Consider the following 144,179-nt stretch of genomic DNA (forward strand, 5'->3'; position numbering starts at 1 on the left):
ATACAAGAGTGGGAAAGTTGGATCATTTGGTTCTATCCATTCTTCAGGTCATGGAAGTAGGATGAGATCTTATATACTTATTGCCTACAACCAAATGTGATTCAGAAAATGATTCCCCTGCCTCCTCTCCACACTGAGGTGTGTCAGGCAGCACACACTCAAAAGCTGCTCAAAGCTGGGTTGGAAGAGGGGAAGCCGAGCTGTAATGGGAATCAAAGTGTCTCATTGGACTTTTTTTTTTAAACCATGTATTCCTTAAGCCATCCAGAGAAGGCAGAATTCCCAGCACATGTTTCTGCAGTTCCAAACATTCCCTTGGATTTGTTTTCCATTTTTAGTGAAGGTCTTTAAGATTAGGTTAAGTGGCAGCTTGATCCGCTGAACACTCATCTGGAAACTTGTCTCGGAATTCTTTTCCTGATGGAGATTAAATATCTTGGAACAAGGTTGAAACAAAGGTTAGAACTGGGGCCACGTTAAGACTTGTCCATAAGGTATGTGGTGTGTGGTTTTCTTCATTCCGTGCCAAAATGTGGTGTGCTTTAGTGCAGCTCATAAATGAATTTCATGAGAAACACAAACGTGGTGTGTCTCTGTTCAGTATTCCTGGGCGGCACTCCCCCAATTAGCATGGCCCTGTGATGGTCACTGGCTCTGCTCTACCCCTGTCAGTTCACTAAAAGCTATTTGCTCACAGCCAACCTTGGCCCTGCAATTCCTTCAGCTGTTGAGCTGGCATATTCTTGTTAGAGGGAAGATTGCCTGAACTCCAAATAATGGACTTACAGAGACTGAGATAAAATATCCCTGCTGTGGTAGGCTGGCTACTAAGATAGCTAATGCTCTCGCCCCGCCTCCTGGTATTTGTGCCCTCATGTAATCGCCTCCTCTTTTGTGCAGACTTGACCTAGTGACCTTAATCTAAGGAACTGAATATGGCCAAAGTGATGGGATATCACTTCCAAGATTGGGTTTTTAGTCTGTGAGTCCCCTCTTGCTGGCCCAATATTTTGCTAGCATGTTCTCTCACTTTATGGCTGTTGTTGCTTGCTTGCACTGGGGAAGCAAGCTGACATAGTTCAAGTTGTGGGTAGTCTCTGACCAGTAGCCAGTGAGTAAATGAGGCCCTTATTCCAAAAGCCTATAAGGAATAGAATCCTGTCAACAGAATCCTCCATGAATGTGAGTGAGCTTTGAGGCAGACCCTCAGTTGCACATTGACATGACCATGGCCCTGTGGGAGTCCCCGAGCCAGAGGACCCAGCTAAGTCACACCCAGGTTCCAGGCCTAGAGGAACTGAGATCATTAATGGTGTTGTTGCAAGCGGCTAAGTTCTTAGCTAAGTTGTTACACAGCAATGGTATTTATCTGCTTATAGAAGTGGTAAGGCTCAGAAGTGGGAGTACAATAATTGGAAAGAGAGTAGATATATATATTTGTGTCTGTCTGAGTCACCAACCCAGATAGAATCTTTATGACAGATGTTTTCAGTATACTGTTTATAATCATTGCAACAACCTGGCAAGGGTGGTGTTATTCACATATTTTGGATAAAACTGAGGTTATGGCAACCGAGTTACTTGGCTCAGAACACATAGCTAGAAGGTGACAGAGATAAGAGAGAAACAAAGTCTCTCTTACTCTGAAGCCTTTGATCCTTCCTCTGCCTTAACCATCATAGGTGTCGAGGGTGGGGTGGGGCTTAGGGTGGAAATCAGAATCACCTGAAGATGTTTTTTAAAGCTTGTTTGGTGCTTTCCTTTCTGGAGGTCCTGACACAGTTTGAAATGAATCATACCACACGGTGGGGTTGTAGCAGAAGAGCATTGAACTTACAAGTTCAGCAATCCCCCTGGCAGCTTGGGCCTATAATTAGAAAATTAAAATTCCACATTTCAACTACATTCTGACTGAGGATCTGGAAGTCCTTAGCAGCTTCCGTGGTGATTAGTAAGATGATCGTGTGACTTGGATGTTAGGTTGTTTTAATTAAGTTACAAATAAAAAAAATAGCTCCCAGAGTTCCACTTGTGATGGGCTCCACATGGTCTGATGCATCCTAGATTCTACCTCATGTAGAGCCAAAAGTTGGCGAAATGGGTTTGGCTAAACAAGGACAAGTTGAGAGTAGAATGAATGAATGCTAAGTGCTGCTTTCATATGGTGGCAGGAACAAGATTATAATGGAAATAATGGAAGAGCACACTTCAGTGATGACCTTAAGAAGATATGTTTGGCCCTGGATGCTCTTAGAGTGGCTTTTAGAACTGAGCAGGGCAGCTCAGCAGAATGGAGTAGACTGTGAGCTATCTCACCAGCTCCTGGGCCAGGTCCAGTGTCCCTCTTCTAGATTCAGCCCTTCAGCTCTTGCCATAGCTTCTCTGCTTCTGGCCCTGAGAAGAGACTGAGTGGGCTTCTCAAGCAGATCATATTCTTACTTCCACAGCCGTGGCCTCATCACCCCTATTTGTGGAAGACTTCACAATTAATGACAAAGTGCACAGTTTCTTCCGGACCAGATGACTGTAGTACTGCTTCTTTACCTCCTTCCTGCTACCTTGTTGCATTTTGCATAGATTTTTCTAGAGCAGCATTGCCCAGTAAGCTAGCCGCTAGTTACGTGAGGCTATCAATGTAGCATTTGAAATGTGGTTAGTGAAACTAAAGAAGTGGATTTTTCATCTAATTTAATTTTGATTTATTTAAATTCAAATAACCATATGTAGTTGGTGGCTAACATGTTGGATAGCACAATTCCAGAGGCTGTCATCCTTATGGTATTCTTTTGTTAATTTATTTTTGGCTAATATTTATAGAACATTTCCTGTGTTCCAGGCACTATACTTAGAATTCTGCACATATTCATCCAATTTTCACAAAACCTGATGAACCTCATTATAGTATTTACATTTTCAGAGCAGAAAGTTAAATTTCATGGAGATGAAGTGGCCTGTCTCCCACAATACAGGCAGGAGACAGGATTCAAAATAAAGTCTATCTGGCTTCAGTCCTGTGTTTCTGTACAAAAGAATGAGGCTAAATCAGCAGAAATGAAGGGTGAAACAAAATGAGCACAAGACAATTAAAATAGAACCCTTGTTATAATGAGTTAATTCATTTTAATGCTTATTGTAAACACTGGCCACAGAACACACATTAGTTTTTAAATAACCATAATTCAAAGCTTTCACATTATATACTATTTTCCTTCAATATGGATCATCTATGAAAATATCAGTGAACTCCAAAAGTCTATATGGATAATGTGCACATTTATGCTCTTGTGACACTAAATGCAAATAGGAAAAATAGTCATCGCTTGTAGATCTTTGGGTCTGTGCTATGTCTTAAGGGAAGTCATAAAACAACTCAAAGGAGGAATGGTGTGGACGCAGATGGCTCCCTCTGTGGGTAATGTTTGCAGAACATAGGAGGTATTCAATAAATGTTTATCGATGGCAAAGATGACGAGAATTCAATTTGCACTGGTCTTTTCCTCTCCGTTTTTCTTAAGGAATTTATGGCTCATTTGCAGCCAACATTGTGAATGTCACAGAGACCCCCACATTTTGAGTTGCAGGGCTGCCATGTAATTGGATCTGATCACACTTACAGAAGAGAGAGAAAGCATATGTACTGTTAAAATTGTGCTAAAATTCCAGTCCCTAGAATAGGCTGGAACTCTTGAATGCTTTGTGTCCTTATAAGTCAGAAAATCATCAGTACCTACAAATCAAGCAAGTCATTCAAAACAAATCTAGCTTTTAGATTTCACTGACAGCTAGACCACATTTCGGTCAGATCAGTGTATTTGAAAGAAAATATGGTACATATGAACTACTAAGTTTCCTAACTACAAGGACAGGAACTATAATTTTATACCTTAAGACATTTCTTTTGATTATTTTATTCAGCAGAATTCTTAGCATCTTTTTGGAACTTCACTGAATTATAATGATGATGTTAGATTAAACATTTTAGATTTAATTGCAAAGTGACATAAAAATTTGAACATCTCTTCCCAGTATTTGTTTAGGCATGCAGTGCAGTGTTTCAGCAGACTTGTAATAAAGATCTTTCTAACCAGCTACTAGCAAGTTGTGTTCATCACAGTGTTCTTTCGGTGAAGAAGTGATACACAGTTTTGTTGTTGTTCAGTTTTATTGAGAAATAACTGACATGCATCGCTGTATAAGTTTAAGGCATACAGCATGATGGTTTGAATTACATACATTGTAAAATGATTACCGTCGTAGGTTTGGCTAACAATCATCTTCTCATATAGATACAAAAAAATGCAGGTAAAGAAGAATAAAAGAAAAAAATGTTCTTCTTATGATGAGAACTCTTAGGATTTACTTTCTTAACACTTTTCCTATATATCCTACAGCAGTGTTAACTCTAGTCCTTATGTTGCCCGTTACATCCGTAGTGCTTATGTATCTTATAACTGGAAGTTTGTAACTTTTGACCACCTTCCTCTAAATCCCACTCCTTCCACCCTCCACCTCTGGTAACCACAAGTCTGATCTTTTTATCTATGAGTTGTTGTTTTCTTTAAGATTCTACATATAAGTGAGATCATATGTTATTTGTCTTTTTTTTTTTTTTTTGTCTGACTTATTTCACTTAGTATATTACTTTTAAGGTCTATCCTTGTTGTCCCAAATAATAGGATTTCCTCATTTTTTAATGGCTGAATTACATTCTTTTGTGTAAACACACACACACACACACACACACACACACACACACACACACACACTACAACTTCCTTATCCATTCATCTATTGATGGACACTTAGTTTGTTTCCATCTTGGCTATTGAAAATAATGCTGCTGTGAACATGGGGTACAAGATACCTTTTTGAGGTAGTATTTTAATTTCTTTGGATATATTCTCAGAAGTGGAATTGCCAGATCATTTGGTAGTTCTATTTTTAACTTTTTAAAGATTCCTGCATACTATTTTCCATAGTAGCTGTACCAGTTTACAGTCTCACCAGCAGAATCTTTTATGATCCTTTGAATTTCTGTGGTATCAGCTGTAATTGTGTTGATTTGGGTCCTTTCTCTTTTTTTTTCCTTAGTTAGTCTGGCTAGGGTTTTGTCAATTTTATCTTTTCAAAGAGTCAACTCTTAATTTGGTTTATATTTTCTATTATTTTTCTGTTCTCTATTTCTTCTCTAATATTCACTATTTTCTTCTGCTAACTGTGGGTTTAATTTTTTCTTCTTTTTCTAGTTCCTTGAGGTATAGAGTTAGGTTGTTTATTTGGGATCTTTCTTGCTTCTTAATGTAGGCATTTATTACTATGAGGTTCTCTCTTAGAACTGCTTTTGCTACATCCCATAAGTTCTGGTGTGTTGTGTTTCCATTTTTGTTTGTCTCAATAAACTTTTTTATTTCCCCTTTAATTTCTTCTTTGATCCACTGGTTGTTGAGGACAGTGTTAATTTCTATGTGTTTGTGAATTTTCCAGTTTTCCTCTTGTTACTGATTTCTAGTTTCACACTATTGTGATCAGAGAAGATACTTGGTAAGAGTTCAGTCTTCCTGAATTTGCTGAGACTTGTTTTGTGGCCTAACATATGGTCTGCTGTAGAAAATGTTTCATGTGCTCTTGGGAAGAATGTATATTCTGCTGTTGTTGTCTAGAATGTTCTGTATACATCTGTTATGTCCATTTGGTCCTATATTGTTGTTCAAATCCACTGTTTCCTTATTGATTCTCTGTCTGGATGATCAATCCATTGTTGAGAGTGGGGTATTAAAGTCCTCAACTATTACTATAATACTGTTTATTTCTCCTTTTAACTCTGTTAGTTTTTGCTTTATATATTTAGGTGCTCTTATCTTGGACACTTAATATCTTTGGATGTATTAGCACTTTTATCATCACATAATGACCTTTGACCCTTTTTTTAAAAATACTATTTCTAAAGTCTATTTTGTCTGATGTAAGTATATCAGCAGATATCCCTGCTTTTTTGGGGGGGGTCACAATTTGCTTCAAATGTTTTTTTTCTGTCTGTTCACATTCACTCTCAATCCATGTGTGTCTTTAAAGTGAGTCTCTTTTAGGCTGATATTGTTGGATCTTGTTTTTTAAATCCTTTCAGCCATTCTATGTCTTTTGATTGAAGAATGTAATGCATTTACATTTAATGTAATTATTTATAGGCAAGGGCTTACTATTGCCATTTTGTTAATTTTTTCTCATTCTTTTGTAGATCCATTGTTCCTTGTTTCTTACCCTGCTGTCTTTTTTTTGTGTTTTGATTTTTTTGGTATCAAGATGCTTTGACTTATTTATTGTCTTCTTTTGTGTGTTTACTACAAGATCTTCCCTTGTGGTTACCATGAGGCTTGCATAATATATCTTAAACTTATAACACCATTTTAAACCTATGTTAAGACTATTAATAAATAGAATTTTTATACTTTACATTTTTACTTCTGCCCCTCACATTTTAGATTATTGCTGTTACAATTTATTTCTTTTATATGGTGTAATAACAGATTATTGTATTTATGGTTATTTTTGCTACATTCCTTCAGAAAATCTTTAAACTAGAGCTGTGAGTGAGTGATGTATCACTATTACCATATTGCAGAATCCAGTTACAACTATATATTTGCCATTGCCAGTGAGATCCATGTTACCTTTTTGTGTTTTTATTTCTTCCAAGGTAGGTCTGGTTGTAATTAACCCCCTTAGCTTTTGTTTGTTCAGGACAGTCTTTATCTCTCCTTCATTTCTGAAGGACAGCTTTGCCAAGTATAGAATTTTGGGTTGACAGTTATTTTCTTTCAATATTTTGAATACAGCATCCCATTTTTTCCTGGTCTGAAGACTTTCTGTTGAGAAATCCAGTAATCTTATGGGCAGATCCTTGTACGTAAGTTCACTCTCTCTCCTCTTGCTGCTAGTAAAAAATATTATGTTCTGGACTTTTGACAATATAATTATAATGTGTCTCAGTGTAGCCCTCTATCCTTAGGTTTAACCTGTTTGGGATTCTTTAGGCCTCATGGATCTAGATAACCATTTCTCTCCCCAGGTTCAGGAAGTTTTCAGCCATTATTGCTTTAAATAGACTTTCTGTCCCTTTCTCCCTTTTTTGCTTCTGGAATTCTTATGATGCAAATATTTTTTCTTTTAATTGTTCTATAATTTCCGTAGGCTTTCTTTGCTGTTTTTAATTTTTATTTCTCCTTTGGGTAATTTCCAATGTCCTATCCTTCAGGTTGCTGATTTTTTTTTCTGCATGTTTGAGTCTGCTTTTGAAACTCTCTGTTGAAATCTTCAGTTCCTTTATTGTATTTTTCAACTCTGAGATTTCTTTTTTTGTTTTTTTTTTTATGGTTGCTATTTCCTTGTCAAACTTCTCCTTCTGTTCATGCATTGTTTTCTGAATTTTGTTTAGTTGTTTGTCTCCATTCTCTCAAAGTTCACTAAACTTTTTTTAGAGAATTGTTCTGAATTCTTTGATAGTTTATAGATTTCCATTTTTTTTAGGGTCAGTTGTTGGAGCTTTATTAGTTTCCTTTCATGGTGTCATATTTACCTGATTTTTCGTGATCCTTGATTTCTTGTATTGGTATCTGAGTATTTGAGTAATTAACCTCTTTTTCCAGACTTTATAGGTTTGCTTTGGCAGAGATAGCTCTTCACTAGGCAGCTCATTTTGTTTTTCTGGGTGTGTCTGTTGGTAATGTCTTTGGGCAGGCAAGGCCTGCTGTTATGGACTGCTTTGGGCGAGGCAACTACTCAAGTTCTGAGGTCAGGGATGCAGTATTGTGCCACTGGCTAAAAATAGTTGGATATGACTGCTGGCTTGGGTCCCTATCCAAGTGGGGTTGTAGGATGGGGTCCTCACTTGCCTTAGTCTCTGTTCAGACTTACTAGATGGTTGGGACCGGGTCTATATTCAGTAGTAGATGGAGTTATGTTCCCTGCTTCCCTGCTCTGGCAGGGCAGCAGCCAAGGTTTGGGGCCCATAGAGATCATTGTGTGGGGGCTTCAAATCAGGCCTGAGTGTCCACTGTATTCCCTGGTCAGGTGATGCTCTGCAGATGGGGGAAGCCACGGGCTGTGCTCCCTGTTGAAGCACCACTGTATGTAGGGCTGTTAGATGGACTGTGTGTTTCCTGTGTGCTCTGGTTAGACTCTCTGGTCAGATAGCTGAAGGCTATATTCAGCAATGAGCAAGGCCATGAATTAGATTCTTTTCCTGTGTGCAACAGAAGAAGAAGCTGTAAAACTGGTAAAGCTTTTTGTTGTCTTACCTCAAGAAGACCCACGCCTTAAGTTCCCTGGCCAAATGAGGCCAATGGCTCTAGAAAACTACTGGCTCTATCTGCTCTTCTCTCAGCTCAAGTGCCACTCTGTCATAGTTATATTTCCAGTGGCTGAGCCCTGCAATTCTAGTGGTATGAGAGAGTAGGGGTGCTCACAGAGTGACTCACAATGCTGGGGGGGGGCAGTGCTGGTTGCTCCCCCTTGGGTTCTTTTTTCCACTGGAGGAACTGGAGGCTCAAGAGACACCTGCCCCCATGGTGCTGCACTGTCCTGGGGAAGGGGCAATACGATCAACATGCAGTCACTTCTCTTACCCCTCTAATACAGTCTGTCTTTGTCTCTGAATTGCAGGGTGGGGAGGGTTCTTCAGCCTCAGTCCTGCGTTCTAGGATTCTCTCAGTGGTGTCTTCTTTTTAGTTGTTAGTTGTTCTTCTTGTGAAGCGGAACAAATTCAGGAATGATGTATGTTGCCATTTTGGTGACATCACTCTCCCCCAATATTTTGTCAATGTAAATTTTAAATACATGAAAGGGCTCACATAAAAATATAAATGTTAAGGTCACTTGCAGCAAAATACAGGACATTAGAATCATTTAGCAGAAAAGTTTATACTTGAAGGTAGGCACTTCATAACATTTGGATTTTGGCGAAAGGCAACAGTTTGATGTCAATATCTTAACCTTTCTATTAACTGCATATATTTTTCAAGGGAACAGATTTTCAAAATATTACAGAAGAGAAACAAATCTGTCTAAGCTACATATGAATGGAATTCCACAGAACAGAATACAAATTTTATTCTCCCTTTTTCTTTTCATAAACTGTTATATATCTTCACCGTCAAGTTCTACAGTTTTACTCCCTGATGTAAAATCCCATGGGAATATGTGGCTTCTAATCTTTCAATCTGAAATGAAGTATCTCTTGCTTGGGGAACCTGATATAGTTTTTTTTTTCCCCCACAGTTGGAATAACCTTTGTCATAATAAAACACTAATTAAAGCCAGATGATTTTTAGGTAGCAGTAGCTAGCACTGAAGGGTTCTTGGCTTCGAGCAGCTGTTGAGTCCCTTTGATCCTGTTTTAACTGTAAAATTAAATAGATAAGATTTAACTATTCTAGTTGTTTTCATTCTTGGAGGCATAGAAATTTACTTTACACTTACCTAACCCATGAGCAGAATGTTTGGGGCCCAGTGGACCCATCTACCATTTGATTTAGCTCTCCTTTCTAGAACATGTCTCTACCAGATAGATTCTGTTTGAAGTCTTGGTAATAAGGAACTTCACAAAGCAATCTAGTCAATAAGGATGCTCCAGCTCCTCTTTCTTATCCTGAAACCAAAGTTCCTTGTTCTTACAGAAACCAAAGTTCCTGTAGCTTCCATCCAGTGCTTTAAGCAGTGAAAGGCACAGAGTAGGCTCTCATGCACTTGAACAGTATTTATTGATGAATAAAAGAATGAATAATTCTAGTTCTGACTTTTAAAGCTACACAGAATATGGTTGTTTCCTTATGTGTCCAGGCTGTTCTCCTCCTCTCTTACATCATTCTTCTCTTTTCCAGGATCAGCATTGCAGTTTCCTAAATAATATGATTTTCATATGTTTTGTCTATCTCATTACTCTTCTCTGAGTGTGCTTGCATTGATCAGTGCATCTCTTCAAGTGTGGTACCATTGACCCAAACAGTACTCCAGATGGGGTCAGCTCAGAGAAGGGTAAAAACTCAGTATTTCTTAGCCTGGATATTCCACTTGACATATTGTTTGACCCAAAAAAGTATTCCTTAGAGCAATCCTTTCCTGTTTCTGAGTAGAGGCATTCTATTCCAGGCAAGATCTCTGATTGGCACATATTCTGTTCTGGGAGAAGGATTGTTTCCTTGAATTTCCAGGGTAAGGAGGGGGTGGAGAACGCTGTGCTGAAGCCTGTGGGGTTGGGGAGTAGGGAGGTGGCAAGTCGGCACAGTATTCCATCTCATGGTCATAACTATAGGGGGGTGGTGCCACTGAAAAAGAAAAAGTAAAGGGCATCAGGCATTTAGCAAATATTTGAGTGTCTACTATGTTTAAACCACTGGGCTGAGTACTTTGGGACGGGACATAATGTTTGCCTGTGGAAATCTTAGTTTTATTGGGTTGAGGACACATGTGTATGAAAGAGCAAGTGCTACAAAAAGTGGTACCATGGGCCAAAATGTTTAGAATTGGTTGCTTAGGTAAAGTTTCTTGAAAATATGATGCTAAAGGGGCAGATAAAGAGAAGACTAGGTTCTAATTCCAGATTGAACAAAAGTGCAGAAACAGGAAAGCACTTTTGTTGAAACCAGAAAGTACATGGAAGGGGGAAATGGGAAGAGTGTTGAGAACCATCATCCTTGTGGGCTTTGACTATCACATAAGGAATGTGTGATGTGCAGTTACCAGAGATTTTTTTGAATATGCTAGTGAATATGCTTTGGGAAGGTGATTTTCTCAGCAGTATGGATTGAAGTGGGCAGAAGAAAAGGAGAGGTGATGTAATAGCATATGTGAAGGATTATAAGGTTCGCGTGGCATTTGAGGGGGGAATCATAAGAGACCTTGAGCAGCTGAGTGCTTCGGTGATGACTACTTAGGTACAGAAAGAGGTGGAGAGTGAAAGAAGGTGTCCAGGTATTGGGCACCCTTTATTGGGCTCCTGTAACTTAGAAGGTCATGGAACCATTATAGGAATAAGAAAAAAAGTGAGGGTGGGCAAGCACATTTATGAATGGGAATGAAGAACTTCATTTTCTAAATATTATTTGAAAATTTTTCTTTAATTATTTTTTTACTGTAATGTATGTCAGTGTGTTTTAAATCACATTTAGTACACTTCATTTTGACTATGTATGGATGTCAATTTTGTAGTGATCTCAATCCCATGTCAAGGGTTGGAAGAGAGGTACCCCTTGAGTATTCCATGTCTTCACGAACCAATCATTCTGTAACATCTGAGCAACCCCTCTGATGATTTGCCAGTATATGAATTATCATCAAGATCATGATTCTAGTTGGAAATTGGCATGCCTTAATTGCTTACTATGAATGTAACCTAAATCACAAGACTAGTGGATGCAAATAAATGGTCAAGCTTTTTAAACATTAGAATGGCAGAAAAGATCAAGCAACATTTCAATTAACTTTTTTCTAAATTGTCTTCTAGGGATGGCTGGCTGACTCAGCTGGTGTCATGTGACCCTTGATCTCAGGGTTGTGGGTTTGACCCCCACATTGGGTGTAGAGATTACTTAAAAATAAAATCTTAAATAAATAAATAAATAAATAAATAAATAAATAAATAAATAAAATGTCATCTAAATTGTGCTCTTACCAATAAGATTATGGTAGTGTTCTGATCACTGTGCATGCACAAACATAGGGCTTCATCCTATATGCGAGCACGAACAATGTTTTTTCTGGATTCCCTTAACATGGCTTGCTTTATCAGGAGCTTGATGGTTTGAACCACTTACTGATCTGCCTGTACTCAGGGATGTGAGGACATAGAATTGGGTCACCTGAGAAAAGAGCAAAATGGAGACAGAGAACTGGGTGGGATGTCCTCTGAGGACTGCTCTACTGAGCAAAGGCTTTGCAAGTCTCCAGTGGGCTCTATAGTCCAAGGGCTCATGACAGAGGACACAGCTGTATCCAGCTTCTCTAAAGCTGCTTTCAACACTTGAGGCTGGACTATCAAAAGCTTTGTTTTCTATAACAAAATGGAACAACTCCTGTGGAGTCTAAACACACTGTCCCTCTGCATTACACCCACTCCTTTGCTTCATTATATCCAGGAGGACAGAGACAAAGAGATTTAGAATATAAATATACTTCATCCAAGCTGAGAAATACAGGCTCCATGTAAAATAGGAAGTTACAGCTGGATACCCATTGAACAGTTTCTTATAAGCATGTGGTTTTAAGCTGTTTTTATGTTGGAGCTTTTCTCTGCCTCCCACTTGCAGAGCACACGCTGAATGATTCTACAGATTGACTTTGCATCATTCTCTGTCATGAAGCCGTGGTGTCTATTTATGCTTTGGTAACAAAGCGTTTATATTTTGCCATCTGCATTAAAACTGCTAGAGGACATTTCAGTGAGATTCCCTACGGTTTATACAGCTGCATGTTGAACATGAAAATTTAAGATATGATTAGATTCATATAGCCTTCTACTCATATAGCCTTTGAATTTTAATAAAGTGATAGTATAATGCAGAAGAGCAATACTTTGAGGACTATCCATCATGAAATAAACATGGCACATCTTTTATAGTATCAGCTACTGGAAGACATTTTGCAATCAGACTTGTGTAACTGTGGACTGTGCTATCCTTCCTTCCTGCAGATAATAAGGTTTCACTAGGAAGTAAACTCTCAAGGTATTAGTTTTAGAAAATTCCTGATTAACTCTAAGAGGTTTTGTTCTTTCTTAAAGGTCAAATCATCTTTCAAAGAAATATGGATGAGGCTGGAATATGGTACCTTTGAAATTCTTTCATCATCAATATTCCAGCTCTCTGATTTAAGTAAAGCAAATATGCCATTTATCCTTAATGTCATTATAGTTTTCTACAATATTACAAAATTTAGGGATGCCATGAAATTCATAGAAGAAATTTAATTTTTTTCACCCACTCAGGCCAACATCTCTGAAGCAAACATAAAGGGAAGATGCACGGTGTTACCAAAACCTATACAACATTCTTTTTAAAAATTTGGAAACAGAGGAAAATCATCCATAATTTCGCCACCACGATTTAACAAATAATATCTTTATATAATCCCTTCTAGTCATTTGTGGTTTTTAATATCCTTGTTGTGTAAAGTGAGTATATGCGTTTTTACTTTGGATTCCAACAGTCTTTTTCATTCTGCTACATATTTTTCATAAACTTTATTGTTAATGGCTGCATATTATTCTGACTGTTCACTTATTTTGAGATTAACAATTTTTATTATTATAAATAATGGAAAGATGATTATCTTTTTACACATAGACTTTTTAATTTTTATTTTGAATTAGTTCTTTAGAATAAAATTCCTATCATCAACTAGCTGGTTATCATTTAATATTTTGGTAATTTAACAGTAAAAAAATAGCTCTTTATTTTACATTTCTTTGATAGTAGCTGGATTTGACATTGTTCTACAACTTGTTTACTGTCTGTAGTTTACTTATGTTTTTCATTTTTAAAGATTTTAATGATGTATTTATTTGTGAGAGAGAGTGGGCGGGGGTGGGGGTAAGGGCTAAGCAGACTGCACTGAGCATGGAGCTGATGTGGGGCTTGATCTCATGACCCTGAGATCATGATCTTTAGCTCATGACCTGAGCCAAAACCGAGTCAGACATTCAACCAGCTGAACCACCCGGGTGCCCCTCCTGTTTGTAGTTTATATTGGGTGATTGTTGCTTGTCTTGGACTGGTAATTTAAAAACTAGAATCTAATTAGAATCAAAATATAATTAAGATAAGATATAAACAAGTATACAAAAGTATGTATCTTTTCTAGGTATCTTTCTAAAAATAACTGTCGAAATGTTTAATTATATTATTTTTACCTTATTGACATACCAAAATTTAAAACTTGCATCTAACAAAATATATGGTTATCTTTTTGATCTCCTCTGTTGTTAAACTTAAAAATTTGTCTTCTCTTTTGGATATCTGATTCATAACCCAACTATTTCTGAGCTTTTTTCATTTAAATTTATATATTTAAAGCTTCCTTATATCTGTTCTTTTATTTGGTGTATTTTTGGTCAAAGTTTATTTTTCCTAAGTTTTAAATTTTGCTTAAACCAAATTATCTATACGGTTTCTTAATCCTCATTTTTCACAGTGTTTTGTTATCTCTCCTTTAGTTTGTAAAATTTTAATGTACTAGTTCTGTCCCAATGACCAAGGCATATCTTTTTATACCAACACCTCATTTTAATTATTATTGATTTTAAATGGTTTTAATATCTGGTAGGACAGGAGAATTGCCATGACATTTTTTTAACATGTTTAAAAAATTTTTTTATTGAGCTATAATTGACATATAACATTGTGCAAGTTTAAGGTGTACAACATGTTGAGTTGATATATTTATATACTACAATATGATTACCACCTGTTTAATTAATTAAACAAGGAGCCCATTAGACTGAGGTGGCTCATTGTCATGATAAACAAATCAAAATGTAAGCCTGTAAATGCTTCAAAGTTACAAAATCAAAACACTAAGGACAACCAATCACAAATTACCAACTAGGCTTGAAGCTATAGCCAGTGAAATAATTTCCTTTCTTTGCTTCTACATTTTCTCTGTATACGGCAGGGTACTCCTAACCACTTCCAGTATGGTGCTGTCTGATTCAAATCAATTTTTGCTCAAATAAACTCTTAAAAGTTCTAGTATGCTTCAATTTATCTTTTAATGCACCTTAGCGTTAGCTTATGACATTTTTAAAAAGATCTGTTCATTTACTTTAGAGAGAAACAGAGAAGGAGTGGGAGGAAGGGCAGAGGGAGAGAATCTTCAAGCAGACTCCCTGCTGAGCACAGAGTTCCACGCAGGGCTCGATCCCACAGTCCATGAGATCATGCCTTGAGCAGAAACTGAGAGTCACTAGGGAGCCTCTGCCTCTCCATGGGCTTCTGCTGGTGAAGTCCCAGGAGATAACTTGATTTCTGCACTTCTCAAGACACAAGTATTCTGTTCTATTTGGAACATTGTAGGATATTTATCCTCATAAGTTTTTATTTGACCTAGTCAGATTGGGTATCTATTCTTGGCAACTAAGGGGTTTCTGACTGGAATTGTCAAAGTATAATTACTAAAAAACAAATAAGGAAATCATATGATTACCTCTACACTTTGAAAAGATAATTCTGGATTCTCATGTGCATTTATTAAATTAAAGTTTAAAAATTGTGGAAAAAAAAAAAAAAGAAACCAAGAGTCACACGCTCAACCAATGGAGCCACCCAGGCATCCCTAGCTTATGATATTTTTAAAGACAACTTCTAATATTATTGCTAGGAGCAAACCTTCTCCTCCACCCTCCCCCAAACCACACTACTCACAATTTGCCTGAACCTTACTCAGAGCAGAAGCCCACAGAGCTCCCAGCAAAACCTCCACTGCCTCCACACCCACCACAAAGACCCAATCCTGCCATTTCTCCTCAACAGTGGCCTAAGATGCAGTTCCCAAAAGGATGATATTATTAGAAGCTATCATCCCCCTTCCCCTCAGATAACATCAAGACAAGTCTAGTCATGTTTTACGTTCCTCTGTTACCTTGAGGACAAGCTCTTAGACGTCTTTCATTGTAGACTCTAACTCTGGAAGGCTTTATACACATCAAATCTCATTAATTTTCTAAACTTTCCCCACCCACTTTCACTGTGCTGAGGAGACCACAGTCTGTCATCAGAAAAGCCCTTTGTATCCTCCCCTTTCCATCTCTTCACATGTGACTCTAGCTCAGAATATGAGGAAGTCCTCTTCTAATTGTGTCTGTTTTCCAGAGAAATGAGATCTACTGGGAGTGAGAAAAGCAAGGGTTTTTTTGAGCTTTAAGAAGAGAGAAGAATGCATGAGATAGTTGTGAAAATTTTCTATTTTCATTAAAGTCAGATTTTTCTCCTGAGAGGGCAGCTTCCTCTGCAGCAGCATTAAATCAGAAATATTCTTTCCTCCCCACATCCTACATCCTATAGGGCCAGAAGGTGCACTGGGAATTTTCTGGGGTTCTCATACCCATTTTTCAAACTATGGTCTGTGTTTTCTCCTTAAAAACCTGAGCTCTTTTGTAGCACACACCACGAGATTATACTACTTTCTACTCCTCCTTGTTAATACCTGTGGTCTGCTCTGCCCTAGACTCTCATTCATTGATGATTTAGCATCAGGCCCATTATCTTTCTCTGCAACATGGCTTCTATTAGCATTCTTGATGATTTCAACATTCATAGATTGAAGTAAATTTCAAGCCCCAAGATGGAGCTTGCTCCTGCCCAGGGTGCCACAGCAGCAAACTAAAACTTAGATGACTTTCATGTCCCTGTGAAGCTCCACTTGATGGGAAACTTAGTATATCCAGTCAGCTAATCCCTAAACATCAAGCCAACTCTGAGCTCTATACTTACTTCCTGTTCCTTCTCACCCCAAACAAGGTTAACTATGTGGCCCCAGCCAATCAGATATTTCCTATTTTTCTCTTCTTTGTTTTTTCACTCTACCCTGTAAAAGCTCCCTGCCTTCCACCTATTTTGCAGTTCTCTGCACAAAGACCATCCACTTCATGAAGTGTTAAGCAGTTTGTTTGTATCCCCTAAATTTTCTCTAATCATTTTCTTAACAACCAGACTTTTTTGTGTTAAAAATCTTTTTCTCAACCTTGTTGTACCTATGTAAATCTGACCACCACTCTTGATCTTTCTAGAATACACATTTCAGTATATCTTGAATCTCACCTAGATTTCCAGTTTTACTGATGACATTTTAAAAAGTTAATTTAAACTGATGTCACCTCTTTCCTGTCTTCATGTCTTTCTTTATTCAGCTTAGATTTATGGTCCATCACTAAAATTATATCTGTGTATTTATCATCAATTTTCTTATCTCTTTTTCTCCCCATTACCTGACAAAACTCCAATCTTGATTAAATTCAACATTTTGGCTCTCCCAGACTTGTATCTAGGAGCTTCATGTGCCTAGAGAAAAATGCACAATCATACTGACTAATCTCATTTTCAATGAATGACTATATTCTTAAATGTGGAGACTCTTGGCATTGCTTGGAAATTATTCATACCTGTAGGTATTTCACCACCCCTCCATTCTCCGAGATTCCTTACCTACAAGCATCTCCTCAACCCACTTTTCAGGAGAAGACTTGCTTCTAATTTCAGGAAGAATATAAGCACAATCAGAAGAGCATATCCTTGTATCACCAAATCCTTTGGTGAGTAAATGAAATTCTTCTCATGTTCAGTACAAATATTAATAAGGCCCCCCTCATTTGTGAATTCAGTGATGCGAATAGAATTTTTATTTCTTTTTTTAAAGATTATTTATTTATTTTAGAGAGAGAGAGAGAGCATGCACATGTGCATGAGTGGGGGAGGGGCAGAGAGAATCTTCAAGCAGACTCCCCACTGAGCATGGAGCACTATTCAGGGCTTGGCCCCATGATCCATGAGATCATCACCAGAGCCAAAACCAAGAGCTGAATGTTCAACTGACTAGGTGCCCCTAGAGTTTTGATTTCTTAATGAAATATTTCCAAGAGATTTTAAAGACTACAGGTCAGTTATTTTATAGAATGTTCCTTAACCTGGGTTTGTCAGATCTTTTTTCATGCTTAGATTCAGGCTGTGAACTTTCAGCAGAATCCTGCACATATGAAGTTGTGTCATCCTCAGAGTTATTAATACCCAGGAGTGCAAGATGTCCATCTGTCCTTTAGTGATGTTAATCTTTACCACCTGGTCAAGATGTTGTCTGGTTTCTTCACTGTGTAGTGACTATTTTTCCCCTTATAACTAGCAACAAACCTGGGGGTAGACACTTTAAGACCATCCAAATGGCCTGCCCCACTGCAACCTCTCCCCCCAGATTTAACACCCATTAATGATTCTTGTCCCAAACTTTTCTTATAATGGTTTTAAAATGATGATTTTTCCAGTTCCACAACTCCTTTCTATATGTATCCTTTGTCATTTTTTTGTTCCCAAGAACCTCCCCTTCTTCTTCATGGTTTACCTAAATCAATCTATATCTATCTATCTATCTATCTATCTATCTATCTATCTATCATCTATCTCTCTCTCTTTCTCTATCAGTCAATCACCAGGGTCTCAGTAATGTACTTCAGATCACAAATTTCTTGATAGCATTGCAATCTCTTGTTTTCCTTTGGTTGTCATTTGATTTTTATATTTTTGCCAAGCCCTCTGTTATGGTCTTTCTGTATTGTTTTCTTTCAAGTGTGTTTCATCCAAACCTATTTTTTTTAAGAAAGGGTTAATGTGGTCACTTTTCTTTGTTTACAGTGAAGTTCTGGAGAGTAGTGGGTGTATAATATTTGACAAATAATTTTTATTTTCACACTAACGGTTTTTAAAATAATTATAATTAAACAAGACACTGTTCATTCTACCCAACATGGCAGGAATAACAAACCGTTTTGGAAGGTCACTGTCTAACAAATGATCAGTGTAGCAGATGAGCTTTTCCAGTAATCTCCTCCCCAGTGCACAGTAATAATATTCATTGTAGGTATCTCCACTGAGCACTTTCACCAAGGCTTTCACCAAGGAATATGACCTTGGCTAAATTATTTTCTACTCATATATGTGGCCCCCAGGCTGAAGGACTATACAATAAACTGGGTTGTTATCTCATTTATCACAAAACTAATTAATTAATGTGGGTAAAATATTTTATATTTCCACAGATGAAAGATTTTGAAAAATATTCAATACTACTGTGTGGTTTTTTTTCTATCTTTTAAGTAAAAGCTTAATTAGTGACTTCGAGAAGGAAATGAGAAGTAATCAAGCACATTATGCTTTTTTAAGATCTAGCTTTTTTGTAGTAAAAATGCTTCCACCATAAGGTTTATTATGTTTCTCGCATTATTCAGTTCCCAGAACAATGCATTTACTGAAAATGTAACATGCTGCTGTGATCTGCCAGTATAAATGATGCCACTCTAAAGTTTAAAAAACATGTTTCCATGCATGAAATAGAAACCTCCAACCCAAGGAAACATAAGCCCTCACATTAAAATATTTTGAAACTTCTATTCTGATTTTATAAAAAAATATTTTTTAATGTTTTAAAATGTCTAATGTTTAATTTTAACTAAACTTTTTATAATCAAGCAAAAGTGTATCTGGAATTTTATCTACAGAGGGCTTCTCCTTGCCTTCTCTCCAGTTAATGTCTCTGTCTGACTCTCCTCTGTTCTCTTGAGTTATGGGTTGACCAGGTAAAAACAGGGAGATGTGAAGAATAAAAGAAAAATTCCCCCTGTTTTTTCCTTGTACCTTAGTTGTAACATCATTACACTAATCCCAACAGTATTTTTAGTAAGTTGGAAAGATTCAAAACTGTGAATTGCTTTTGTAGTGAGTAAAAGCTATATATTCTAGGGTGAAATTTAAGGTAAATTCTCTAGGTTTTGATACATAACTCAATCAGATCTTGTCATGAGTTGTGTTCTTCACTTGTTCAGCTATGTCTGCTGAGTGCCCATTATGTGCCAGTCCTGGTATTATACTTGGGACTTGGGTGGTGACCAGAATAGACTACGATCCCTGTCTTGTGGTGCTAGGAGGAAGAGATGGACAGTGAACAATAAGTATAACAATTGGACAAACTATATGGTATCTTAGAAGATTAAAAGCACTCTGAAAAAAATATATAGAGTAGAACAAGGAGGACACAATGGGGAAGGACATAATACAATCTTAAATAGACCTGAGCAGGCCTCCTTCAGGAGGTGATCTTTGATCAAAAAGTTGAATTAAGTGAGAGAGTCCATGTTCTAAGCTAAGCCCTAAGATGGGAGTGTGCCCTGTTGTGCTCACGGAGCACATGGAGTGTGTTTCTGTGTTCACAGGAGAGTGTAACTGGAGGCAGAGTGGCAAGAGGGAGTAGGAAGGAAATGAAGCCAGAGAAATAAACGAGGAACCAATTCATGCATTGCCTTGCAGGCCCTGGTCAGGACTTTGCTTTTTACTTTGGATAAAATAGGAACCACTGGCTTTGACTCTTCTCTGGAGAACATGGAAAGCCATTGGAAGATTTTGAACAGAAGAATGATATAATTTGACATCTACTTTTAAAAGGTTCAGTCTGGCTACTAGGTTTAGAATAGACCCTTTGGGGGGCCAAAGGTGGCTGCTGGAAGAGCAGTTAGAATGTTATCACAAGAATGCAGGTCAGAGCTGAGGGTGGCCCCACCAGGGAAAGAACAGTGTGGACTGTGAGTAGTCAGACACTGTACATACTTTGAAGATGGACCTGGAAGTTTTCCTAGTAAGTTGCATGTAGGTTTGACGGAGGCGAGGAGTCAAGGATGACTCAAAGGTTTTTGGCCTGAGCCACTGGAAGTCCAGAGATGCCATCAGTTGACAGGATAAAGGCTGTGAGTGGAGGAAGTTTGGGGGGATAATCAGAAGTGCAGCATCGAACATGTTCAACTTGAGATAGCTATGAGACATCTAAGCTGAGATGTCCAGTAGACAGTGGGATCAAATGCATATGAAATTCAGGAAGGATGTTCAGAATGGAGATTTATAATTTTGGGAGGCATTAGTGTATAAGTAGTACTTAATACCATTAGACCAAAAGATATAACAAAAGAAGTAAGTGTAGATACAGTCTAGAAAAAGACACAAGACTGACCTTTGAAACACTCCAACATGAAGATATTGGAAAATGGGAAGAACTGACAAAAGAGGGAACAGGAGAAGTGATCGTTCTCACATTCATCTGGAATTTGCTCCCTCAAGTTGAAGATGAAAGGGAAAAAGTTAAGAGAGGAAGGAAGTTATTAGGGAATTGATACATAGGCAGATTGCGTGTAGAAGGTACCTTCTTTTTCACAGGGGCTGAGGAAGGACATGACTGTGGATAGCAAATTATCTAAGAATGCGTTAGATTTAAGATTTGACTCCTTTTTATATGTCAAATGATACATATACAGACAGGCTTAGAAAACACTACTGAGCAATTAATGCAAAATGCAGTATTTTGTTTATGGAGTCGGATATATTCAATATATTTATATATAGAACTTCTAGCAGATTCTCAACAAACACCTGTCAAATTATCAATGTATTACCATTGCTCTTTGTTGAGAATTTTCATATTATATTAAAACTGTTTTCTTCGCATACAGAGGACACATAAAAACGTTATTCAATCGTTTTTTCTTAAGACTTATGTACCTATTAAATCAGATGCCAGTTTGTTAAGACATGTCACTTACACTTTCTCTATAATTACTTCTCAGAACTCTGGCAGTAGACACAGTGGGTGTGGACTGTCTAAAACTCTGGCTGATTGGGAATTGTAGTCAATAAAACATGCCTTAAAAATATGAATACCTTTAAATGTGAGCTAGATTTTATTACTCGGATCTAAGTAATCTCCATTGAAAGCTAGAGCTTCAGTCTATGTTAATTTAAATGCCCTACATTCTTGGAGATCATTGCAGTGAAAGTCTTCAATGTTTCCTCTCTCTAAGGAGTAGAGCATAACTAACAAATCTTACTCTTCCTTCAGAAGGAGTGAGCAGTTGTGCTTACCAGGATAGGAGGAGATGGCGTTGATGTGGGTGGTCCTGATGACGCCCACCCGGGTCCCACGGTTGTTTTTCATACACATACAGATACATATGGCAATTCCAGCGATGACCCCCATAATGAATACAATTCCAAACACTATGCCAGCAATTGCCGTGCCCCTAAAAAAGGAAGACAAAAGTACATTGAAAAGGCTCATAGGCGTTTCAAATACAGCCCCATGACTGTAAAGCAAATCTTCTTAAGGATAATGTTAAAAAAAAAAAAAAAAAGATAATTCCCTGAATCAGTCAAGTAAATAGTCTTGTGTATTTCAATAGATAAGAAAAAGTTATAAGCTTTCAGGGATTCCTCTTCCAGTACAGTAAACCTATCGTTCAGATTCTGATTTTAGAAATCCATGTATTTATACAAAACACAATTATTCAGATACGCTCTCTAAAATAATAATTAAAAAACCATTCTGCTGTTTACTTAAACAGCAAAGAATTTATCTATTGTCTGTGAGCACACATTTACTGAAAACAACTTGATAAATGCCAAAATATTAAATAAAATTTAACATTTATCTTTATTAAAACTCTTCACAAAGTAGAACTGGAATTTTTTTTTCTTAACAGAACAGAGAAAAACAAACCAAATGTTTTAAAAAAATTATTCAGAAAACAGTTGCGACAAATGGTATTCTCATTAAATTCAGGAACAATGCAAGCAAAACCTCTGTTCTATTAATGTTATGTTTTTCTCCAGAAGGTTTTATCTCTCACAACAAAATCATAGAAAGAAGATATACTGCATGAAAGAGTCAACATTGTCATTATGTGTAGATAATATGTTTTGTAGAACTCTATGTTTATCCACATTTGGGAGAGAAATGGAGAAATCTTTGTGAAAAGAAGTAGATTTTCAGCCAGCAGTATCATTTCTAGCAGTGCTTTCTGCTTTCTGAGGAAATACAACACATGTGGGCACAGATAATGCCAATATATTGTTGCTAGTAGCAAGATATCAGAAACACCGTAATATCCAAATGACAAAAAAGAAAAAAAAATAATGATACACAAGAGAATGAATCCTATACAGTGATTAAAAAGGATGAAGAGGTCCACATGGATTGAGGTGAAATGTCTATGATACATGGTTAACTTAATAATAATACTACAAATGAAAAGGCAAATATTAACAGAATACCAGTATTAATAGAATGATTACAAGGAGAAAATTATATTTTTATATTTCAAATTTTCAAATGTATATATAGTGATTATCTTATAGATATGGGACAATGAAGAAAATTTTTATTTTCTCATTTGGGTACCCCCCTCCCCAGAAGTAACCATTTCAACTCTTTCAAACATTGTTTTAGTACTTTTTTTTTTTTTTAAGATTTTGTATATTTACTTGAGAGAAAGAGCACAGGAGCATGAGCAGGGGAAGGGGGAAGGGCAGAGGGAGAGGACCAGCAGACTCCCTGCTGAGCTTGGAGCTTGATGCAGGCCTCAATCCCAGGACCCTGAGATCCTGCCTGACCTGAGAGGAAGTCAGACACTTAACCCACTGAACCACCCAGGCACCCCTGTTTTAGTAACTTTCTTCCTATTTCTCAGTAATACAATTACATTTTTTAATTTTTATTTATTTATTTTTTAAAGATTTTATTTATTTATTTGACAGAGATAGAGACAGACAGCGAGAGAGGGAACACAAGCAAGGGGAGCGGGAGAGGAAGAAGCAGGCTCCCAGCAGAGGAGCCTGATGTGGGGCTCGATCCCTTAACACCCGGATCACGCCCTGAGCTGAAGGCAGAGCTTAACGACTGTGCCACCCAGGCGCCCCACATTTTTTTTATTTTTTTAAATTTTGTATTATCTATTGGCTCCTCTTATAGTATTTGGGAATTTAGATCCCAAGACAAACTTTATCCTTTCAGAATTTATATTGACTGCTTCCTGTTGATCCAAGCAAGGTGCCATGGTTACCTTTCATATCTCTTACACTCACTTTATTTAAGGAATTTCCATGAGTTCCCATCTTTCCACACATCTGTTGTTATCCCCCCTTCAAAAGTCTTAGAAATTTTTCAAGCAATTTTCAGAAGTTCTTAGCATTTTGTTTTTACTGCTAGTATTATGAAATTGCATAATGCACTTGGATTTTGGTTTTTTTAAATTATTTTTCCAGTCCCTTAGGATTTTTCCTGTCTGGAGACTCATTCTTCAGTTCTATAAACTGTGCCATAAATGGATAATTTCCTTTCCACCATTTTATCTGCTTCTCTTTCTGGAAGCCTATTCTGAAAGAACTTCCAGGATGACTTCTCTAATTTTCCTGATTTCTGTTTTCTTGAACTACTTTCTTGGGGGAATTTCATTGACTTTACCTTCCAAAGTTTTGTGAAACCTCTCACTTTTAGCTATCATATGTTTAATTTCTGCGTGTTCTATCTTATCCTCCAAGGTACCCACCTCCCTATTTTATAGTGTCCTGTTTTGCTTTCATAGATATAGTTTCTCCTTGTAATCCCTGAAGGTACTAATGATATATATTTTTTAAACTTTCTCTGCTTTTTGTATTTCTTCTGTCCTGTTTAGGTTCCTTTTTATTGGTTATTTTGGTCTGTTTCATGTTTGACATTTTCCTTAAATGTCTGGTGATGCTGAATCTTCTGCTCTTTAAAAAAGAAGCACAGAAGAGCTGCTTGGAAGTTCACTGTGGCCTGCTACCATTGCACAGGTGAAATCCACAGTCTAAGAGTTCCCATGGTTTTTTTTGTTGTGGCTGTTCAATTTTCCCCTTAAAAAGAATCCTCCAGTTTCAAGTACAAGCCAGCCTGACACTTTGCCGGAGCCTAGGCAAAGGGTGTGAACCTTATTTTACCTATAAGGGTATGAACTTCCATAAAATCCTGATGCCTTTAGCTCAGGGACTCCATCTCACTCTACTGTGACACTGGAGCCATTCAGAAGCAGTCTTCAGTAACAACGTTTTTGTGGTTTAAAAGCATGATTTCTAAAGCCAGACTGCCTGGGTTCCAACCGTTCCCTGTGCAAGTTGCTGAACGCCTCCCACCCCCTAATTTTCTTATTAATTAAATGAAGGTCAACTTGGTGCTTATCTGACTCTCCTCTCAAATTTCGTATCATGAAATAGCTGTACTCCTGGACTCGTTTGTCAGAGAAATAATTTCTTATTTTTGTGCCATATAAATATCTATCTTATGCTTTTCTAAGACAGGTCTGTAGTTCTCATCTCGAACCCTTGGGGCCAGATCTATCTCATAAGTCAGAAATTTTAAGGTATTGGAAAGGGAGTATAGTACATATACCACATTTTGTAGGGTACTTCCAAGGCCAGCATCCTGAGCACACATACATTTACGTGTCCACAGGAAAGGTGAGAATATTAACAGCCGTGGATGACATAGAGACCAGAAAAAAGCCCCAGGTTCCTTTGGATCCGGTCTTGCCACCAAGTCAGTTACATAAAACATTTCACTTTCCAGCGTTGTTTGGTTGGTTGTTTTTGAGGATTTCAAAATTGCAGATAGGGACTTGTGACCCTGTATTTGTACTTTTCACAAGAGATTTTCTTTTTATGACTTTTCCACTCTTAAACTGATACTGCTAAGAATTCCAATAGACTCTTTTAAAATATTCCTACATGCATTTTAACTATGTAAGTAAATTATGAAAGCAGAAAGTGAGATATATTTGGGTGTGCTGCTATTAGTAATTAAAGAATGGCAGAACCCAGTAGCTTAATATATAAGCCTTTTCAAAAAAAGAGAGATTTATCAAAGGAGATCATTTGGAAGAAGTAAACCAAAAGTAATTTGGAAACCTTTTTATTGTAATTTTGAGGTCCAAATAAGATTGATTTGGAGGGCTTAGTTTATGTTCCAGAAATAATTAATGGCCCAATTATTCAGGCATAGAGTTTCCAAAGTAAGTGTTATGGAAGCTGTTACGATATCAAATTGGGACATATTTATATTCATTAATTCATTTTTTAAATAGAGGAAAGTAGGAAATTAGTCACATTTTGTTTTCCTGTTGGCAGCTCCAGCAAAAGTGCCTGCTTATGAGGTCAGTAATGAGGTTGCAACTAATGTGTTAAATGAGGTTTCTGATTAAATCATGATTTTGGTGTCCTTGATCTTTTGATACCCATTAGCAACTGTAAATTAGTTATTAAAGACATAGCAAGTATAACATTTATAGCATTTTTTACTCCATTATTAATTAAAGGAAACAATAAACAAACAGTAACCTTCTGGCATATAAATAATTTGGTTTTGTCAACTGTTGGAAAGAGAGAAGCTCTTAACTTGAGAACTTTGGCGTCATAAAAATCTTGAAAAAAATGTAGGGAATGTACTTTTTTTGAAAGAAGGGACTGCAGAGTGTACATATTTTCCTTTTTAAGATTTTATTTTGAAATATTTACAGATTCACAAACAGTTATAAAAAGAGTATAGAGAGGTCCTGTGTATCCTCCTCCCAGTTCCCCAGTTCCCCCCCAATGGTTACATCTTAGGTGTACTACAGTACAACATCAAATTCAGGAAATTGACATTAGTGTAAAGTGTGTGTATCATTCTGTGTCATTTGAACACATGCAGAGATCATGGGATCACTATGGGAAGCAAGGTACAAAGCTACTCCATCATCAAAAAGATTTCCCTTGTGCTACTTCTTTATGGTCACACCCACCGTCCTCCTCCCCGCCATTAATAACTGTTTGAATCACTACTCTGTTCCTCATTTTTGTAATTTTGTCATTTCAAGAATGTCATACAAATGGAATCGTATAGTATGTGACCTTTTGAGGTGGACTTTTTTGTACTCAGCATAATGCCCTTGGAATCTATCCTAGCTTTTGTGTGTACTAATACATTCCATTTTTATTATTTCGTGGTATGGAGATAGCAGTTTGTTTACCCATGACCTATTGCAGGACATTTTGGTTACTTCCAGCGTTGACTTTTGCAGATAAAGCTGCTAGGAACAATCATGTACAGGTTTTTGTGTGAACATATGTATTCATTTCTCTGGGATAAATGCCCAAAAGTGGGATTGCTGGGTTCTTTGATAAGTATATGTTCAATTTTTAAAAATACTGACAAAGTATTTTCCAGAATGGCTGTACTGTTTTATATTCCCTCCAGTAGAGTATGAGACATCCAGTTTCTCTCCATCCTTGCCAGCATTTGGTGTTGTCATTATTTTTAATTTTAGCTGTTTCAACAGGTGTGTAGTGGTAGCTTGTTGTGATCTTAACATACATTTCCCTAGTGGCCAGGGAGACTGAACATCTTTTCACAGGCTTAGTTGCCATTTATGTATCTTCTTCAGTGAAATGTCTCTTCATGCCTTTTATTCATGTTCTAATTGGATTGTTTGTGTTTTTACTATTGAATTTTTGAGAGTTCCTTATAAATTCGAGATAGAAGTTTTTTATCAGATACATTGTTTGCAAACATTTTCTCAGTCTGTAGTGTGTCTTTTCATCGTCTTAACAGAATCTTTTGCAGAGAAAAAAGTTTTTAAATTTTCATAAAGTCCAATTTTTCAGGGTTTTTTTATGGACTGCTTTTGGTGTCATGCGTATGAACTCTTCACCACGCCTTAGGTTCTGAAGACTTCTCCTATGTTTCCTTCTAAAAGATTGATTAGTTTGATGTTTTATATTAAAACCTATGATCCATTTTGGTTTAACTTTTGGGTAAGGTGGCAGGTTGAGGTTGAGGTGGATTTTTTTACCCACGGATATCCAGCTGCCCCAGTACTATTTATTGAAAACACTATCCTTCCTCAATTGCATTGCTTTTGCACCTTTGTAAAAAATTAGTTGGCTATGCTTATTTGGGAGTATTTTTGGGTTTTGTATATTCTCCTGTTGTTGAATAGGGTGTTTGAGAAATGTTGATTAGCTTCAGTTAGTTGTTCAGTTCTTCTGTATCCTTGCTGATTTTCTGTCCAGTTGTTCCCTAATTGTTGTGGGAGGGATGTTGAAGTCTCCAGCTATAACTGAAGATTTGTCTGTTTCTCCTTTCATTTCCATCAGTTTTGCTCTGCCTATTTTCCAGCTTTTCTGTTCTGTGTGGGCTCCCCACTTGACCCTTGCTGGTAGATATTAGGGTGGGACTGTATTTTTTTTTCCTTAGGTGTTTGGCTGTAGTCAAATTGTTATTATCTACAAGTTTTCTATCTTGCTAGGCTGCCTCTTTCTGGGTGCTGCCACTGGAGAGATTAGGGTCTTTTGGGGGCTTTTATTGTATGTGCCCATTGGTATTTCTGGGTTACCAATTACCTCCAAGTCTGGGATAAATAGGGCAAGAAGAAAACTTAGGGAACTCACTCTTGTGTTCTTTAGGCCATGAGATCCTAGCTGATCTATCCTCTTCTCTTCACCTTTTAGACTTTTCTCGTTTGTTTTATATATGTCTAGAGTTTTACAGTTGCACTTAGAGGGAAGGATAGGAAAAAGTATGTTACTCTGATAATGTATTTTAAAAAAATAAAATACTGCAAAAAAAGGTATTGTTTAAAATCATGAAGTGTTTTTTAAAGATTTATTTATTTTAGAAAGAGAGAGAATGTGGGCGTGGGGGCAGAGGGAGAGGGAGAATCTCAAGCAAACTCCCTCCTGAGTGCAGAGCCCAATACAGGGCCTGATCTCAGGACACTGAGATCAAGAACTGAGTCAAAATCAGGAGTCAGATACTTAACTGATTGAGCCACACAGACACCCTGTGAAGTGATTTTTTTAAAGTAAAATATAGAAACACCTTTTTAGAAGAGATGAACACTATGATAAATATCCTTATAAAGACACAGCTGTTAATATTACACTTGGGTTTTCAGAGCAAAAATAATATGTCATTCACATACATAGATATGTGATTCCAAATCTTTTCCTATTCATATTGAAGGTGCTCAAAAAATCTTTAATGAATTAATGAATTAAGCTACCTCACTCACATTTATTAAACTATTATGGAAATATTACCCACAAAATTCTTTCTCTGTAATGAAAGTATTTCTTTGTTTAATGGCAATATAGTTGACATTCAATGTGACATTAATTTCAGGTATACAACATAGTGAGTAGACAGCTCTGTAGTTATGCTGTGCTCACAAGTGTGGCTACCACCTGTCACCATACAATACTAGCACAATACCATTGACTGTGTTCCCTGTGCTGTGCCTTTTATCCCTGTGACTTACTCATTCCAACACTGGAAGCCTGTACCTCCCACTCCCCTTCACCCATTTTACCCATCCCCCATCTCCCTCCTCTCTGGCAGCCATGAGTTTGTTCTTTGCATTTATGGGTCTATTTCTGCTTTTCTTGTCTGTTTGTTCATTTGTTTTGTTTTTTAGATTCCACATATGAGTGAAATCAAATGGTATTTTGTCTTTCTCTGCCGGACTTACTTCACTTAGCATTCTATACTCTAGGTCCATCCATGTTGTTGCAAATGACAAGATCTTATTCTTTCTTGTGGCTCAGTAATATTCCATCGTATGTATATGTATATACATATATAAACACATAATATACATAAATATTTGATATACATATTATATACAGTATCTATAAATACAAATATATATATCAAGGAATCTTCATACTATTTTCTACAGTGGCTGCACTAACAGAGCACAAGGGTTCCTTTGGCTCTACAGTCTCACCAACACTTTTATTTCTTGTCTTTTTTTTTTTTTAAGATTTTATTTATTTATTTGAAAGAGAGAGCATGAGCAGGGTTAGGTGCAGAGGGAAAGGACGAGGGAGAAGCAGACTCCCCGCTGAACAGGAAGCTCGGTGACATGGGGCTCCATCCCAGGACCCTGGGACCATGACCTGAGCCAAAGGCAGACGCTTAACTGACCGAGCCACCCAGGCACCCTATTTCTTATCTTTTTTTTTTTTTAAGTACTTCTTTATTTAAGTAATCTCTACACACAACATGGGGCTCAAACTCACAACCTCAAGATCAAGAGTCACACACTCCTCCAACTGAGACAGCCAGGAGCCCCTATTTCTTGTCCTTTTGATACTGGCGATTCTGACAGGTGTAAGGTGGTATCTCGCAGTGACTGATTAGTGGATGATTAGTGATGTTGAGCATGTTTTCATGTGTCTGTTGGCCATCTGTAATATAGTGGAAGTATTTCTCATAGGAAGCTCTTTATTATTAAATTAAACCTGAAAGGAAATTTTTCTTGAGAAAAGAAAGAAATCTAACTTATTTTTGATGCTGTTAATTTTTTTACCTTTAGCTGCTGATTTCTGGATTATAAAGCACAATTTGGGTAAATTTGTATGCGAAGAGAATTTTCTGTTCTCAGGAAGCTCCTGCAAAACTTTTTATGAATTCTAAAAAATTTCAGAGGTAAATTGTCTTCTCATGGTATTTTAATAATTGTCTGTGGAGCGCCTGGGTGGCACAGTAGTTAAGCGTCTGCCTTCGGCTCAGAGCGTGATCCTGGCATTATGGGATCAAGCCCCACATCAGGCTCCTCCGCTATGAGCCTGCTTCTTCTCCCACTCCCCCTGCTTGTGTTCCCTCTCTCTCTGGCTGTCTCTATCTCTGTCAAATAAATAAATAAAATCTTTAAAAAAAAAGTAATTGTCTGTAAGCTTAGTATTAAACAAAAACATTCCATTTTCTTGGTTATATACAACAATTAATAGGCAGAACTTCAAGGTTGTTAAAGCAAATTACTCTTTTTAATTATCCATTATAATCATTTATTGTGGTGAATGCTTTTTTACTCAGTTTAGTCCAGGAGTAAGCAAATTAAGACAATGGGCCACATGGGGCCCCCTAGTTGTTAAAGCAAATAAGGTTGTATTGGAATGAAGCCCAACTCATCTGTTTACATGTTGTCTGACTGGTTTGGTGCTATGTCAAAGTTGAGTAGTTGTGAGACCACATGCCTTTAAGGACTGAAGTATTTACTCTCTCATCTGTTGTAGAAAAAGTGTCCTGATCTCTGATTTGATTCACTTGCTAATAAATTAGGTTGCCTTTCCCTAGATGACTTTTTCTAAAAAGTTATGTCACTAATGATTTTATAACAGAGCAAGTGGTTGCATAGGCAGAGCAATTCGTACTGAAAATCTAACAGTCTATGGTATTTGGAAGATCTTTTAATTCTGTTAATTAGAAAGTCACAGGAATTGCAAGGCTTAAATATTCTTTTTGATTACCCCCACTGACAGTCACTGTAGTACATTTCTGATGCTACTCCAATACAAAAATTCCTCATGCTTTGTGGCATAGTAAAAAATAAACATTTCGTCTTTGTCCCAGGTTCCTGGCACACAGCTCTTTTAAAATCCTTAGAATCTCTGGAGTGAGAAAAGTGTCTTTTGTATGCTAATGAGATAACTGGTGGCTGGAGGCCACTTAGGTGTAACAGGGCTGGTCCCCAGAAAGACCTAAGCACTATTAATGGGTTGGAATTTTCAGCCCCACTTATAACCTCTGGGAAAGGGGGCTGGGGCTGGAGATTAGTTAATCACCAATGGCCAGTGATTTTATCATGTGCACACAAGGAAACCTCCATTAAAAACCCCTGCATGATGGGGTTCAGAGAGCTTCTGGGTTGGTGAACACACTGTTTTGCTTTGGTGGGGGGAGCACCTGAAGAAGGCTTGGAAGTTCTTGAAGTTCCATATCCCTCCCGCCAAACCTTGCCCCATGTATTTCTTTCATTTTATTGTTCCTGAATTGTATCCTTTATAATAAACTGGTAATAGTAAGTAAAGTGCTTTCCTGAGTCCTCTCAGGACTTTTACTGTGACCTCTAGTATTGATTGAAACCTGAAGGAAGGGGTTGTGGGAATCCCTGACTTTGCAGCCAAGTTAGATGGAAGTGAGGGTAACTTGGGGACCTGATACTTGTGACTGGCATCTGAAGTGAGGGCAGTCTTGTGGGACTAAGCCCTTAAACCTGTGGAGTCTGATGCTGACTCCAGGGACTTAGTGTCAGAATTGAATTGAATTGTACGACGCTCCATTGGTAAGAGAATTGGTTCCTGTCAGGAGGGAGAACACCCACATGCTTCCTTCTCTGTTCTCCCAAAATCTTTTTAAATGTCTATTAGTGTTTGTTATTTAGCTCCATAGGTAGAAAATTTGTACCAAAATGAGACTCTGTAATTAAGATATTAAATGTATTTGTAGTGGCTCTAATGATACTATGAATCTGTAGTTTATAACAAAGCTCAGAGATAATATATTTCATTCCATGAATAGCTTTTCGTAAGCAAAAAAATATTCTGATAATGTTGCAGTTGGTGAAGTAATGCAACACATTTTTAGGCTCAGCATTGCTATACAGCAACTTAATACAAACATCTTCACATGGTTTTACAATTAAATAATGTTTGAGGTAAATAAGAGATGTGAAAGAATACTACTGTAATATTTCCCTTCTTCACTGACACAACCAACTTACAAATGCATTTTATAAAACAGCATAATACAAAGGACTTATGAATAATCTATGCAATAATTTAATTAACACCAGTCCTAATAAAATATGAAAATAAAAAAAGGGATGCAAATATTTGATGCCTGTATAAGATGCAAGCAGAATTACAGAATATTTCCATTAGGAAAAACTTTGCTTATGGACAAAAGAGTTTTTAAGAAGTATGTAAAAAAGAAGTGAGAGGATAAAATTTTTTGCTTTCTAGAAAAAAAATGACCACAGTTTCAAAAGAAGAGACTGAAAATGGGTCCATTTCCTATTATAATGAAAATGTGCACGTGAAGCTGAGGCATTTTTATGTTTTTATTAAAGAAGGGAATACTAAGTAATCCTATTTATTTCTGATAATCCATATGTGATGAATTAAAGCAATGAAAAAAATATTCCAACTACAGTGCTGAAAGTAAAATGCACACATGAGCAGACTAAAACTTGGCAAAATTTTTTCTTCAATCCATTCCATTTACTCAATAATTGTTCTTTTAGCCAATGCATTAAAATATTGTAGTGCAATATTTTCATGTTCAGAAGACTTAAAACCAATATCTTATTCTAAACCTGTTGGCAATTGATAAGGTATATAATTTAGTAAAATTCTGAATTCCTTAATTTAAAAATGATGCATTTTCCTTTCTGTTGCTTTACTAAATTATTACAGAATGGTAAGAATAGAAAAACAAACTCAATGGAGTATGGTTTTTCAATATAAGAGTATTTACTTCTGTAACTTCCATTCATAACAACAGGACCCCTGATCTACCTCCATCTATGTCTGTATCTCCCCCTAGCTACATATGTATCTATACATAAATAAGGCTACTATAATTTCAAGTGGTTAAATTATTACCAAATATTGTTATAATCCCTAAAATGCTGATTTTAGGAGGGTAGAAATATCAATCCATAAGATTCTCCCAATAAATCTTATGACTTGCAAAAAAATCCTGCAAAATTCAGATATGCCCAAGGTGTTTATTTTTCCTTTTTTCATGCTAGTCCTCTTTACTAACTTCATTCAACATATCCTTGGGGGGGGGGACTTTACAAGTAATTTTTCTGTTATCCTCAGAATAATAAAATTAGAAATTAATGTTTCTCTAGTATGTGCTGCTGAAGTGAGCCCAATGTTTCTTTAAATGAATAAATTTACCTGATTTACTGACTCAATCCCTGTATAGATAGTTGTCTTCCTCAGTATCTGTTTTCTACATTTCCCTTGATAAAATAATTTTTTTAAAGATTTATTTATTTATTTGTTTGAGAGAGAGAGAGTGCGCACACACACAAGCAGGAGGGGCAGAGGGAGAGGGAGAGAGAATCTCAAGCAGACTCTGCACTGAGCAGGGAGCCTGTCATGGGGCTCTAACCCAGGACCCTGAGATCATGACCCGAGCCAAAACCAAGAGTCAGATGCTCAAACCGACTGTACCTCCCAGGCACCCCTCCCTTGATAAGAGAACTGCTGATGGTCAACTGGGTGCATGCCTACCTGAAATAAATACTATTATATTCCAGATACTCTTAAAGCTAGTTTTTTTTTTTAATTGATAAAATTCTGGAAGGTAAGTTGTAAGTAAAATATTTTGTGACATCTCTCAAGAAACCTCCTTAAAAGATTGCTGGAATGGGCTTTTTGTCCTTCCATCCTACCTTCCATCCATCCTGCTTTCTGAAATGAAGACAGCCCTCCTAGGGATGGAGGAGGTATGAGTTTGATGGACATGCTATATCATCCTTGAGTTGCCTATCTCTGGATTTCCTTTACACAAGAGAGAAACTATTTTAAAAATTACATTAAAACCTTTGTTATTTGTTTCTCTCTCTCTTTCTCTCTCTCTCTCTCTCTCTCTGTGTGACATGATGCTTGACCTAAGCTTACCTGATACAGCTCCTTTGCCAAGATTACAGTGTAAACAAAAAGAAATCTTTAATATGGAATAGCAGTTTAAGGAGCATACAGATACTCTGAGATCCCCATGAAAAGATTCCAAAAAAAGCATACCAAAACTAAAAATGCATGAGACTGCATGCAACTTCGATTAAATTGGGATCATTCATCTTACATCTTATGTAGAACTAAATTTGTATGAAACAGTGAGAGACCTTCGAGAAATCTCTACAATGCCTAGACATCAAAGAGGATACAAAATGAGAATAACAAATGGTCTTGAATGTGTTGTGACTGGTAGGGTGATCTCCACAATAACATTTTGTCACTGGAGTTCAGTGGTAAATGATTTGATTGATGAAGAAAGCAAGAATAATTCAAACCAGAAGGTACCCTTTGAGAGGTGGTTGGTTTCCAGTTATCTCCACTGACCAAATTTTCTGAACCAAGTGCCCAATTCCTATAGTAGATTTATAAAGTGAGTTCAATGAAGATCAAATTCATGCACTAAAATAATAGTAATATTAATAATAATTTGTAAATCTGAATATACTTGATTTTTTTTTTTTTTTTGGAAAAAAAGCAATCTGATGGATGATTTCCTGAACCGTATTACTTGATATGTTCTGTATACTGCATGGATTCCAAGTGTCATTATCTGATTACCTGCCAATAGAGCCTTGGGATAGCACAGCATAATGTACTGTCGGTCAAAGTCTAAATGCAGTAATTCATAGTTACAAGAGTTTCTAGAACCTTTTTCATGCAAATACGTGAACATGTTTCATTTCATTGTTTATTAGACACCAATATTTAGAAAAGTAGTGTTGATCCTCACTTAGATCAGTTTATTTTCCACTCATGCCCTTGAGGTGTTTGATTTAGTTCTCAGTCATTATGCCTGCAATTCTAAATGGCAGTCACTAGATATCAACAGTCTTTATTCCACTCATGAAATAGGTACCGAGCCTCTACCATGTGCTAGCCACTATTCTGGGTGCTGAGATAAATGTTGAGTGATACGTGGTACCTGCCTTCAAGAATTTTAGAGCCAATCTCTAGGCATATAAGACTAAGACAAGAAAATAATTATAGAATTTTATCTTACTCAGCAAAAGAGAACAGTTTTTTTTTTTAAACAATATGAGTGTCATACACTAAAGAGAGCAGTAGTGATTTCTTAATACCTCTTAGCTGCATATAAAAGGTTTTTGATCTGCAGGGTACTGTTGTGAAATAGAAACAGACCCACTTGTTTTGCAGGTGAGAAAACCAAATCTGTGAGAGGTTAAAATAAAGATCGTTTAGCCAGTTTCATGGTAAAGAATAGAGCTCAGCAGTCCTAATTCCCACCACAGAGCTGGTCCTATTCCAGCAGACTGCCTGCTCTCATTCTTTCATCCATTCAACCAATGTTTGTGGAGTCTCTTCACTCTGTTAAGCGCTAGGCATATAAAGATGAACAAAGTCTCGATGGAAGACAGAGAGGGAGAGGAGAGAGAGGATTCCTGGAATATGTGGAAAACTGAAGCTCTGACGACTGACTGAATAGGGGAGTAAGCGAGAGGCCAGAGTGCAGAATGTCTTTTGTGTGGGCAATGGTCCCTTTCTGCACCATATGCCATTCATAAAAATGTGTTGAAATCAAGACTCCAGGAGATATGCAATCGTAAGCTAGACTTAAATAGATACAGCCACTGCACACAGGTTCTCCTGCCTTTTGCCTTTCAAAACTAAAAAATTTCCAATTGCTTCTAGATAAAACACTCTCATTTATAATGCTTTGGCACAGTTCACCCTTTGGAAGTAACCTTTGCTGAAACTTCATACTGAGCTAATTACCTTAACTTGCTTATGATAATTACTTTAGGCAGGACTATCATTCTGTTTCTCTACCTTTTTAAGTCATATTTTGAGTAGGAAAAAAAAAATCACAAACGAGTTTTTAACAGTGGCTATAAGGATTTCTACTGAAAATCTGTTTGTTGAGATTTGTGTCAGATGTAGGAGTTGAATCTGATTATGAAAATTCAGAGTAACCTGTTTTCCTTTCCATTGACTCCAGCATGGAAAGTTTCAAATAAATGTGGAAGCTCACACAGTTCTTGACGGGCAGAATAGCAGCTACCCTCCAACCCTAGACATTTAACATTTAATGTTCCCATAGGACTTGGGTGGACGTTGGCAGTTGTAAACCCTTCCAGATCCAGATTAACTGCTGAAGCAGGTAATAGACCTTGATAATGTAATGGGTCCTTGGCAGTGAGCCCACGTGCTGCCCAACCTTGTGTTTCTTCATGTGGTTCTACCAACTGCTAGACTCTACATTGTCAGCTGACCTTCCCACCCAAACAACTGGGATCCTCTTCCTGGACCTTCGCAAGTCCCCACCCTCAGCTGAGACAAGCCTGCGATTGATCACCATCTGCTGGGGCCAACTCCTGTTTTAGGCCTGCCAGTGACTTGCCAATGATTTGCTCAGTTCTGACATTTATTACCTGCAACAGCTCTCAGGAGCCTGGGACTGCCCAGACCCAAGAGCTGCTGTTGGATCACACCTCTCTGAAGGCCTTGCTCACAACTCCACCTGTGCTAGCCTGATGTAGTTGATCAGAAGTGTTACACTTTGGCTTGCTTATAGGATCTAGCCTCATGCTTATTTCCGTGATTCTTAAAGTCATTCACAAGCAATACATTCTTATCATTCCATCAATATCATTCTCTCTCACTGTAGGTGGCTGCCTCTACATAGGTTCAAACAGTTTCTGAGTTTTTTTATGCCTTGCAATTACCCATGAGAGGAGAACTGATTTCAACCACATCTCATTCCAGTACATACAATTCCAGTGAAGGAATGTGATTGGCCCAGCTGCAGTTGGGGACCCACCTCTAAGTGGGTCCACAGCCCAGAATACCACAATTGGCCTACCTTGAGTCAAATACTTGTTTTCAGACCTTCAATATGTAACCAATGGGGAAAGACATGGGGGAAAGAGGTCAATTCAGGAGCAGAAGCAAGGGGTTTGGCATGTGATGACACAGATACTCACATACACTTTAACTTTGTGTAGTTGGCATTATTAAAATTCCAGGTCCACATTTGAATTTATGGATATGCACTACAATTATAAAGAAAGAGACAAATACTCCCAAATCTCAGTTTTGTCTGTCCTCCACCTAAATATATAATTGGTGCCACAAAGTCAAAGAGGTAACTTCAGGCAAGTTTTCAGGTATAGAACTATAAGGATTTCTAGTGGCCATCTATCCTAGCAGACCCGATTCCAAAAAAATCATTTAATCTCAAGGTTGGAAAGAATCATAAATTATGCAACATCAAACACCTTTTGGTGTCTCTTCTAGCTTAGATATGATGTTGGAGATTCAAGAAATACAAAGACTGAGGAAGACACAGACACGCATGTAATTATAATGCACGGTATTATATGCAAATGGGGAAGCATAGACCAGATTCTATGAGAGCAGAGGACAGTATCTAATCCAAATGTGATAACATGTGTGCTGGCTTGTGTGAGTTGAGATTGGGTGTATGTGAGAGTGTGAATGAAAGAGGGTGTGGGTATATAAGTGTGTTTGGGGGGTGGATTCCTTAAGGAGGTAAACCCCTTCCAAATTTTAAAGGAAGATCAGGACTTGGGGCACCTGGGTGGCATAGTCAGTTGGGCATCCAACTCTTGGTTTTGGCTCAGGTTGTGATCTCAGGGTTGTGAGATCAAGCCCTATGTTGGAGTCTGCTTGGGACTCTCTCTCCCTTTCCCACCCCCCCCAAATAAATAAATAAATCTTTTTAAAAAAATAAAGGAAGATTAGGGCTTAAAGGGAATTGAGGGGATTAGAACAGAAGGACATTTAAGATCAAAAGAACAACATATAAAGGCCATAGAGATGTAATATATCATGATATGTTTAAGAAATCATGAAAAGTCAAGGGCTGCTGGAATTGAAAAGAGGTAAAGCTGGAGAGTGAGCCGGGGTTTAGGGGGCAGATCGGGAGGATTTTGATGACACTCTCAAGAACTTGGCCTTTTTATTGGAATTACTGGAAAACTAGTGAAAAGCTGTGAGCACGAGTCAGTCTAAGAGTAATGTGGAGTGGAGTTGCTAGGTACCAGACTGTGACCAGGTAGTCCTATGAGATCATTGTAGTTATCTGGGCAAAAGATGGTGAGGGACTGAAACTGACCATGGTGGTGGGGTGAGGAAGAAGGTGGCGAGGAGGGGGTTCAAGAACAACCTAAAAGGTAGAGTTTGCAGTACCTTAAAGTCATCAAGTTCAAACTCCAAAAGGATTATCATAATTCTGTTCCCCCCACCAGTCATCCAAACCTTTTGGACATTCCCAGGACTTAAAGATCATTGAATCTGGAAGCAGCTTATTCCATTGTGGAACAATACCCTGTAAGTGTGTGACACTTCAGTGGGATTTAGTTCACCAGAACTCTTACCTCTCCCAAAGAAGAGACCTGTCATAGGGAAGAAAGGAAGGGTCCAGCCCAGAAGGTGCCATGTAGAGGGCAGGGGATAAACTTTCCTTACCCTTGTTGACTACTGGTCTGACTTTAACAACGTGTGTTTTCCAAAGATGAATATGTTTATAAAGGCATGTCTACTCTTTAATATTGTATTACATAAATTTTTAGTATAATGAACACGCATGGATAGGAGGTTTGCTTTATTTTTATAATCAACGAACTCTTAATTATCCTTCTCTGAAACAACTGTCCTTAAACCTCTGTAAAATGTATGGTAAAAATAATAATCTTCGAGATATTTTTAGATTGCTTCATGAAGTCTGATCTTCTGATTCAGGTCTTTGTGCAGTTAGAATCTAATTGGATCAGATGGTGCCAGAGGTCCCCTCCAGCTCCCTACTACCACAGCCAATTAGCAGAAATTCCACTTTAATAATACAGCTGCTGCAGGTCAAGCAAAGGAAAGCACACCAGAGGTGGAAATCTCAGCCTAATGAACATTGAGAAAAGATGAGAAGAGAGTTAAATTTCAGTGTGATAATTAATTACAGTCCAACAAGAACAGAATTTTATGAATATTGGCTAATTGTAAGTTAAGCCATATTTATTCACACAAATCTTTCCTCCAACATCACCTCCAATTCTGAGATGGAAAGAGAATATCTCTTTTCAGTATTTCTTATCTCACTTATTGCCAATATAAGCAACAATCTCAAGTCTATGGAGATGTAATTAATCGTCAAGGTAGTATTACATATGTTACATAAGTAATTATGACTGCATGTACTCGTTCACATTATCTAGTCAGCTCTTAATTAATTATTTCTACTTCGGGTAGATATAGTTTTGTCTTAAGCATCCTGACAAAAATGCCTATACCGTGATGCAATAGTTACTACGGAAGATATCTTACATGATATTTTTTTATAAAGAGAATAAAAGATTCAAAAATCAGGGAGATTCTGTGCATTTTTAGGAGTAGCTGTTATAATGTGCTGGAATGTTTCACTGCATTCTTTGAAATTCCAGTAGGTCAGAGGGCTACTCACTTTTACAGCCATGCAACTTACAGGGAGGAATTATGCCTGGTTTGAATGTCTTCACACCATGGTTTTGTCTCTTTTGCATGTCTCAGGCCAACTGCATCTTGTCCCATCTATTACGACAGACTAAAGGGAGGAGGAGTGGCCTTAGAAATAACAATTCTCCTATCGGGAAGAAGAAAATTAGCCAATATAAACTGTGTAGCCTGGCAGAATAAAGCAAACTATACTTATTCAAGTAGCTTATATTGCCTGTGTGGACAGGCAGAATAGCAAATTACAGTGTAAGTGATTACTATAGGTTAAAGATTCCTCTGACAAATCAATGCTGATTGGGCAGAAGGAAGCAGATTTAATAAGGAGGAACCCAGTCACAGGGAATTAAGGGAGTAATAATCTTTAGTTCTGCAGATCACCTAGGGCAGGCAAGTGTGGGCAGCAGGGTTGCTGTAACAATAGTAATAGCCATGTGCTCCTTTACATTTCCCAGCTTCTCCTGCATCTTGGAGGGGAGGGACTGTGTGAACAATTCTTCCCAACAGAATATTAAAGGAAGTGATGTGTCACTTCCTGTCAAGGTTAGTTAAGATTTGGTGTTTCTTCCTCACCTTCTACTACCTCACCTTCTACTACCCCTCACCTACTACTACCTTCTACTACCCCAGCCTGTCTGTGTGACCAGAAGCAAAGGATTCTGGGATGGTGAGCCCACAATATGGAAGGAGTCACTGAGTCATGATTTGGGAGAGGCACACAGGTGAGCTGCTGTTGTGATCAAGAAATAAAATGATGTTGGGCCAAGCCACTGAGATTTCAGGTTTTATCAGTTTCTGCACAGCCTAACTATCCTGATTAATGCATTGGTGTGATTCAGAACACAGGATATGAATTCAGAATACCAGTGTTTAAATCCAGTTTCCATTATTAATGAGCTCTGTGACTTGACCTCTCTAAAATTGAATTTTGGGGGCAAGAATCTTGTTATTAGAATGAGACACTGTAAGGAGTTTCAACTCAGGAAACAAAATGAAGTCCATTGGTGGGCCCTGGAAATACTACATTCCAAGAGAGATGAAACTTCCAAGGACCCAGATGTGCTTATCAGGCTCCCAGAATTAGAGAGCTGAATAAGCCCCACAGGGCACTTGATTTGGTATAGAATATGAAAGCCAATCTCATTTTGTCTTGGAATGAAGGCTGTAGTCCTCAACTCTGGATTCACATTAGACTTAAATTAAATCACAAAAATACTGAGGCCTGAGCCCTAACCCAAATCAATTAAATCAGAATCTCTGGGGATGAGATCCAGATAGTATTATATTTTTAAAGTTACCCTAGTGGTGTTAATATGAGCCAAAGTGGAGAATCAATGACTTAGAGTAACAAAAAGGGTCTAGAGCTGCTTAAGGGCTTTCTGTCTCAGTTGAAATTGGTTCAGAAGGTGAAGGTCAGAGCCCAGGGGGAAAAAGTCAGGTGGACTTAATTATGTGGAACGGAGAAAACAGGTGATTTTAGCAGCAATTTCTCTACAAAAAAGAGATAGCAGTTTAAGTCAAAACATTTCCATTTGCAAAGCTTACATGGAAGGAATATTGTTATAAATACTATTATTATTGTCTTTTCAGCCCTCATTCTATTTCATATTCTCAAATCTACCAAATGCACTTCAAGTGTAAGAAGAAATCACAAAATTAATATTTAACATAGAAAAGTATTTCTGATTGGTAGTATACAAAATTAGTAACAAAACGTTACAGAAACATAGACATTAAACAATGCTTGCAATCTTTTCTCCTCATGTATAACCATTAAAAGATATCTTTGACCATGAAAATAGACAGATCACTGCTTCCCAAATGGGGAGAAAGCTTGGCCCAGCAACCTAAAAACTGCCAGATTGATTCTGACCATTGTTTATCCAATGCCTTATTCTATTTATGATCTAACTCACATTTAGCAAGGAAGATCAGTTTCCTACCAGGCATGAATGAATCTTAATAGAAGGTGTCCCTTAATTTCCTTTAGTCATTTATACCTGTTACTCAGATTTCTCCTGTTTTTGGACTGCTAAGGTTCAGTGGGATGACAAACGTGAAAATATCTGCTGGTGATGACAGGTATTGATTGGACAGAAACATACTAATTACTTGCTTGATACGGTAGAAAGGTTACTGAAGAATACTCAGTTTAGGTACACTAAGTTGCATTGGGCCTAAGCTTTCTCTTTTTTCTTCTTTACTTGAAATCAAAGTCAAGAGTCTTAATAATTTTGAATGGTCCTTAAAATATTCACATATCTGCTCATATTTAATTTAACAATGATCCTTTCCCATCAATGTACCCTCACGAGGAAATCCAAGTCATAAAATTTTTTTAGGGAACCACACCAATAACTGATTTCATGTAAACAATTTGAGATTATGCCAATCAATTCACCATTTCATGATTTCAAAGATTGTTTCATCAATCTTCTATCACTCAAGTCATAGAACATAAAATAAACCCTTTAACAAGAATTTGGGTTTTATTCTATAAGACAGACAAGGTCATTTTTTAAAGCAAATCAGCCTAGCAGGAGTGCTGTGAGAAGCATGCCAACAGAGAAAAATAGTTATAGAGCCTTTCGGCTCTATTCCATAAATCTTGACCTCTTTTTTCCCTTCTGCTACTAGTGGATAGTTTGCTTCTCGTATCATTCCCTAAGGGAAGTTCTAACACCACATGAGGCTAACAAATATAATTTGGTTTTTTACTATTTTAAGTTCAAGTTATTAAAATGCCATGGACTCAGTGAAGTGTGGCTCATGTCATTTGACAAAGCTGAGAAGGAGTCATACATACTGCCCCCCCCAAAAAAACAATATTATGACAGTGTGAAACTGATAATTGCTTTTGGGGGGATCAATCAATTTAAGATCGAAGTGCTTAAATATTATGTTTCAAAACATAAGAAATACACATTCTTTTCTACACTGAAAGACACGCAAAACCTGGGTTTTTCAGGAGACTCAGGTGTAAATATTGGTTTTATGCTCTCCACTGAATTAGAACTCTGAATCGAATCTCACACTGACTTCCCTTATTTCACTTGTGTCATATAATTTCATTTGGTTTGAAATTTCAAGCAGCTAAATTTGTCATCAGCTTTACAAGATTTCCATCTTTTACATTTGATAAGTTCTTGAAAAAGAGTAAGGGACACACCTCTTCATGTGTTCATCACATACGGATGAAGTATGTATTCAGGTGTGTGTCTAGGAGCTGTGGACACAACGTTGACCTGGAAGGTGTATGACTGGCCTCTCTACCAGGGAAGAAAGACAGCTAAACAACCAGATAGTAAGAAATATTAAGGAAGTGATAATTAAAATTATATCTGAAAGGTGAGTTAGCCACCTTTCAGAAAGTACTCAGGAAGTACTCAGGAAGAAGAGATGACCCGTGGGAAAGCAAGAGAGAGAAAGGGCATATTTTAAGAGAGAAAAGTTCAGTAGAACAAGCACTGTATACAGTTTTGACGGCAGGAAGCTGTCTGACTAGTGCAGATGAGTTTGGTGAACTTAACTGGGATGAGATTATGAAGGGTTTTGAAAGCCAAGGTAAAAGGGAGACTGTAAAGCAAAAGGGTCGGTTGCAGGAATAGTGTTTCAGGAAGATGTCAGAGAAAAACGTATCAATCACAAGAGGCCAAAATGGAGACAGGGATGCCAACTGGGAGGTTGCAAAAGAGATGAAGGAAGTCACTGGCAAGTATAGTGGATGGAATGGTGCTCCCAAAAAGATATGTCCATGTCCCAATTCCCAGAACCTAGGAACGTTATCTTATTTGGAAAAGTCTTTACAGATGTAATTAAATTAAGGATCTGGAGATCAAGAGATCACCTTGGATTATCTGGATAGATTCTGAAATCCAATGGCAAGTATCCTTATGAGACACAGAGAGGAGATTTGACAGAAGAAAAGAAGGCAATGTGACCATGGAGAGACAGAGGTTTAAGCATGAGTCGAAGGAATGTCAGCAGCCACAAGAAATCAGAAGAGGCAAGGAAAGATCCTTTTTTACAGCCTCCAGAGGAAGCATGGCTCTGCTGGCACCTTGCTTTTGGACTTCCGCTCCCAGAAATATGAAAATAAATTTCTGTTGTTTTAAGCAACAGTTTTGGTAATTTGTTATAACATCCACAAGTAACTCATACAACAAGGCAAGAGAAAGACCCAGGAGGAGGGAGAGAACACAGTGCATTCGGGACACTGCAAAAGGCCAGGAGAGCAGGATCCAAGGACATTCATGAGTGAGAGGCCAGAAATGAGGTTCGAGAACCAAGCAAGAGGTTATATTAGTGAAAAGCAGCTGGGTCTGAATGCACATGGAATGCCAAAATATCAGTGAGTGGATCAGACCGGTGGAAGAAGAATCATGGTCTTGAAGAATGGGAGAGAAATTGGGAAGGGAGGAAAAAGTAATGACGGCAATGTTTTCTTGGCAGAGGAGGGGTGTATGGCAGTGCAGGGAGGGAGGGGGAAAGGGCTGGGGATAGGGAATTTGCACCTCAGGCAAATACAAAACTGTGTTGTAGGGAAGGAAGCCCTTTCTCAACAGACAGTTCTGGACCCTGGGAAGTCAAAGATCAAGGTGCTAGCAGATTTGGTTTTCAGTGAAGGTCCTCTTTCTATCTTGTTCCTGTCTTTCTTCTCACTGTATCCTCACATGGCAGAGAGGGAAAGCTCTAGCGTCTTCCTTTTCTTAGCATGACAGTAATCCCATCCTGGGGGCTTCACCCTCATGACCTCTTCTAAACCTAATTACCTCCCAAAGGCCCCACCTCCTAATATCCATATATTGGAGGTTGGGACGTCAACATATGAATTTTGTGTGTGTTGGGGGCAGGGCACAAACATTCAGTCCATAACAGTTAAGGAATTGACTATCTGTGGACCAGATGTGGGCCATGTAGGATAGAGTCAGCTGGGAGCTATTCTAGGTCCTAAGAAGACCACATGGGGGCAACAAGGCTGTAATAGGGGAGGCTGTTAAGTCTGTGTATGGAATGGTTGATGGAAGGCCAGGAGGTGGTGCAGAGAGGAAGGGACAGTGGCCACCTGAATGAGATGCCAGCCAGTCCACCAAACCAGCCGGGGTGAAGCTCTAACTCCTAGAGACTTCTGTTAGAGGGGCCCAACACAAGGTAGGAGAGCCAGCTAAGCATCAGGAACTGACAGAAACTTCCTGTGCCGTTCTCTTCACTCTTCTGTCCTGCAGCTTTCACACTGGTGGGGCATGCACTGGGAGGAGGGGACCTGCTGAGTGGGAAATGAGTGGGAAAAGAGATCAGTTGTCCACCTTTCTCCCTGTGAACACAGGCGACCTACCAAATATTGTCCTCAGCTAGAAGATGGGGCAAGCCTGGCCTGAAGTCTAAAATGTTCACATCTTAGACTAGACATTTAAAATTTTCAGAGAATGCTTTGGACTTAGAAGACTTAAGACTAAGAGTGAGCAGGAAAGTCACAGATCTGCCAAATTTTCAACCAGTGCAGGGGGAAAGCTTCCTGTAACAAGGTAGTGGGATAGAGTTGAATTTTGCTTATCTATGAAACATCATGTTTGTTCAATGCACTGTTCAGACGTTCAAAGCAAAGGGCAGACATTTCCTCTGAGAAATCCTGGTAATCGACGTATTTCCTCAGAATACAATCGATAAGGCGGCAAAGGACCATTCTGAATAGATGCTTCCCCTATTCCCCAGTGCTAGATTTAGGCTACACAAATCTTGGTGTGGTTCTTAAACAACGTTTTTCCTTCATTTTGTGACATCTTATAATTCATAGAGAAATTTCTGTACAGAATGAATCACATACAGGTTCCATTTGTTCTCTGTGGCCAAGAGAAAAGTCCGTAACCAGGTATATACGAAAGACCCAGGACCGAGAGGTGGAATTTAAAATGCTTTTGCAATCCAGTCACACAGACTCTCCTTTTTCCTCTTGGTTCCCCACTTACTCTTTTGGTCTCATTCCCTTCGTCTGTACAGTGGCAGTAATGGATCTCAGTTTCATTTTGTTCTCTTGATGGATGGATTCCCACAGTTAGACCAAATGGAAATATGACTAGTAATCCCACTTATCTGCCTCTCTGAAGTACTGGAAGAATTGATGATGGACTGCAAAATGTACTGAAGATGAAGAGCACACCATGAAGAGAGTTGATGAGTATTATTAAAAAGAATCAGCAGATAAGTGTATTTTAACAAATGTGGAAAAAATCATACAGCAAAGGATCTTGGCTTGCTAGCCCTAATATCTCAATGCATTAGGGTAGAGAGGAATATGCATAATATCTAGGGAGAAAAATAAAAGCAATACCACAACCTGACAATCCAAGACCATAAACACATTAATAGTGAAATATTCTTTGCATCTTAAAAAATCCAGCTAAATTTTTAAAACAAGGCACTGGTTTATATACCCAAGATATAATGTGTGCCTTGAGATTTTAGAATAGTCTGTACAGGAAGGCAAGGGACCAAAGACAAAGATGTTCAGAAATAAAACCAAGGCAAAGAGATCGAAGATACTTACCTCCAGGATTCAAAATGCAGCATGGGCAGAATTCATTTGCTATGTATAAATTTGATAACTGCTTTTTTTTGTTATTGGTCTTGCAAAAAGAGATGAAATGGAGATATGAATATTGCTTGCTTTGGAGGATAGTCAGGGAGCAGACGAAAATGCATAGCAAGTTTGACAGGAGTAAGTTACATTTATAGAGCAATGAGAGAGGAGTATGTTATTTATGAATTTGAGTATTTTAAAAGAAAGTTAAAGTCACTGTTTCCTTCCTTTACACTAATTATTCCAAGCTGTAAACCCTCCAGCAAATAGCAAATGGTTAAATTATTTTGGCCCTTAAAAAATTTCTCTTGGTCTTTGCACGTATAAGGATTAGATACTGCAGTGCTGTCTTTTCTTTGAGAGGGCTCTGATTCCTTGTATACATAAAAGAGGTGTCCTAAGTCCATTCATGATATATTTAACTCCAAGTTTATATTCTTTTCCATATTGTTTGTCTTTATGTTGTAATACACCAGTGAGCTGTAGCTAACGTTAAAGCTAAGACATTCAATTTAAATTCTCTAATCTTTAATACCATGTGGAACCGGTCGTGCTGTACTCCTGTAGATTAATATTTTTTATGATAAATTTTTTTCCTTTTATTCTTTATTCACATGTGCTAGTTTTTTCCCCAGATGTTTATATTTTTCCTTATGAATATGGTCTGAGTATATTTACTCTCATTAAACGTGTCTATTTTATACTTGATTCTGGAAGTAAGTGGACAAGGAAAATAAAAGTAGGAGTAGGTAGATTCTAATTTCAGTAGGGTAATTTTGTCACCATTAAGAACACTTGGAAATACTATCATAAGAGAATATTCAGGGACCTCATTTATTTAGGATTCTAGGGAGATAATTTGGCGTCTGCTCCTGTGTGGTTGGACATACATTCAAATATTTAAGTCCTGCCTTCGAAAACTGCTTATTTCAGTCTTTAAAAAAAGAAAAAAGTCACTTGAGCATTTGATCAAATTGAATCAAAATTATATTTTCAGAGTATTTTGGATCACATCTTATTGATAAAAATGTAAATGTTATTAAACAAGTCCCAAACAAATAACTAAGAATTTCATAGTCTGATTTAAGAAATTCTAGATTAAAATCCTTCCTTTTAACTTCTCTAAGACATTAGAAAATTCTGATATATATCTCAAATACATCTACATTTCTTTCTGAATTCTTCCTTTCCTCAAACTAACCATCTCATCTCATTTCTGTTCACTTTTGTGTCCTTTGCAGTAACTGCCGGGAATCCTGTTGCCTGGAGACCACTCTTGAAGAACAGCCACTGCCATGGCCTCTTGGAGATTTAAGACATCTAATAAGGAGCTGACAGAAATCATCAGCTTGCCCCTGAGAAAGTAGCATTTTTTAAAAGTCACAATAAAGCATTTGTCTGGATATTACTTATTTCAGGTAATCTTTGCAACTAAAGCGTAGGATACAAAGGAGAAAAAAAAGTACCTCTGGAAAAAATCTAGATTTTACAAATCCGTGCAAAAAGAAGGTGGGGAAAAAAAAAAAAAAACCTAAATGTGCACTTTTTAAAAATGGAAGAACCTTTCAGTTCCCCCCACATTGCTTATTTATTCTAATTTTTAAAACTATTCTGAAAGCCTCCATTTTTAACTGTATTTTTAGCTCTATTATTTGTCTATTAACATTCTCTTTAGCCCAGAGGAATTTTGAAGCAGCAAATTCAATAAAATGACATAAGGTCAGCTGTGAAAAAAAATCAATGATAAAGGAGATAAAACACAGCTACGAGAACGCCATATCACAAAATCAGCAAAATGGAATGGCGACCTACAGAATGGGAGAAAATATTTGCAAATCATTTATCTGGTAAGAGGTTAATATCCAAAATATTTAAAGAATTCATATAGCTTAATAGCAAAAAAGCTAATAATCCAATTAAAAATGGGCAAAGGACCTGAATAGACATTTTTCCAAAGAGGATATTCATATGGCCAACAGGTACATGAAAAGGGGCTCAACATCATTGATCATCAGGGAACTGCAGATCAAAACCACAGTGGATATCATTTTATGCCTGTTAGAATGGTCGTCATCAACATGAAAACAGAAATGCTGGCATGCATGTGGAGTAAAGGGAACCCGCATGCACTGCTGGTGGGAATGTAAATTGGTGCAGCCACTATGGAAAACAGTATGGAGGATCCTCAAAAAACTAAAAGCAGGACTATCCTATGATCCAGCAATTCCACTTCTGAGTATACACAAAGGAAATGAAATAACTGTAATTAATGCTGTATAGTATTTTTGGAAGTTGATAACAGAGTAGGTCCTAAAAGTCCTCATTACAAGGAAAAAAAATCTTTTTGGTAACTATATGAAGTGATAGATGTTAAAGAATGATGGTATTATAGTAATTTTGGAATCTAACAAAATAATACAGATAAATAGTAAAAACAAACAAACAAAAGAACCGTATATCAACTTGGGGCATTCTTTTTTTTTTTTAAAGATTTTATTTTTCATTATTTTTAGAGAGAGAGAGAAACAGAAGCAGAGGGAAAGGGAGAGAATCTCAAGCAGACTCCCTGCTGAGCGCGAAGCACAAGGTGGGGCTTGATCTCATGACCTCTGAGATCATGACCTAAGCTGAAATCAACAGTTGGAAGCCCAACCAGCTAAGCCACCCAGGCACCCCTTGGAGCATTCTTAATGAGGTCCTAGAGTCCCACACATCTTAAAAGTGTCCAGGAATTAAGAACAGATAAATATATGGTGGAAGGTGTGCCCTGCTTAAAAAGTTAAGAGGTATTTGAGTCATATTTTGCATTTTTGAAAGATAAAATATTTTTAAGATGTCTATGCTCAAAGGAAAAAATTTCTGTAAACTGGAAATTTTATGTGAATTAAAACACAACTCAGGGATGAAATTAGAAAAAAAAAATGGCCCTTCTTTCTAAACGTTTATTTTTTTAAAGATTATTTATTTTTTTATTTGAGATAGAGATAAGAGTATGAGCAGGGGGAGGGGTACAGGGAGAGGGAGAAGCAGGCTCCTTGCTGAGCAGGGAGCCCCGACACAGGGCTCCATCCCAAGACCCTGAGATCATAACCTGAGCAAAAGGCAGATGCTTAACCGACTGAGCCACCCAGGCACCCAACATTTATTGTTTTGATGCTATTAATTACAGTTTGTTTTTCATCCAATGCATCATGGTCACCACGGTATGGTAGATTATTTAGAATTAATATTTTCTCCAAAAAATCTGTATCCCCAAGCATGTAAAAACCAATACAAGCATGAGTTGCAATTAAGATGTTCTTCTCCATGAGAATTTGGAAGCTGCTGGGAGGTGGTACATTCCAGAGAGCTTTAGGTTGTGGTTTGATAACAGACAGAACTAAATTTCTGCTATATTTCATGATGTGACCATGCATCGGCTGTTCAACTTCACTAAACTTCATTTTCTTTCTTTCTTTCTTTCTTTTTTTTTTTTTTTTTGCAGGAAAAATGCTTGTATTTATTGTACTTAACTCCTAAGGTTTTACGAGGATGAAATAAGTAGGTATGTAACCAGAGTCCCTGGCACTTTGTAAGTGCTTAATAAACAGGAGTTGTTATCATCATCATTCCTATGAAGTTCTGAGACTGAGTGTGAGGGCAATCACAGAGCCACATAGCTAATTGTGAACTGCTGTTTAAGAAAATAAAAGGAAGTTATTGTCTGCTTAGTGCCATACGAAGTACATTCTGAAGAAAGTAGGCTAAGATGAACAAAAAACAAACAAAAATGTTTTAATGCTTTTTGTAAATGTGAGAGAAGAAATGGAGGTAATACTGCATTCGGGACTAGTTTTTCTTGGGAGAAATACAAACTCAAGGTCCTGCGCAGTTCTCTCCCACCTCTGTTTGGTTGGCTTGCGCCCATTCATCGCTAATACACCACCCACTCCCCACTAACAGTCACTCTTTTGCTGATGATATGAGGCTTTCAGATTTCCTTCCTAATCTAGGAAAAGGGCTTATGAGAAATTCAAAGCCCTCATTCTGTCCCCTAACTAGACTTGATTCGTAATCCATTGTCTTTACTTCACTCACATTCAGTGTCACCTTGCCTCTAACCGACAGTCACCCTGTCATCAACATGCCCTTCATCTAATTAATCTGCACTATGTTAAGTATTCTCCAGACATGAACAGCTTATGAACTGTGACATTCCTCTGACACTTAGGGGGCTTTCCCTCCACTGTTGAGTTAATGATGTGTCACTGCATTTTTGGATTCACAAACTCTATAAATATTATTCTCAACCCTGATGGCATTGTGTTTTCCAAAGCGTCCTGCGCCAACACTAAGTAAGGAGACAGGGGAAATCAGTTTTAAACAGGCCAGAAGGTGAACTGTATGGGCAGCTACATTTTCAAACTCGACTTCCCCAGAGAAGATTTTCTGGTCCTAGTTTGAGTTAAATCATGATGTGACAGCAGAATGAACTTGGATGCTCTTGGTCTGAAGCGGCTTTCCACGTGTTCTATCATCGGTGTGTTCTGTGCTCTGAGTCTTACCTCAGATATCTGACCCAGGTGCCCATGCTGAGAATCCTTCATTCTAGGGAAGAGAAACAGGTGCAAAAGGTGCATGAACCTTTGTAGGCTCCCTACCCCATCTAGGTGGGTGCTCACCTGCTAAAATGCCTCTGGCCCCTCATTTAAACCCTTGACCACTAATAACTCTATGGGCAAATGAAGCCCATAAAAGCAAAAGATTAAGGTTTATAACTAATCACAGAGAAACTAGAATCATTTCCAATATTATCCTTTTCATAACAGTGCTAGAGAGCTCTAAGCTTGGATTTTGCCACTTGCTGCATGAAAATAGGAACACTATAATATTACGACTGGGAAAAAAAAATCAAATAGTTGCTACAAAAACCCTCAGCCCACAGGTTGCTGTGATTTTCACTTGAGTATGCGCAAGGGTTCATTTTACTTTCGACTTAAAAATTCACACTCAATTTTGACACGAGACGTATGACTCAGATCTTTACAGTACCAGTCCTGTAAAAACAGATGACTCAGCCACCAGTTATAACAGCAGATTATTGCAGTATTCATCCAGACATGCCTTATGCCGACTAGAGAGGGCTTTCAAGTGAATGAGGCAAAAACAGCAATGTCCCCATAAAACATATGCTGTCCTGTAATAAGGGGGGAAAAAAAGAACCAAATATAAATACTAAATAATGTAGTATCATTGAAATGGAATCCCTTAAAAAAATCAGGCACCTTTACTTTTCCCATTGTTTGATTATTAATTTTAGAATAGCTGCTCTCTTAAATCAAATATATTTTTACACAAATTTCAGAATTCAGATCCCCGCATGAACCAAGAGACCAGAGGCTGACTTTTCTCAACAGGTTTCCCCTTCATAGCCAAAGCATCCACTGCGAAAGAAAATGAGGTCAGCCCTAAGAAGAATGGTAATCATTCAATAACACCGGCTGTAAGCCAAAGAATTACAAAAATAAGTCAAGCTGGTGCAATAAAAAGCCCAAAAGACCCCCCAAAAACTGACTAAGAACAAGGTCAAAATTAAAGTGCTGTTTATTTTCAACTCACCCATCAAACTGCTGAAAGAAATTACTACATTTTCCCTCAAGGAGGAAATGAGACACGATGCCATTTTCTACCCATTGAGCATCATAGAATGGGCATAGCTTCCTCTTAATTATGTTAATGCCAGGCAACAGACCAGAATGGGAAAGTTATTAACTCATTCAACATGGACTGAGCACCTACCATGTATCTGCTATTCCTCTGAGGGGCTTGGCATGCAAAGGGTTGTGTGGTGGGGGTGACAGGGGTAAGTTCCACGTCACCCCTGAAATAAAGTTACAACTGAGGGGCCCTGGAGGCGGGGTCAGGGAAGCCTTCGCAGATGGCATGACGTATAAGTAGAGGCTGAAAGCAGTAGGAATTTGCCAGTTAGACAAGGCGAGAAAACATTCCAGCAGAGGGCATATGATGTGCAAAGTCACAGATACGTGAAGTAGCTTCGGATGTTTGGAAAACAACCAGTGTTGTGTGGCTGCCGCAAAAATCGCAGTCTAGGTGTGACGAGAAACGTGGCTACAAACGCAGGCAGGAGCTTGATGGTAAGGGATCTGTAAGTCCAGGGAGGTCAGCTCATCCCTAGCAGAGAGGGGAGTGACAACCAGATTCGTGTTTTAGAAAGGTACTTCCTGGAGCTGTGTGCAGTGAGAGAACGGGGCCTGAGAGATTTGTTAGGGGCTGTTGCGGCAATTCATATGACAGGGTATGAGGGCTGGATTTGAGGACAGGGAGAGAGGGGAAAGGGTGCATTTGTGTAGGACCAAGAACTTTTTAGAAATGGTTACCAATCTCTGGGGTTTCTGACTTGAGCTACTGGGGTCATGAGTGTTTTCTGAGCTGAGAACAGGAACACAATGGGCATAAATTCTGGAATGGGCTGATGTGGATGGGGAATGGTTCTATCTTTGGAGACACTGAGGCAAAAGGTGTCTTTTGAGTGTCTAGAAGGAAAGGACAAAACAAAGAGTTTGTAAGATTGATGTATCCATTCTGCCATTATCTAGGACACTCCAAGTGCCAGTTTCATTTGCTGTGAAATTATATGCAACTATTTTTGATGATTTACAGTGGAGGATCAGGAGAATAAAGACTCTTGCAAGGATTTGTTTGATAGCTTTATGGCAAGTGTTTCAAATAAGGGCACTGCAGCCTAGGGTCTCACTGGGAACCTTGATAGAAGTCTGACTGTCACCATTATAATTTGCAGTATGAGTTAACACCACCAGCATTGGTTTGGTAAGGATTAGTCATGGATCAAAACCACACATCCTGAAGTCAGGATTATATTGCAACAACATCATCCATCATAAATAACTGTTTAGTGTCATAAATAGGCTTTTAGAAAACAATCCTTTAAAAATGTAAATTAAACTATGTCACTACACACTTCCCGGTGGCTCTCACTTTCCCCCAGAGTAAGCGCCAAAGTCCTTGTAATAACCCACAAGGCCCTCCATGATGCACTGCCTTCTCCTTATCTCTCTTCGTTTCTCATTACTGTCCTCCCCTAGTCACGGTGTACCAGCTCCACTGGCACCTTTGCTTCTCCTCACATGTGAGACACTTCACAATCCCTTTTGCTGAGAATGCACTTCCTATAGATTTACTACACGGCTTTGAGTTATTGGTCAAATGTTATCTTTTAAGTGAGTCCTTCCTTGCCCATCGATTTAAAATTGTGGCAACTAAATTTTAACCAATCCCTATTACCTTCTCCTGCTTTACTGTCCCGATAGCACCAAAGAGCAGTTTTTGTACTTCCTCTGAACATCATAGCGGGAGATAATGCAAACGTGTTGACGGCAGCTATAGACAGGATCGAGATGGGTTGTATTAGAATAGGCTGAGCTTATGCTGCCATGACTAACAAGCCCCAGATCTCAGTGACTTAGCTGAGAAAGTTTATTTCTTCCTCAAAGTCTGCTCAAGTCAGGTGACTCATTGTGATGGCTCTTCTCCATGCAGTGACTCAGCGATCCAGGCTCTTGACATCTTTTGGCCCCACTCTCTCAACATATGGCCTCCATGTTTGCTCCCAAAGGGATTGTGTTGAAAGGATCCACAGAGCCTTTCACTTAACTCAGGCTAGAAGTGACATACAGCGCTTTTGCTCACGGTTCAATGGTCAGCTAGTCCTATGGTCTCACTTAACTATGAGAAGGCTGGTTGGGAAGTGTAGTCTTCTAAGTGCCCTTCAAGGATAGGAAACCTGGACATTGGTGCACATTCCTCAGATTTCACACAGCAGCCAGCTCTGGAATGATCTTCTTAAGATGTAGCATGAGCAATGGAGAGAGCACAGGAGTAGGATCTAGCAGAGCTGAACCCAGATCTGGTTGAACCAATCATAGGTATATGTTACCATGAGTAGGTCAGTTTTTACCTCTGGGTCTCTGTTTTCAAATCCACAAAATGGGGAAAATAATACATAGCCTGCTTGTATCAGAGGGATTTTTTAGTTTCAGCTATAAAAGTTTGCAAGCAGAATTACCAAATTTAGGCTAGTATTCAAATGCAAGTACATAAATAATGCAGTATGAAACCTAGAAAGCCTGCCTGGATGAGCTATAATGAATTATACTGTCTTCCATCAACTTTGTTAGAGCTGTAGAGAATGGTACCATTTTCAGTCTTGCTTGCTTAACAGCTGTGACACCTAAGCAGGGAAGTAAGGAGCTGTTGACGTATCAGCATTGGTGTATTTTCTATGTATGGAGCATGAAGAAAATGCAAAGGAAACTGTGAGGTATGATAAACATTACATATGATAAACATGAAAGATTACCCAAAGCATGAGTTTGCAGCCTCTGAAGACACTTTTGTGTTATCACTGCCTTCAAGAGTGAATGAATCCAATATTGGCTGCTCGTGTGGTATCTTATGCTCTGTTGCCGGAGGGCGTCCTCCTGGATCAGCTATTATGCAACAAAGCCAGCCCTATGTTCCAAGGATTGATGCGTAGTTAGAACAAGGTATAATATTGACCAGCTATCACCCATTTGAAAAATTTCATTAGAATGTATTTAAGGATATATCAAAGTCTTTTAGAAACATGACTTTTTATAGATTTGGGTAATTAAGGAATATATTTGTTGTCAGACTTCAAAAAGATACTGAATTTATACATAATTATTTTGTAAGTCACCTCCAGATTGTCAATAATGGCAAAATGTTAATGGTAATGATGGTAATGGTATTCTCTTTATCAGTTTTCTAGATGCAAAAAAATCTTATCAAAATCAAGTCTAATCTTTTAAATCCATGAAATGTGAAATACTCAAAGGTGTGAATTCTACTATTAAAATATGCTTTGGGTTCTCTGGAAAACTCAGTGGAATCTATAGCATTAGGATAGAAGGAGTCCAAGTCACCTGTTCCAAACCAACAATCTGTCCCTATAGAGAACTTCTTTTTGACTCAACATGCCATTTATTTTCTGAGAAAGCTCATTTCACTTATTTGTATCTATATCTGATGGAATAGTATTTCCTGCATTAAGCAGATTTGCCTCTGTCATGCCTCCACCCATTATTCTAGTTCAGAAGATGCTTTTTTGCTGCTAGTAACAGTACTGTACACTCACTAAACATTAGGAACATCCTGACTGTCATTTAAAAGTCACAGATTGAAAGCCTAGAATATTAAGAGTCCAGAAACCAGTCAGTACTATGGTAACCAAGACACAAAAATCCATATAAGAAGCTTCTAATTGAACTTTGTCATGGAAGTTTTCTGCCTAGTCATTGGCCCACATAACTCCACTGTGATGAACAAAAGAAATGGCTCCAATAAAGCCAGCTGCAAATAGATACCCACAGCCACGTGCCGGAACGCAGACAGCATATCAACAATGAGATACAGCCTTCTGAAGCCGAAGGTCACTGAACTAAGATTTCTGACACATATCCAAGTGTTGGCTTTTAAAATGGAGAGTAACAGAAAGCACAGTGGATTTTATAGGATGTTTTATGCAATGTTATGATAAAATAGGAACAGGTTATTGCAGAGCGAATGTTCCTTTGTTTCCTTTTGCCAACAACTTCTGTGCACTACCGCCTTGACCCCAGGGTCTGGGTTACTTCCCACCCCCCACAAAGATTACAACCTTGAGAATGATTGCTTTTCTTCTTTTCTTCTCTTTAGACACTTCTGCCATCCTCTTTTATAAAAGACATTCAGAGAGCCGGTCACAGTGCCAAGCTGATGATCATACATTGTGTGGATGTTTTTGAAATAGCGAGTGTAGGAAAATAAATGGTCCAGGTCAAATGTCCCTTTCTACACGGCAGTTCAAAAGCGTGTCAAAAGTAGCCCACATGCACACACAGACACAGACACAGACACGGATACACGCAGCTTGAACTACGGTCTCTTATCTCACATCTGTCTCCCCATGAATCTACTTCTTGTTCAGATTTGACAGTATCATGCTTGTCTTTAATAAACACCATCAATGGTTTTCCTCCATGGCCTGCGTATCATTCACATTGAGTCTAGATTGGGGCTGGCAAACAATAACCTGAGGGCCAAATCTGGTCTGCTGCCTATTTTGTATGCCTTTTTTTTTTTTTTAACATTTTTAAGAGGTTGGAAAAAATCAAAAGAATAATATGTTGTAAAATTCAAATTTCAGGGTCCATAAATAAGGTTTTATTGGAACACATCCATATTCATTTATTTACATACTGTCTGTGCCTTTTGAGCTCAAAGGCAGAGCTGAGTACTTGCAACACAGATCACATGGCCTGTGAAGCCTAAAATATTGACTATCTGGCCAAATAAAAGCAGAAGTTTGCCAACTCCCAGCGTGTGAGAATGGACCTCCTGGGGTTGGATAGTGCCTAGCCTGTGTGGCTATATCCTAAACCTTGATCTCTAATACTCATCATATGAATACTCATCTCTAATACTCATCTAATACTCATTCCCTAGCCAGGCATTTAAGATTTTCCATAAGCTAGGCCCAGACCAGGTTCTCTCCAGGCTTCCCATCCTCTACTTACTCTTTTCTTGGTGCCCTATGTCTGTTTATGTTGCTTCTGTGTTCTAGCCGTGTGCTCTCCTTTATCTGTTGGTTGATATCCAACACTGAAAGCCCAGCTCAGACGTCACTTTGAACACGGCCGCTCAGAAATGTGCCTACCTAATCTGATTTCCTGCTTCTATGAATTCGCACGGGGTTTGGACGTTCTCTGACACACTTCCCGTATCCTGCCTTGCACTATACCTCGTCATGCACTTGTGTTATTTCCCCTGCTTTGTCATACAATCCTTAAGTGTAAGGACTTGCCTTAGTTACCTTTGTACCTTTTAAGAATGGTGTGGGTGTGGACAGGCCTGGTACAGATTCCTGTAGACTGAGAGACTAGCGCCAGGAACCATGCCAGGCCTCTGCACACACACAATCACATACTTCCTTAGTTGCAGGGTCCAAGGAAATTCCAGTGGCATGGCAAAAGACCCACGTTAGTGCTCTAATAAAGCGGCTGTGGGGAGGGGTGGCTCAGTTCCATAAAAACAAACAAAATCTTTGAAGGGCACAAGCCCAGGACCCAATCCAGAATCAGGAAATACGTTGAATAACAGGCCCTACACATTGGCGACATTCAATACATGTAGCAAGATTCCATTCACCAGACCAGGATCCAGAACAACAGAGCCAATAGGAAAGGGGATAATGTGAAGCAGTGGAGTTTGGCCAGGAGAAAACAGGAGCCAGGTCTGAGAAAGACCGTGGTTCTAAAGAGGTGATTGGGCAAAAGTCCAAAGACAGAAATCACACTCAAGGTCAGAGCTAAGCTGCTACCAGGACCACGACTGGAGCTACGTTCTGAATATTGGGTAAGGATTCCTTAAATTATTCTTGCTGAGGCTTAGACGTAATTCTAGCACAGAATTCTAGCATAGCAGGGAAAGCTATGAAGAAGGCTTCAGTGGCCCTAGCAGTGGGGGAAGACAAGAGACCCGGAGGGAGGGACAGAACAGCCTGGGAAAGGCCAGGGTAAGAGGAAGCTGAACGAGCACTAACCACCCGTCAGGCCTGTGATAAGGCTTTTCCCTACAGTATCTCATTTGGCATGTGCAGGAGCTCTGCGAGGAAGCAGCACATCCCCATTTTACAGAAGAGGAAGTTGTGGCTTAGAGAGATTATAAATAATTAATGGAGCTGAGGTCTGAAAGCAGACGTGAATGAACCCAAACCAATTCCCCCTGTCCCCTAGCACAACACGTCTTACTTCTTCAAGAAATATCTATTAAATGGTAAAGATAGAGAAATTATAAATGGGCTGTCTTTTTACCACGCAGCATGGCAAATGGGAAAACACACGTGGCTGTGGCCTGTCCTATCACGGGCCCATTGAACTCACAACTCACTCACGGGTACTGTGTCCCACAGGCCAACATGCACATGAAGGAATCTAAGAACATACTGGTTGCTCTCCTCAGTTGCTTTGGATTTCTGGCCTTCCAAGCCTTTCACAGATTGTCCAAACTTCATTTCCAGACTTATTTTAGTTTGCTCGGTCTTCCTGGGCTACCAACTGTCTTCCACTGAACCCTCGTCCACCTTATTCCCTGCCTGTTCCTCAGTAAAACCCTCCTTGATCTCTTTATTCAGAAATGCTGTCTCTTTCTTTCCTCCACTTTGACAGCATTTCTTTCTATGCCATTTACGTGGCTCTATACTTGATCTGAAATAAGACTTGCATACATACCTAAACTCCGAGAACTTTAGCGTTTGTGTACATCTTTCTACCCACCCCCCACAGTGCCTTAGAATGGCCTTCATGCAAAAGGTGTTTAAAAATAAAAGTCCTAAAGAACAATGTATACATGACATTTCACTTTCTCACACTCCTCTACCTGGGCATTTTTTCCCTCGAAGGTTTGTTCCCACACTCACCTTATATTGACTTGGTTCTTTCTGGTCACTGGAATTCTTTAGAATGAAGCAGTTGTATGAAATGGGAGAAGATGGCATGTTGAAGGTAGACTATGGCTCTGTTTTATACCACCTGCAAAGCCAGTGTGAGGATCTGAGTCTAAAAGTACTTCTCACTACCATCGGATGTACAGACTTATTGGCATACAATCTGTTTTTCAAAGTCTTTAACAAAATACTGATTTGATCTTATGATCACGTGTTCTTTCTAGAAGTACTATTTAAATAACTGTATAATTTCTTTTGTTATATAATTTATATCATTGTGACAGTCTGAAAGTTCACAGGGGCCCCTTGAATGCCAGTTTGGACTACAGGGCAAGACTTAAATTTAAGACATTTAAAAAACATATTAAAAGGGATTTTTTTTTCTCATTTGATAAACATTAATGCATTTATCAATGGACAGTCTAAGGGTCCTAGATTATGAAAAAATAATCTTGAGTTTGCAGTGATTACAAGAAAATTTACTACTCAAGCTAAAAATATGAAATATAGTCTTCTGGAAAGTGCACCTTAAATATATTAATGACAGAATATCTAAGGATGGCTTCTGCTGGATGATAAGTTCTCTAGTTTTGATATGTTTACAGAGGCTTCACAAAATGTAATCAATTTTTAATTATCTGTGTAAATAGACAAAAGTAGCTATGTATGTTATGTAGGATAACGGTCAAGCTTAAAGCCACTTATATTGCCTTCTAGAATGTGTTAAATATTTTAAGGGGTATTGCTTTAAAATTCTTTGCTTAACTTAATATTAAGATTATTCTACAAGCTAGCAAGTAACGAAGGGATTCTAGGGAATAATAAAAGAAATGTTAGCCAGGATTTAAGAATTCACTAGGATAATCTATCCAATTATAAGTTTGACTGCGATTGAGGCTAAAAATAATGTACCTATCAATAAAATGAATTACAAGAAAGAAATAGAACACCCTGTACGGGATTATCTGAGCCAATTCTTTCTAGAATCCATTTTTTACTTTTCATGTTATTATATGCAGTTTTAATATGGTATTACTTCTAATCTTTCAAGTACTGCTGTCAGATAAACCTAATTATTTCCTAGAAGTGGCTTATTCCTGAAAGAAAAACGCAGCAGAAAACTTATTCACCCATTTAGATATATTTAGTTTACATTAAAATATTTTGTTCTTCATTCTTTCGCAGGAGAGGACTCAGGTGGATGAGGAATCAGACATATTGGCAAAGGTAAGAGTAAGGGTGGGTAGAGGAGGGGGAGGGAATCCCCAAATTTGAGATGGTCTAGACAATTCTTCATTAAACCTCTAAGAGACCCCAGAAAATTTTCACACAGGCACATACAGGTATTTCTTGGGGACTGCTATGGACTTGAGTATTTGTATCCTCTCAACATTCATATGTTGAAGATCTAATCCCAATGCAATATATTTGAAGGTGGGGCCTTTGAAAAGCAATTAGGTTTAGATGGGATCATGAAGGTAGAGTCTCCATGATGGGATTAGTCCCCTTAAAAAAAGAGACCAGAGAGCTTGCTCTCTCTCCACCGTGTCAACTGTCTTGCTAGCAAGAAGGCAGCTGTCTGTAAATCAGGAAGAGAGAGGCCCAACAAAGCACCCAACCATGCTGACTGATCTTGGACTTCCCAGTTCCTAGAACTGTGAGAAATAAATGATGATTGATTAAGCTACCCAGTATGGTATTCTGTTATAGTGAACTGTACAGACCATAACCTGGAGGAATGTCAGTGTTCCTCTCACGTGGCCCTGAGTTCTTGGCTGACAACATCAGTGAACCTTTGTGTCACAGCACCTGTGCTGACTGCACACAATTTGCCGAAGACATTGGATCTTTAACTCTGTGGGTGGGGCCATTCTCTGTGCATTTGTGAGGGCAATGCCAAGACAGTGTCTGGTCCTATGAACTCAGGTCCTAAGTATCTGCAACCATCTGAGATCCAATCTAGACACCTGACATGGTTGTTCAGGACACTAACTTCTTGAAGTTATTGTTTTAATTTCATTTGTGAAAAGAAGATATTATGCTATTTTATTCTTTATAGCTCCATGCTTTATGATGCTCTCAGACTATTATCCTCCTAATATTCAGCTTTCTGACACACCAACAAATGGTTCCATTTAGTTCCTCATCAAATGATTACCTTAAGAAAGGAAAGGGCTCAGGATCAGGTGTCACTCTGAGTTCAAAAATTAAGCAGTAATTTACATTCTTGAAGGATCATTGAAATCCTTGCAACAGATGTCTTTTCTCCCCAGACTGAATAGATTTGGTAGAACCATCCCTGTTCCTTTACTCAGGGCTGTCTGTGATCAGTGGCAAACATTTTATTATAGATCCTAAAGTCAGAGGCACCATCAGTTAGTTTTTGTACAGGATCATGTCTTCTTATTCATTGTTGTATCCTCAGGATGAATTAATATGTAAATCTTAGACTGTGTAGTCGATCCATTCACTCATTTGATTCAACAAATATTTATCAAAGAGCCTACCATGTAACAAGTACTATTTCAGATGTTTGGAATACATTATTATGATACTTGTCCTTGAAGAGATTACATTTTGGAAGGAGTAGGGGAACAAGCAATAAACATAATAAAGTATAAATATTGTCAGAAGATACTAAGTTCTATAAGGAATAAAAGAATAAGTCAGCAGGATAAGGAAGATCAAAGGAAAGGATGGAAGTGAGTTGACACACAAAAACTGGAAGGTGGTGAAGGAGTTGGCCAAGCAGACACCCGGAAAAGGACATTTCAGGCAGGTGGCACAGCCAGCACAGGAGCATAAATTGTGTCTCATATACTCAAGGAAGTCACTGTGGCTGAAGGAGAGTGCCTCAGGGGGAAAATGATAGGAGATGAGGTCAGAGGTTAAGAGGTCAGGTCTAGAGGGACTTGCAGACCATTTAAGAACTTTGCCTCTTGCTCTGTATGGACATAGGGAACTGTTAAAGGGTTCTGGGCAGAGGACTGACGTGATCCAGCATTGGGTTTTGGAAGGAATTCCTCTGGTTGCTGGGCTGCGAAGATACTGCCAGGAGGGAGGGTAAACTGAGAAAGTGAAGTAGGAGACGATGCAGTAATCCAGGTGAGAGGTATTTTCAAGAGCTGAAGTCAGCAACCTTGCTTCTCCATGAATTAACCTATCAATGCTATCTAGCTGACTGAAATTACTTTATATGTATATTAAAGAAATCTAGTTAAATAGATACAGCTCTGCCAATACATTTTTACCTAGAGACATGCTCAGGTATTTTCTTAATACATTTTGTAAGCAGGTAGTACACTGAATGGACATTAAATTCAAACAAATTCCAATAAGAACCATCAGGACTAACTCATCTGAAAGGAACATTCAAAGTCACATCAATTGATAATAGCTAATAATGGCCCTCTTTAATTTGTTCTAATTTTGACCAAGTAATAATATTTCCATCTATTTTTTTTTTTTTAAAGAATCCCTGATGGACTGCTATGTCTGTTGAACTCTTGAGTATATCTCATTCCAAAGAGAATGATCAACAAAATATTGTTTCACTGGATCCTGGATACATGCTTATACATCCTGATAAACCTACTCATAGCTCATCCGTGACATAGCTTCTGAATTAAAGGCAAAGAAGAAAACAGGAAGAGATAGACTAAAATCTTTGTTCATGTTTGGAAGAAATTCAGTTCATTGCTTTAGCAGATTAAGGTAGGATTTATAATGTTTTTCTCTCTTTTTTCTTTTTGGAGCTCCTTGTTAGCTGTTTTATCCTTCAGGAAAGGATATGGGGTGGTATGGATTGAAAGGTTACACTGTCATCATTTGCAAATGAATTCTCTCTGGAATGAAAATTCACATAGTTTTACGTCGATGTTGTATTGTTCTGTGTGGTATTTTGTCAAAACTGTATGCTGTCTACAACAAATATTTACCTTCATTTATTAGCACATTTAAACCAACCACAGTATTAGACGCTTACACTATGAGAATAGTAACAGTTGGCAATGTGAGCAATACTCCAACTATAAAGATTTACAATATATTATTTTTAAAAGTTTACAGAAGATACTTTAACCTAGTGTTGATCTATTCCATGAAGGTATTTTAATGGGCTTGAAAACCTCCAAAATTATTTGCAAAGCTGTGCATTCATATGAATCTGTTAAATGATCCAAAAGTTTTTATCACGATTTTAAAGGCACCTGTACCAGCACCTCTCTTTGGAAAAAAAACAAAGAACTTTAAAAAACACTGACTTAGAAAAATGCACAGACGGTATTTTTTTTTTTTAAAGATTTTATTTATTTATTTGGCAGAGATAGAGACAGCCAGCGAGAGAGGGAACACAAGCAGGGGGAGTGGGAGAGGAAGAAGCAGGCTCATAGCGGAAGAGCCTGATGTGGGGCTCGATCCCGTAACGCCGGGATCACACCCTGAGCCGAAGGCAGATGCTTAACCGCTGTGCCACCCAGGCGCCCCACAGACGGTATTTTTTAAGGGTTATTTATATATCAGAAGAGTACTCTCCTAATTTATGAACAGTTTGATTGCTCACAAAATTTAGTTTTGTTTTGACCAAAGTGGACCTTTTGCTTTCACAGCTTGATTTTCTAGAGAAAATACTTTATTTATCTGCTATAAATTTTTATAATGAGATAGGCCTTAATTTATTCCAGTCAGCACTGATGAGCACCTACCATACACGGGGGGATACGATGATGAAAAAAGATAAAAAGAACAGGCTCTTGCCCTTGAGAATCTCACAGTGTATCAGGAGAGATGGAGACGCAGTGATTGGTCATAATTGTGAAAAATATGATCAGGGAAATGAATTCAAGGGCATTTTTATCCCTGGGATAACTGAATTGGCAGGAAGGAACTGGGTTATGGGTACTGGAAAGATGAATAAGTTTTTTTCAGGCCCAGGAAGAAACCTAGAGTGTTTGGGCACAAAGAACAATAGGTATGAAAGTGAGAATATTCAGTTTTGTGAGAATACAGGCTTGGGGGTAGGCATCGGGGGGCTTGGCCAAGAGGAAGTCTGGTAAGGTGAGGCCAGACTATGAAGAGCCTTGGGACCACCCTAAGTGTCTGGACTTGCATATGTCAGGTGACGAAGTACTGAAGGTGTCAGACAGAGGAGAGAGAGAGAGAATCAAATTATTTTAGAAATCGAACTCTGGTGGATAAGATAAGGCCAGACTGACAATACCAGAAGCCACTGAAAAAAGATATGCTTGAATTCGTAACAGAATATAGCTATTCTTGTCTCTCTTTTATTTGCTTCTTATTTATACACATTTCTTCTTTATTGTAGCCTATAGAAGGGTCACAACTAGCTTTCAAACCAATTCCACGGTCCAGAGAGAAAGGCTGAGTAGTAGCAGAATGGGCAAGATTCACTTCACTGACATCCTTCCGTGGTTATATCGGATTGAGCTATATTCACTTTCATTATAGAAGTCCAGAGTACCTCCAGTCTAGAAGTTTTCTTTCCCTAACATCGTCCATCTAATCTATCAACAATTACTCTTCTTTCTTTCTCCAAAACATATTCTGAATCTGATGTCTCTTTCTTCCCAGGCCATTACCTGAGGAAAAGTCCCCATCCTCTCTCCTGCTCCCCAAGATGGCTCCAAAGTGGGGTTCCTCCTTTCTCTCTTGCCCTTCACAATCTGGTGGCCACATGGAAGTGAGTGATCTTTTAAAATAAAATACAAATCAAATCATTTTCCAGAGGTCTCAGCCCTGAAAAACATCTGTGTATTTCTATTCCTTTTTTGTCCGTGGAAATCTTGGTCTTATTTTTGAGCCCTGCTACATCTTTTTATTGGCTAAGTGACTGTGTAAGCCCAATGGAAGGCACTTTACATCTTTGCCTCTTGATTTTGCATGTTTATTTCATTTTCATCTTTCAAGTGGTATGATAACTCTTGAGCTTTCTTCAGGGTTCTAGATATCAAAGGAAGGTGAAGGCATTTTAAGATTCAGGAACCCCACTTAGGGACAAATCACATGTCCTCCAAACACTATGGCCCTGTTAATTCTTAAAATCTGCCTGAGCGAAGACATTCCTCTCTGTTCACAAAATAGACCAAGAGTTCAAGTCAATCAATCATATGAATTAGGTAGTAAAGTAAGTTGACCCCTTTAGTGAAGAAGCTCTGGACTCCTCTATTTTTTTTTCTTGCAAATATTGTGTTTATGACATGAATGATCAGAAGTCGGGGAAAGGCTGCCCCCCCCCCCCATAACTTTGTTCTGCCCAGAAAACATAGAAAAGGTCATCTGGACGTTTGAAGCAAATTAGAGCCAGAGCAAAGACCAGAAGCATGGCCAATTTCCCACTTTTCTTTGTCCACAGGCCAAAATATGACTCAAGTAAGTAGTCCTGAAAGTAAACTGGGGCTTGGAATTTGAAATTAGCAAGTACAATTTTCTAAAATATTATGGTGTTTTATTTTGTTTTTTCAGGCATGAAGTTGTGTGAGCTCAGTATATTTTATTTATGTAAAATAACCCAATTTACATAACCAATTAAAGTCAAACCACTTTTATTTTCTCAATGAATGTCATATAAACCTTGAAGGTTAGAAAGTCAACCAACAAAGAGTATCTAATAGGGAGCTCTTTATATCAGCCACGAATCTAGAAATCTTTCCTTTTATGGACAGTTACTTGATTGTTGAATAGTTCTGTTTTCATCAAGTAAAACTGGCCTATGTTGGGATGAATATATTCCATTTCATTGCTGCTTCTGTACATTCCTTTTATTTTGCATGAATATGGCCAGATGAATCATACATAAAGAAAGCTCAGCTCCTCCAGAACACTGCTATTTTACAAAGAGCTCTGCTGCCAAATTCAAAGCTAAATTCAGGTTTTAGGTATCAGAATCTTTTTATAGGTCCCAGGAGAATATTTCGTTCAAATAATAAAACAGCTCAGCGATCAGAGGTTCTGTTCACCTGTTGTGTCTCCAGAAATATGATATTCCACAAAGTCTGAGATAATGAAGGGTAAGGCATTATTATTACCCTTTTTAAAAAAGCTCAGTCGAAGGAATGAACTGTTTTATGAAAACATCATATGGAAACTTCAAGAAATAAACTCTAGCAATTCTATAAAATTTAAAAAGGTAAAGGAAAAACTTAAAAATCTGGAAATGTTCAGAAATCTGGTTAACTATCAATCAAAAAGAAGCAAACCATTTTGGCAGAATAGAAAGAGAAATAATAATTTTATGCCAACTTATCATTTTGTTAGTAACTAAATTTCTGCTTTTAGCTCAAAGGGTTTGCATTTAAATGGCTTTGGTTTCTTTTTAGAAATTCCTGTTAAATAATATCTGCCAGAAATCTGTTGATGCAACTTTGGAAAGACCTAAAATGGGAAAAAAAGTGAAAGTAGAATCTAAGAGTCAGTTCAATCTACTGGGGTGGTACCATTATTTATATAATCAGGGAGAAGCAATTTCCTAATCGGAAATCAATTTGACCTGTTATTGAGGAGCTTGGTTACTGATTATCTGTGGGCATCAGACAAGAAAGTGTGCAAGAGAAGGAAGAACATTCAAATAAATCTCTTATGCACCTTTTCAGCAAAGGGTTTCTGGGACAGGCAGGCTAACACCATAAAGTTTTGTTGGTTTGGTGTCTAGTTCGCAGGTACCTAGTCCATTATTGAGAGCAAACAAAGGGACATAGTGAAATTAAAATAATTGTTGAGTCCTTCCTCTCTGTACTTTACAAAGATACTTTACATATTTTACTTATTTCTCACAACAATCCAATAGTTATGCATTGTCATTGCTCTTTAACATACAAAGAAAGTAAGGCTCAGAGGTGTTTGTTAACTTGCCTAAGGTCCCTGGGTTAGTAAGTGGCAGAGGTGGTGATCTAAATAGGAGTATGCTTAGTTCAAAGCCCATTCTGTGTCCATCACATCAGATTTGGTTACATATGTTCCTTTTGGGTAGTTTTAGAAAGGAAGAAGAGTTTATGAAATAAAGGAGCTTCTGATAAACTGGATATAAATGACCTTTTATAGACTGAGTATATGTGAACATACGACACACATATATAATTCATATATTGAAATAATGAGTGTCATACATTACATTTGTAAAGTACAAAATTCATGAAGAAAACAGGCAACCACAATTTTTATTTAAATCTTAAAATACAGGGGCGCCTGGGTGGCGCAGTCATTAAGCGTCTGCCTTCGGCTCAGGGCGTGATCCCAATGTTCTGGGATCGAGCCCCACATCAGGCTTCTCTGCTAGGAGCCTGCTTCTTCCTCTCCCGCTCCCCCTGCTTGTGTTCCCTCTGTCACTGGCTGTCTCTCTCTGTCAAATAAGTAAATAAAATCTTAAAAAAAAAAAATCTTTAAATACAAATGATCACTCTAGGCTTTGCCTAAAATGGATTAAACCTGTAGAAAACATGGTTTTGCTGGAGCCAGCCGCAACCATTAGCGTGGGTTAGCAGTAAGTGCCCACTGCTGCAGAGTTGGAAGCTGGCTGGACCGAGAGTATGGCAGGTACAGACCCACATCCTGAAGGCACAGGGCCAATATCATCAGTCTCTATTTTACGTAATTTAAAATTATCAGTGGCAGGTAGAGTTGTTGACAGAGTTCATTGTGGTTCAGTGTTATTGGACTTTATCTTATTAAGCACTTACATTGCTTGCTAGAATGACTGAGGAACAGAGGTATATTTGGAGGCCTTAAGAAGGAGTTAGCTCTTAGGCCTTCGGTAATAATGGATCTTCAAAATAAAGCAGGGGCGACTGGCTGGCTTAGACTCTTGGTCTCAGAGCCATGGGTTTGAGCCCCACATTGGAGGTAGAGATTACATTAAAAGATAAAATCTTTTTAAAAAAATGAGGAAACAAAGGATCTTTGAAAGCTCCTTTCCTTTTTCAAAATTAATTTTTTTATTGAAGTATAGTTGACACACAATGTTATGTTAGTTTCAGGTGTACAACATAGTGATTCAACCTCTCTATGTGTTAGGCTGTGCTCACCACCAGCATCGCTCCCATCTGTCACGGTGCAATGATGTTGCAAAACCATTGACTATACTCCCGATGCTGTACCATTCATAATTTTGACTTATTCATTCCCAGACTGGAAGCTGGTACCTCCCACTCCTTTTCACCCATTTTGCCAATTTCCCCACCACTTCCCCTCTGGCAAACCACTAGTCTGTTCTCTGTATGTACGGGCCTATTTTTGCTTTTGGTTTGTTCATTTGTTTTTTTAGAGTCCACATGTAAGTGAAATCATATGCTGTTTGTCTTTCTCTGTTTGGCTTATTTGATTTAGCTTAATACCCTGGGTCCATCCATGTTGTTCCAAATGGCAAGATCTCATTCTTTTTTTATGGCTGAGTAATATTCCATTGTATGTATATACCATTATCTTTATCCATTCATCTATCTAAGGACACTTCGGTTACTTCCATATCTTGGCTATTGTAAATAATGCTGCAATACATATGCGTGAATATATGTCTTCAAATTAGTGTTTTCATTTTCTTTGGGCAAATACCCATGAAGGCTCCTTTCTTGACAATTTCATGTTACTGTACCGAATGGATTATGGAGAAACACTAATATATATTCTCAGGAATATTGACATGTAAGTATTTGTAAGCAGCTCCACAATGATGGTAAATAAATGAACAAACCCACACTGTATCATTTGAGGTACACTGTGAAGCTCAGGTTTGTCAGCCAATTTGCTTGTTTTTGTGTGTTATAAAAGTCATCAGAGCCGAGAAATACTTATGGAATTCAAGCTGTTCACAATCGCCTGAATGATTGTTTTTTGCCATAATAAAGTTATGTTTTATTAATAGAGAAATTTTACTGGTACCTACAAGCTCAGTGTCCTGTTATCTTGTGTGTTTTCTGGGCAATGCTTGGTATGGTTCTGAGAGTGGAACAACTGCAAAAGTGAAAGTTAGCAAACACTAGTTTATGTAACATAGCCAACAAAAGCCACTTACTCTTTCAAGGCAAAAGCTCCAGAAGGTTTTGTTAAGAATTTAGGACTCAGATGTGCTTGCTTTAAGACTGATTCAAATAGGGCACCTGGGTGGCTCAGTCGGTTCGGTGTCTGCCTTCGGCTCAGGTCATGATCCCTCAGGATCTCAGGGTCCTAGGATCGAGTTCCGTGCTGAGCTCCCTGCTCAGCAAGGAGTCTGCTTTTCCCTCTCCCTCTGCCCTTCCCCTCTGCTTGTGCTTGCTCTCTCTTTCTCTCAAATAAATAAATAAAATCTTTTTAAAAAAGACATTCAAATAATATAAAATTCAGTATCAAATTCTAAATACATGGGGCTTCAAGTAACCATATCAAGCTATTCACCAGTATTTCTGGCACTATGTCAGAATTTGTCTCAAATCAGTTTAAGGAATTTGTCAACCAGCATCTCAAAATAATGACCTTGCAAAATACTTTGTCAATATTTCACTAATATTACTATGATGTATTGTCATTTGCTTCTTTATTGTCTGATTTCTCCATTACAACTCTTTGAAGAGGCAGCAATCGTGTTATTTCTTTGTATGCTCAGGAACTAGCGGAGTTCTTTTACACGATAGGGGCTTCATAAAGGGCTAATGTTGAGTGGGTAAATCAATGAATATGAGTACTGCTTTCTCATTCCATTACACTCAGCTTCAGAGTCGGTGGCCATTCATCGCATCTCTACTATGTGTTAACGCACTGGTTATTTTCTTACCCCTCGTGACCCGCCTTCTGGCTCAGTAGTCAGGAAGCCTGACCCATAACAACTGCATCAATAGACCAACTTGTCTTCTGGCTTCTGCCTGGGTTTAGGCAATGACAGCCGAATGCAGGGGACTGGAGGTTGGAAGGAGAGTGAGAATGATACTCTGGTTCTGTGTGATACTCTGGTTCTGCCTCCAGTGAGTTGCTGCCAATCGGCTGCCTTCCACAGACAGCCATAGTGCTGGTAAGAGGCCCCTTTCATGCAGCTACTCTGTCTGGATTTGGGTAACTGCTCCCCCTCCTTGTGTTGGGGATGCTGTCAGCTGTTGACAGCCTGGAACACTGCACCATCTTTTGTTGGTTTCTCTAGTTCCTATCTGCACCTTTACGAAGGCTCCTTTTATTCAACTCTCTTCAGTTGCTGGTTTGAGTGTGCCATTCCCAGCTGGGACCTTTGGTACCATAATAGCTGTTTGCATAAATCTTAAGTAATTAATTTTACTTTTTATACTTGCAAGGAAAATAGGACTATTCCCATTCTATAGAATGGCTGTGATAGAAACACACCTTACCTGGAACTTATATTATTTTCATTCACTCCTTCACTCTTTGTTCATTTTGTTTCCCTTAAGTCATTGGGAATTTTTGTCAGTTGACATCGCAATGGCTAGGTGTAATTCCTGCTAACCAGAGTGGCACAGAGACAGCCTGACTCAAAGTGAGTATTTCTTTCCGATAAAAGAATAGTTTAAGAGAGCTTTTTTCTGAGTGAGGTCAGAAAGGGGGTGAGGGGAAAGTTATAAAAGGAGGAATGATGGAGGCTCAGCTCAGAGTCCTTTTGCTATTATAAATAACTGTACCATTGACATTTTGTTCATTCTATTCCTTTGGGTGGAGAGAGGCAGACTTATGAGACTTTTAATATGGCTATGGAGGGAAGTCAATGACTTTTAAATCAGGTTTTGTTATAACACCCTCTAAAATTTAAAGGGCTCTCTCATTTCATTTGCATTATACACAAGTTGGCATTCTGAGGCTCTCCTTCTTGCATGTGCCGCCATGATAGATCAGTGGCCACTCTCACATCCCACCCTCTGAGGGCTGCCTCAGTTTCTCCATCAGGCTTGAGAGTTAAGGGAACCCTGAGGTACTCCCCCCTGGAAGATATTTGTAGCTTGTCTGTCCAATAGAACCACCAGTGAGTTTGTATGTGTCATCAAGAAAGGCCACTTAAGACTTAAGTTTCCAGAGAAGCATGAAAGAGAAGGGAGATGTAATATATAGTTGAAAGCCACACAGGCATTAAGCTCTGCTTTTCTGTGAGATGCTTCATTATGCTTTTAACAAATAGGTTTATGTATGATCTATATGAATTAAAAAATAGTGTACATTTCCAAAGGAAGGCAATGTCAAATTATAGCATTTCCAAATGAGGGATGACAGGAACTTCAGACCTTTTTTTGGAAGGTGTAAGTCACCTTACTTAGTACATTTTAAACACCATTTCCTCCACACTTCAGAAGCTCTCGTTTTAGAAAAGCATGGCAGGAGTCACTCTAATGTGATTAGAAAGGGCCTGAAGCTTTGCTTTTAAAATTCAATACTTAGGTAGAAAGAAAATGATAACTTTTCCCCTTTGATTTTGAGTCACTATTTTTATAACACCAGCAGCCCTGAGATGCCTGATGTTACCGAGCACCACTAAACTAGAGCCCTTTAACTGGCTGTTTTCAGCTGGGCTTTCATCTTTATTTCTGCGTTCCCCCAATACGTTATTTCTATATTCTGCAGACTTATTCTCAGCTTTCTTGATGATACGTTCACTTGTTTCTTTGTTCGATGAATATTTGTTGAACACCTACTGTGTGCCAGGCCCAGCCAAAGATTCTGCATCAAAGAGTCAAGCAAAAGAGCCAAGAATTTGTAAACACTGATGATTGTAAACACTGGGAAGGAAAAGTACAAGTATAGGAGCAGAAAGCCAGGGAATCTTACCTGATGTGTAGATTCAGAGAAATTTTCCTAGGGAAATGATCGGAAGGGATTGTGATGGATGAGCACGTTAAATAATTAATTGAAGAGTACAGAAAAAGGTCTAGGGAGAGTTCAGATAGAAAGAATGGTATATGGAGGGACTCAGGTAAGAATATATGCAGTATTTGACTTAAAACCACTGAGCTCCAGGTAACTTATGCATGAGATCGAGGCTCAGCTATTAAAGGGAGCAAGGTGGCTTCCTCTATCCTGTTCTTTTGTGTGGCATCCCCCTTTGGTTCACCACTCAGAAGACATAAAGAGCAGATGCAGGGACATAGACAGTAGAGATGCTAGTTTATATTGCCATACAAATGACCCCAAGCAGTCAGTGCTTAGCCCAATCAAGGTTTATCTAAGTGCTCAAGCTTCAAATCCGACGTGGGTTGGCAGGAAGGGGTTTTTGTCCCATATCAGCACCCAGTGACCCAGGCTAGAAGAGGTTTCGTTGTGACAGAGAGAAGAGCACGTGCCAAGCCGTGAACCCTCTGAAGGCTTCCCAGAACTGTTGCACATTTCACTGGCCAAAGTAAGCCACAGGGCAGTGCTTAACCTCAAACTCCAGGAGAGAGAGCAGCCTACCATCATGAGGCTGGTAGGTAGAAAACTAGGACTAGCTGGTAAGCAAGAGTAGTGATCACTACGGAGATGAGCCTACATTTATCAGATGCTCCAGTCTATGGAAAGAGCAAGTTACTGGTGCTCTGCCTCAAACCAACCCATTTTCAGCCCTCTCATGTTCAACCAGCTGTCACTCAATAGGAGAATGGGTGTGGGTGGGGGCATTACAGTGGAGTGAGTGTGCTGCAGTGGAGCTCAGAAGGTGTTTGCTAAGCATGCAATGATTTGTAACTGGAGAATAGGTAGAGCAGATAAAATACCATTTTCATTTCTTTGACTTTTTCTTCTACTTCCTGGAAGAAGGAAAAGAGTAATGTTGTCCTTAATATTATTTTCCGTATATCTGTTGAACTATTTTATTGAAGCTATCTATTTTTTAAAGATTTTATTGATTTATTTGAGAGACAGAGAGAGAGAGCGTGCATGAGAAAGCACAAGCAGGGGGTAGGTGTGGGAGGGTCAGAGGGAGAGGGACAAGCAGAATCCCTGCTGAGCGTGGAACCCGAAGCTGCCTGATCCCTGGACCCTGAGATCATGAACTGAGCAGAAGTTGGAGACTTAACTAACTGAGCCACTCAGGTGCCCCAAAGCTATCTTAATTGAGTTTCCAAGAACTCCTTCTTGTTCTTTTTTCCCTTGTATGTGCAGTATCTGGTCTTGTTTTATGGATGCAATGTAGTCTCATAGTTCTCTTAAGATGTTAATTATGATGGTGTTTTCATGCGTTTACACGTGATGTTGTTTTCATGTGTTTACTTTCGCACCACTGTGTTCCTCTCCCTTCTTTGTTTCTTATTTGACTTTAATTTGTTTTGTTCTGGCTCCACCTTTCATAGTAGAGGCTGTCCTCTAATGTCTGGTCTTCCTTAGCTATTAAATCATATTTAAAAGTGAGGCCCAAATGACCAGATTGGGAGGCATGAGTATAGCTTCTTAATCTGTGAGTCTCACTGTAATGTTGCTACTATGGGATTATTCATTTGGCTGGGGGAATCTCTGAATGCCTGTACCCATGGTTTGGAGGTTCTTAACTTATTTTGTGCCATGGCAGTCTGGTGAAGCCTGTAGCCCCTATTTCAGAATATTTTTAAATGCATGAAACCAATTATAGCAAAGTATTAAAAACTAAATTTGTGATACAGTATGTGCTTATGGTAATATTGTGATACAATAATAGTGATGCATCATATCATAAGCTTTAGAGTTGTATCTAGTAACTGTTGAAGTAATGAAGAGTACAAATACTATTTCAGGATATAAGCAATGAGTAATGTGATAAAAAAAAATTACCATGATTCCTATTGGTGACAAAGTTACAGGTACTGCTAGTATTACACTGGTTTGTTACCCACATTCAAAAATGAGAGAGATGCTAACTTTCGGAGGTTAGTGGAAACAAAAAATGAATTATTGTTCTCATTCAAGTTCATTGACCCTCTGGTTAAAAATCCTATCAAAGGTCTATACTTTTGAGTGGATCAGTTTTCTTCCAGAAGGCAGTTCACCAATCTCCAACCTCAAGTATGTTCGCTTGGCTGCCATGCAGAGAATAAATCTCCCTTCAGTGGGAAGATTTTCCCATAATCCCTCAGATTTCAGCATAGTAACTCACCCTCCAACCTTAACTATTCTTGCTGTCTCCACATGCAGAGGCTATCTGATAAAACCTCTCCAAAAATAAGACTCCACGTTTTCTCTTGATGGAACCAGGGTAGAGAGGGAAGATGGGAAATCTAACTTCTATTTTAAAGATGTTCAGTCCACACTCCAGTTTTCAGCCCCATTTTTTGCACACCTGCCTGGCAAGCACCAGTTCCTACAGTCTCTGAGGATTTTCGTAGTTTTATGTGAAAATGACTGGCTTTCTGGCTTGCTGCCTCAGCAGACTCGGATGACTATTTTCTCCAGTCTAAAGGAGTTAACAGTGGTTAAACTATTTCCCGGATTTCAAAATGTTACTTTTGTTGTCTGCTGTCTTTTTGTACTTGTGATTTTTTTTCTCTTAATTCCTTTACTCTCATTGCTTTGTGAGGCTTCAGGAGGAAGTTCAGATAGACATTCGCATTCAGCCTATGCTGTTTAACCAGAGCTTTGATGCATTCATAAATTCATAAGCAGCGTTTATTACGTCGGGGACTCACATCTTTTTTTCTGTTCATAATAGCATATCTCCTCTCTGTTTTAATATAAAAGTAAGCGAGACAACAAGGTTGATAATCAGTGCCTCTTTAGGAGAGACATCTATTATGTGTTTTAAGGAAATCATTTCTTAAAAGAAATTTTCTTAAACTCTCCCTAATTGCTTTTAGCATCTCTGTTTAGAACACTAGACTGAGTTTCTCAAAGTCAACAACCGGGGATTTGGGCAGTTTTTTCTTCTGGTACAATGGTAAAAGTGGAGTAGTTTCTATGGGTACAATCCTACCACAGGTAACAACTGAATTCTTGGTCAATACAAAAAACAATTCACCAAAGTCACTGGAGAGAAACCAAAAGCAGTCATAAACTGGAAGAGAGCCAAGACTGGAAGAAGAAAATGGGATTGGGTGTTTCTTGTTGATCAGACTTTTTCCCCCGTCAGATTAAGCAGATTCACTAAATCTTGGGATAGAAATCCTTGGAGTGTGCTGGTTTTAAGACTAAGAGGACAGAGATTAGTACTGTCGAAGTAGATGGAAAGTGAGGGAGGAAATCAGGAAAAGGAGAAACTCTGGGGCAGGGGGGAGGGGAAACTTCAAATTGTGCACACAAATTCTAGGAAAATCTCAGGACGCCATCTGAACTATGCATGCATGTAACAAACTGTGAGCAACCCTGAGGCTAAAAGAATTGATCAGAGATTTTAGCAGCTACTCACTGCAGAGGTGATAAAGACTGGGACCTGATAAAACAAACAAATAAACAAATAAATACCTGTGGAAATAACAGAATTCAATCTCTACCATGTATTTTTCACAATGTCCAGGACACATTTCAAATTACTATATACATAATCAAGAGGAAAGGCAATTGGAGAAACTGATCCTGAGGTGACCCAGATGCCAGAATTAGAAAACAAGAATTTTAATTTAGCTATTATAAGTATGCTCAAGGATATGAAGGATAATATATTTGTGAGGAGTGGAAAAACAGAAAGTCTCAAACTATAAAAAAAGGAGCCAAATGGAAATTCTAGAAATGAAAAATACAGTATCTGATATAAAAATGTCATTGGATAAGCCTAACACCATGTTGGAAATAAAAGAAGAGTCAGTGACTTGAAGCTCACTCAACCAAAATTATACACTGTGGAGAACAAGGGGGAAAAAATGATAGAAAAAAAAAAACAGTCTCAGTAATTAGTGGAACTATATAAGAAAAGCAAATACATGTGGAGTTGTAGAGGAAGATGAGAGACAGAACTGGGTAAACCCAACATTTGAAGAAAGAATGGACTAAAGTTTCCAAAGTTTTACAGATTCAAAAAACTCAGAGAACCCTATGTGATGTAAATAGAAAACAAAAACTTGGAAAGGTGACAGTTAAACTAATGAAAACAAAAGATAAAGAAAATCTTGAACATTTCCAGAGGAAAAAAGGCACATTACATATACAGGACAAAAATATACGTTTCCAATGACTTCTCAGCAGAAACACTGGAGGCCAAAATATTGTAGAATGGCATCTTTAAAGTGTCAAATGAAAACAACAAATTGCCAACCTAGCATTCTCCATGGAGCGAAAATAACTTTCAGGAATAAAGGTGAAATGGAGGCATTGTCAGATGAACAAAAACAAAGATACTTCTCCAGCAGACTTTCCCTTCAAGAAAAGCTAAAGAAAGTTCTTCAAGCCCAAGGGAAATGATTCCAGACAAAAATTCAGATCTTAATTTAAAAAGATATTTATAGGGGTACCTGGGTGGCTCAGCTGGTTAAGCATCTGACTCTTGATTTCAGCTCAGGTCGTGATCTCAGGGTCATGAGATCAAGTCTTGCATCAAGTGCTGTGCTGGGCATGGTGCCTCCTTCAGAGTCTCTCCCTCTCCCTCTGCCCCTCCATGCCCTGCTCCCTCTCTCTCTCAAAAAAAAAAAAAAAAAATCACGACCATTTAAAGTGAAAATCATAGCATGTATAGCTTATGTAATAAACATGAAAACTATAGCATAAATTACAGGGGGTAAAAAGACCTAGAAGATTGTGCTAAACAAAACAAAACAAAAAGATTGCAAAGGTATTACATTTTATGACAACATTAACTTTCAACAGACTGAAAAGTGCAGAATGTTTAGTATAATCTGTAGAGCATCACTAAATAATAGTACAAAGTGGTAAGCAAAAAAGCCAAATAGATAATGAAAATGGAATTCTAAAAGCAATTTCAATGAACTCAAAATAATAGTAGAGGTGGGACAGAGGGACACAAGACAAATGGGACAAACAGAAAACATAGTAAGTAGACCGACCTAAATCCAACCACATCAACAGTTACATTAATTAGAAATTAAGTACTCCAATGAAAAGGCAGGGATTGTCAGAATAGATTAAAAGGCATGAACTATATGCTGTCTACCTGGAAGGTACTTTAAATACAAACATTCGGTTAGATGTACTCTAAATTCAAAGACTCACTTAAAGGCAGGGAAGAAAATATATAAATTTTTTCATAATGCTAAAAGGTCAATTCATCAGGAAGACTTAATATTCAGAAATGCATTTGTTCTTAGAGACAAAAGTTTCAAGATCCATGAAGCAAAAATTGGTGAAGGGAGGAATAGACAAATTCACAATTATGGTTAGAATTTTAACAACCTTTATCAGCAGTTAATAGAATGACAACAAAAAGTAAGAAAGGATACAGATTTCCCGAACAGCACTATCAACCACCTTGAGGAATTGACATTTATAGAACACTACACCTAACAAGTGCAGAATACACCTTCTTTTCAAGTGCTCATGGACCATTCACCAAAATAGGCCATATGCTGGGCCAAACACAAATCTTAATAAACTTCAAAATGTGAAATAGTCTAGAGTATGTTTTCCAACAAAAACAGAACTAAGTTAGAAATCAATAATAAAATGATATTAAGAAAACCCCAAATATCTGGAATCAAGAAACACACTTCTACATAACTGATGAGTCAAAAAAATTTTAAAAAAGGAAGTCATAAAGGAAATTAGAATAGACTTGTATGTCAGTGATTACAAAAGTTCACCATAACATTTATGGGATGTCACTATACAATGCTTAGAGGAAAACTGGTATCTTTAAAATGGCTAGATTAGAAAAGAAGTAAACTATAGCATCAATGATCTAAGCTTCCAACTTAAGAAGCAAGGGAAAAAAGAACAGTGCAAACATAAAATAAATGGAAGATAAACAAGACCAGAAATCAGTAAGTTAGAAAACAACAGAGAATATCAACAAAGCCCAAAGGAAAAAACCGAGGAATGAAGGGCTATATGGACATAGGGCAAGGAGACGTAAGTTCTCTCCAGCAGAGAGGACATGACTGAGATTCAGGTCACTGTTCCTCACATCCCTGGGCCACACTGCCCAAAAAAAGGAAGCTGCCCTTTGCACTTCCTGTTGGCCTAGTTCCTCACATTTCAGTGGGGCCTCCGCCAGGATCTGATCTAAGCAGGGACTGTGTGGATCTCTGGTCCTGGCAGATGTGGCTGCTCAAGAAATACGTTATAATATCACCCTTGCAAACCTGTCTTCAAAAAATTTTTTTCTTCGAAAATACCAATAAAGTTGAAAAACTCCTAGATGAGATAGACTGATTTTAAAAGGGAAGAAAGAGAACAAGAACACAGATTAGCAATTAGAATAAAAGAAGGTTTATCACTAAAAATCCTACAGATATTAAAGGATAATAAAGGAATATTATGAATTTAATAAAATTAAATTTGAAGACTTAAGTGAAATGAATCTTTTAAAATATGTAAGTAGAAATAGAAAATTTAAATAGTCCCATAATTATTAAAAATTAAAATTAAAGTCATTATTAAAAATATTCCCCAAAATAGAACTCTAGACTCAGATGACTTCACTGATGAATTCCATCTGCCTTTAAAGAAGAAATAAAATTCTTCAGAAAATTCTGTCAGAAAGTAGAGATGGGAAGAACGTGTCCTCAGCTGTTAAAAGAGACTAGTATAACCCTGAGCACAAAACTAGACATTTACAAGGAAATTAAATTACAGACCAATTTCCCTCATGAGCACAGATGAAAAGATCCATAACAATTTTTTTTTTAATTTTTATTTATTTATTTGACAGAGAGAGAGAGATAGCCAGCTACAGAGGGAACACAAGCAGGGGGAGTGGGAGAGGAAGAAGGAGGCTCCCGGCAGAGCAGGGACCCTGATGCAGGACTCCTTCCCAGGTCTCCGGGATCACACCCTGAGCAGAAGGCAGACGCTTAACGAATGAGCCACCCAGGTGCCCCCCATAACAAAATCTTTACCAAATTAAAGTTGGAAACATATACAAAGGATAAAAAAATCACGACTATGTAGGGATTCTCCCAGGAATGTAAGGGTGGTTTAAAATTTGAAAATCAGGGGCGCCTGGGTGGCACAGCAGTTAAGCATCTGCCTTTGGCTCAGGGCATGATCCTGGCGTTACGGGATCGAGCCCCACATCAGGCTCTTCCGCTATGAGCCTGCTTCTTCCTCTCCCACTCCCCCTGCTTGTGTTCCCTCTCTCGCTGGCTGTCTCTATCTGTCAAATAAATAAATAAAATCTTTAAAAAAAAATTTTTTTAAATCAATCAATATCATTTACATTACAAAAAAAAATCTAAACATACAATCACTTCAATAGATGCAAAAAAGTATTTGATGAAATTCAACGCAATCATTAGGAACAAAAGAGAATTTTCTCAATCTGACAAAGAGGATCAATGAAAAAAATTTCAGTTGTCATACTTAATGGATGCTTCCAAGTTCTGGAGCAAGGCAAAGATATAGTAACTTCTATCTGATATTTCCCAGGCAATAAGGTAAGAAAAAAAAAAAAGGCATATACAGATCATAAAGGAAGAAGTATAACTTTCTCTGTTTGCATAATTTTTACATAGAAAGTCCTAACTACTCTGGTGCCTGGGTGGCTCAGTGGATTAAGCATCTGCCTTTGGCTCAGGTCATGATCCCCTTCCTCTCTGTTCCTCTCCCCACCCTTCTCTTGCTCTCTCTAATAATCTTTAAAAAAAGAAGAAAAGAAAAGACTAACTCCTATACAAAGTAATTACCAGAGGTACTAAGTGAATTTAATAACATACACTAATTATATTTTATATTCTACCAGCAAAGAGAAAACAAATTTAAAAACAATTCTAAGTATTCAAGTGTTAAAACAAGTTACTACTTAGGAATATAACAAAGGCAAGGCCTGAATCATGTTTACCTGTATTCCCATAGTGATTAGCAGAGTTCCTGATGAATAATATTTTTAAAAAATTTATAATATAAAAATAACATATTTAATAAAATTTAATATTTACTAAATGTTTGCTATAATAGAGATTTAAATTAATGTCTTAAAATATTAGAAATGTTTTCCCCCTCATCTATCTGTTACGGAATAAGTGTACCAGACCTCAAAGGTTCACACTCCCATGTCAGGGTCTACACTTCTTTCCTTCCCCACTTGGACCTGAACTACTTTTGCATTCCAGCGAAAGTATGTGCACTGAAGTTGTACTTATCACCTCTGCTCTTATACCATTGGCTGTAAGTTAGTCACATGGTCACACATAGCTAGCTGCAGGGAAGGCTGGGAGATGTAGTGTTTATCCGGGGCAGATAATGTTCTCTATGAAAATTACATTACTATAGAAAAAGAGAGATTGGATATTAGAAGACTATTAGTGGTTTCTGGCACACTAGTCCTATTTAATTATAATATTTTACTGTTCTTCCAGCTAAAATGTTTTGAAATCATCAATGAATTTAGAGCTCATTTCTAATAACTCACTCCCTAGAATACAGAGAAAGTTCTATTCAGCTGCTATATTTATTTAACTGAATTATGTGCAAATTATCACTTTTAATCACCAACATCCTAAAATATGCACATATAAGACCCACTGGTAAATGCAAAACACTTAGAAAACTGAAAACCTACACTGACCAGGATTTATGAAATACAGGTTAAAACAAAAATTACTAAACAAGATTTATGCCTGATCAAATTATAGATTGTAGCATACTGACTCATAAATCAGTTCCTTGAATCCCAAGGGCAATAAAAGGATTTATAAATCAAAACTTACTTAGGATTTATTAGCTGAATGTCTATCATAAGAATGCAATGTTTATAAATCTATTTTGACTTACAAAACTAAATTTATAAGCTCTTTGTAGTCAGGGTCCTTCTTTAATGACACTTTTGGTGGGTATATATTGTGATGTATGCTGGTGATACTCAGGAGACACTGATTAATGACAGTATCAGAAGGAAAGATAATTTTATTAAAATTGGTTAACGTTTAAATAAATTTTGAAGGTTAACTTTGTAATTAAAACATAACATCTAGGGGCGCCTGGGTGGCGCAGTCGTTGAGGCGTCTGCCTTCGGCTCAGGGCGTGATCCCAGCGTACCGGGATCGAGTCCCACATCGGGCTCCTCGGCTATGAGCCTGCTTCTTCCTCTCCCACTCCCCCTGCTGTGTTCCCTCTCTCTCGCTGGCTGTCTCTCTGTCACATAAATAAATAAAATCTTTAAAAAAAAAAAAAAACACATAACATCTGTTTATACATTTTTAATATTATAGAGATATGGATTTAAATATTTAGAGAATAAAATAAATTATAATTTGAGTAAAAAATGACATGAAAAGAATAATTTAGATAAATGACAAAACCATTTCAGAACAAGTTAAATGTTTCAGAAAACATTTAAAACAAAATTTCTGTACTATAAATCTTGGTCTGTGTTTAATTCCTAATTTGGCAAATAATTCTATGTTAAAATTATTGATTTTATTATAGATAAAATATATTTGTACTATTTCAAAATATTTTACTTTTTAAGTTCTGTTTTCTCATTTATCGCATCCTGTTTATGGTCTCCAGATTTACCTTCCACCTGGTAAAATGATATTTTTAAAAAATATTCACATAGCTGGGGCACCTGGGTAGCTCAGTCAGTTAAGACACCAACTCTTAATTTCAGCTCAGGTCATGATCTTCATGGTCATGAAGCCCTAAGAAGCCCTTTGGAGCCCTAAGCCCAGCATTGGGCTCACTCTGCTCAGTCTGCTTGTCCCTCTCCCTCTGCTCCTCCCTGTGCTTGCACTCTCTCTCTCTCTCCAGTAAATAAATAAAATCTTTAAAAAAAAATTAAAAAATATATTCACATAGCTGACTTCCTCATTTGGTTTTCTCTCCTCAAATGTCACTTTCTCAGAGACCCTTATCTGTTCATCCCCAACTATCTAGTGTAAACTATCACCCAAGTCACTCTCTGTTATGCTGATTGATTGATTGATTGATTGATTGAAGTCATTCATTCATTCATTCATTGAAAGATACCAACAAGCAAATGGAGGTTTAATTCCAAGATAGCAAAGTTAATGAGTGATATGACATGCGAACAGTTACACAGTGAAGTTTCTGCCTTCTGGTTAACTGGATACTCCTAATGAAGTTAAAGATGGTTTACCTTATCCACTTTTCAATAATAAAAGCAACAGATAATTTAAAGTACTTTAAACAAGTGCATACATTAGGTGTTTTCCTAGGTGGGACATGGCCCTTGCTACCTTCAGATATTAGAGATTTTTAAAACAAAAAACAAAACAAAGCAGGAAGAAATTGTTAACTATTAAAACAAAATGCAAGTTCAGTAAATATATCAAGACAATGATCTGCTTAGTTTTTAACTTTAAAAAAATTCAGAAAATATTTCTATGGGCTTTAATTCTCTTGATTTTTCTTAAAATATAGTTTTAAAAATATAATATAAAAATTTTAGAATAAAATATAAAACACAAAATCACATTAAGAAATCACTTCCTGAGGCACCTGGGTGGCTCAGTTGGTGGAGTGTCCCTCCGACTCTTGGTTTTGGCTCAGATCATGATCTCATGGATCCTGGGATCAGCCTGGAGTCAGGCTCTGTGCTCAGCGGGGAGGTTCTCTCTTCCTTTGCCCCCCATCCCTCCTGCTCTCTCTCTAAATTAAACAAATCTTTTTAAAAAATCACCTCCTCTTATTGAACAGGTCTGGTTAAATATATCCCCCTCCTCCAATCCCAAAGTCCAATACTTGTATTGATAATAATACAATAGCAACTGATGTTTCTGCTATAACATGATTATATATTCCTGTGGAAAAAAAACAAGTTCTACATGTCATGAATTAAAAATTAAAAATAATAGGACTTATGGGAAAAACGGAGTAGAAACAGACCAGTTAATCAAAACCAGTGGTAGGTCAGTGTTTCCTGGAGTCTGAAACTTGCAAAATTTTGAGGATGCTTTTTAAAGAAAATATATTTGTTAACTGCCTGATACAACTCAGTAGAATAAGTTCCTATATGTTTTACTACATTTTGTGGCTGCAAATTCTTTGAGCTCCTCTTCACATGACAATAACTTTGCAATATCTTTTCCTAGACAAAGAGAAAAATAATGCAGTCTTTCCTCTAGCATGAAGAATGGGGCTGTTTAATCATTTGGGGGAGCCATTCCTGTATAGGAATAGCTAACAATAGCTTAACTATGTATAGAAGTGACTAGGAACCACCTAAATCATATACTAAACTTAGACAAAATATATCCACAATTCCACTTACCCCCAGCTGGATCCCTAAAATGGTGCAGCCATTCCAAAGCCCCTGAGGGAGAAATAGTTGCAGTGGAAAGAGACTGTGGTCTTAAAAGAAACAGTCAAAATATCTTACTTTGCAAGTGTTACAAAAATGCACCCTCTTAGTTGCAATGAAGGGGCCCGTGCAATAAAAAGAAAGCGTCACTAATGCCACAATGGATTCTCTGGGGCTTAGAGTGAGTACTGCAGGAGCAATAATGGACGCTGAGGAAGTAAGCTGCCCAGCTCAGGGAGGAAGCTCACTGTGGCCGGAGGCTGCCTCAGAGGATATTAAAAAGGCACAAAAACAATCAGGAGGAAATGCCAGCTTCCCAGCGCTGAGACAATGCAGATGGAGTGCAATCTGCCAGAAGTCAAGAGCTGAACAAGGCTGAGGGTACGTTTTTCTGATTAGGGAGCCCCGAGTGCAAGTACTCATTTCTATGTTTCTTAAAATTGAGCGAGAAAGGGTCCAGCCTGTGCGGCATTTAAGCTCAGGGTTTTATTCTTTCCTGGTGAAGACTGTATTTATAGTCCCACTTTTTTGATTCCCTTTGCCAAGGAAAAAGGTTTGAACCAACACAGCTTCCCTGTTACACTAATACCATTCCTTGCCTTGCCCATCATTGGTGAAGTAACCGATAATCATGGAGAATAGATGGTGACGAGGAATTACTGAGCACTAGCTGTTGTTCTAAGTGGTTCATAAATTACTACTAATTTATTCTTTATAGCTACCCATGGAACAGGTTCTAACGTGATCACCATTTTACAACCCTATTTTTGATAGAGGTAAAGGCTTTGTAAATATGACTGTTGAGGACCTACCAAGAAGTCATTGATTGCCCCCTCTATTCAGTTACTTTGATCAAATGTAAATAAATTTTTATAGCCTTTTATTTTCACTCCTCCTGAATATATTTACCACAGTAATTTGAGATAAGTCTTTATGTAAGTTTATAGAAAGGTAAAGAAGCTATAGTTCATTATATGGCAGTTTGATTCTATTTCTTAATTTGATAACTAAACAGGATAATAGGAACCCAAAAATGGAATGTGTTTTGATATAGTTAATTTAGACCATGGTAGCCCAAAGGCTGTTTGTTGGTCATTAAAAATATAGGTTTCTGGCTTCCATTTTGGACCTGCTGAACCTGAATTTCTTGCTTAGGTCCTGGGGAAATGTATTTTTAGCAAGCACTCTTAGGTGATTCTCATGAATACTCAAGTTTAGCAACCTCTAATTTAAACTACTGTAAATGCTGGGAAAAATCTACTTTCCTATGAACAGACAACATTAATGTCTGGTGTTTACCGCTGTAAGACATTTAAAAGCTTGGATGTGATTTAAGAAACGAATAAATATGTTTTAGTTTCTTATATGCTAATATAGGCTTAAAAGTGTTATTTGAAATAAATGATGCAGTGCACGAAAAAAAAAAACCTACAAAGTTTTGCAGATCTTTAAATCATACCATCGATTAATTGAAACACCTGGGGGTTAGTCTTCCTAATAGCATAATCTGAAAAGCAGAACAGATTTTACTGGCTTTGGATAAATCATTTCACGATCAGCTCTTTTCCCTCATGAACTACTTTCCTCCTGCGCCAGAGAAGGAAGGGATTCTGGGGTCTTGCTGTTCCTTGTGAGTTCTCCTTTCTCGTAAATATTTAGATTAGAAGAAAAAAGCCAAGATCATTCTTTTAAATAGTTTAATGAACTTTTTTAAATGCATGAACCTAGTTGGGAAAGCCTGCCAGTGGTTAGAGTCTTGGTTTTAATATTATATTCTTTTCCCTTCCAAAATTCTCGTCCACATTTCATGAAATAGTATATTTCTCTTACTAAACCTAAGTTGAAATTAATTATTTTAGTCATTTTTACCACAAAATTTAATTACTGACACTCTTAATTTTCTGTGGCTTGTGTCTGTCTTCATTCCGTGTCACTCTCAAGGCACACTCTCCATCCAGTCTGCTAAATTAGTATTTCTACTGTCACTGCCACGGGTTTTTGGTGCACTACAAAAAAGCCTATGTGTGGGCCATCCCCTTAAATATCTCATTTCCTAGTTGAAGTGTTTACACATAAAAATGCCAGGGATTGCCAAGTTGTAGATTGGTTTAGAAGTAGAATAAATCGAAGCTTCCATGGTATTATCTGCAATTCACTGACATGACTCATAATTAAAAATAAAGAAGAAAGAGAAAGGGAAAATGCAAATACTTTCATTTAACCCTCCACGTAAGTCAACATGCACACATATTGTTCTTCTGTTGTAAGATGTGTTTCCGCAAACAAAATAAGCTTCTTTATTTGCTGTTTATAGAAACCAAACATCAAAATTTTGAATTTCTCCTTTTGATTGTTATGTCTTCTTGATTGACTGCCCTTTTCTCATTATTCAATATCACTTTTTATTTCTGGTAATATTTTCTGCTCTGGATTTAGTTTTATATTAACGTAGCCACTCTAGCTTTCCTTTGGTTAATGTTTGCCTGATGCATTTTTTTCTATCCTTTTCCTTTTTTTTCCTTTTCATGGCTTGATAGCTCATTTATTCCCTCCCTCGCAGCTTTATTAAGGTATAATTAATTAAAAACTGTAATTTAAGATATAGAACTTGATTGTTCAGTATATGCATGCATGCATTGTAAAATAATCATGACAATCAAGGTAATCAACACACCTATCACCTCACAGTTGCCTGTTTCTTTTGTGTGTGTTGAGAAAAATTTAAGATCTCTGCTCTTAGCAAATTTCAATTACACAATATAATATTGCTAACTATAGTCACATGGTTTTCCATTAAATCTCCACAGCTTTTTCATCTTGCTGACTGAAACTTTGTACCCCTTGACCAACATCTCCCCATTTTTCCCTCCTCCCATACTTTGAACCTACCAATATCATTGTAGTTGACATGAGTATCGTGTGGATAGGATAAATTTCTGTCAGTTAAAAACAATCCATTCTCTGTCCTTCAGTTGATGCATTTTGACCACCAATGTAATAATTGGTATATTTGGTCTGTCACTTATTATTTTCTTTCTGTTTGTTTCCTTTGTTTTGCATTCCTTCAATCAGTTCCCCTTCTCTGCCTTACTTTACGTATATTGTGCTGTAGGTTTTGCAGGGTTTTTTGGTGGTTGCATGTTTGTTTTTGTTTTTCCTTTTAGTGAATGCTCTAAGGATTACAGAACACAGACTTTTCATCATTATGGAAAATCACTTTCATACTTTAGTTAGAAAGTAGAACTTCACCGTCTTAGAGATGGCTTTAGTCTCTTCCCTTTATGGAACAGTTGTGTTATGTATCACATTTACCTCCACTGAAAACACTAATATACAATTTATATGTGTCTACATCCAACAGTCTAACCTATTTTAAAGAACTCAAAAGGGGAAAAATAAGCTATTATATTTACCCAACTATATGCCAATTTTGTACTCTTCTTTGCTTCCTGATATTGCAGATTTCCTTTTGGCATCATTTGCCTTCTTTCTGAAGAGCTTCCTTTAGTAATCCTTTTAGATCAAGTCTGCTAGCTAAATATATTCTTAGTTTGTTTTTTTTTTTTTTAATTTGAGAATGTCTTTATTTCACTGTTATTCCTGAAGGATATTTTTGCTGGTTACAGAAGTCTGAATTACCCATTCTTTTCTTTCATCACATAAACAATGTGCCACTTCTCTGTCCTCCATGGTTTCTGATGACAAATGTGGACTCATTCAAATCATAGCTCCTCAGTAGGTAATCTGTTGCTTATTTTTACCTGCTTTCAAGATTTCTTTCTTTAGTTTTCAGTAGTTTGAGTATGATGTGTCTGGGTATGGATTTCCTTAAGTTGATCCTTACAGGAGTTTATTGAACTTCTTGCATTTGGTTTCTCTCTTTTGCCAAACTTGGAAAGCTTTCCTCTGCCCCATGTTCACTCATTCTTTATCTCTATACCGCTATTGAGCCCATCCAGTGAATTTTTTAAACGATAGCTACTGTATTTCTTGTTCTGAAATTTCTGCTTAGTTCTTCATATTTTCTGTTTCTTTTTTTCTGTTTTGGTCTTTTCACTAATTTCAGGTAGTGCTTTACTTTTGGGGTCATTTTTCATAACAGCTGCTTTAGAAGTTCTGTCAGGTAGTTCCACCATCTCCGCTGCTTGATGATTGTGTTTGTCTTTTGAGTTGACATTCCTTATTTTGTTTTGTTTTGTTTCGTTTGTTTTTTGTATGCTGAGTGATTTTGAATTGTATCCTGGGCTTTGAGTATTATGTTATGAGGTTTTGGGGTTTTGTTTAGGTGGATGGGGAATTTTGAGATTTTCGTTTTAGCAGGCAATCAACTAGGTTCAATTTAGACCACAAGTTCCAGTCAGACCGGTGGTTGTGGTTTTAATGTCAGTTCCATTTTCAGAGGCTTTGCATTCAGGTTTGGATCTGAGCCATGTGTACACCACCCAACTGCCAATCTGGGAACTGGATAGCTGCCTATCCTGTATTCAGTTCTTAAGTTCTATGTATACTCTTCAGGGTCGGATCCACACACGTGCAACTTGAGATGAGCCCAGGAAGTCACAAGGAACCTTAGGTCACTTTCTTGAGCTCTTCTATTTTGAAGATCTCACTAGTTCATTCTCTTTCTCCTCTTTCTTTCTTTCTTCTTTCTTTCTTTCTTTCTTTCTTTCTTTCTTTCTTTCTTTCTTTCTTTCTTTCTATCATGTAATGCTTCACCAATTTGCACGTCATCCTTGTGTAGGGGCCATGTTAATTTCTCTGTATCATCCAATTTTAGGATATGTGCTGCTGAAGCAAGCATGAAGATCTCACTAGTACTTTCAGGTTCCCTGGGGCAACACTTTTGGTTCTCTGGTCAGAAAAATGGGCTTTAGGGGCGCCTGGGTGGCTCAGTCGTTAAGCATCTGCCTTCGGCTCAGGGTCTGATCCCAGAGTCATGGGATCAAGCCCTGCATCAGGCTCCTTGTTCCACTGGGAGCCTCCTTCTTCCTCTCCCACTCCCCCAGCTTGTGTTCCCTCTCTCGCTAGCTCTCTGTGTCTCTGTCAAATAAATAAATAAAATCTTTAAAAAAAAAAAAAAAGAAAGAAAGAAAGAAAAAAAAAAAAGAAAAATGGGCTTTATTTACTTTGCTCTTTGCATACTTTGAAAATGGGATCATATCCAGGATTGAACATTAGGAGGACAAAGACAGAAAAAAACACAGTGGGGATTCACCCCATCCTCCTGGCATTACATCATTCTGATCAGAAAGGAAGATACCCCAGTTTCAGAATTGTAGGCTTCTGTCATTGTCACTGCCACTGCTGAGGCAACCAAAAGATCACTGGGAGCTACACAAGAGAACAGAGAAGAGAGGAAAAAATCGGGGTATTTTCCCCACTGTCTTTCAGCATGAAGAGACCTTGCTTATTTAGCCAGAAGGATTGCCCTGTATCTCTCTGTGTCCATATCCTGAAAGCCTACTTATGTGTTTTGGGCTGCGTTTAGTCCAGAGTGGAGGAAACAGAGGGAAAAAACACTGGTAAACTCTTGGCTCGTTAGGCAGTACTTTGAATTTTGGTCTTGTTCCCCAATCCGCTTGCTACTGTTTACTTTCCATATACCTGAAATAGCTGCCTCGTGCGCTCCACCCAAATTCTATAGCTGCATTCAGTGGGAGGCAGAGAGTGGAGCATACTTTCTCTGTCTTACCTAGAACTGGAGCCAATCCTTGCAATGAAAGGTAATGAGACAAAAACTATTTTTCCACAAACACTAAGCAAAATATATAGCATGTACAATAAGCTGGCTGTTTAAGGCCAACAAACTGAGTGTAAAGAAATGCATTTGAGAATTGATAGACCTCAGCGGATCCTTGCTATGATCAATGACTTTTTATTCTGCATGCCATCTGGCATTTATTCGCTACCACTGAAAATATTTTCAATCTGGCGATTGTTGCAAAATGTAGGTTATGTATAATATCATCAGAGGCAAGTCATTGCCTTTTTTATTCTTGTCTTATAAGCACTGACTTACATCGAGAGAACTGCTGATTAAGACATTTTTTTAAAAAGCCTAATCAGGGCATTTCTAAACTTCTACATGCAAAGGCACACTCAAATCTATAGAGTACTGTGATCACTCTGTTGAAATGGCCAGCAGTTAGAACACTGTTTTGTGCCTTGATTACTGACATATCATCAATGGAGATGCACCAGCCTTATGTACAATATATATTTCTGCAAAGTTGTGAATAAAATAAATTTTGAAAGGCGAATTAATTGGAACTCTATAATGAATCGTTTGGTAAAACAAATCATTGCCCTCTTGATATTTGCTATTACATATGTGATTTTTTTTAACAAATCAGGTTTATATATTTTTATTTAGACTTGTTTGCTTATTTTTGAGTTGGCTTCTCTAATTCATAGGTCAGCCTAGGGCAACATGGCAGATTTGTCTATTTAATGCACGTGACTTTCTGGGCTGTATTATGCTTTTAGCAATTGCTGGGCAGCAGAACACAGGACTTAATTAGCTGCTTTTGCAGTTTTTAGACTGCAATCCCATTTGATTAAAAAGGTCGTTTATTTTACTCAATGCTGAGGGTGCTATCCTGAGGAGAGAAGCCCATGTTTTGGCCTGGAGGACCAGGGAAGGCTCTGCACCCAAAGTGGCATTTGCTCTGCGCATCCCTCATGGATTTCTGGATGACCTTGGAGAAGTCGCTTTGCTCCCCCCACCTGTCTCCTCTTTTACAAAGCTCCAGACATTTTCAAAGCCCAGTGTTTTCATTAATGACAGCAAAAATGTGCAGAGCTCTTCTAAATGCTTTTATGAACAAATATTTTCTTTAGCCAAATTCTGAGAGGTAGGCAAGTGGTTACTGCTGTTCCCCTTTTACAAATTAATAAACTGGGGCTCACTGTTATTAGCAGAACAGAGTTTACACAGCATAAAAGAAAAACTCAAACGCATTTTTTGGGAATCTGAACATTCTTGGTTTTTCTTCTATGACTTCCTATCACTAAGACTACTATTAATTAATAATAGAATCACAAAGAATTGTTTTTTGTTTAATTCCACCTGGCAAAGGGCAAAGAGGTCTATTTACTTAATGTAAGGATGGGAATTGTTTGAGATTGCAATCGCCATTCACTTGATAAATGTAAATTCAAGTAGTTCTCTATGTGTAACACTTGGGAGGTTGATCGTCTATTATTCCTGGTGTCTGAGAGGGAAAATGTCTTATCAACGCTGTGCAGGTGGTCATTTGCAACCACAGGTAGCACTTACTTTTTGCAAAATGCAGCATAGGAAGGATAGAGTTCTGCTCACCTTTTTAACAGCATGAATTCATACAGTGTATGTTTGAAGTAATTTGTCATATTTTTCTCTATTTTTGGCAGATTTGTGCAGAGGCATAAAAAAAGCCTTCTTCCTGTTACCTGTGAGATCGATCTCTCTCTTTCTTTAAACATGAATATCGAAACTCCAAATTCCATTGGTCTCTGAGTTATTATGGGTTAAATAGCCAAGGCTTTCACCCGTGGCACTTTCAGATGGAATCCTATTACACTTTATGAGGTTATTATTGCCCTCTGAAATTTTCATTAGTTATGGGTGTGTTCATCTTAACATTTTGTAGTTGGGAGACAGCTGAAAGACATTGTGTTCTGGCCGGTAGCGCCCCCCTACCCAGCGTTCTCCCAATAGAATGCAATAAAAATCACTCTGTGTGCATAATTCTTCCCTCCTCAATTTTATCAACAAAATATTTTATCTCCAAAACTTATGCAAGTGAATAGAGCTGCACAGGAGGCCGTTCCCTTCATAATCACAGGCTGGCAGATGACACGGCATCACTGAAGGAGCATGGTCACTCCAGAAATGCAACAAGAGGTGAAATCATTATAATCAAATTGGTCTTTGAAGTCTTATCCCTCTCATCTGATTATAATTTATCCTAAACTGTGTGACTGGAAAGTGATGACTGGCTACACAGAAACCATGACATGAATGATCTCTGATTTATCCTCCATGAAAAGAGATTCTCTGAAATCAACATTTTCCAATTATGATTTGATTTATTTAAACAACTATTTATCTAGGTGATACCTATTTAGGTAGAACCCACAGAAATCTCAGGTTTTTCATGAGTAAATGGAGGATTGACCTGCATTAAACAGTCTGTTATGGATCATACAGTTCGTTCCGCCCCATGCCTTCAATGCTAAACTTTACACTGGCTTCCTGGCCTCTCCAGGTCTAGAGTACGGAAGGGTGAACAAATAATTTAGGAACTGGAATAAAGTGATAAATAATACCAGAGTAGAGAAAGGATCATATTATGGCACATAAGGGAGGGAATTTAATCCAAATATTAAGAATAAAAAAGGGCTTCCCCCAAAATATGGTGTTTAGGTCTTTATAAGGTCTTATAGCAATGAATAGTTTCTATTCAACCCTTTTGAAATCTTCAGATCTTCCAGAGCCAGTGGGGAGTGGCAGAAAGAGGTCAAGAACACAGTTATAAGTGCTTGCTCATTACATGGTAGCTATAGAAAATTAGACAAATTACTTAGCTCTGAGCCTTGACTTCCTCATCTGTTCGGACAAGAATAATAATACCTCGGTCATGAGGGCTGTTTTGAAGATTAATAAACTAATATATTTTTACTCACGTGGAACAGAGAACATATTAAATAAAGGGTAATTCCTTTCATTCTGATAATACTTGCCACCACCAAGCCCAGTCTCTCTTACAAGAAAGACCAAACTCAGGTTTCTATCTAATGTAGGTAGCCTCTAAAACCGGGGGTATATGACCCGATTGAGTCGATTCTGTTTGGACAGGGTCCGAGTAAAGAAAGATGTACCAGCACATAAATTGCTTTGTCATGACAACATATTCCATTCAGAATGAACTGAAAAGCCATGAATCCTATCTTTTAGATGACATAAAACACAAAAAGCACATAGAAGAAAATAAAGGCATTTACTGTTCCTACCATAGAAGGTTTATTCAGGCTGATTAGTGAAGAACAGATCAATTTTCACAGAGGCGCAGGAATTTTGAAGGGATAGAAAATACTTTAAGGGAGGCTGAAATAGATGTAGAACACTTTTCAAAAGGCTGATTAAATATAGAAAGGGAAGAAATCACAGTGTCTTTCCGAATTTCCCTGGGGCTCCGAGGTTGGCTTGCTCTTCTCTTTCATACACCTGTCTTCTACACCTATTTCAACAGGCACCTCTCGGCTTTGTACTCTCAAATCTATCTGTGAGTGCTCCGGGCTTCCCACTGAGTTCAGATTAGTACATTTCACCAGTTGAAGGCCCACTGAACTAGGCCTATAGGCTAGAAAGCCCATTACCACTGCTCCCCCGCTTCTCCGCCACTCAACATAATTAAAAATGGAATTAATTCCCCTTTCTGAACCTTCTTGAATATTTCGTATTAGTTCCCAGCACACCATCCACCCAATCATCCAAAGTGAAAGCTCCAGAATTAAATTTGGGCTTGTTCCTTTCTTTTAGCCCCAGTTGCTGGCCCCACATTCTATCAGTCAGCAACTCCTTTCTCTCCTACCATTTCACCCCCTAGGATAGGACATTGTCACTTGGCACCAGGCTTGCCCACCCAAGTGTGCTTGGAGGATGGGCTGCCTGGCCATTCCCTGGCCGTTTGTTCAAGTTGCAGAATTTCAGGTCCCACCCCACCCGTACCAAACCAGAAGGTGCATGTTATTAAGATGCTGTGATACTTACAAGGAGAAATACGCATTTGGTCTTCATTCTATTTCTGGCACAGAGCTCCTAAAACCCTTGAAATTTCCTAAAGGTGTCTTTTGTTACGTTAATGAGGTAACTTTCAGAAAGCATCTGAGGATGGGGGCTGGTTGCCAGGGGAACCAACCACGTGATTAGAGGTTTAGAACTCTCAGTCCCACCCACCAATCTCTGGGGAGGGGAGTGGGGCTGGAGATTGAGTTCAGTCAGACCTATGTCATGAAGCTTCCATAAAACCCCAAAAGGACAGAGTTTGGAGAGCTTCCAGGTTGGTGGACATGCAGAGATTTGGGGAGAGTGGAGTGCTAGGGGGACACGGAAGCTCAGAGCCCTTTCCCTATGCCTTGTCCTAGGGATCTCTTCTATCTGGCTGTGGCTGAGTTCTTTCTTTTAATAATAAAATAAGTAAAATATATCTCTGGGTTCTGTGAGCCACTCCAGCAAATTAATCAAACCCAAGGAGGGGTCGTTGGAATCTCCAATCCTATACCTGCTCGGTCAGAAGCAAAGGTGACAACCTGGACTTGCCATTGATGGCTGAGTGGAAGGGGGTCTTGGAGGACTGAGGCCTTCACCTGTGGGATCTGATGCTGTCTCCACAAACAGGGTCAGAACTGAGTTCATCGCTTGGTGACACAGGAAAACCCACACAACAGAATTGGGCTCAGAATCATAGGTGTCCAGGTGATTCATTCCAGCCATCATCAGGCTTCCATTGCTTCCTTCTTTTTTATTGAAAGATTTTCAAAGATAGGAATTACGGATAATAATATAAAACACCCCCATACCCCCATATTCCCCACCCAGACTCATTCCATGTTAGTAATGTATATTTACTTCAGTTGTTTAATTTTTTTTAGTAATAAAATACTAGAGTTCAAAGGCCTCCTCCCTGTTCTTCTCCCTAGGTGACCGACTTGTCCCAGTTTGCCAAGGACTGTCCCCATTGTAGCAGTGAAAATTCTGCATTCTAGGAAACCTCTCAGTCCTGGAAAATCCTAAAACTCATGCATACCCTTCTTTCCCTCAGATAATTACACATTTACCACATGCCCACGTTTCCAGTAATACACAGAATTATTTTATGTGTTTAACTCTGTACGAATAGTATCATGTTTTGTACATTCTGTTTCGGTTAGCTCTTTTCCACACAGCATTACCAGTTTTGAGACTTACTACAATGATACATTTTCATGCACTGATTTATTGTCATTGTTGTATCCCATTCCATCGTATGAACGTACTCTATTTATCCATTTCCTTCTGATGGAAATTTAGGTTGCTTCCAATGTTTTGCTAGTTTAACATGTCCACCAATATGATAAATACCACCTTTTGCAGATCTGGGAATTTCGCAGGGAATATATGTGGGAGAGGAATTGCTAAACCCTAAAGTATGCCCATCTTATTCTTGACTGCATGTGGTCAAATTGCTCCCCAAGTGCTGGTAACAGTTTTTCTTCCTCCACCAGCAGTGTGAGTCCCCTTCACCTTGGCTCACATGTCTCAGTACGGTCTCACTTAAGAGCACTGATAGCCTGACAGGTGTGAGATGGTATTGCAGGTCCTTGCTTAACTAGCCAGCTGAAACATCTTCCATATGTTTATTGCCCTTCCACTTTTCTGCTCTGTTACTTTTTTTGTGTACACACATTGCCCATTTTCCTATTGAGCATTCTGGATATTAACCTTTTGTGAGTCATATGAATTGCAAGTATCTTCCCCAAGTGGGGGATTTGCCTTATGCTTTGTCTATGGAATTCTCTTGCGTTATATACTAAAATAATTTTTTTAAAGATTTATTTATTTATTAGAGAGAGACAGCCAGCGAGAGAGGGAACACAAGCAGGGGGAGTGGGAGAGGAAGAAGCAGGTTCATAGCGGAGGAGCCTGATGTGGGGCTCGATCCCATAACGCCGGGATCACGCCCTGAGCTGAAGGCAGCCGCTTAACCACTGTGCCACCCAGGCGCCCCTAAAAAATTTTTTTAATGGAGATATAATTCATATACCATAAAACTCACCATTTAAAAGTATATAGCTCATGGGGGTGGAGACGGATGGAATAGATAAAGGGGATTAAGAGATACAAACTTCCACTTATAAAATAAATAAGTCACAGAGATAAAAATCTTTGTTAAAAAGTATACAGTATATTGGTTTTTAGTTTTAGTAGTTTTATTTGTGCTTTTATCTTTTATTTTAGAAATCTTTCCTATACTGATACCATAATGTCATTTTCTCCCTTTTTAAAAAGCTGTAAATGTTTGCTTCTGGCATTTATGTTATTAATCCAATAGGAATAGGCTTTTGGGTGTGGTGTGATGGAGTGATCTAGTTTAATGTTTACCCATATGGATAACTAATGCACCATTTATTAAATAATCCATCCACCTCCCCTGGTTTGTAATGCCATCTGTTATCTATCAAATTTCCATATATACATGAGTCAGTTTCTAAGTTCCACATTCTATCCGTTTATCTATGAACAATATCACACAATTTATTTTCTATAACTTTGTAATAAATCTTGATGTCTCCAAGGCATGTCTCCTCACTCTGTTCTTTCTCATATCTGTCTTTTTTTTTCCCCTACTGTCCCACATAAACATTAGGCCCAGTCCGTCAAAGTCAACAAAAAAATGGTCCAAAACATGGGTATTGATGAGAATTCCACTGAATTTACATAGAGTTCAGGAAGAACTGCCATATCACAGTATTGGCATCCTTACTATATTCCCATCTACAATTTCACAGATATCATAATTTCAAGTGTCTCTTTCAAACTTTGAAATTTTTATATATTTCTATTACTCCATAAATGCCATGCATATATTATAGCTTGATTTCTTACGAGGTATCTTATAGTTGTTGATGTTGTAAATGAGATTGGTGTACTACATAAATATTCCATTGTCTGAGCGTTGCTGATATATAGGAATACACTAATTTTTGTACACTGAGCCTGCATGCTGCAATCCTGGTGAGTTCTCATTCATTTTTATAGTCCGAGGAGTATAGGCAATCATATCATTTAAAAATAATAATAATTTGGCTCCTTCCTTTCCAATTCTTATCACCTCTTTTTAACTTATCTTGTTCGTTACACTGACCAGAGCAGTAGGATGCTGAATAGAAGGGCTAGAGGCTAGCTTGCCTTACAGTTGCCTTTAAAGCGAAAGGTTCTAATATTGTATCACTAAGTCTAGTGTTTGAGGTAGGGGTGGTTTTTTGGATTTTTGTTTGTTTGTTTGTTTTTTTAAGATATTTATAAGGTGAAGACATTTTCCTCTATATTCTTAGTTTGCTGAATGTTTTCTTTTAACTCTAAGTAAGCGATGAATCTTATCAATTGCTTTTCTTTTCAAGGTTAATCTAGAATTACTCTCCTTTAAGAACCTTTCCTAGGACCCTAAAGTTGGACTAAAGGCACCTCCTCTCTAATTCCACTGCATTTTTTGCTCTCCCTGGTAGATTGAACTATCTCTTATACATCTATGCTCCCCGGTAGCTTATAAACAATTCAAGGGCAAGAGCCATTTTGATTCAAGGCTATATCCCCCAGAACCTGGCGTAGAACATAGAACATCTCTATACATATTTACAGATATAATTTCCTGAGAACATGTTGTAGAAACTTCATTTCTTCTTAAAAACAAATTATGTTTCTGACATTTAAACTTAATTTACAAAGGCAATTATGATGAAATAGAATATAAATTTGACTAAGAAGAGTTTTAGATTTCTAGATGTTTACATTTGCTCTTAATAAAATAACCCATAAAATATAAATGGCTTCTGAGAAACACTGACTTAATTCTTATATTAAACATAATTTGTTACTACATTTGAAATCAAATTAATATTTGTTTTAACATTATATTAATTATTTATCTTTGTGTCATGATTAAAAATAAGACCCCCCACAAACTTCTATTTGCTCAGTAAGCACCTTCCAGAGTTGTGTTTTTAGTATCTAAGTACTAAGAATATTTTAAGTTAATTAATTTAAATGATGTTTTTACCAATACCAATAGCCTTTCAAAATACATTATGTTCCAGTCAGTATTTGAAGGGCCTCATGTGTTTTATTTAGAATGCTCAGCTACATAATGAGTGTACGACTTCAAATGCCATTTGAAAATATGAAACCTTTATATCTTTTAACTTGGTTTTGCTTCCATGCATAACATGGCTCTAAAATCACGTGGTGATATTTATTAGCTGTCCTGACAAAACTGTGGGCAATACATCTTTCACATTTCATTGAGAAGAAAAGAAACTTCATCCCCCCAGGATCTCCATTATTAGTTCTTCTTCTTGATTTTTCCCCCATGGGAATTTTGTGTTGGCCGGATGGTGCTCTGAAATCCCTAGACAGAGCTGTCTTTTACAGAGGCAAACTGGAAGAGCAAAAATCTATTTTTGAGCAAAAGGATTAAATCTTATATCTTGTTATCTGGCTCACTAAGTCCACCCTAGGCATTATTGGGTTCATATTCAATATTGGGCAATGCTCTTTTTTCCTCACATAGCAGTTTCCCTTCATTTCCAGTAAGGTCCTGTTTTTACTTTGTTCCATTACTAACAGTAATTAGGCACTCAATTACCCCCCCTCTCCCCTTGAATTCTTCTAATTCTAAAGAGTACTCTACAACCACATCTTCGTGCTGGATCCTCTCTCTCTCAGGAATGTCAATTCAACTTCATCAGCAGCAAAAATTGAAATATCCCTTTCCATATTCATCACAGATGTTTATTTTTCATGGGCAAGAGTGGCTGAATGAAATATTTGAGAATCAATTTGATGAGAAATTGTTTACTTCTTGAGTTGGCCCAATCCTCACTTTCAAGCATAGTAAGGCTTTTAATCTTCAGGTAGTCACCCCTGTGATGAAAAATGTCAAAAATGGAGAAATAATTCCAAGGTCACATAATCTGTCATGTTGTTCTAAATAGTGCAACATTACAAAGTGTTTATTCCAAATCCATTCTCTATGGCATGAAGAAAATAATGTCCATGTGGCATCTTCTCACCTGTGTCCTTTGTCATGGCAATGTCTAAGAATGTGTCATTTCTATATAAAACCAGCTATCTTATTTCCAGAAAAATAATGGATTATTTTGTTTCCGTTTTTCTAGGTATGGTCAATAAAAGTATGTAATCTACCAACAAAAGTATATGAAAGTCAGGACTTATCTTTTGTCTTCCCTACTTACTCATTTTCCATATTCAAAGTTTAACCTTCGCTCTCCAGCAACAGTGAACGACATGGGTTTTCCCAAACTGATCATCTCCTTTCTTGTATCTTTGCCTTTGCAACTGAGAGTCTCTCTCTTTCTGGAATGTACCTGCCTTTCTTTACTGTCCATTTATGTAAATATCTACTCTTCCTTCAATACTCTGATCCAGTGTCATGTTTATGAGACTTTCTCTATACATTTCCTTCTAAACACACACACACACACACACACACACACACACACACACACACAAGACATAGCTGTTTTCTCTCTTCCTGGCCCTCCAGTGACACTTTATAGATTAATTCATTGAATTAGAATTATTTGTTTACACTTTCTTCTCTTATTAGATTGTGAAATCCTAGAGGTCAAGGTATATCATTTATTCGTTTTTGGATCCCAGAATCTCAGTACTGCCATGGTAATTGAAGGGCACTCCCTATGTGTTTGTACATAACTGATTGCATAGTATATGCTGACTTCTGTAAAAGCATTCTTAAATTCTGAAAAATGGTACTATTTTTCTATATTGAGCTTATTATCTGTAACCATAATGACCAAAAGTAAACATGCTATTTTAAATAGACTTCTGTTAAATAGACTTATTGTGGTGATCATTTTGCAATATATACAAATACTGAATCATTATGTGGTACACCTGAAACTAATCTAATGTTATATGCCAGCTATATTTCAGTTAAAAAGTTGATACACTATTTTAAAAGTTGAATTTTTAAAATTCTTCATGAGACATAAGTAAAGTTAAGAATGTTTAACTGAAAGGGAAAGGAAAAGAAAAAAATGGGGGGATGTATAATTTGAATTTATTTGTCAAAATTAACTCATATTTAGAATATAAAATGTCTATAAGGGAGGGGCCTGAGTAAAATAAGAGTTTTCAACTAAAAGGTAAGTTGAAAGTTTGCTCTTGTGATCTCTTTAAAAATGAGCCTTCCTGGTTAATTTGCAAAACAGAAAGGTGAGCTGAAGTAAACAGAGTTAAGGGCTAAACATCTTTATTCTGATTATTTTAGAGGGGCCTCAGCAATGAGGATTGAGTATACCTTACCTTAGCAATTTGTGAGCGGTCTAGAATGACCCAAATTGTATTTTGCCCTCTTTTTAGCTCATTTTAAATGGAGCCAAAATATCTTCTATTTTGAAAAATAAATGAAAACAGAAACCAAATTATAAACAATTTATAAAATTAGTAATTTAGGATACATAACATTCCGTTATGTTTATTGCTTTCTTCCTTATTACTTTTCTAATAACTACAAAGATTTAATTTTCTGTTAAGATGATTAAAATGATTTTAGTAAGAATGTGCCTGGATACTTGGAAGAGAGGAAGTGTAGTTTATGAAGTCCAAAATAGCAATATTTGAAAACATGTGCATGAAAGAACTTTAGTAAGCATTCTTGGAATGACTTTTTTTTCCTATCTCCTCCCCCCCCCCCCCCCCCCCGCCAACCCCAACTTAAAAAAAAAAAAAAAAAAGAAAAGCCTTGGGTGGAGTTAAGAACTCTTTTCAAATCCTAAACAATAAGTGGAAATCCTGAAAATGTATTCTCCTTTATTCAGTAGGGAAAACACTTTAAAGCTTCTCTCTCTCTTTTTTTTTTTCCTCCTAAGAATTGTTTAGCAAAGGATTTACTTAGTGGCTTCTATTTTGAACAGAAAATTCAGTTTTAACAGCCTGAAATATAATGCCATCTGTGTTTTTTCTTCTCCCCCTACTCAAAACACAATTCCTTTTTTCAAACATAACAAGTACATGGCCCAAATAACCCAGATAAATATATCAATTCAACGAATTCTTTACTTTAACCAAGGGTATAATTAAAGAGTTAGAGTATGTGCCATAAAAATGTAAATGTGGGGGCGCCTGGGTGGCACAGCAGTTAAGTGTCTGCCTTCGGCTCAGGGCGTGATCCCGGCGTTCTGGGATCGAGCCCCACATCAGGCTCCTCCGCTATGAGCCTGCTTCTTCCTCTCCCACTCCCCCTGCTTGTGTTCCCTCTCTCGCTGGCTGTCTCTATCTCTGTCAAATAAATAAATAAATAAATAAAATCTTAAAAAAAATGTAAATGTGAGTGCAAATATAAAACATACAAAACACATTTGTACATTTAAATTTTTTAAGTTCTAATTAAGTAATTTTGTCTTCTCTCTGTATTTACCAGGGTAGAGGTAGCTATGAGGTGAGAAGTTAAGGGCACAACAGAAACCATGGTGGACATTAGCAGATGGAACCAGGAGCCAGGGGACCAAAGAATCACAGAATCCCTCTGAAGTCAGTTTTCCCAAATCCATACCACCTGCTGGGCCCACTTACACATCTACCGGAAACAGCAATAGCTGGCATGTGGAATTCACTCAAAAATAGAATTGAAATTCAGTAATAATGTATTTTAAACTACTTTAAAAGTGAGAAGTGATATACAAATGTGAAATATCATTATATATTTATATTCAGGGTATTCTGAGCTGATTAATTCCTGTAAATATCATTTTGATTGATCTCTAATGTAAAAAGGGGACTTAATCCCTTTTCCAACAAGATTCCCATGAGAAAAATTTCAAACATTTTATTTAGGATTTATTTTGCATTTCAAAGAATGCTTAAAATTCCACTCATCAATCTTTATTACAGCCTGACATTTCTTATATAGCCATGATAGACTTCAAGAGTATCTCGAAATATGATTCCTTTTGGCTTTATTCAGAGAGACATGATCTCTAATATCAGCCCCAACTCTGATTCTAGAAAGTTTATGTGGTGCCAGGTTTTCTATCCTCAGAACGGAGGATGAGTTATAAGCCATGTCAGTGGACATATTCCTAAAATAGCAGGCACATTTCCCTTCATGCCTAATCTTTCCTGTTTCTACTAAAGCCTTCACAGGCCAGGGGTTAAGCCACAACAGAACGGTTTCCAAATCATCCTGATATTCACTTGAAAAGTAAAAACTAAGGAGCTAGTCTGAGAGGCTAAACTCTTACTGTTATTGGAAAGCCATGGGTGATTTGTGGCTCCAAAAATTCTTAACATTTCTAATTTTCTGATTTCTCGACTTCAAGATTGTGTAAGTAGAACTGAGATTTGTACACCTTTCAGACATACAACCTTGAAAGCAGTCCTTGTTCTCCATTTCTCTCTGCCCAGAAGCATCTCCAAAACAAATTCTTTCCTTTCCTTTTTTCTTTTCTTTTTTCTTTTCTCTTCTTTTCTTTTCTCTCTTCTTTTCTTTTCCTTTCTGTGGGCTCTACACCCAGGGTTGCACCCAACGTGGGGCTTGAACTCATGACCCCGAGATCAAGATCTGAGCTGAGATCAAGAGTCAAGACATTTAACTGACTGACCCACCCAAGTATCCCTCCAAAATAAATTCTTAATTTGTTATGGGGAAATGCTCAACATATCCTGTGTGTGTATGTTTCATTGACGTTTGTAGTTGGTTACCACTTCACACTGTTGATGGCCTTTCTTGGGCTCTAAACTTATTTCCTGAAGTTGCTTAATATGCATTATGTAGAAAATCGACATTTCATATCTCAAGTGTTTTCCATTCATAATGTCTCTTTTCCCTGATATCTACTGAATGGGTTAGACAAATACATAGCAAAATAAACTAGCCATAATTAAATGACAAATTCTAGCCTACAAATCCTTCAACAAAGCAGACAAAAGCGTATAATTTACAATGTTAAAAAATAATCAATGATATGAATGCAGTCGACTAAAACCATTATTATTCTGGAACACAAATTAAGCAGTAAAAGAATATTTTTTAACTCCCTTCTAATAAAAGCAGCTTATTTTGCATATCAATTTGCACATTTTGTCAAATATAAAACACTAGGTAGTGATGAGTGTTTAGTATCTCCGTGAAGATTTCATGTCAATAATGACTCTCAAAATTTCTTGCCCCTACCTGTAACATAGTACTTTCTGAAAACATAACTGAGCAATGGGAAGAGCATCAGTATTGCCAAATCTGACCAGTACTCACGAGAGGATATTCCCAATATAAGCGTAGTAGGAGCAGCAGTAGGGCGTGGTCCCATCACAGCAGTAAGATCTGCAGTCTTTCCCACACTGAGCAAGGCAATCCTCTGCAAAATAAAACCACATATGTCCTTCACAGTTCTGAAATCACAGCTTCATGAAAAAGTCTTCTATTTCATATCTCACCCAGTCAACGATCACTCTTCAGTGCCTTTAGATATTCATTTTATGTACTCAGAATTCCAAGACATGTGTAAGCATCTAAACTAGTCTTCCTTCCCTCCTGGACATTAATCTAGAAGAGGCAAAGATCACTATTTTTTGAATTTCCTGGTCAAGCACCATAATTGATAGTCAGAATTGTTGAATGAGACAGTGAAAGGAGAAATGAATGATCCAACGAATGAGTCATTCAGTTTTTCAATAGAATTCTTATAATTTTGAAATGATAAAAGTCTTGACTTGAGGGTAGTACTCCCAATTAACTTCATTTTATGGAAAGTGTTATTGACATATATATCTCAACTGGAGATAATTTTAAAATGATGTATATTTTCATGACAGTGTATTAATGTTATCCTTTCTCTACATTTTTTTATCTTAATAATTACAGTTTGCACACATATGGTAACACAAATGAGTCTGCATATCCTGTCAATCCATCTGGATTGGAAGATAATGAGTTAGTTGTAGGAAGAGGTTCCTGTAGATAACTAACTTGTAAATACTTAAGAATTTATTTAATGCCAGATTTAAGAATCAATAAGTTATGAAACAGCACTGTGGGAAGGGGAAAATGTATTTTTCTGAGTAAAAAGGACATGTTGGAGCTGATAAAACCAAATTACTGTCTTTTTTTCTGTATGTTTTTGGTAATGAAAAGTAGACCCAAAATGCTGAATAAAAGTTACCCTAGCTTTTAAAAAGTCTTTGGGCCACCTAAATGATTTATGTTAAGATCATTTCGTTATAATCAGTGGTATAAATTATAATGGATATGTGCGTTTTGGGTACATGATGAGGAAAACACTAAGTTATAGGCTGGTAATGTAAGTTATGTGTTTAAGAACCACAAAATAAGCCCTTTCCAGCTCATTCTCTACAGGTAACATCAACTATGATCTACATTATATAATTCTTTTGCTTTCCTGTCAAATCATAACTGAAAAATGCACGATGTTACACTGTATCTGCATGTCCATGTGCTTGATTTATCTAGAAAGGAAAATTCAGATTTTGTTTTTAAATCACCTCCCTGGCAGGATGATTTTTGACAAATGGATGTGATTAAAAGTTCATTCACCTTTGTCAATACTGCATGGCTTTTGCAGAGCAAGTGAAAATATTCATATTTTTCCCCTTAATTTTATTTCTACCTTAATGTTTTCTTCTGAGATGTCATAAGAAGAAATCAGAGAAAAAAATAATTACCCTTGTAATACTCAGTAACTGTACTTAAAACTACTGTTAAAATTTGAAGACAGAAACACTCTAATGATTTATTGACAGTGTATGCTTTTTCCAGAGTACATCACATTTTTTAAGGTTATTTATTTTTTCATTTTCTCAGTGAGTTTCTACAGCTCTCATTTTTAGTGGTGTTTAGTTCATTCAAATATTTAGACTAGTTAGTTGTCTCAAGAGGCTTCACAGTGATGTTTTGCTTCGTGTTTTTAAAGCCATTCAGATAGTGGGGAGCTGAGGTCCCCACTTCTGTCTAAGCAGGACAGCCCCTATGTAAGTAGTTTCATGGAGTGCGTTTTGTTTTGTTTTGTTTTTTTAAGATTTTATTTATTTATTTGACAGAGAAAGACAGCCAGCGAGAGAGGGAACACAAGCAGGGGGAGTGGGAGAGGAAGAAGCAGGCTCCCAGGGGAAGAGCCTGATGTGGGGCTCGATCCCAGAACGCTGGGATCACGCCCTGAACCGAAGGCAGACGCCCAACGACTGCGCCACCCAGGCGCCCCTTCATGGGGTGCGTTTTGAATGACACCATGATAGTGACATCTTACTCAGCTCTCCATGAATATTAAAGATCCAATTACTATTATTGTATTCCAATTACTACTATTATAAGGACATGGTGTTATCAAAATATTTTGAACCAATGTTACAGGAAACCAAGCCCATTATCTTGTAGCCAAGAAGCTGGATTATACCTGCAGCAAACATCAAGATCATGTCATACATTGTTCATTTTTTTATGGCATTTTCCAGTGCTCCTGTCAACTTCCCAGAATTAAACAACTGAAAAGGGCAGATTTAATAGTACGGCAAATACATTCACAGTCACATTTCCAAACTGAGGTTTTGACCACACCTCAAATCTTATTTTAATATGTTAGTTGTTTTCTCCAGTTTATTTGAGAATAATTCTATGAAGATCAGATTTGGAAGATACCAGAGCATTTTCTCACTTGTAAAGAATGGAACATTCCAATTGTTTCAGAAGATAAATGTATTACTTCTAATATTCAAGTTAATATCCTTGAAAAATAGCTAGTTGAAATTTCCTCAGTGACTTTAATTAAAGGCATGGTCTGGAAGAAGGTTCTCCAACCCTCACCCCGCCTTAAGGAATGTGTAGCACAGGAAAAGCAACATCTGGCTGCAAGCACTTGCTCAGAAATGGTTCTTGTAAGCTACAGCTGAGGATAAGAGAGGAAGGAAAGGGCGGGGACAGAAGTCACTGGCTGAGGCCAGGAAGGTAAAACCTTGGCCAAATCCTGTCTTTGTCGCCTGCAGTGGGAGTTGGATAATAATATAAACTTCACTGGGTCTCTTTCCAAAGGTGGTTCCACAGCAAAACATGATGCTTCAGGCAGAGAAACTCTGCTCTTACATCCTTAACGAATGCAACGTGAATTTAATGCATTTGCTTTGGGGGAAAATAATTCGGGCGATGGGCAATGCATCTACTTAGGTTTTTGTCCCATTAAAGCTGGCAATTCATTTAACAGGGTGTCTCGACTAGTATAGGTGCATTGTCTCCCCATCTAACTCCACTCCTCTCTTCCAGCCACATCTCTTGGTTCCAACCAAAATGAATTCTGTATTTTTGTAAATAGGTATCTCATGATTTTTGCCTTTGTTCACATTATATCCTACTCCATTCCCTTATGTCCAAGGTTTCCCTATCAAAGGTCTAGTTCCTAAAATTCCTCTTTAATTCAATTTCTCTGAGCAAATATTTATTGAGCTCTTCTTGTGGGTCAGGTATTTTGCTAGTCTCTGGATATTACGCTGAACAAAACAGACAGACATTATCTTCATAGAGCTTACACTCCTAAGCCAGAGAGGAGGTCCCCTCCTGTGAACACCTATAGCACACAACTATACTTTCCGACGACACAGCCTTCTATACATTGAAGTAGGCCCACCTTATCTCCCAGATAAGACTCCGAGCATGGCTTCTGTCCTATACATCACGCAACACACCTCACTCAACAAATATTCGGTAAATAAATATGGCAAGCATAAAAGGGCTTCTGAAGCAAAGGGTTCAGGAATTAACACCAAAGAACACATTAGCTAAACATTTCTTGTCAGACAGTAAGTAGCTCATTATTACTGGCTTGTGATTACTTTGTAGCTTACTAGGGAGGGATGCGGAAGGAGCGAAGAAATGCATGGAGGAAAACTTTCTAAACTAACCAAACTTGTTGCCGGCCAGCTCTTGGATTTCCTGACGTCCGGCGACTGTGCACCTAGCACTGGGGGCACAGGAGGAAAGGAAGGAAAAGTGTGCACATTAGAAGCTTTCAGTTTACCACAGGGAATAAAATAGACAAAAGAATAAGTTGTTGTTCAAGGGTGTGACTGAGTAAAGACGAGTGAGGTCCTATTCTGTTTTCTAATTTTTGTTTTCTTTGGATAAACAGAGGAGGTGGAAAGAATCATTGCTTCAAATGAACTAATAAGATTTTAATATAAAACTAATATTAATGCAGTTGTTTCTCTCAGTCTCTCAAATTCTGAAAACCTCACACACTGTAATTAAGAGAAATAAGCATTGTAAACAGGTTAGAATGTGGTTTCTCCTCATTGAATGGGAAGTACTTTTCCTACTTTTACAAATTTTTGTATTTGAAAGTCAGCATTTTCCTTGCAATAAAGTATCTTTTAAATAACTTATAGACAGCCACTAATTTATATTTACATGTACACATTGAAAATTTCTATAGAAGTTTAGAGAGTCATTTCTGGCAAGGTTGAATGAATTCAATTCTCTTGGTGTTCAAGTAACAATGTTGAACGTCTTCGTTTCTGTTGCAGTATCTTTGTAAGTATCAAAAGCTAAGTCAGTGCTATGTAAATTTCCTGCTGCCTGTGATTTTTATCCTAGGAAGTGAGAGACTTAAAAACATTTTACAAACAACTTTGCTTTTAGAGTGTTTTATGAATACAAAGCAGTGGCGAAACCTTACACATGTAATTAACTTTATATATGAATAACCAATGAAAGGCCATTTTGAGCTCCAAGTCACAAAACAAGAAAACCGCTTGGCTCCATCAATTATCAGCAATTCTCAGGAAGAATAATTAGGAGGAGGGAAATGAAATCCCTTTCACCTATAAACAGAGCTTAACGAAATCAATGAAAAGAGATTAGTCTCTGGGTGAATTTACACCCCTTGAAAACCTTATATTTGAACCCAAAGCATCCAGTTATCCAGACTACTACACTTGAGAATGATCTAAAGAAAAAACCCAAAGGTCTGAAGCTTTTTATTTCGAAATATTCAGAACGTGGAGGTGGCAGGGGCAGTGGGTAGCCTATCCTGAAATGGAAAAGTCACATTAGTTTATTTTAAAACTTCAGCAAATACCTCTAATCTCAGGTGCTTTTTAAAGATGCTTTTCTCCCACCCTCAGCCTCTGCCCTTCACCCTCAGATTCCGGAGTGGTGGATAGGATTCGATCAATTTTAGGCTATCCAAAGAGTAAAATTCCCTAAATGTGGGACTGGGGTTTTTAAGCTGCTTGCGGAGAGAGAAAGGAGGCGAAAAGGAAGAAAGGGAAAGTTAAAGAAAAGGAACAAAGCAAAACCGCGTGGAGGTCGAGCCGAGGGTCCCTGCGCGCCGGCTTCTGTGGCTGCCCAGCGGGGACCACACAGTCTTGGCCCTCCCACAAAGGTCCCCGTGCGTCCCGCCCAACCCGCGTAGCCCCGAGGGCGACCCAGGCTCAGTCCCAAGTCCCCTTCCCCTCTCCCGCCACCCCAAGCCACTGACCTGCGCAGACAAAGAACAGGACCAACTTCGGAAGCAAGATCCCTGGACACCCGGGCAGCCTCCGCGCGTCCATGCAAGCCGGTGGCCGGAGGTTGCGCGCCAGGACAGACGGACAGACAGACTGGAAAGAGGGCTGGCAGCGAAGGGAGAGCCCGAGACGCGGAGGGGCTGGAGGGTGATCAGAGGGGGAGGGCAGCACTCCCGAGATGGGGGTCGCGGGGAGACCGGGCCATTGCCCTGGGAGCCTTCCGAGGGGAGCCCGGGCTGGCCCGCGCGGGGCTGCGCTGGGACGGGTCTCTTTGTCTCTGCCCGCAGCGCTCAGGCGGCAGACGAGGCAGCCCGCTCCTGCGTCCTGGGCCACCCGGGCTCACATTTCATCTCCGCGGGTGGCACCGACGTGGGACTGGGGGCGGAGGTGGCCCCGACTCCTCCCCACCCTCCGGTCCTTCCTTCTGTAGAGGGACTCCCTCAGCTAGATGGAACTTTTTCTAACCCTATGTTTTGGCTATTGCTGTGTAGTTTAGCAAGCTCCTTTTTCTTCTTGCCCTCTACTCCAGTTTTTCCTTTAGAAGCAATAGGTGAAGAAGAATTTAGTTTTTTGTTTTTGTTTTTATCTTTAAACGAATGTAGAGAATTTTCAGGGTTGAAGGTACGGGACAAAGAAAGCCAATAAGGAAAGCCCAGGAGAATTAGAAAGTACAGGAGTGTAGGGTATCTCTGCTGAAAGCTGATAAAAAGTTTATTTGTTAAACATCTAAGGCATTGCCAATAAAGTCATGGAAAACACAAAAAGAATGCACACTGTCATCACTATTATTTGACACTTCTGGAGTTACTGGCCTATGCAATTAGACAAGAGAAAGAAAGAAAAAAAGAGTTATAAAAACCGGAAGCAAAATTTTCATTTGCAAATGATATGCTTGTATATGTGGAAAATCAAACAGAATCAACTCTACAACTCTTAACGAGAGTTAAGTGACTAAAGAATCAATCATTTTCTTTCATGCAGAAAAAAATCAGAGAGTTCTCAGTTTTATGCATGAAAGAAATAAGTGAATAAAGATAATTCTCTTATTAAGCAAAATCCAATATCGTAAAGATAACCAATTTCTCTAAATTAATCTAAAAAGCTGGGAATTAAACTGAACTTAATAGAAATACCAACATGAGCTTTTTTTTAAACCAATCTGATTCTAAAGTGTATGTAGAAAATAAACCTCTAAGAATATCTATTAAAAAACGAAAGTGATGAAAAAAATGAAAGTGATGAATGGGATAAGCATCAACAGAAAATAAATATATTATAACATCACAATAATTGAAACAGTTTTGATTAGCACAATAATAGATAGGCTCAATGGAACAGAATGGAAAATATAAAAATAGAGATACATATGGATAGAAATTTAATATATAGTTTTAAAAAAAGATAGTTTTAAAGCACAATAGGAAATGATGGGTTATCCAGTGAATTGTGTTGGGGCCTTAAGTAGGCATCTGTGGGTTCTTATCTCCTTTCATCAATATCAATTTCATATGAATTAAATATATAAGCTTGAAGATGCAATTATAAAAATATTAGATAAAAATGGGAGGATGGCACATAAATAACTATGAAAAATTATGAAAGTCTTTTCTAAGCATTATAAAAAACTCAGAAGTCATAAAAGAAACAAATTGATCAATCCAACTCCATATGAATTAAAACTTTCTATATATGACAAGCCACACATTTATTTATTTTATTTTATAATTTTTATTTTGTTATATTAGTAACCATATAGTACATCCCCAGTTTTTGATGCAGTGTTCCATGATTCATTATTTGCATATAACCCCCAGTGCACCATGCAATATGTGCCCTCCTTAGTAACCATCACCAGCCTATCCCAGTCGCCCCCCACGCCCCTCCCCTCTGAAGCCCTCAGTTTGTTTCCCAGAGTCCACAGTCTCTCATGGTTCATTCCCCCTTCTGTTTACCCACCCTTCATTCTTCGCTTCCTTCTCCTACCGATCTTCCTATTTCTTATGTTGCATAAATGAGTGAAACCATATGATAATTGTCTTTCTCTGCTTGACTTATTTCACTTAGCATAATCTCCTCCAGTCCCATCCATGTTGCTGCAAATGTTGTGTAATCGTTCTTTCTGATGGCTGAGTAATATTCCATTGTATATATGGACCACATCTTCTTAATCCAGTCATCTGTTGAAGGGCATCTTGGCTCCTTCCACAATTTAGCTATTGTGGACAATGCTGCTATGAACATTGGGGTGCATATGGCCCTTCTCTTCACTACATCTGTATCTTTGGGATAAATACCCAGTAGTGCAATTGCTGGATCATAGGGTAGCTGAATTTTTAACTTTTTAAGGGACCTCCACACTGTTTTCCAAAGTGGCTGTACCAACTTTCATTCCCACCAACAGTATAAGAGGGATCCCCTTTCTCCACATCCTCTCCAACATTTGTTGTTTCCTACCTTCTCAGTTTTTGCCATTCTAACTGGTGTAGGGTGGTATCTCAAGGTGGTTTTGATTTGAATTTCCCTGATGACAAGCCACACATTTAACTGGCAAAAATATTTAGAATGCATAGGATAGACAAAGTCCTGATCTTCTTTATATGTAAGGAACTTAAAGAATCAATAAGGAAAAGAAAACCAATAGAAAACTGAGTAGGGATATTAATAGATCGATCTATCTATCTATCTATCTATCTATCTATCTATCTATCTATCTATCTATGTCTAGTCTTCTAAACATCCTGAGTCCCCAAAAAGAAAAAAAAGTAAAAATCAAATCGACAGTGAGACATCATTTTCTCATATATCAGATCAACCAAAACCAACCAACCAACCAACCGAACAAACAAACAAACAATTTTTAAGGAGAGCAATGTGGCAATATGTATCAAGATTCAAATGCACATGCAATTTAATGTAATCAGTCCTCCTCTAGAAACTTAGTCCTATAAATATGCTGCTGCATGGGAAAGAGGATGGGAGAAAAAAATCACCTTCAAAATAAATACAACCTGAGATCCCTGGTGTGTTCTATGCCTCAGTAAAGTCTTAGCCATCCAGCAGTCCAATAAGAAGCCTGGTCATCTCCTTCTCTCTCTCAGTCCCAACAGGGGATCTATCACCAAGTTTTACTGATTGTGTACCTGAACAACACTCAAATATGTTTACATTTTGCTTCTATCTCTGCTCTAATCTAGGCTCTTAGAGTCTCCGTTACAACCAGTCTCCCTGCCTCCAACGATATTCTCCAGACTGAAGCTAGAATATTTCTTCTTAAACTATGGATTTTATCACATTCACTCGCCTGTTTAAAACCCAGTGCATTCCTCTTGCTCTTGGGTTAAAATCCATACATTTTAATCCATGGTTTTCAGAAACCTTATCACTAGGTCCTGTTGCTCTTAATCTGATCTCGACATTCTGCTGAGGAATTTCTGAATAACTGTGAGAATTTTAAATAGCTGGGAGAATAGCTGGAGGAAGTCTCAGACATACAGGATTTTGAGTTCTAGAAGAAGATACAGGTGTAAGTCAGTGTTTGCAAAGCTGGAGAATGATACTGAAGGTTTTTGGAATGGAGAGATGCTTGCCTCTGCAGAGGAAGGGGGCTGTAGAGGGAAGAGCAGACATCTAGTGATGAAGGACAGGACTACACCTGCCCAGTTGTTGCACACAGCTCCGGGAGAGGCTGCCCGGTGCCACTGATGTCAGTAGGAAGTTGATCAGAGTAGCCTCTTCCAGCTTACTTTTGAGAACAGAGAGCCTTCTCTTCATACGCTTCAATGAAATGACCAAGCAAGCTTACCTGCTGGTTCACCACTACAAAAGAAATTCTACCTTAAAGTACTCAGGCGCTTAGCAGACCTAATTCAATTGCCCTCCAAAGACAAAGAAAGATATCAAGCCATTTAAGGAAATGTGGGAGCTTAAAAAAAAAGGATTTGGAAAAAAAAAGAAAAAATATGTAGGTATGGATGGATGGACGTGTATACACAAAGATATGAGATGAAAAACCTTAAGACACAGCATTAGAGGACAAAAAAGAGTTTCCGAAAGTTAAAATAAAACTTGATTTGAGATTTTTAAAATATCACAGAAAAAGTTGTAAAATTGTCACAGAAAAAAAAAAAACAACTTAGGCTGTTAGATCAAATAGAGAGCATATTTCATAACATAGAAAAATATGCAATGAAATAGATGATGAATAAAAATATAAGAAATGCTAAGGCACATAGAAGAGACCAAATATGGAAATAATATGCAAGCTAGAAGCAATTTTAAAAGAAACAAAAAGTGAAAAAGCAAACATCAAAAAGAATATTTTTTAAAATTCTGAGCTATAATAAAATTTGAATTTTCAAATTTAAAGTGGTGAGTGAGGAGTGCCTGGGTGGCACAGCGGTTAAGCGTCTGCCTTTGATGGTGCACTGGGTGTTATACACAACTAATGAATCATCGAGCCTTACATCGAAAACCGGGGATGTACTGTATGGTGACTAACATAATATAATAAAAAATCATTATTAATAAAAAAAAAAAAAAAGCGTCTGCCTTTGGCTCAGGGCGTGATCCCGGCGTTATGGGATCGAGCCCCACATCAGGCTCCTCCGCTGGGAGCCTGCTTCTTCCTCTCCCACTCCCCCTGCTTGTGTTCCCTCTCTCGCTAGCTGTCTCTCTGTCAAATAAATAAATAAAATCTTTTAAAAAATAAATAAATAAATAAAGTGGTGAGTGAGTTCCAAGAAAATTTTTTTTTAAAAAGAGGCATGCAGGGGGGATGGGATAGATAGGTGATGGGGATTAAGGAGGGCACTTGTTGTGATGAGCATTGGATGTTGTATGTAAGTGATGAGTCATTGGATTCTACTCCAGAAACCAATATTGCACTGTATGTAAAATTTTAACAAAAAAAATAAATTAAAAATTTTAAAAAGAGACATGCATATATGCTTATCCTAGAGACCTATTTGAACTAGTATAAATTTAAAATCATATACATTTTTCTATATAATAAATTTTTCTGAGGAAGAGAATTAGACATCAGACTTCTCATTTGCAACCTTAGAATTTAAGAGAGAGAAAATATTTCTATACCTTTGAAAGATAAAGACTATAGCCCAAGAATCCTATTTCCAAATCAGATTCCAATATGTTTATAACAGTATTTATTGTAATTTTAAAACATGATAAAGAGCTTACCTATGCAGCAGAAGTCGAACAGTTATGTGAATTAGGATACATGAATATTATGGATTAATATCCAATACTTCAAAATAATGAGGAACGTCCTTATGATATACAGTTAAGAGGAAAAATGGGAGAGGAAAATATCCAAGGGAAATAACCCATGGGTAAACAAACATATTGTGCTATGTATCCGCTCAGTGAGACACTGCTTGGCGGTAAAAACAAGTTTGAAAAATGTGCAACAGCACGAGTGAGTCTCTGGAAGAATATGCTGGCAAAGAAGCCAGACACAAAAAAATCACCGCATAATATTGTTTATGTGAAATTCTAGAAAGGGCAAAATTAATTTATAATGACAGAAAGCAGATTAGTGGTTGCCTGGGAATGGGAGTAGGAATATAAAATTGATGGCAGAGGGGGCGCCTGGGTGGCACAGCGGTTAAGCATCTGCCTTCGGCTCAGGGCGTGATCCTGGCATTATGGGATCGAGCCCCACATCAGGCTCTTCTGCTGTGAGCCTGCTTCTTTCTCTCCCACTCCCCCTGCTTGTGTCCCCTCTCTCACTGGCTGTCTCTATCTCTGTCGAATAAATAAATAAAATCTTTTAAAAAAATTGATGGCAGAGGGTCACGAGGGAACTTTTGGGGGGTGATGGCAGTGTTCTATATCTTGGAATGGTGGCCATCCCCCCAGTGTTTGCATGTGCTGAAGCCATGGAAATGTACCTTAACAGGACACTTAAAATATGTATGTCTCAGGAAGTTGTATGAACTCAAGGCAGTTGAGTTTTTTCTTAAAGATCTATTTTAGAGAGAGAAAGAGATGGGGGGGGCAGAGAGAGAGAGAGAATCCCAAGCAGAGTCCCCATGGAGCGCAGAGCTCAACATGGGGCTTGATCTCAGGATGAGTTTATGACCTGAGTCAAAATCAAGAGTCAGCCACTCGACTGACTAAGCTACCCAGGCGCCCCAAGGAGGCTGATTTTTTAAAGCTATCACTAATATATATGTGGGAGATAAGAGTACAGACAAATATATAAAAATAGCTATTTTTTGACTGCTGGAATTCTAATTAATTGTTATTTCATGGCTTCCCCAAATTTTCACATAGCTGTACATAGCTCTTAACATCTAATAAACGTACCTCTAAAAAGATGCATCCATCTTTTGCAATATTATTTTCATCTTTTAACTCGTGTCTGTGGAGAAGATTTAATAATACAGAAAAATTTCATGGTCTCTCTAAGGAAGAAGCAAAACTGCATTTCCTTTGAGACCCTAATTTAGTGAATACATATATATGTACTTCTTTATTCTTGTTTGTATGTTTTGCAAATACTTCATAGTAAACATGTATTCTTTTATAATGAGAACAATGTGTTTTTAAACAAAAACCTTTATTCTGATCATGTCAATTAGAGTGGATATTTCCTAACAATTAATATGAAAGTAAGTACTATTGCATTTTGGAAATTGACCAGTTTTATCTAAGGCACATAGAAGAGACCGAATATGGAACTAATATGCAAGCTAGAAGCAGTTTTAAAAGAAACAGAAAGTGAAGAAGCGAACATTAAAAAGAATATTTTTTATTTGAAGATATTTTAATTCCTGCCATAATTCTGAAACTTTAAGATACATATTCATCAATGAACATTTATTAGTATATCATGTAATTTGGTGCTGCATTTATATTATAGTTCTGCCTTTGGATGACGTATAGAACAACATTTTAAATATCTGAAGATGACTAAAAGCTAGGTGATATATGAGAGGTGAGTAATTTTAACCTATAGTCTTATTTAGAACCAGAGAGTTAGAACAGAACAGGATTTCACAGATTGTCCAGGTCAATTTCTCTGTTTCATAGATGAGAAAACTAAGGGCAAATTACCAAGTCAGAGGCTCGGCAAGTTCCCGTGCAGAGAGATGTCATATCAGATTTTGCTATGATATGATAGAGCATGCCTGAGTTTGATGACGAGTCCCTTTAAGTTCTTCTGACCCACACTCTCTTCAAATAATTTATTTCACCATATATTCTGACTAGTATAACTTCTCACAATTAGTTACTCATTAATAAGTTTTAAAAAAATCAAGTATTTTGTGTACATGAAAGTCTTCTACTTGTGGCTGGTCTTTATCTTCACTAGAAGATGTGTGGATGCCAAGAAAAGTATGACTCATACAAAGGCAAAAAGTCCAGAAAAACGCAAGCCAAACCACCACCACCACCACCACCACCATTGCAACACAAAGAAGAAAAAGGGAGATGACCTAAAATATGGCAAATAATGGCATAGAAAGAATATTGATTGCTTACTTTGTGCCAGAACCATTTCTAGGTTACTTAAAATTTTAATTAATACTTTCAACATCCTAATGAAGTGAATACTATCATTATCAACCTTGTTGTGCGAACAGAGTCATTGAGACCCAGCATGAATAAGTAACTTGGCCCAACTTCACACAACAATGAGTGGTGCCCTGATTACATAACTTCAGAGCAGAGCCTCTACCCTAAACCAGAGAGGCTAAGTTATCTTTCAAAACTAAGAGCTTGTTTGGATTGGAGTGAAGTTCAAGATTCCCAGCTTGGCCATATCACAAACAAGAGACAAAGTACTTGCTGATGAGCTTTCTCAACAGCAATTATTTCAGTTAGTTTCAATAAAGCTTAATGAGCATCTCTAATGTGCAAGACCTAGTACCAACTGTGAGAAGGCTTAAACAAAGGGCCTTCTTTCAAGCTGTTTGGCAGAGCGGTTTGATAAAAGCACAAAGTACTTTTGGTTGTAGGACTTTTTTTTCTCCCTCAATTCTATGTCACACAATAATAATCCTCATTATGATGGAATGTTCCTTACATTTTAGAAAATCATCCCCATGTGTGTAGTATCTCGTTTAATCAACCTATAACCCTAAAATGGACTGTATGACTTTTATTATTTTTTTTGCTTTGTGTTACTACAATTATGTTATAGTGTAGAAGTACAGTTCTGAAAGCCTCGTGGGTTTCAGAAAGACCTGCAAAGTCTGTTAAAACACAGATCTCTAGACTTATCCCTGATTCACTAGGTTTAGGCAAATCACCCTTTAAAAGTCCTCATTTGGGGGCACCTGGGTGGCTCAGTTGGTTAAGCATCTGCCTTCAGCTCAGATCACGATCCCAGAGTCCCTGGATTGAGCCCCATGTTGGTTTCCCTGCTCAGCAGGGAGTCTGCTTCTCCCTCTCCCTCCTCCTGCTCCCTCTCTCTCTCTCTTTCTCTCAAATAAATAAATAAAAATCTTTAAAAAAAAAAAAAGTTTTTTCATTTGTATGTCTCCCAAGGATATTTCATGGGCATCTCCAAATTCAAAGTGGGCTTTGAGTTTGGGGGTGTGTCCATGCAATATGGCCGTACCAGCTTTTCAAAGGAAATTTGGGAGAGAGTTCATGTAATAACCATATGCTTTAAAATATTAATTTAATTTAAAAAGTCTGTCTATAGGGAAGTAAGTTCACTGAATAATACATTCTGGAAATCATTCCAAATCAGTTCACAGGGATAGTCTTCATTCGTTTTTATTGCTCCAGGATTTCTGGGAAGATGGCAGAGTAGGAGATCATAAGTTCACCTCGTCCCATGCACACACCATCAGTGCTCCCAACTCAGAAAACGACCCGAAGCCTGGTGGAACAGACCCTCCACAGTTAATCACAGAGAGGAAGCCACATCAAAGGGATGAGAGGGGTGGAGAGATGGTCAGGAACTAAATTCCTGGGGAAACTACCCACAAATGGGAGGAACCCCACAATCACAGGGAAGGGAGAGGAGCAGACCCACACCCGGCACCCCGGGCACTGGGGACCCGCGCCGGAAGACAAGTCCTCATAGCATTTGGCTTTGAAAACCAGTAGGGCTTAACTCTACAAGTTTTTATAACCAGTGGTTCTTACCATCAGGGACTTTAGAAATCAATGGACAAGAGAAAACCTGGGAGAGAAGGAAGGTGGTAGAAAACAGTCCCCGCCCTTAAAGACCCAGCCTAACAGACTACCTGCCAGGAACTGAATGGAGACAGCAGTTGGAAAGGTGCCTGGGGTATAGGGAAGGAGATTTATTTACTAAACTCAGAACCAGTGCTGGAGGGACCGGGATCTTTAGGAAACTTCTCCAAGAACAGAAGAACTGGTGGGCACCATTCCTCCCTACCCCTCAGCCTAGATACATGGATACCCACAGCAACCAGCACAAATACTGTCCATCATTTTTTCTTGCTCTATAGTATTCTGTTGTGGGTGTGTACCATAGTTTTCTAATATGCTAGGGCATTACAGTGTCCAATATTTTACAATTATAAATAATGCTGGGATAAATAGCCCTGGAAATATGTATTTTCTTATTGCTGTATTTACAGGGTAAATTCACAGAAGTGCAATTGAAGGGTAAACATGTATGTACTTTTGTTAAATATTGCTAAATTCTCTTATAGAGAGGATGTACCATTTTTCCATTTCTACCAGAAGTGCATGTGAGCGCCGATTTCTCCCCAGCTCTGCCAATATAATGCATTGCTAAGCTTTTGAGTTTTTCTGTTTTGTCAGTTTGATGGGATAGGCGTTATCTCTTGCATTTCTGCTATTATGAGTGAAAATGAACCTCTTCATAGGCTATTTTTAATCATTTTGTGGATTATATATTCAAATCTTTGCCCATTTTTCTATAGGAGTTTGGTGGGTTTTTTCTTCATTTAATAAGATTCTTTATGTGTTAGATCTTTTAAAGTGACATATTTTGCAATTTTCTTTTTACCAGTTTTTCTTTTGTCTTTTGATTTTGCTTGTGGTGCTTATGCCATGCAAATTATTTTAATTTTTAAGAGGTCAAATTTTTTTTATTTTAATTTTTTTTGTTATCTGGCTTTTGAAGTCATGATTAGAATACCTTTTCCTACTCTAGGTTATAGAGGAGAGTACCTTCAGTAACTGTCCTTGCATGCTTTCCTTTTATACATTTAGATCTCTTTGTTGTTAGGGGCATAATTCACTAGGGTAACAGGATATAAAATTAGCATGCAACAATCGTTAAGCATTGAAGTACACAAATCATAACTAGTTAAAAGCTATTATACTTGTCTTTGTTGGTGGAGGTTATATGTGGAGATTTGAAATCAGATGACCGCCATTGTCTTGCAGTTGGAGACCTGATACATTTATTTTTAACGGAATTTGGATTTTTCAAATGGATAGTATCTTCTTCCTTGTATAGTGCAGAGACTGATATAGAAGAACTAATCTAACGTCTCAGTAGTAAAAACATCAACGGAAACTCACTCTGGAGGGTGAAGCACAAATGCAGATGTGGCTCATGTGATCACCAATTTTATCTTCTGGGCTGATAAGATCTCACCTTACTAAGAGGGTAGGCAAGAGAAATCTTTCAATTCACTGAAGGTAGTTTCTCAATTTATGTTGTTCTAAGGTAATATTATGTTAAGTTATTTTTTGGAAAAGGAAAAGTATCATCCATGTTCCTGCTAGTTTTTTCTTCTTTGAGGTCGGCGGGGTATATGCTCGTTTAGTCTTTGTATACGTACGTTAGTCTTTGTTCACATAGTTGGAGGGTAGTGTCTGCTCAATTTTGTGTTCCGCGTTTGTGTCAGTTGACATCGAATTCTAAACATTCTCAGTATTTGGACAGTCTTCATAATCATTATTGTCAGTAGCTGCTTAGAATTCCATTAGATCGTTTTAGCATATTTGACTTAGCGCTCCCTTCATCCTTGCAATAGCCTTCTTCCTGTTCCGCCCGTTTCCACTTTGCTCACATTCGATCTGTTTTCCAGGTATTAGCTTGAGAAGTCCTGTAGGAATGTTATCAGATCCCCCTATTCCACTGACTGCAATTCTTTCATGTGTTTCCTTTGCACTTGGAATAAAATTCAGACTCCCCTACCAAGACCTACAGAGCCGTGGCAATTTGGTTCCCACGTGCCTTTCTGATTTCTCGCCATGTTTTCATCCTTCCGCCACAGGACCCTCTAGGAGCTTGTCAGAAATACCAATAATTTTCTTGCATCAGATCCCACTTCATGCTGTTCTCTTTGTAGCAGTCCTCTTCCCAAATCTTCAACTTCAGACCTCTTCTGAAAGGTCACTTCCGTTTTTCACCTCCTCCTGTCATTCTCAATTAAAACACTATATTTACCATGCCTTCCAGGTAATTCTGTGGCGTATTAAAATTTGAGAGCCATTGGTCTGTCCAATAAAAACATAACATGAGCCACATACGTAATTGAAAGTTTTCCATAGCCATGTTAAAATGAAAAAGGTGAAATTAATTTAAAAATATATTTTATTTACCTTGCTCCAAAATATTATTATATTATGTCATCAATGCATAGTATTAATAGTAATGAACTGCAGTATTAATGGGATATTTTACATTATTTTTTAATGAAATCTTTAAAATCCTGTGTGTTTTTTATCCTTAACAGCTCATTTCAATTTGGATACTAAATTTCCATCAGAAAATCTGATCTGGATTTTGGCTTCATAAAATTTACAGTTGCAAAAGTAGATACACATACCAAAGTTGTTCCAAATACACTTAAAAGCCTTCCAATAACTAAATGAAACAGCTGTTTTAAAATACTAATTTGAATTAATTTTAAAATTTAGTTCATCAGTTGTGTGAGCCACATTGTGAGAGCCCAATAGATATACCTGGCTATTAGCTACCATACTGAATGGCACAAATCTAGGAAGCGCCATATTATATCATAAGGCTGCTTAACTGGGGGCACCACATCTTGGGCACTAAATACTATTATAAGAATCCCAATAAATCATCCCTCTCTGGCCTGGATGACTTTGCAGAGCCATGCCATTCTCACAAAAAAATAGATTCTGTTTATGCCTTCATCATCATCATGCCTTCTTCTGTGTTTTGTATCTTAACAATGTATGTGATCAGAAGGGCACACTCCTACGCCTATGCTTTAGTTGCAAGAGAGGCTAGAATATTGAGTTTTTGGCATCCTCCTTGGGGAACCAGACCGACTTATGTGAAAAATTTGAAAAATATGGGAAGGGTGCTCAAAGAGTTCTTGGCAGTCACAGAAGTATGGTAAATAACCACTGCATGTCCCCACTACAATGTAAACTCTTAAAGGTAGGAATTGCATCTGTTCTGTTTGTGAACCATAGTTTGGCTCAAATGGCTGTGCAACAATTTTTTATTTAATACATGAGTGTATGATTCACACCAGAGAATGTGAACTAGGAAATAGAAAATATATGTTCATTTCAGCGTCCACAGAAAATCAGTTTCAATCTTACACTGTTGTGAGGAAGCCATATACTTATCTTTTGCTTTTAACCTCTGCTCCTGCCAGGACGATTTTTCTGACATCTTCCAGGGACTTCTCCGGATGATAAATTAAAAATGGAACATGAATGACAGCACAGTTGAAGGGTAGAGTGACCTTGAGTACATAGCAAAGGACGATTCAGCTGGTAATTTTAGGAGATATGTCAGGAAGCTTGCTTACCCACCAGCTCTTTAAAAAGAAACTGACTTGACTACATTCCTGCTCTTGAGAAACTGCAGGCAGGCCTTCTGATGCTAACTGATCTTTTTCCGTCAGAGACTTGGTAAGATTAGGAAAGGATATCTGATCTACAAGTCAATCCCTGGACTGGTGAGCAGTTTATGGCATTACTTGGTACAAAAAGAGAAATTCAGCCCATTACATGATTTCAAATTAGGAAATACCACAATAATGAGGCAGGTAATAGTGGGAGCTGAAGATGGAGGAGGTGATACTAGGAGGGAGCAGGAACTCTTGATGACCTTTTGCTGGCCTATGTCAACGAGGGAGGATGTACTGTGAATGAACAGAAGCAAGGAAATAGAAGAGTTAATTTAAATGGATACATATATATATTTGTGCATAGGGTTTTCATCTCCTTAGGCTGCTATAACAAATGCCATAGACTGAGTGGTTTATTAACAATAGATATTTATTTCTCATGGTTCTGGAGGTTGGGAGGTCCGAGATAGAGATGCTGGCAGATTCGGTGGCTGGTGAGAAACTGCTTCCTAGCTGGCTGTCTTTTCACTGTGTCCTCACATTGTGGAAGGGGCTGGGGAGCTCTGTGGGCTCTCTTCTGTAAGAGCACTAATCTCATTCCTGAAGGTTTCACCCTCATGACTCCAACACCTCCCAAAAGCCCCTCCTCCAAATACTATCACCTTTTGGGGGTTAGGATTTTAACATACGAATATTGGGGGGACACAAACATTCAGATCATGGCACATGCATGCACACATATATACAGACATGCACGCCCACCTACATATGGCACTGACTCTTTACTTCTAGATTTTTCTTTCTAGGTCTTCATATGGGAAACCTTTAATTATCTCCTGCAATTGTGTTCTGAGTTTTCAATGAGATGTCATCTCTTTAGCGGGTCTTCCCCAATTCACCAGTCTAATCTTGCCCCCTCTGCTTCTTCTCTTACTGCCATTCATTTCTAACACATGACGCTCTCTTATTTTCCATGTAGCATTTATCACCACCTGAGTTGATGTATTCATTGATCTGTTTACTATTTACTATCAGTTGCCTGGCATGAATATAAGCCCCGTGAAGATAGGGGCCCTGAATGTCACATACACTTTTGTATGGGCAATGCCCCCAGTGGTCTCTGACATATTGAGGGCATATTCATTCCTGCTTTTCCTGGACTCTAATTTCTTTTTCCTGAGATCATATGATAATTTAGTCAAAAGAATTTTTTTTTATTGAGGTGTAATTGACATATAACATTATATTAGTTTCTGGTGTATGACATGATGATTCGATATTTGCAGACATTGCAAAATGATCACCACCGTGTCTGGTGACATCCACCATCACACATAGTTACAAAATGTTTTTTCTTGTGATGAGAACTTTTAAGATCTACTCTCTTAGCAACTGTCAAAATATACAACACAGTTTTATTAACTATAGTCACCATGCTGTACAATAGTACACCCCTGTGACTTATTTATTTTATAACCGGAGGTTTATCTCCTTTTGATAAGGTGACAGTATGAGCATATATCTTGCTGCAAGGTTTTCCAAGTCTTATTTTTGTTGATTAAATTAAGGAGTAGAGGATCTTTCTTGTGTTTGTCACCCTCTCTTCCTTAGCCTGGTAACAGTGCTCCAATTTTTCTCTAAATCAGTGATTCTCCGTCAGGGGAAATCTCCCCCCACTGCACCCCTCCCAGAGAAATCTAGTAATACCTTGAGACATTTTGTTTTTAATGACAAGGAGGGTGGGTAGTGACCAGAGATGCTGCTAAACACCCTACAATGTGCAGGACAGCCCCCATGACAAAGAGTTAACCAGCCCAGTGTCACTAGTGCTGAGGTTGAGAAATGATGCTGTAACCTATCACCCCATTCATTGTTCTTATACAGATGACATCATGTTTACTTTGCTTCAAATCCAGGAGTTTTCTGCCACTTATAATGGAAGAGTTGGAACAGAGAAATCAAGTAAATGGTGGGGATACTTTCCACAAATCAGGCAGATTGATTACATGCATGTATCTACTCTCACTCCCAAACTTCACTAAGGAAAAAATTAAGAATTAAAAGTGTAGCAACTGATGAGGTCAAACAGAATAGGAAAGAAGACATCTGTGGAAGAGATCTATGAATTTTGGAAGCTGGAAAGTCAGTTAAAGAAGCATCTGACCTAGCAGAGAGAAAAGACAACTTAGCTGAAGTATCTGCAAAAGGTAACCCAGTTTGCAAAGCTCAGAACTTGGAGGTATCAGGTAAACTGAGGGCAGCAGTAGGAAGCAGGAGTGAAACAAGAAGGGTTGGGTTAAAGTGGTTATATAAAAGTGGGTGCATTCTATATCTCCATGCAACCATGAAATGCCACTTGCTTTGCTTCCCTTCTCTCCCTCCCCCTCCACTCCTCTGCTCCCTACTCTCACAAGCATCTCATTTTTGGATTCTGGACAATTTGAATGAGAGAGTTTCTGGAATCACTGACTTCAAGCATGCCTGGACTAACATAAGTGGAGGGATAATGGTACAAGATGGTGGTGTTGGACTCAAGACTCAAGCCTCATTAGTTTTGGTAGATCATAGTGAGAAGCTCAAAGTTCATTCTTTTTTTTTTTTTTTAAGATTTATTTATTTATTTATTTGATAGAGAGAGAGAGAGAGAGAGACAGCCAGCGAGAGAGGGAACACAGGTGGGGGAATGGGAGAGGAAGAAGCAGGCTCCCAGCAGATGAGCCTGATGTGAGGCTCGACCCCAGGACTCTGGGATCACATCCTGAGCCTAAGGCAGACGCTTAATGACTGAGCCACCCAGGCGCCCCTCAAAGTTCATTCTAAATATGGTAGGAAGACTGAGAGTTTCAAGAGGAGGAATGGTGTGGTTTGATTTATCTTTTAAAAAAATGACTGATTGCCACATGTAGAATGGCTATAGAGTAATGATGATATAAGTAAGGAGATAATTTTGGAGGCCATTTTTTTGTCTTCCATGGTGATTTGGACCTGTATGGTGGCAGAATAGATGAGAGAAATGGATGATTCTACTCCCATCATGGAGGTTGAAGAATAAGAAAAAGCTGTTAACGGGGTGTATGTAGGAGATGAGGGTAAAGGAGGAACAACAGATGACTCGTGGATTTTTTTAATTGAATGATGAGGCAGATGTTAACCTCACACACTGAGATGAGGAAGGCTGAGAAAGGAAAGGCTTGGGAGAGGTGGAACAGTTGATAAGTTTTACACATGTCGAAATGCCTATTTAGATTTCCAAGTAGAGAAGCCAAGTACACAATTGGGAAATCACTCCGGATCAATACTAAAGATACCAATTTGGAAATCAGAGTATATGGATGTTATGATGGGTTGAACTGTGCCCTCCGAAAAGATATGTTGAAGTCCTAAACCTTAGTACCTTAGAATGTAAACTTTTTGAAAATGTGGTCATTGCAGATGTAATTAGTCAAGGCAAGATGAGGTCGTACTGAAGTAGGATGGGCTCTAAATCTAATATGACTGGTGGGTGTCCTTATAGAAAGTGGAGAACAGACACAGAGATAACAGACACATCGCGGGAATGCCACATGATGTTGATGGAGGCAGAGATGGGAGTGATGCGGCTATAAAACCCCCAAAAGCTAAGGATTGCCAACAAACCACCGGAAGCTGGAAGAGGCAAGAATGGATTCTCCTGTACAGGGGAGAAAGGAGCTTGCCCCTGTGGACTGACACCTTAATTTTGGATCTCTATCCTTTAGAACTGTAAGACCATAAATTTCTGTGGGTTTAAGCCACTTAGTTCGTGGTAGCCATCTAGACTATGGCAATGCCAGGAAACTAGGAAGTTGGTATTGAAGGGCAAGGACCTGGATGAAAACATTCAATGACAGAATATATATGGAATATATACAAAGAATATACATAAGAACTGAGCCATGATGCATTCCATCTGGGAGATTCTATGGTGTTGCCCCAGTTTCTGACTGGTTTCTGACCCCAGCATTGTCTAAGCACTTCTGCCCACATAGACAAACTTTGTGTTATCCTACCTAGACTCTCCGGACAATTTTATCATCCTATTCCCTGATATTGTCCTTGCACTTCTGTCTTTTACAGTGACTCAAACCAGTGCTGCCTCATGGAGATGAGAGAGAGAGATAGAAAAGCTGGCAAATGTGTGAGGTACCACTTTTATTACCGTCTTGTTCAAGGGGTTTTGAGACGTGTCTAATTCACAGGTAATAAACAATGGAGCCAGAATATTAAGATAACAGGACTTCAAAGCTTATTCTCTTTCCATCATAGCTTACGCCCATTCTGAGAGCAGGTAGCCTTTCCTGCACGATGAACATGGTGATATTCTGGAATCTCCTTCATCACAACTGGTGCAACGAGGAGAGAATCTTGCCTTTTGTCTGCTGCAATTAGCACCTCTGCTCTAATTATCCAACAAGCATTCGAAATTTCTCATATCTATTCCCTCTTGCTCATGGACCAGATATTATATACCTGAATGTGGGTTTGCCATCTTCTCTTTCGCTATGGCCACGCATTTGCTATTTCTGTGTCTTAACGTGACAAATAAGCAGCGATGCAGTGATATTTCTCTTTCATGAAGTTAATTCAAACTCAGAAGGGTAAAGAGGCTTATTAGCTAACTGCCCAGGAGTTAATTGTGGAACTGAAATAAATCTGCTGTTGTATTCTTTCTACTCCCCGGATCATATTAGAAGTTTCCATTTCAGGTTGGATTCTTTTCCCAGACCTCTATTCCCAAACCTCAACCAGCTTTACCTTCTTTCCAAGTTTATTTCATCCACTCGTGTTCTGACTTCCATCTCATTCGATTCCCTAATTATAGTCCTCCTAAGAGAATTTGTTTTTTTCTGCACGTATCTCTTATTCTGCATTTTAGCATCTCTTTCCTCTTTGGCTCTTTTCCTCAGTATGTAAACATGACTGCAGATGTTATAAACTGAGAAACTATGTAGTCTCTTTGGTAATTTTAACTGTTGTGCATAAGTTTTTGGCAGAGCTATGTCTCTACAGATTTTGTTGCTTCTTTGAGAGATGTGTTTCTGCTTTATGAATATATTTATAATGTAGGATGCTTGTATACTATAATTTATTCTTTGAGATTGCATGTATTCTTGCTTGAGCAGCTGTTTTCTGGAATGAGAATCTCAGATGAAGAGGACTTCAGGAAAGAGATACAGACATAATTTTCAACTTGAAAGAACTGGAAAGAAACCAGCAAAGGAAGGACATTTGTTTTTGTGTGTGAGCATTTTTGTGGACCTTTGATTTCTTAGCGATGGGGTGGTCTAAGACTGGATGACCTGGATGCTGAGAAGTGATTTCATGCAGGGCTACTGTTTTCCGATATGATCATCCTGTTAGGGCCAGAGGAAAAGGCTAGATCTCTGTGAGGAATGTGTGTATGGGGGAATGTCTCTCCTTGAGTGAATCAACCAGGAAAACTAGTTTCTAGTTAATCAACTAGGAAAAATGGAGAACTTGTGACAAGAAGGCAAAGCTCACAGTAGGGTTAGAAGGAGAGTGTTCTTGGGGCCCTGGGTGGCTTGGTTGGTTAAACACCTGCCTTAGGCTCAGGTCATGATCCCAGGGTTCTGGGATCGAGTCCTGTGTCACACTCCTTGCTCAGCAGGGAGTCTGCTTCTCCCTCTCCTCCCTGCTCGTTCTGTCTGTCTCTCTCTCTCAAATAAATAAGTAGAATCCTAAAAAAAAAAAAAAAAAAAGGAGAGTGTTCTTTCTTTTGGGACAGGAGAGACTATACTCAGAGGTCTGATGATAGCCAGGACAGTCTGTTAGAGATGTGAATTGGCCCTGCTCTGTTGAGTGTGGCCAGTAGTTAAGAATGCTATCTGACTCTGAGAATGGGCATAAACCCAGGGTCTCTGAGGCCATGAATATACAGCAGACTCTGACGGTTATTCTCTATGTTGTAATTTCTTCATTATCAGTCCAGGATGGCTGAGCCTGGCAGAGTGGCAATCTTATGCCAAAGCCGCAGCCGCCAATCCCATGTGAGAGACAGCAAATTTAGAAAGGATCACGGAAATGGAGCTTGGGTGGCTCAGTCGGTTGAGTGTCTGACTCCTGACTTGGGCTCAGATCATGATCTCGGGGTCCTGGGAGTGAGCCCTGCATCAGGCTCCCGACTCAGTGAGGAGTCTGCTTGAGGATTCTCTCTTTCTCCTTCTGGCCCTTCCCTGCTTGTGCACACACTCCCACTCTCTCTCTCTCCCTCTAAAATAAATAAATCTTTTTTTAAAAATCTTAAAAAAGAGAAAGGATGGAAAACTCATAGGTATAATTAGAATATTATTAAGTCTCTAGAGGGTAGATATGGGCTCAGAGTTGTGGCACTTTGGGGCATTCAGAGACACGTGACCTTCAAGCCTGGTGAATACATCATTATCTTCAATAGTTCTTCACATACCTTCCTGTCTCATAAGAAAGAAATGTCTTTCCTCTAACCCTGAGAATATGCAATGAAGAAATAACGATTGCATCTCAATCACTGACATGCTGAACGTTAAAGTGATGTCAAGAAAAGTGTATTAACTGTTTTATTTGAAAAATTTCACTCCATTTTCTTTATAAAATACTTTATTCCTCCTTTAATTACATATAACTTAAAGAATCATCTTTGAAAGGAAGATCTCTGAGAGAGAATGTATGGTGCAACCCTGTGTGACAGAAGGCTTATCTATTTCAGTGGTGGTATGAACATCTCACTAACTGCCCAAAGAAATGAACAAAGGAAAAATGGAGAAAGAAACAGAGAGGGAGATGTGATTTCTCTTTGGACAATAGCTGGTTTGGGACAAAACGTATTTTGTGATACCATGCATTTAAACAATGTTTGTGGGACTCTACCTCAGGGAAACATGCAGATGACCAACCTTATCCAGCAGTGCACAAGCACAGATGAAAACCCTCTTGGGACAAATCACCGTTACTGGTAGTTCTGTGAAAGTTTTGTGACCTGCTTTGTTTTGTTTTGTTTTTTAAAAAGGAAGATTCCCATCAAACCTAAGGTGCAATGCGAACGTGTAGAGATGGGCCTCTTTAGTCTGTCAAGTCACAAGACTGGGGATAGAGCATCTTGGGTACATTGCTGACTGCACTTGAGTTTCGCCGCTATTCTGGGAGATGAAGTCTGTGTAGATGATGTCATTCCTTACATTTAATTTTGTGACTATTTTGCTGTAGATTCAAGTCATCTGCCTTTTATTCACTTGGAATAAATATATCCTGAATGATCATCTTGATTCCTGGAATCGTTACTGATTGTTATTGATTCTTAAAATGGCTGCAATTTTATTAGTCTTAGAGATCCAGTATAAATTGAACTTAATGGATGTTTTATGCAGGAATGTGTTGACCAGGTATCCATTTTTGTGGTTACTACATTTTTAAACAGAGGTAGCTTTCAGCCTACCTCTCCTCATTCTCAGTCAGGCAGCGAATAGGGAACTAAAACTAATTTTAATATTACACAAAGCAAAGCATAATTAAGAAAATGTGTAAAAAATTAAAAAGCTGCAATTTTTATAGTGCAGTTCGAAGCTAAATAGAAATGATTTTTTAATTACATGCTCGTGTGAGTTATGTACCACAGCTTCCCAAGAGAGATGCTTGTTTAAATCCAAGTACCGACCTCAGTATTTCATTATTACACCATGTGATGGTGTAAAAGAAACGCACATCGCCCCTCCTGGTTCTTCCTTCTTGTCCAGGCCTGGGGATAGAGTATGATGAGACCATGACTCCCGCTGTTCTCAAGCCAGACTCTTCTCCAGAGTGTGCTCAATTCTGGGGTATATAGTGGGGGAAGGATCGTTGTCCAAACTGCTTCTTACAGAGAATCTCAACCATCCCTCCTGTTTTGAGACACGTCTGCCCACCACATCCAGTTCCTTGGCCTTTTTGTAGTTCTGTGGGGCCAACAGATTTTCTTTCTGGGAAGACAGGTAGCTTTCAACTTTCTCCAGCCACTTGAATGCTTTATCATTCATCTGTCTCTTTTTCTATTTCTATTTCTAGATTTTTTTTTTTTTTGACCTGTCTGCTCTTGTCTTTTCTACTACTCTCTTTATCCTTGCGAGATTGTGGCTTTTACCTTTTTTTTGGTTTCGGTGCTGTCATTTTGGTTAGATTCCTGAAGGCAGCATAAGAAAATGCATCTGTGCAATCTGCCATTCTTAAACAGATGTCCCTGAGACAGTATTTAGAACGAGGGGGAAATATGTCTTTGCTCTTCACCTTCCTCTCTACATCTTCCTCCTATTTCCATCTCACTTATGCCTTGAAAGGTGCCTGTAAAGTTCTCAACCAGCTGTCACTTCATCTCCATCAAGACATTAGTTGATAGCAGCTTAAAGAATTAGCCTCTCCAGCAACACTGCATGTATTGTTTTCATACTCTAAAAGGAATGCATTCTCTTTGCCTCAAGTAAAAACAAGACAGACAGGTACAAAGAAAGAGTGGAATTTCTTTTAAATGGGAGCCTAAAAGACCAAAAAGACTTTTAGACTACCAAGAAATAAACCTTGATTGAAATTTCAGGTTGAGCCAATTGCTTAGGGATAGAAGATTGTCTCCAATCTAATCTGATTAATCTGGGTCAATTCAAATAACTGCCCCTCTCTAAGAGTCTGACAGCTTGTATGATATTAACCAAAAATTACCTATTGGAGATAAACAACTGAGTGAATAATAATAATAAAAAAAATCATATGAAGGAGCACATCTTTTCCCAACAAAGTCAGTATATAAACAGCCTTTTCCCCAAATTTCTAAGTATCAGTTCAATTTATGAAAAAAAATACATTTCTAAAAGTGTTGCAGTTGAGTGCATAAAGAGGTGAAGAAAATAATTGGTTAGTCAGTTGTGTGAGATCTCTGAAAAGCAGCTCTCTTTTGAATGACTATTTATACTCCCTATGCCTTAAAGCCTTGGTAACTGGAGAGATCCTGGGACCAACATAAGACACAGGTTCTTTTTTTTTTTTTTTTAAGATTTTATTTATTTATTTGACAGAGATAGAGACAGCCAGCGAGAGAGGGAACAGAAGCAGGGGGAGTGGGAGAGGAAGAAGCAGGCTCATAGCAGAGGAGCCTGATGTGGGGCTCGATCCCATAACGCCAAGATCACGCCCTAAGCCGAAGGCAGACGCTTAACCGCTGTGCCACCCAGGCGCCCCAAGACACAGGTTCTTAAAACTCCTGAAAAATAAATTGCGTATGTTATTTCTTCATAAAGTAGACAGAAAATGAAACAAACCTCCCAAATCCCAAGGAAAAAATAAGCAGTAATTAAAAATCTATTATTAAACAGTGAGAACAGCAAAAATTTATTTTTATGGCTCTCTGGAAATAATAAAAGTGTTTTTTTTCAAAGCTATATGTGTAACAATATTTACTATCAGCTAGCTACATGTACAGAATGCTCCCAAATGAAAATTTTAGAAATTTTATCTGATATTAAATCTTTTAACAAAGAAGATGATATAGTTGTGTTAAGTCCTCCTAGGAAAATCACATTGTTCAGGCTTTCATCCTATTTTACCTTAAAAAGGAAATTTTCTAGGTTAGATCATCTTTTTAGTTTTCATCTAAGGTTAAAGAAAAAGTTTGCATATTGAATGCCATCATTTAATGACGGTAGATGTCTGGGGTGAGGATCTGAAGGTAATGAGACACAAAACAAAAATTCTTTTCTAGTTACAGTATTTCCCACATTATTTGAGATTTTCATCTTATCACTAAGTATTTCTTAATTTGCCTTTAGGAGTAAACCTCAAACAGGTCTGAAATATGGCTGGGCTTGGAAAAGGGCCTGAAAAATTGACTGCTGCCTCTCAGAAAACATTTAGCCATGTGTTTGGGGTTGCTTTACCCCGGGTTCATGCACTTGCCGAGTAGCCAGAGTCCAACTCAGCCTTTCCAACGATTCAAGAGACCCTAACACCTGTAGGTAGATGTGGGAGGAACTCCTCTCACTGAGTTGTATTCTTCCTCCTCACAGACAGAAGCATGCACACTGCGCATCCCTATCCCTAGATCTTTCCATGATAGTCCTGGGAATTGAGAAACTGCAGCTGTGTGTGTAATCTCCCCCATATGTAACCAGGTCCACACATTTCGGTATCTCTTGCTATTAGCTTCTCTCTTTTAACAGAATTTGTCGACTTCATTCTATGAAGGACATCATCATTTCATTGTGGTAACAATATACTATCTCCAGTTTAGAGTATTGGAGACATTAGAGCATTTCATTGGAAACATCTGCTTTTGAGGAGAGGACTTACCTTCTGGAATGCAGGAAAGTTGTAAACTTGTACTTTTAGATCAAAAATGGGGAATACTCTTAACTTTCTCTATTAAGATACTATTCTTCTACCCTTTTCTTCCAGTGTATTTACTGAGGCACTCTGTATTTGTGTAATCATTGGGAAAATCCTGTATCATTGGGCAATGGGTGACTTCTGTGTCAGACCTCTCTGATCTCTAGAAGTCTTCGGTGACGACTCTCTCTTTCCTGAATATGCCAGAGCCTGCTCATACTAGCCAACTGTACACATCTCTTCCCAACTTTGCATTCATCAAAGGCAAGCTGGTAGCGTAGATCAACCATGGCGGGAGTGATTACACCACTGGACTTGACCATTGCTGCAAATCCCTTGTCCTGTCCCTTAAGCAGCTTGCTCTCCTGGTCCTTAAGCAGCTTGCTAAACATTTACCAGCATACCACTGTCCCCAAATAATCTTTATGTTCATATTCTGATCTGATTAAATGTTATGTTTGAGCACAAATAGTAAAAAGGACCAAACAGAAAATGTCTTTTCAATGCAACTTCTCCATTCTTGAGAAAAGATCAGACACCCTTTAAGGTTACCCAGTTTCTCACTCATCATGCTTAACTGTTTGCAATGCTGATTCAGAGAATCAAGAATCTGAAAGTTCAGCTGCTTCCATGTCTCCCAAACAGTCTGGTTTAAACTCTTTTTATTTTAGCATACTTTCTGAAAGGTCCTGTTAGGAATTTGTTGAATCATGGGTTCACTTCTGAGTGGATTAGTACCATGAAAGAAAATGTGTTATTATTAAATATTTTAGAGATAATACAGAACATAAGAGATATGATAATCGCTCATGTATCCACAGCCCAGTTAAAAAAAATTAGTTGAGGGCACCTGGGTGGCTCAGTCGGTTAAGCGTCTGCCTTTAGCTCAGGTCGTGATCCCAGGGTCCAGGGATGTAGCCCTGCGTCAAGCTCCCTGCTCAGTGGGGAGTCTGCTTCTGCCTCTCCCTCTGCCACTCCCCCTGCTTATGCTCTCTCACTCTCTCTCTCTCTGTCAAATAAATAAATAAATAAATAAATCTTTAAAAAAAAATGGTTGAAGCTTCTTCTTATCCTCTTTTCATTTCTGTGGAGGTAGCTAAAATCCTGCATATGATAGTTACCATTTCTATTTATTTCTTGATACATTCTCTACATATATGCTATTCTTTTATCCCTTTAACTATCTGAATAAAAAATATCATAACATCTTTTAAACTAGCTTTTTTTTTGCTCAATATTATATTTGTGAGAATTCTCCAAGTAGATACAAATAGCTCATATTTAGTCGTTTTCATTGCTATATTACATCCAATTTAAGGATATATATCAAAATTTATCCATTCTGTTGATAACACATTTATGCTCTTTTGACTTTTTTGGTTTTTATAAAAAATGCTGCTATGAACATTTTTATAGATGTCTCCTTATGCATCTATCTCAGAGTTTCTTTAAAATGTATAAATAGGAGTGGAATTACTGGGTAGTGGTGAATGTGCCCCTACAACTTTCTTAAATATCACCAAATTGCTCTCCACAGTGATTACAGCAATTTACATCCCATCCAACAGAATGTAAGGGTTCTGGTTGCTACACAGTCTGCCCTGAATATGCTCCTGATAGACTCAAATTTTGGCTGGTATGATGGGTAAGACATTAACAAAGTGGTTTAACGGGCGCCTGGGTGGCTCAGTCAGTTGGGCATCTGACTCACAATTTTGACTCAGATCATGATCTCAGGGTCATGAGTTTGAATCCTATGTCAGGCTCTGCACTCAGCACAGGATCTGCTTCTCTCTCTCTCTCCCTCTCCCTCTGCCCCCCCCCAAACCCAGTTGTGCTCTCTCTCTCTCTCAAATAAATAAATCTTTTTTTAAAAAGAAATTAACAAAGTGGTTTTAAGTAAAAGCATAGTAGATCAATATATTACTAAACACAACATAGCAAAAGAACCCAAAACTGGAAAAGTCCAAGTGTACCTCAACAAGAGAATGGATAAACAAATAATGGTATACTCGTTCAGCAGAATACCGCTTAGCACTAAAAAAGAACAAACTACTGCTACATGAAAAATATGGATAAATCACAAAATGATTACAGAAATTATCACACTGGTTGGCTCTACCGATTGTGGGCAACTGGCTGACAGGGGTACAAAGGAGCTTTCTGGGTTAATAGAAATATTCTATATAGTTTGAATACTGTGAACACAGGTCTATGTATTTGTCAAGACTCACCAAACTGTACATTTAACATCTGTACATTTTATAGACTGTAAATCATAAATTAATTAAAAAAGAATATTAGGAGAAAATTATCAAAGAAAAAATATCGAAATGAATATTCATAGACTTTTCCCCTCTTCCCCATTAAAAGAAAGAGTCCTTTATTGCTTTGAGCAGCTCCCGGGGGTGCCTTCTTATTTTATATTATTTTACATATATAAGTAAATCAGAAGCATGGAAGCAACTGCAAAGATTTAGGGAGAAAGAATTCGGAGAAGTGAGGTGAAAAAAGAGGAGGGAGATAAGGAGCAACTGCCTTGCCACGTTGTGTGAGATACTGAAAGAGAGTCTCAGATACAGAGATTTTAAACACATTTTGCACAGAGTTAAAAATATAGTCCCTCTTTAATGCTTTCCAAAAGCAGCAGTAAAAAATTTAAATTGCCTTCCAGTTTCTCTTGGATGTCGCACTGGCGCTTCATCTAAATGTATTCTCTCTGCTGAGATAGACCCAGGAAACAGTGTCTCCTGAGACACACATTGGTGTAATACGTTACATTTCAGTAAATTTTTATGACTATTCTTAAGACCGGTGAGTTTCAGGCTTTTTTACCAATGATAAATGACATCTACCTTCTAATTTATTTTAAATTAATTATACAAGGAAAGTGTGATTTAAAAATAAACAAAAAATTAAGTGATGCATTTATTTTGGATATCAAATGTTTATGGAATATTAAGTATTATGGTATTAAATGCACACAGAAGCAGCTTTTATTATCTGCTGTTGGGAAATCTTGCAATTTGGTTTTTTTTTTTTCCCTCATAATTTTGTGTTTTGTTTTTAGGTGAACAAACAGGAGAGGCCATTTAAAATTATTTCAGTCACGATTTATAAAATGCTTTATAAGTGAGTTTAGGTAATCATTATTTCTGAAAAGGTGAAGGTCGAGTCAGATATATTCCATCCAGGTGTTTTGTCTTTTTAACATTGGTTTTTAAGCTCAAAGAATACTTTTAAAATGCTAGTTAGGAAATTTTTTTTTTTTTGAAAATTGTGGTTTGGTTTTTCTTTTTTTCTTTTTTTTAATTTAATAATATTTTTTTATTATATTACGTTAGTCACCATACAGTACATCCCTAGTTTTTGGTGTAAAGTTCCATGATTCATTTCTTGCGTATTTATTTATTTCAGTGAGAGAGAATGAGAGCGCTCTGTGGGAAAGGGCAGAGGAGGAGGGAGAGAGAAACTCAAGCAGACTCTGTGCTGAGCACAGAGCCCAACGTGGGGCTCGATCTCATGACCCTGAGATCAGACCTGAGCTGAAACCAAGAGTTGGACGCTGAACCGACTGAGCCACCCAGGCGCCCCACTAGTTAAGAATTTTGATCAGCTAGATCTAGTAAAGATTACCATGAAATGAAACTTTAGATTTTTGCCCTTCATGTGCCTTTCATTATATTTCATTCAAAATTGTTCTTTAGGCTCTCTGCTTTTAATGAATGGTCTAGTATGGGTAAACATTACACAGGATACAACCAAAATTAAAAGTAGTAAAAAAATATTAAACCATCGTGCTCCTCAAAGCTACCTTGGTGCCCAGTCAGGTCCAGTTGAGTCGTACATCCATGAGGGATCCTCAAAGGCATAATAACACCACTCACTGATCTCTACCAGCTCACTCCATGTTCCATTGTAAAGAAAACGTTTTAAAATGTTGTTTCATGAATTGATTAACATTAGAGAAATGGAAATAGTTGTTATGAACTCTCTGGAATGCTTTGACATCCTGCTGGCCGTTTACAAATCATAGATTGTGAAAAGCTGTTCTAGTTCATGCCTTTCATCTTGGGCAAGATCAAATCAGCCCTGTAAATAATAATCTCTACCCAGATTTGCTGAGATTTATAACAGCATAACGTGCAAAGATTATATTGTAAACAGAATCCCAATGAGTATATTTTAATATTTTCCAGTTGATCAGTAAGGATGTTAAGGCATGTATGTAAGTAAACCAGTGAATGAGACAGTTCATAATAAAATGCACTTCTGTGTATGTATCCAAAAGAATTGAAAATAAGATTTTGAAGAGATGTTTGCATTTCCCTGTTCATTACAGCATTATTCACCAGAGCCAAGAGGTGGAAACAACCTAAACATCAATCAGTGGATGAATGGATAAAGACAATGTGGCGTATACACCACAATGGGATATTATCCAGCCTTGGACATGAAAGGAATCCTGTCACACATGACAACATGGAAAACTTTGGAGGATATTATGTAAGTGACATATATCAATCACAGAAAGGCAAATCTGTATGATGTCACTTACATGAGAGATCAAAAGTTTTTTTCTAAGATTTTATTTATTTGAGAGAGAGCGAGAGCACAAGAGAGAGCATGAGTGGGGTGGGGGCAGAGGGAGAGGGAGAAGCAGGCTCCCTGCTGAACAGGAAGCCCAATGTGGGGCTTGATCCCAGGACCTTGAGATCACGACCTGAGCCAAAGGCAGCCACTTAACCAACTGAGCCACCCAAGTGCCTCTAAAGCAGTTAAACTCATAGAAATAGAAAAGTAAGTTGGTGGTTACCAGGGACTGGGGAAACTGGGAAGTGGAAAGTTGCTTCTTGGAATGGGTCATGCAAGATGAAAAAGTTCTAGAAATCTGCTATACAACAATGCTCATGCTGTTAACAATTCTGTACTTTTCACCTAAAACTTTGTTAAAATGGTAGATTTCATGATTCATATTCATATCATGATTCAATGGTAGATTTCATGATTTTGTATTATCACAATAAAAATGCTGAAATATATACAATAAATATGATTTCATGTTCATTATTTGTAGGCAGTTGTTTACATGAGTTTCAGTAGCTGTCAGGGAGCAAAACAGCTCCATTTAACATGGGTAGCTTTACGGAGAGTTTGGGATTTCAGGGAAAGCGGGGTATGTTATGGACAGCTTCCCCAGGAAGCTGACTCTGAGGCCGACTTGGGAGTTCAGGAAGATGCCCCTGGGGAGTGCTCTTGGGATTAACATTATAGGACAGTGAAGGAAGTGGAACTGGAGAGGGAGAGAAGCCCAGTTCCACGACTGCAACCACAGCCAGGCCTCTGCGGGTTGGCGGGCAGCTGGAGCTGGATGGTCCTTCAGAGTCATCCCAGCTAGAATCAGGGTTCAGGGCCTCCATACCCGCATACCTACCGTCACCGAATGCCGGCAGCCCCTGAGAAGGGGACATGCCTTTGATCAAGGTGGCCTTCTTCTTTGGAGAGTAACCACGTGGGGGATGGGGGAGCACTCAGTACTGGGGTAGGATATCATCAGTCAGGAAGGGGGATCCATGAGCCAAACCAGAACGACTGTTAGCCAGGGTCAAGGAGTAAAGAGGTGAAAGGGATGTAGGAAGTGAGATAGGAACGTGGGAAATGGATAAGTGGGAGGCAGATAGTAATGTTGCCCCTTTGAAGAACAAACATGTGGGTTGGAATCTAAGACTCTATTTCTGAGTCCAAAAAGAAGTTTGCTCTAAATGAGAGTTTATTTATACACACTTCTGTATTTAAAGTTGTGGTATTAGCCTAGAATTTTGGTTTATCTGAATGTGGTTCAGCATGTGTCATAAACACAATTTATTATTATTTTTGGAATCAAATGCCATCACCTATTACTTTAGTGTAACTTTCTGTCTTTAGACCTACAGTGAAATATTTGTTATTGTCTTGATAATTATCCGTCTCCCTTATGCATGTTTTACTTGTACCACTGGGTTCTTAATGAAAAATTCTCTTTACTCTCTAATCTCCTCTTGGAGGTTATAATGGCAATTATATATCCTTCTTGCTCATACATAATACATGAATCCTGCAGAAGTAGGTTATTGAAGTATTTTACTTATCTCCCACATCACCTTTTCAGCTGATGTGTAGTGAGTAGAAATTTAATATACAGATGTTTCTTCCACTTTTATGCCCCAATTGCAAATCTAGGTTAGGTGTACATAAAAGAGAGTTTGAAGGCATTAATTTTTGGAATAAACAGTGTACTAGATGGGGTTTCGGTCCTGGCTCTGCTATTAACTTTGTGTGAGACATTGACCAAGCAGTTTGATGTCTCTTGGTCTCATTTATTATTTGGAAAGTCCAGTTTTGGATTGCGTGCCCAGCCACCATTCATTGCCCATTGAATGAATAGATAGAAATTTTCTATCTATATATTATATTCATTTTTTTCAAAGAAAATGAATTTTTCCTTATTCACTATAGCTCAACATACACATATCATTTTGGTGCACAAGTAACTTTCAAACATTACACCTTCACTTGGTTTCATAAACTTATGTCTAGTTCAAAGCTGTACTAGGATCAATTATGTATATCTATAAACTCATTATGGTATAAAGTGTAATAGTTTCATTATTTTCCGTAATTGATCAAGAATTCCTAAAAACCTTCCATTGCCACTGAGCACAAGAAAAAGTCAAACTCCCTTCCAGGCTCATATCTCTGTTCCCCATCCTATGTCCCAAATGAAAAGATAGTTCCCATGTTTCCTTGAGGACAAGGGAGGGCATCCCAGATTTATGTGTGAATTGTTGTGTGTCCTTAAGACTGTCATGGGTCTTTCGTCTGGCTGGGCAGCTGCTCTGGTGTCTAGTGTGGAACAGCTGGCTGTTCTGGTAATGTGGCGCTCTGTGTCTCTGGGGATGTCTGGGGATTATGGAACTTCTCTGTGGGCTCCACTCTCCTGTCTCTGGAGCTCTGACTTTGGGCTGCCGGTTCCTTGGGAGGCATGATTGACAATCCTCAGGTAATCATTAGCTGGGCATCTTGTCCACAGCTTCCTGGAGCTGGGGATCCAGCGGAGTCCCATTGCTACCTGTACCTGTACCTCCCCATCATTTGCAAGGGATCCCAGCATAGCCCCTCTGTGGGAGTCTCTTGCATTCCTGGGGGATTTTTTGGAGAGTCGGCCCATGTCTGAGCCGTCTGCTTCTTTCTCTCGGCATATGGGAAACTAGGAATTTCCACCACATTGATTTCAGATCTAAGAGAAATCAGATTGATAATCTTTGTCTTCTTCCAACACATTTTGCCCATCAGCCATTTCCAGCCTGATTGGCACATTGTCATATATGTCCCTCATCGAAGATGTCATAAAAATACCCCAGGATGTGTTGGGGGAAAAGAAAAACCTACTGTTCTGAGGTCTCTCAACTTACTGGCTGCTTTTAGCAAATTCACCCGTTTCATGAGCCTGAACATGAGCGTCTGACCTCCTGCACTTTCTTACTCCTTCTCTTCCCTCAGGCTCCAGCTGGCACCTAGAAAGTCTCTCCCGCTTCCCTTTCTGTCTACCAGGGACTCTCCTGTGTTAATTCTTTCCTCCGACTTCCTAGGGTGGGATTCATCTCCCAACTTCCCTGTCAGTAAGGAAGGTATTTTGGGTAGTATTTGAAGCGTGTCATTCCCACTACTAAAGAACATGGTTAAATCCCTTCAAAGTGAAAGATAAGTTGCCGCGTATTGTGTTAGAAGAAAAAAAAATGCTTCACCGGCCCCTTTAATTTTGATGGCAATGTTTATCACACGGGGGAGGGGGGATGGGGAGCCGTTCTGAGCTACTTACTGGGTGACCCCGTGGGCTGCCAAGCTTAAGTGTGGCCCAGAGAAGCTTCTTCCGCAGGTCCTGCAGGGCAAGCAGCTCTGCCATTGGGACCTTTTGAACTAGCAGAATCAATTTCGCTTGAACTTTCTGTAGCTGATTGGATTGTTCTGTGGTTCTTCTAGCAAATCCCAGTAGAATTCCTGTGAGGCCTCTAGGGCAGCATGTTTCAGACTGTGCGTTGTGACCCATTAGTGAGTTGTGAAATTCATTTAACAGGTCTTGAGCAGCGTTTTTAAACATGAAAGATGATGGAATAGGAAGGAAAATATCAGAGTACATTGCCTGTAGTGAGGGCAACATTTATTAAAACTTGTTTATTTTGCTCGAGATCTTCTGAGCATGTCATAGTGGATTACAAATTAAAATGCATTTCTTACAGAGTCCAGAGGCCACATTTTTGAAAGCCACTTCTTTAGGATATTTGAGCAAAGTCATGCCTGCTTGGTCAAATAACTTGTTTTCTTTCAAGAAACAGCTCTTGGCACGGTACCGGGAGCTGGAAGATAGAGACTGAGTCCCCGATGGTAACCCTTGAGGACCGCAGTGCTCTTGTGAACTAGATGTTTTCTGACCCACCAGTCCATAAAGGAGGGCCTGCCCACGCCACCGTGTCATCGAATGGGAACGGCATACATGGAATCAGGCACTGCCTGATTGAGAGCACACAACTAAACCATGGGAATAGAATGTTCTCACTACTAGCATACAACTTGCTGCCACCTGTTCCACAATCCACAGCTAGAGTCTCACGGGAAGTTCCATTTGAGCTGTTGGCTGAGGGAAAAAACGAGACTAAATCCCAGTTTACAGATGGTTCCTCCCCAAAGTCTAAAATTGGCTCTAAGTAGATATGCAACGTTACAACCCTAGCAAGTATGACCCTGATGGACAGTGCAGAATGAAATTCTTTCCAGAGAAAGGAAAGTAGGCAGAGCTTTCCACTGGATGGTCCATTTTTGCCTGGAAGAAGAGCCTAAAGTGAAGGTTAACATTATTTCCTTAGTTTTGTTGTTTGGTCTGGATTATGAAAATTGGGGAGAAAGAAGAGATATATGGATGATACTCAAGGATGAAGTTATTTGTGTTCCATGTGAATGCTCACTGCTTAATGGACTGAATTTTTATGTCCCTCCCCCCGACCCCCCCCCCTTTATATGTTGAAGCCCTGATGTGATGGTATTTGAGGCTGTAACAAATGACCATAAGCTGGGTGGTTTAAAATGAAACAAAACAAACAAAACATTTTTTCTCTTACAATTCTAGAGGTCAGAATTCTAAAATCAGTGTTCCAAGGCTGAAATCAAGGTGTAGGCAAGGTCATATTTCAGATGCTGTTGGGGAGAATCAGTTTCCTTTCCTTTTCTAGATTTTAGAGCTACTTTTTTTTCATTCCTTGCCTTGTGCCCCCTCACTCCATCTTCAAAGCCAGCAGTGTAGCATCTTCAAATTTCTCTGTTTCCTCACATTGCCTTCTGTCTTTGAGGCCACATTTCCCTCTGTCTCCTACTTATAAGGACACTTGATAATTATAATTAAAGTCCACTTGGAAAATCCAGAATAATCTTCTATGTCAAGATCCCCAAACTTAATCATATCTGCAAGGTCCATTTTTGCCATGTCAGGTAACATTCACAGGTTCTAGGGATTAGGACCTGAATATCACTGGGGGTCATCATTCAGACTACCACATTGGGTGTTCATTCTCTCACTTGCATCTGAAAACTTTCTAATTGATACCCCCTTTAATATAGAACCGTACATGGGGAAATACCAGGAATTTTCCAGGCTCCAGGTTGATTACTTTGGACTCCTTCCATTATGGAAGGAAATTATTTATCCTTCTTGACTGACACTCGCATCTTGGATTTGGATTTCTTATCTTTTCTACCATGCTATAAATACCTTCGGCCTTGAAATTATTGAATGTCTGAAAACTTCATCATAGCACCTAATACAACATAGCTTATGACCAAAGAACTCATTTTATAATGAGAAGAAGAAGGAGAAGGAGAAGAAAGGAGAAAGAAGAAAGATGAAGACAAAGATGAACAAGAAGAAAAAGAAAAACAGGAGGAAGAAGAAGAAGATAGAAGAAGGAGGAGGAGGAAGAGGAGGAGGAGGAGAAGGGTGCTGCCAAAACTCATTGGATTCACTAGTCTTCTCAGGTCCTTTGTAAGTTAGAAGCTTCCAGTCTTCCAGAACAAAGAAAAGGATTATTGTGACCTAGCTGTAACCCAGCTGAGAGATTATTTTTGCAAGATTCAGTATGAACCAGAATCTAATATGTATTGCTGATTCTCCCATTGCCAGAACATATTAATTCTAAGAGTAGGGTATAGAAGTGAAGGTGGCAATCCTCATATTTACACATGCATGCAAAATGTTGTTTCTGTCCCCCAACTTGGGGGTGTATTGGTTTGGAGATTTTAGAGCCTAAGGAATAAATGCTCTCATCATGAGACAAAACAGTTTCTTCAAATTGAGACTGGCCATGTCAGGCCTTTCAGCCACTCAATAAACACCAAAAACAAAACAAAACAAAACTGTGGTATTTTTCTGGGATGATTTATCCTATCAATGGGAAATGGGATATGCACCTATATTTATTTACTTGTTATAAAATATGTATTTGTATATTGTTTCATGCATATCCTCCCACCATTTGTGATTGAAATGTAATTTAGGCCATACAACAAAGAGTATCAAAAGAAAATTGTCCCTAAACTAGACAAAGATTGCAGTGTCCCAGATATCCTGCAGGTGATTGGGGAAAATGGTAATTCTGACCCACAGATTTTGTGGAAGTTATAGTTTTGACTGATAAATTTAAGGGACAAATTTGCAGCAAAGCATCAGAATGGCTATTAGGCTGGAGAATGCCCAGTGATCATGGCCCCCTTGAGTCTACCTGGGGTCTTCATTGGAGAAGATGTGGTGAAGGGACAGGTGATAGTTAAACATAAATATGAACTTTTACCAGCAACAATTTCTGCATAATCACATTGTTTAGTGGATATACCCTCAAGCTAAAATTCATTTATACAATTACATCATGTATAAATCACAGTATTCAGCCATGTGGGGGAAATTTGAAGACACTCTATAAATTAGAAGTTCCACAATGACTCAAATACATTTGTCAGAAGTCATATCCTGTTCAAGCTATATATTTATTTTTTCATTTATTTTACATATTTATTGTATATTAAATATTATATAATAATATTCATTATATATTACCTCTTACATACGCTCCCTATCCTTTGGAATTGAAAACATGAAGGGAAAGAGGAAGTATGCATGAAGCCTAAGGAAATATAGAAGAACAATAATTACAGACACTTCATAGATGGATATTCTGCTGGTAGGTTTGATAAAGAGTGAGATTGCTTGGGAAAAATTTTTCCGTTAAGATGTAAGATTTGCACCACTTTTTAAAGGAACAGAGGAAGAGATAGCAGGTAGGAAAAAAACTGTTTCAGGTAGTCTGGGGTTTAGAGAAAGGTGAAGGTGGATAGGTAGAAGAGTGAGAAATGTGTGCAGAGGACCCACAACAGGTTAGGTTGGCAATGAAGGTGTTTTTGGGTTAGAAAAATGATAGATATAATAATGGATAAGGTGAGAAATATGCGGAAATAAGTAAATGCAATAATAAGTCTCTGTTTGATACAAAAGAACTTTCTATTTGACTCAATGATATAAATGATAAGAAAGTGCCTAGAGGGTTTTAAATAGCAAACATATTAATGCAAAAGAAAAATTCAAGTTATTATGCTAACAGACTATTCTCGAACCATATATTGGTAAAACTATACTGCAATGACATAAGCAATAGGCAGACTACAGTTATTCAATGTATATATTAAGATAAATAATGTTTGATTTCTTTTGATGTTTTCATATAGTAAGTGTTGCCATGTCTAAATATTCCGTATTCAAATGAGGATAACATCAAAGTTAGATATTGATGCTTGTTTAACCCATTTTTACAATCTTTAAACTGGTTTGTCTTTGGAAGTTCACTTTACTGGTTTTGTATCTGTTTAGAATTTTTAGTTGTTTGTCAATTTTTCTGTATTTCATTAGAATTGGCGATTTGGGGGCGCCTGGGTGGCACAGCTGGTTAAATGTCTCTTGTTTTCGGCTCAGGTCATGATCTCAGGGTCGTGAGATTGAGCCCCACCTAGGGCTCTGCCCTGGGTGTGGAGCCTCCTTAGGATTCTGTCTCCCTCTGCCCTTCCCCCCTGCTCGCTCTCTCTCTCTCTCTCTAAAAAAAAGAAAAAGAGTTGGTGATTTCTTCATGCTAAGCTTTTCCCATTATTTCATTTTTCCATTATTCCAATATTCTTTGTGGAAAGGAAATTTTACTCTTCTCAGAAAATGCAAATCCTAACCTAAAAGGCTATATTTTATGTCTAGGAGCTCTATAATTGACATTGTACATTTTAATAAAATGGACAAAAGTGAATTTTTATTGCTATTGCATACTTTCCTTCTAATAGCGTTAGTTCCATTATTTTCAAGCAAATAACAAAAGAAAAAGGTATTGTGTTGGTGGGCCTGTTAAGGTCTATACTATCTATATACTTGAATTTCATACTTTCTTCTGCATTTTTGTAATTGTAATTGATGAAAAGTAATTTTGGAAATCTTTTATATACAAAACAATTACTTGTTTAACTAATCACATAAAATATTTTCATCAGCAACACTCTGGTTTGCCTGATCCACGGACTGATTGATTTAAAACATCAGAAAACTTCTCACCTAATTATGTATTTAGTCAATGCACCATGAGAGCTCCAACTCATTCTAGTTTATTGAGTAAACAGGCATTTATTCATGGTGGAATTATTCCAGTCTCTTGGGTGAAAGTCTATTTTAGAATTTGTCCCCCCAAAATTAAATGCACGTATATAATTGTAACACAATTATAATCTTAGAAGGCAGTATAGCATTAACACCAAAGGGATGTTAGAGATTCAGTGTTTGAATATGAGACGAGATCATTTTAAATTAATCAGGAATTTTACTTTTTCCAGGGATAATCCCCCGAATAACCTAGTGAGTAAAGAATTATTACCAATTGTTCCCTACATTTCTTCTTCCACCATTATCTTTCACGAAGAAAAAAGAACACATTTTAAAAGCAACAATACCTCAGGGCCCCTGGGTGGCTCAGTCAGTTGGGCGTCAGACTCTTGATTTCAGCTCAGGTCATGATTTCAGCTCAGGGCATGATCTCAGGGTGGTGAGATGGAGCCCCGCAGATAGAGTCCTGTGTGAGGCTCCTCGCTGGTATGTGGAGCCTGCTTAAGATTCTTTCTCCCTCTCCCTCTGCCACACCCTCCCCCCACTTGCTCTCTCTCTCTAAATCTCTCTCTCAAAAAAAAGCAACAATACCTCAAGGGATAATATAAACACATTTTTATTAATGAGGAATTATTAAAACTATAACCATCCTCCTTCTAAACTTAATCCTCAAAGCAAGTGGAAAAACAGAACGAGGCCAATTGTTTCCCTAAGCTCTTTGGTCACACAAATTGGATTTTATTTGACTCTTAAAGGATTTCCTTTGTTGGATTTACACTGTCATGTTTAAATAACCAGCTCCCAAGTTCTCAGAGTGAGGGTCAAGTAATACGTTTCTAATTTCAGGAGTAGTTCCCCTCAGATTTATCCCAAATCCGCTAACACCACATATTTCTATAAGAAACTTGGCTAAGCCTATCACTCCACTTAAATATGGAGCCATCTTTGATGTCGTAAAGCTCCTCTTGAATGCTATCGGACCTGTGTGAGGGGAGAGGATGAATGGGATACTGGGGGGGGGGGGGAATGATAATCTGACCCTCGGCTTTTCCATTAAAAAATAAAATAAAATGCAGCCTTCCTGTGCTTTGTGAAAATGATGTTGCTATGGAGACCGCCTTTAT

General features: G+C 38.2%; 1 protein-coding gene and 1 non-coding gene across 2 annotated transcripts; both read right to left on the minus strand.

Moving 5' to 3' along the window:
• Positions 1–4,589: 4,589 nt before the first annotated feature.
• Positions 4,590–107,585, minus strand: CYYR1 (cysteine and tyrosine rich 1). The gene is made up of 4 exons (XM_045785476.2): positions 107,202–107,585; positions 101,975–102,077; positions 21,654–21,811; positions 4,590–10,319 (listed from the first exon to the last, which is right to left on the minus strand). Exons 1-4 carry the CDS (start codon positions 107,272–107,274, stop codon positions 10,135–10,137), a joined length of 519 nt encoding a protein of 172 aa, XP_045641432.1. The 5' UTR covers positions 107,275–107,585; the 3' UTR covers positions 4,590–10,134.
• LOC123784465 (U6 spliceosomal RNA) lies at positions 87,637–87,741 on the minus strand. Its single transcript, XR_015724313.1, has one exon. It is a non-coding gene; the product is annotated as a U6 spliceosomal RNA (small nuclear RNA).
• Positions 107,586–144,179: the final 36,594 nt, after the last annotated feature.

This window comes from Ursus americanus, chromosome 4 (assembly GCF_024610735.1).
Source record: "Ursus americanus isolate L20-20 chromosome 4, mUrsAme1.1.p, whole genome shotgun sequence".
In the NCBI taxonomy this organism is placed as follows: Eukaryota; Metazoa; Chordata; class Mammalia; order Carnivora; family Ursidae; genus Ursus; species Ursus americanus.

Coding starts and splice junctions, on each gene's coding strand:
- CYYR1 (XM_045785476.2), bottom strand. CDS start 107,274: ATGGACGCGCGGAGGCTGCCCGGGTGTCCAGGGATCTTGCTTCCGAAG. Junction 21,812..101,974: donor TATATTGGGAATATCCTCTC/GTGAGTACTGGT, acceptor TTCCTTTTTTAG/GGGCACGGCAATTGCTGGCA. Junction 10,320..21,653: donor CGCCATCTCCTCCTATCCTG/GTAAGCACAACT, acceptor TTTCTTTTTCAG/TGGCACCACCCCCCTATAGT.